General features: G+C 55.2%; 2 protein-coding genes across 5 annotated transcripts; one reads left to right on the forward strand and one right to left on the reverse strand.

Moving 5' to 3' along the window:
• The first annotated feature begins 52,601 nt into the window (after nucleotides 1-52,601).
• SLC9A3 (solute carrier family 9 member A3) lies at nucleotides 52,602-90,460 on the forward strand. 2 transcript variants are annotated; one of them, XM_027520386.1, is made up of 17 exons: nucleotides 52,602-52,885; nucleotides 75,769-76,071; nucleotides 77,776-77,936; nucleotides 79,182-79,260; nucleotides 79,857-80,034; nucleotides 80,522-80,742; nucleotides 81,724-81,926; nucleotides 82,371-82,460; nucleotides 82,544-82,614; nucleotides 83,359-83,488; nucleotides 84,517-84,632; nucleotides 85,064-85,193; nucleotides 85,378-85,554; nucleotides 85,682-85,754; nucleotides 86,167-86,277; nucleotides 86,536-86,779; nucleotides 87,450-90,460. In XM_027520386.1, exons 1-17 carry the CDS (start codon nucleotides 52,669-52,671, stop codon nucleotides 87,451-87,453), a joined length of 2,508 nt encoding a protein of 835 aa, XP_027376187.1. In that variant the 5' UTR covers nucleotides 52,602-52,668; the 3' UTR covers nucleotides 87,454-90,460. The 2 variants fall into 2 exon arrangements, with proteins under 2 accessions (XP_027376187.1, XP_027376188.1); XM_027520387.1 differs by lacking the exon at nucleotides 87,450-90,460 and having other exon boundaries at nucleotides 86,536-86,783.
• A 3,759-nt stretch (nucleotides 90,461-94,219) lies between these two features.
• On the reverse strand, nucleotides 94,220-120,556 carry EXOC3 (exocyst complex component 3). 3 transcript variants are annotated; one of them, XM_027519943.1, is made up of 13 exons: nucleotides 120,466-120,556; nucleotides 119,168-119,370; nucleotides 116,515-116,734; nucleotides 107,009-107,690; nucleotides 104,152-104,269; nucleotides 103,747-103,872; nucleotides 101,303-101,403; nucleotides 99,417-99,527; nucleotides 99,178-99,328; nucleotides 98,018-98,140; nucleotides 95,918-96,079; nucleotides 95,578-95,705; nucleotides 94,220-95,238 (listed from the first exon to the last, which is right to left on the reverse strand). In XM_027519943.1, the coding sequence occupies exons 2-13, from the start codon at nucleotides 119,309-119,311 to the stop codon at nucleotides 95,067-95,069; spliced, it is 2,238 nt and encodes a 745-aa protein (XP_027375744.1). In that variant the 5' UTR covers nucleotides 119,312-119,370; nucleotides 120,466-120,556; the 3' UTR covers nucleotides 94,220-95,066. The 3 variants fall into 3 exon arrangements, with proteins under 3 accessions (XP_027375744.1, XP_027375746.1, XP_027375745.1); XM_027519945.1 differs by lacking the exon at nucleotides 120,466-120,556 and adding an exon at nucleotides 119,871-120,401 and having other exon boundaries at nucleotides 94,222-95,238; XM_027519944.1 differs by lacking the exon at nucleotides 120,466-120,556 and adding an exon at nucleotides 119,843-120,401 and having other exon boundaries at nucleotides 94,222-95,238.
• Between the last annotated feature and the right edge of the window lie 589 nt (nucleotides 120,557-121,145).

Below are 121,145 nucleotides of genomic sequence, written 5' to 3' on the forward strand. Positions count from 1 at the left end.
TTTCACCTTTCCTTGGCCAATCTTTATTCCCATTTCTTTCTTGCTTTCCTGCTCTAACACCTGCAGTAAAGTGTGAACTAGACACAGTCAGAATAGGCTTGCTTTCCTTATCCCCGGGCTCAGAGAAGCATTTGGTATTTGGCCACTAAGTCCGATGTTAGTGGTTGGTTTTACCCTGATGCCTTTGTTGCTGAGCCCTTTTATCTTGCAAGGGTTTTGAATTTTGGTAAATGCCCTTTCTGCTTCTATTTTGATGTTTATATGATGTTCTCCTTTATTTTGCCAATGTGATGGATTCCACTGATTTGATTTTCAATACTAACCTAGTCTTGCATGCATTCCTGGAAAAACACTACTTTGTCATGCCATATCGCCTTTTGCAGAACTTCCCAGGTGGCTCAGTGGTAAAGAATCTGCCTGCAGTGCAGGAGATGCAAGAGACGAGGGTTCAATCCCTGGGTTGGGAAGATCCTCTGGAGGAGGAAAAGGCAACCTACTCCAGTATTCTTGGCTGGAGAATCCCCATGGACAGAGAGCCTGGTAGGCTACGGTCCATGGGGTCACAAAGAGTTGGTCACAACTGAAGCGACTTATCACAAGCACACAGGCCAGGCATTCATAACAAATTCAATTTCTAGAGTAAACAAGGTGCTGTCTGTAATAGCATTCAGCTCATCAAAGTTCTCACCCAGGAGCAGGGCATTCTGTAATAGCATTCAGCTCATCAAAGTTCTCACCCAGGAACAGGGCATTCTGTCTGTCACCCGTCTCACAATCTTGGTAAGTCCCGTCTCTAACAGAACTTGTACACCTACGTAAACGGTCAAGTGTGTCAGAGTGAGACTGTTTATAGTGTTCTGAGAGTGCCCAATGAAAGCCCATAGAGTCTGTAGTGATATCTCCTCTTGTGTTCCTGATATTAGTGATTTATGATCATTTTTTCCTTTGACCATCACTTTCTTCTTTCTACTTATTTTGGGTTTCATTTACTCAGTTTTCTGAAACTTCCTAAGGTGAATTCTTAGATATTTCTTGGAAATTTTTTTCTGATATGAGCATTTGAAGGTTTAATTATCCTGTTAAGCTCGTCTTTGCTTAGCTTACAGATTTGACACATCATATACTCATTACCTCCTGGAGAAGGGAATGACAATCCACCCCAGTGTTCTTGCCTGGAGAATTCCATGGACAAAGGAGCCTGGCAAGCTACAGTCTGTGGGGCTGCAAAGAGTCGGACACGACTGAGCAGCTAACACACATTCTCATATACTCTTTATCGGGCTTCCCCAGTGGCTCAGCGATAAAGAATTTGCCTGCAATGCAGGAGGTGCTGGAGACTGATCCCTGGGTGGGGAAGATCCCCTGGAGGAGGAAACAGCACCCCATTCCAGTATTGTTGCCTTTAGAATCCCATGGATGGAGGAGTCTGGTGGGCTATATGGTCCATAGGGTCGCACAGAGTCAGACGCGACAGGAGCGACTGAGCACGCACGCATGCATGCTCATTATCACTCAGTCCCACGTGTTTTCTAATTTCCCTGGTGATTTTTTTTGACCCATGAATTGTTTAAAAGTGTGTTCTCTAATTTACAAATGTTTGTGTCCAATCCTTACTGATTTCTAATTTAACTTCATTGTGATCAGAGAATATACTCTAAGATTTCACACTGGAAATATTTGAGACTTATTTTATGACCCAGCACATAATCTATAGCACTTTTAAGTCCCAGAATTTCTGTTTGGTTCTTTTCAAAAAATCATTTCCATTTGTCTGCCGAGACTCCCTGTTTGTTTGTCATGACTGCGTTTTTCTTGAATTCCTTGCACTGGTTAGAGTTCGCCCCCCGCCACTACCCGCCTCCAGGCAGGCTTCTACGGAAGCTCTTCCCCGGACTGGCCTCCCGGCCCCGTCTCGCCCGCACACACATGTTGGTCCGTGTGCTGGTTCACGTGTAGTCACTCTGGGTTCTGCGCTCTTCGTGTCATGAGGGTCCACCTTCATCCTAGCTGGCCGCTTGCCCAGCTGAACTCAACGCCAGCTCCGTCCCTGCCTCGTGGGTGACAGTCCCCCCCACCCCAGTTCTTTCTCGTGGGACCCTTGGCATCTTCCCTACACAAGTCAGCTGAGGATTTGGGTGGATTTGCACACAGACGTGAGTTCCTTCCGCTTTGTGATTTTTGCCTTCATTCCTGATGTGTGACTCTTCCAGCCATCAAGGCTGCAGTGTTCTCTTGGGTTCCACCTGCCCACACCGCACAGCTGTCTCCTCAGGTGAAAAGCTGTGGCATGTGACTCACCTGCTGCAGGGCCTCCTTTCAAGGACTGTCCGTGTCTCAGTCAATTCAGTGCCTTCAACTAGTGTTTCCTGTTTTTCCCTGAGTGCATGATTAGTATCTGTGCACGAGCTCCTCTGAGCCAAGCCACTCTGCCATCTACAAAGCTTAGTTCCCATTTTTGTTTTTATTCACTCCAAAGTTTCTTTTCTAAGATACTGTATGCTATTTACATTTACTAAGAGGACTTCCCTATAGCTCAAAAGGTAAAGAATCTGCCTGCAATGCAGGAGACCATGGATTGATCCCTGGGTCAGGAAGATCCTCTGGAGAAGGGAATGGCAACCTACTCCAGTATTCTTGCCTGGAGAATCCCATGGACAGAGAAACCTGGTGGGCTACAGTCTGTGGGGTCACAGAGAGTTGGACACGGCTGAGCGACTCACACAGACATAATTGCATTACCATGCGGTGTTAGTTTCTGCTGTACGACAACAACAGAGAGGGCTTATCCATTTCTGCTTCACCCCACTTCCTCCTTCCTAACGAAGTGGGCACTTGGTGCTGACTTCAGGGACACTCTAAGAGCCGTACACAGATCGGATGACAGCTCAACCAACATTAGATCTATTTTTTAGTCCTTCAGTGAGACGAGATACCAGGAGGGACAGCACAGGCCTCCCAGTCCCTTCCCTGTCCAAGATGGTGTCGCGTCCATGCTCCCACCACAGACGGAGGTGAGAAGTCCGAGGCCCTACTCGTGTGGTGCCGGTGCTGGGCAGAGCAGAGGAGGGCCCCACTGTCTGGAGCCAAGCTTGCAAGACTGGCTGAGCATCTGTCCCAGAGGGAGGAGGTGTTCTGGCTGCTCCCAGCATCCTCCTCAGGGACCTGCGACAGAGCTCTCTCTCTTCATTTGGGACCGTCAAGAGCTGGCCTCTTCTTGTTTCCCTTTGAGATATGTGTGGTGAGGGTACCATTGGAGGAATCCCACAGCCAGAGGGGCTTCCCTGGACCCATGAGGCCACATCGTGCAGACCCCCTCAGCTCCCAGCCACGCAAGCCCACAGGGTGTGGTCTCCACTGTCCAATGCCACGTGCAAACAAATCTGGTCTGTTAGGGGCATGCCATCTGTTCACAAGACTCTACACACCAGATAATATTAGGCATCAGTTCAGTTCAGTCGCTCAGTCGTGTCCGACTCTGTTCGACCCCATGGACTGCAGCCTGCCAGGCCTCCCTGTCCATGTCCATTGAGTCAGTGATGTCATCCAACCATCTCATCCTCTGTCGTCCCTTCTTCTCCTGCTTTCAATCTTTCCCAGAATCAGGGTCTTTTCAAATGAGTCAGAGCCTGCCTACCATTTCTGGTCCCCACTTCCCAACTGAATTGGGACAACCACACACCTGGGAGGAGGAAATAAAGGCAATTTAAGGCAGGTTAATGCCACAATCTTCAGGATGAAGGAAACGATATGGCAGGGGGAAATGCTTCTTTTAAAAACAGTTGAGAGAGGATTCCCGGAGATGGAGGAGGAGGAAGCAGGACTGTGTCTCCTCAGCCTCCCGGAGCAGCACAGAGTATGTGGACTTAAAGGGCCAGTGCCTTCCCCCCTTCAGAGCTATGGAATACACACACAAGCAAATGAGGAAGAAAAGTGAAAGTTATACTATAAAAAATCAACCAAACACAAAAGAAGACAGGAAATGATGGACTAAAACCTGTAAGGCACATAGAAAACAAGTAGCACAATGACAGTAAGTCTCTACTCATCAGTGATCACTTATTAAACTCTCCAATCAAAAAGCAGAGATTTGCAGAATGGGTAAACATTTATGATTCGATGAAAGGTGGCCTGCAAAAGGCTCAGCTCAGTTCAGTTCAGTCGCTCAGTTGTGTCCGACTCTTTGCAACCCCATGAACCACAGCACGCCAGGCCTCCCTGTCCATCACCAACTCCCGGAGTTCACCCAGACTCATGTCCATTGAGTCTGTGATGCAGAGATCCAAAGACACAAATGAAGCGAAAGGCTGGAAAAAGCCGCTCCATGCAAACAGTAACTGAGAAGGAGCAAGGGTGGCTGCACTAACATCAGACAAAACAGACCTGAAATAAGAAAATGGGGTAAGAGACGAAGGAGGGCATCCTACACTAACAGAAGGTTCAGTACAGCAAGCGGCTGTAACAATCACAATACGCACCTAACATCAGAGCATCGAAGCTTATTAGGCAAACACCAACAGAGCTGGAAAAGCAGACGACTCTCCAGTAACAGTTGGAGACTTCAACATGCCACTCACATCAATGAACACGACAACCAGACGGGAGATCGGTAAGGAAAGAGGACTTGACCCCACGACAGACTAGCTAGGTCTAACGAACACTTGACCCAGCACTACAGCATGGAGATGCCTCGCAAACACACACCAGCCATTTTCCAGGACGGATCATACATTAGGCGATGAATTAAGTCTCAATAGATTTTACAAGATAAATGTCATGCAAAGTATCTTCTCCGACTATAACAGATAAAGTTAGAAATCTGTAACAGATGACGAATTCATACATCTGTGGAAATTAAACAATATGATCAATGGGTCAAAGAAGAAATTACAAGGGAAATTAGAAAATACTTAAAGATGAATGAAAATGAAAACACAACGTAACAGAACTTAAAGGATGCAGGCAAAGTCGGGGAGGAAGGGGATAGTTCCTGCCACAGCAGCAATGAAGGACGCCGCAGTCACCAGCTACTGCTTCCACCCACGGGGCGGCGAGCTGCTGGGCCCTGAGGGACTCATGAAGGAAGGAATACCTGCCATCTAGCAGCCATCAGTCGGAGGAGGAAATGGCAACCCACTCCAGTGTTCTTGCCTGGATAATCCCAGGGACGGCGGGGCCTGGTGGGCTGCCGTCTATGGGGTCGCACAGAGTCGGACACGGCTGAAGTGACTTAGCAGCAGCAGCAGCAGCAGCAGCCATCAGCCTGCCCAGCCACCTCCAGTGGCACACACAGCCTGAGGAAGCTCAGGATGTGAAACACAGCACCCTGGTCCCAGGTAGCTGAGGTGCATGTCAAAGGAATGACTTCAGTGAGCCCAGACTCTTGCAACTTCCAGTAAGTGCTAAATTGTTAGGTTTTTTTGACTGCACTGCATGGGGGATCTTTGTTCCTTGACGGGGATAAACCCATGCCCCTTGTGCTGGAAGCCTGGCGCCGTAACCACTGGACCACCAGGAAGTCCATAGTCTTCTTTTATTAGCAGTGATCTGTTGTTTGAACATTCTTTGGCAATGCCTTTCTTTGGGATTGGAATGAAAACTGACCTTTTCCAGTCCTAAGGCCTCTGCTGAGTTTTCCAGATTTGCTGACATATTGAGTGCAGCACTTTCACGGCATCATCTTTTAGGATTTGAAATAGCTCAACTGGAATTCCATCACCTCCACTAGCTTTGTTTGTAGTGATGCTTTCCAAAGCCCACTTGACTTCACATTCCAGGATGTCTGGCTGTAGGTGAGTGATCACACCATCGTGGTTATCTGGGTCATGAATATGTTTTTTGTAAAGTTCTTCTGTGTATTCTTGCCGCCTCTTCTTAATATCTTCTGCTTCTGTTATATCCATACCAATTCTGTCCTTTATTGTGCCCATCTTTGCATGAAGTGTTCCCTTGATACCTCTAATTTTCTTGAAGAGATCTTTAGTCTTTCCCATTCTGATGTTTTCTTCTATTTCTTTGCATTGATCACTGAGGAAGGCTTTCTTATCTCTCCTTGCTATTCTTTGGAACTCTGCATTCAGATGAATATATCTTTCCTTTTCTCCTCTGCCTTTCACTTCTCTTCTTTATTTGGCTATTTGTAAGGCCTCTTCAGACAACCATTTTGCCTTTTTGCATTTCTTTTTCTTGGGGATGGTCTTCATCCTTCCTCCTGTACAGTGTCACAACCCTCTGTCCATAGTTCTTTAGGCATTCTATCAGATCTAATCCCTTGAAACTTTTTCTCACTTCCACTGTATAATCATAAGGGATTTGATTTAGGTCATACTTGAATGGTCTAGTGGTTTTCCCTACTTTCTTCAATTAAGTTTGGATTTGGCAATAAAGAGTTCATGATCTGAGCCACCGTTAGCTCCGGGTCTTGTTTTTGCTGACTGTATAGAGCTTCTCCATCTTTGGCTGCAAGAATATAATCACTCTGATTTCAGTATTTACCATCTGGTGATGTCCATGTGTAGAATTGTCTCTTGTGTTGTTGGAAGAGAGCGTTTGCTATGACCAGTGCGTTCTCTTGGCAAAACTCTGTTAGCCTTCGCCCTGCTTCATTTTGTACTGAAAGGCCAAATTTGCTTGTTACTCCAGGTAGCTTGACTTTCTACTTTTGCATTCTGGTCCCCTATGATGAAAAGGACATCTTTTGGGGGGTGTTAGTTCTAGAAGGTCTTGTAGGTCTTCATAGAACAGTTCAACTTCAGCTTCTTCAGCATTCCTGCTTGGGGCATAGACTTGGATTACTATGATATTGAATGGTTTGCCTTGGAAATGAACAGAGACCATTCTGTCATTTTTGAAATTGCACCCAAGTACTGCTTTTTGGACTCTTTTGTTGACTCAAAATTCTCCAAGGCAGGCTTCGATAGTACATGAACTGTGAACTCCCAGATGTTCAACATGGATTTAGAAAAGGCAGAGGAACCAGAGATCAAATTGCCAACATCCATTGGGTCACAGAAAAGGCAAGAGAGTTCCAGAAACACATTTACTTCTGCTTTATTGACTATACTAAAGCCTTTGACTGTGTGAATCACAACAAACTGCGGAAAATTCATAAAGAGATGGGAATAGCAGACCACCTGATCTGCCTCCTGAAAAATCTGTATGCAGGTCAGGAAGCAACAGTTAGAACTGGACATGGAACAACAGACTGGTTCCAAATAGGAAAAGGAGCACGTCAAGGCTGTATATTGTCACCCTGCTTATTTAACTTATATGCAGCGTACATCATGAGAAACGCTGGACTGGAAGAAGCACAAGATGGAATCAAGATTGCTGGGAGAAATATCAATAACCTCAGATACGCAGATGGCACCACCCTTATGGCAGAAAGCGAAGAAGAACTAAAGATCTTCTTGATGAAAGTGAAGGAGGAGAGTGAAAAACTGGCTTAAAGCTCAACATTCAGAAAACGAAGATCATGGCATCCAGTCCCATCACTTCATGGGAAACAGATGGGGAAACAATGGAAACAGTGTCAGACCTTATTTTCTTGGGCTCCAAAATCACTGCAGATGGTGACTGCAGCCATGAAATTAAAAGACGCTTGCTTCTTGGAAGAAAAGCTATGACCAACCTTGATAGCGTATTAAAAAGCAGAGACATTACTTTGCCAACAAAGGTCCATCTAGTCAAAGCTATGGTTTTTCCAGTAGTCGTGTATGGATGTGAGAGTTGGACTATAAAGAAAGCTGAGCACTGAAGAATTGATGCTTTTGAACTGTGGTGTTGGAGAAGACTCTTGAGAGTCCCTTGGACTGCAAGGAGATCCAACCAGTCCATCCTAAAGGAAATCAGTCTTGAATATTCATTGGAAGGACTGATGAAGAAGCTCAAGCTCTAACACTTTGGCCCCCTGATATGAAGAACTAACTCATTGGAAAAAATCCTGATGCTGGCAAAGATTGAAGGCAGGAGAAGGGGATGCCAGAGGATGAAATGGTTGGATGACATCACTGACTCGATGGACGTGAGTTTGAGTAAGGTCCGGGAGTTACTGATGGACAGGGAGGCCTGGCATGCTGCAGTCCATGGGGTCACAAAGAGCCGGACATGACTGAGGGACATGAACTGAGTCTTCTGTTCCTACCCCCTGCCCTTTGCTGCAAAACTCCTATATATCGTGACTCTTTCTTGGAGCAGGCCTCTCCAGGTCACTCGAGATGCAGTCTCTTGGGCCTGAAGCCCTTGGGTGCCCACTGAGTGAAACACACCTCTCAACCTTTAGGTTGTGAATGCAGTTTTTGTTTTTTGTCAACATGCTGCTAAGCAGGCATGACTATAAAGATATTTTAGAAAGAAGATAGATTTCAAATCAGCAATTTTACAGTTTGTTAGGGGGAAAATCACACAATGTCAGAGTTGTGAGTGAAGTTTCATTCGGGGCAAAACGAGGCCTGCAGCCCGGGGACAGTGTCTCAGGCGGTTCCGAGGAGCTTCTTTGAGGGGGTGTGGGGGGAGCTTGGACATATAGCAGTTTTTGCAACAAAGGACAAGTGGCCGGAACCCCAAGATTATTGTTAGTTAAAGAAAACCAGATAGCCCAAGCTAAGGAATGTAGCACTGTTCTGTATTTGGGAGGCTGCGCAAGTCAGGGCTCACTTTGGTGGGCACCTCGGCTCCCTGGACCAGGCCCCGTGTGCTCATGGCCTGCGCCCCTCGGGGCTCACGGGGGAGAGGCTGCGTGTAGGGCTGGATGGCAGGGGTTCTTCTCCCCTGGGTCCCCTCAGGGCTCACCAGCTCTTGTTGGAGGGCTGAAATCACTGAGGACTGTGATGTTCTTTGTTTACTGATGGAAGGAAATATTCCACTTCTCAAAGTAAACAGACTAGAGAAAAAAAGCTAAACCCAAAGCAGCTAGTGGAAAGAAATAACAAAGATTAGAACAGAGATAAAGACTAGCAAATAGAAAAACAAAGCCAACATAAACAAAAGGTAGTTCTTTGAAAAGATTAACAATTGACAGATCTTACCTAGAGGAACTAAGAAAAACAGAATGCTCAAATACTAAAATCAGAAATTAAAGTGGGGACATTACTGTCAACTCTATAGAAATAAGGATTAGAAGAGAGCCTTATGAGCAAATGTAACCCAGTTGGGTCACAGATGAAGTGCACATTCTGAGAAACACAAAACCCAAGCCAGCAAGAAATACTGGATAGGAAATCTGAATAGACTTTATATTATACTAAGAAGGAAAGTGAATCAGTAAATTAAACATCTCCCAGCAAAGAAAATCAAGCTAAGCACTCAATGGCTGACCCTGGCGAATTCTCCAACTGTCAAACATTTAACGTGTGAAGACCAGTCCTTCTCGCACCTTTCCAAAGAAAGACTGAAGAGAAGGAGACGCATCCTTACTAGTCTGTCAGGGCAGCATTACCTGACAACTGAGCCAGACAAGACCTAGATGACAAAAAACTACAGACCAATGTCCTACGGGCTTCCCAGGCGGTGCTAGTGGTAAAGAATCCATCTGCCAATGCAGGAAACATAAGAGACTTCGGTTCGATCCCTGGGCCGGTAAGATCCCCTGGAGGAGGAAATGGCATCCCACTCCAGTGTTCTTGCCTGGAAAATCCCATGGACAGAGGAACCTGGCGGGCTACAGTCCAGGGGGTTGCAAAGAGTCAACGGAAGCAGCTCAGCACGCGTGCGATGTCCCTCATGAAGATCCTCCACAGACTCTGGCAGGCTGAGCTCAGCAGCGCATCAAGCGCTCATCAACAAACGAATGGGTCAAACCTGTCTATGCATCGTAACTGCGGACAGAAATGTCACCTGCCAGTAAACAAAGGAAGTTGCAACCATCAAGCCATCACATCACAGCTGCCACCACCTCCAGCAGGGCATCCTGAGGGCTTTCAGGAGGGAGAAAGGCAGGATTCTGGCCCTAGGTGCATGACATCAGAAGAATGGCTTCAGTGAGCCCAGAGAGAGCACTCAGTTCATTAACTGGAGATACCTGGTGTTGTGATTAGCAGTCATATTCTGAGGCTTGACCACACTCTTTTTTTTTTTTCTTCAAAAAACTCCAATATATCCTGGCTCCTCCCAACTTCTTCAAATCAGTCTCAGAGCTACCGAGAGCCTGTCTCCTGGACTCTAGTCCTCAGAAGTGTCCCCAAATGAAACAATTCTCAGCTTCTAGGCTGTGCATTTTTTCAGTTGGCATAACTTGCCTGACAGCCTGCTTCTCTGACCATGGTGTAACGCCTATGAAATAAAATCCGTATTTTACGGGGAGATGAGAAGAATCTGCTGTCGCCTCCGTCTTCCCCCAACCCCGCACCCTGCGTGTCTGTATCTGCATCGGCCCCATCAGCAGGGACACCTGCTCAGCTTTGAAGAGTGACGTTCGCCCAGCACCAACAAGACAGCTCCGTGAAGACAGCTTTCCTTCTTGCCTTGTGCAGGTCACCAGGACCCCACCTTGCCCTCACAGACCTGGATTGTGCAAGCGACCTATGGCACGTCACGCAGAGCCTGTCTCGGAAACCTGCGTCACTGTGGGTTGAACTCTGATGACCAGCCAGCTTTCTGAGAGGCTCTTCCTGGGTGGTAAGCTTCACCTTGGCCTGAGTAATAGTTTCTGTTTCTCCCTTAGACGGACAGCCTTTGCTGCGAGGCATCCGTTTCACAGACGGCCCCCGGATGAGCATGCTGCCGTGGGGTCACCAGCAAGGTGCCCAGTGAGGAGCCGGGCCAACCACCGCCAGCCTGAGCTTCCGCTTCCCAAATGCCTTGGTGACCCACACAGCAGACCACCGCAGTGACCCCCTCTCCCCTCCTTCCCTAACTTCCACCCTTCTGCCTTCAATTCACTGCTGAAGAGTGAACCCCCAAGCCCCAGGCCCCACCCTCACCTCCACAAAGGCAGAGCCCAATCCACTCTCTCCCCCTGACCTGTGACCTTGCTGTGCCCACGCTGTGGGCCCTCCAGGACCTGTGACTGATGGGCCTGTCCTCTCAGGGTTCCCTGAGAGGGAACAGTCATCGCTGCGGGCATCTTGGAACTGCAGTGAGGCCACATGGGCCGCTGCGTCCACAGCCTGTCTCCGCGAACTGTCTGTGGGGCACCGCACGGCCCAGGCGAACCCGGGCCTCCCCGGAGGTGCGTCAGCATCAGCGGGCCGAGACCAAACCAGCCCGTGGTGGAGCCTCGCTCAGCCTTAAGGCCGAAGGACAGTCTGACACAGGCTCCAACATGACCAGAGCTTGAGGATGCTGCGCTCTGAGAGGTGAGCCAAGCACAAGGACAAAGGCTGCTTGGTTTAATAACATCAGGCACTCGAGGAGCCAAGTCATGGGCGCGGAAGGTGGGCTCGTGGGGCCGGGCTGGGGTGGGGGAGGGCAGTGCTGTTTTGGGGACAATAAACAATTGTTTAAACAGTTTCAGTTCTCCAGGATGAAGAGTTGCAGAGGTGGCGTGGTGATGCCAGTGAACACATAAAACTGGCTAAAACGAGAAACTGTGTGTCGTATGTATTTTACCACAGTAAAACATTTGAAAGGATAAGTGGTTGAGAAGAATACGCCTGGTTTGGAGGAATAAATAAGGATTGCGGTCAGTTGCGTCCAACTCTTTATGACCCTGTGGACTGCAGCCCACCAGGCTCCTATGTCCATGGGCTTTTCCAGGCAAGATACTGGAGTGGGTTGCCATTTCCTTCTCCAGGGGATCTTCCTGACCCAGGGATCGAACCTGTGTCTCCTGCATCTCCTGCATTAGCAGGTGGATTCTTTACCACTGAGCCACCTGGGAAGCCCATTTGGAGGAATAGGAGTAACCAATTCATTGTGTGATATCCACTCCTAAATATATATTCTCCACATTAAAAGAAAACTCATACGTGGCTGTCATGCTGATACTAACTTGCAGTAGCCAAATAGCCATAGACTGGTAAGTGTGTCCATCCACACAGTGCAATATTACTTGGAATAAAGATAAGTGAAGCGCTGACACCCCCTTCAGCACGGGTGAACCCTGGAAACACCCCGCTGCAGGAGAGAACGAGGCGCCAGGTCACCTGGCTGTGGTTTCTTCTCACGAAGTGCCCCAAACAGGCTAATCCACAGAGACAGGGAGTATACTGGTCATTGCAGGGGCTGGGGAGGGAGTGTGCAAGGGGAGAGCCGGGGGAGCAGGGTTGTTCTGGGGGAGTAAGAAGGGTCTAAAATAAATTATGGAGAGGGATGCATGACCAGGATTCCTCTAAAAACCATCATAACACACACTTCAAATAGACTAACTACATGGCATGTGAATTATATCTCAATAAAGCTGCTTTTGAAAAAAAAAAGCAAGCAAGAAAGAAGTTATGTAACAACATAATGACTCATGATTGCTGGGGTAGCTGGCTCAGTTCAGAGGAGGGTGCGGGGTGATGAGCATGGAGTCCTGACTTGGGAGGATCTCACCTAACGGCTGGGGCAGCCCTGCCCCCTGCGCCCTGGGAATCACCTCCTCTTCACGTGTCTGCCCCAGAGGAGCTGTGGAACCCAGGGACAGCGGGCCTCCTGGCCCGGCTGGGAGCCCAGGGCAGGGCTGAAGGCCTGGCTGGCTCTGCTGGTCAGCGGTCCTGCCAGGGAGCTGGGCCTGCTCTTTCTCCACGCCCTGCAGGCCAGCTCGTGCTCAGGGAGAGAAGCAGCTGGCATTTGTATAATGTTTGAGGTCATGTTTTATTTATTTATTTAAGCAGAAAACACACACATGGTAGAAAAGTCAAAGGGATAAATGAGGTTCACATGAAGAGTGGGTGCCCCAGACCCCAGAAGTTATCAGTCGCTGAGGTGGCCTCCGAGCTCCCAAAGCCAACCACACCGCAACAATATTCTCCCTCGTGTTTGGGCATCTTCTGCCAGACTTCCACTCCTCCACGGACTGATCTTTTGTGCCCTGGAGTTTGGCCTGCTTATCCAAACTTTGTAATGCATCTTATTATGATAGAGTCACCCCCTCATGGCTAGTCCCTTCCCAGAATCTCCCTGGCTGCTATCTGTAACAGTTACTCAGAAAATCCTTTACTCAGACTATCTGGTCAATCGACAGGTTTAACGCTTTCCCTGTCAAATTACCCATGACATTTTTCACAGAACTTGAAAAAATAACCCTGAAATTTAATGGAAACATAAAAGACCCAGGATTGCCAAAGCAAATCTTAAGGGAAAAGAACAAAGCTGGCAGCATAACCCTCGCAGATTTCAGACAAACCGCAAAGCTATAGTAATCAAAACAGTGTGGCAATGGCGTAAAAACAGACGTACAGCTCCGTGGGACAGAAGAGAGGGCCCAGAAGTAAGCTCAGGCACCCACGGCCGATAATCTCTGACAAAGGCGGCAAGAATATAAAGTAGGAAAAGGACACTCTCTTCAGCAAGTGGTGCTGGGAAAGTCGGACAGCTATATATGAATCAGTGAAGTCAGAACACTCTCTCACCCCACCCACAAAAATAAACTCAAAATGGCTCAAAGGCAAACAAAAGACACAACCCCACAAAACCCCTAGAAGAGAACACAGGCAAACATTCCCTGACATAAATGGTACCAGTGTTTTCTTAGAAAGTGGGAGTCCTGCCAGGCAGAGCTTGTGGGGAAGCTTGGCCCTGCCTCAGAGACCTCCTGCCGCAGGCCTATAACCTGCCTCTAGTCCTGAGGAGTCCCTCCAACAGACCCAACTCAGGGACTTTCTGCAAAATAAAAGGACTGGGACTGTCACGTGTGACAGCTAAAACAGTGCTCAGTGTGGGGCTGGGGTCTCTGCTGAGGGACACATGGAACCTGAGGACCGGACTGTGGTCATGAATTGACTTAGCATCCTGACTCGGTTGTACGGGGGACAAAGGGACATCTCGTCTATGATTTAGTCTCAAATGGTCTGGAAAAAGACCTACAAATAACTTTTGCTCCAATTACAGTGTAGAAACACAAGAGGCTGCCTAGATCCACCCAACAACCATGCAAGCTGTAATTGTTGGCTGTTGTTCAGTCGCTAAGTTGTGCCCAATTCTTTGTGACCCCATGAACTGCAGCACGCCAGGCTTCCCTGTCCTCCACTATCTCCCAGAGTTTGCTCAAGTTCATGCCCATTGAGTAGGTGATGCCATCCAACCATTTCATCCTCTGCCACCCTCTTCTCCTTTTGCCTTCAACTTTTCCCAGCATCAGGGTCTTTTCCAATGAGTCTGCTCTTGCAAGCTGATTATGCTACAAACTCATAGTTTTTATAAAACATTCATTTTTACTTATTTATTTGGCTGTGCCAGGTCTTAGCTGCACACACAGGATCTTTAGTTACAGCATCTGGGCTCTTAGTCCTCAAATTTTCTGTATCTTCTTTGCTGTAAATCTGGGCTCATGTAGCCTGGTCACATTCAGTGGGTTATAATTTGTTCCTGTCATTCTTTGTTTTCCTGACCGAATTGCCCCAGATTCAGCCAGGGGCAGCCTGCTCATGCTGGCTCATGCTCTTCCCATGTGGCCCCACCTTTCTCAAACAGCTCCTCACTTTCTGACCCAAGATTTCTGGCCCCCCGTGCCTCGCTCGCCCCAGCCCTGGATCATTCATCCCCCAGGTGGCTCCGGGCTCCTCTGGTGAGGACCGTCCCAGAAACCCAGGTCTGGGCACTGGGCCTGCTCAGGGGTCTTGGGCTGCAGGTCCCTCCCCAGCCGCCCTGCTCTGAGGCAGGGAGCACATAGGCTGTTACATCTCCAGTCCAGTTCAGTTCAGTTGCTCAGTCGTGTCCAACTCTTTCAACCCCATAGACTGCAGCACACCAGGCCTCCCTGTCCATCACCAACTCCTGGAGTTTACTCAAACTCATGTCCATTGAGTCGGTGATGCCATCCAACCCTTTCATCCTCTGTCGTCCCCTTCTCCTCCTGCCCTCAATCTTTCCCAGCATCAGAGTCTTTTCCAATGAGTCAGTTCCCATCAGGTGGCCAAAGTATTGGAGTTTCAACTTCAGCATCAGTCCTTCCAATGAATATTCAGGACTGATTTCCTTTAGGATTGACTGGTTGGATCTCCTTGCCGTCCAAGGGACTCTCAAGAGTCTTCTCCAACACCACAGTTCAAAAGCATCAATTTTTCGGCTCTCAGCTTCCTTTATAGTCCAACTCTCACATCCATACATGACTACTGGAAAAATCATAACCTTGACTAGACGGACCTTTGTTGGCAAAGTAATCTCTCTGCTTTTTAATAAGCTGTCTAGGTTGGTCATAACTTTTCTTCCAAGGAGCAAGCGTCTTTTAATTTCATGGCTGCAGTCACCATCTGCAGTGATTTTGGAGCCCAGAAAAATAGTCAGCCACTGTTTCCACTGTCTCCCCATCTATTTGCCATGAAGTGATGGGACCGGATGCCACGATCTTAGTTTCATCTGTTACAGTCTGCTGCCCCTCAGTGATGTCTGCATCCACCTGTGTGTTTTGAAAATGATGCACTTGCACAGGTACCATCATTTCCAATCCAAGACAGAGTTTATCGTCGTTTTCTCTCTTGAAATCTGCAGCTCCCTGTGCTGACAGTTGAAAAGTCAGATCCTCTTGTTCTCAAGGTGCTAACACCCTTGACTGCTTTGGGTACAAGGGCTTTGAACACCTGCAGGCACAAAGCCGCCCCTGAGGATGGCTCACGGCCCTCGCCTCCTGCGTCCTCTCCTCCCCGAGGCTCCAACAGCCTCATGCAGGGTCACCCATGTGGGTGCCTCTCCTCTGCAAGAGTTCTGACACCGTGCGCCAGGCCAGGTCTCTGTCCCCAGCCCACCTCCCGGCCCCCGACCAGGGGCCCTCACCCGCAGTGGGCACAGGGACGTGGGAGGAGGAGCTGGGATGAGGGCCCAGGAACCTGAGCCCGGCATGGAGGAAGGGGGTTCAGCAGGAGCAGAGGCCCTGGGGCGCCTGAGGACACGGGGAGGTTGTGACACGCACGCCCGGCTGCAGACCCCGTGGCGAGAGCCCCGTGGCCCGGTGCGGGGCCTTCAGAGGGTGTCATCAGAGGTGGTGTGCCCCCATGCCGGGGCAGTACTCCAGGCAGAGATGGGGGCACCTGATAAAGCACCAATCAAATCCTTCATCTGCTCCTATTTCATGTAATGGGCAGACCAGTCTCCTGATGGGTGGGGCTGGCCTTTATCTCCCAGCACAAGGAAGTGGGCTCCCTGAAAGGGCTTTGAATGCCTGCAGGCACAAAGCTGCCCCTGAGGATGGCTGACGGCCGGCGCAAAGGGTGAGGAAGGAGCCAGGAGCTTCTGTGGAGATGGCTGGTGCAGGGCGAGCGTGCGGTCAGCAGAGGCAAGGTGAGGAGAAAGTTAGGTTTCGGATAAATTGGCCCGAGAGAAGCAGGCGGAGTCTCCCGGAGCTGTGGGAACCCACAGTTGGACATCCTGAGTGCAGGGGGGAGAATGGTGGGTGTCCCTCGTCCAGCCTGTGGGCCCGAGACTCTGGCCTGTGTGCCCTGGTGATGCTGGGCTGGCTGGTGGACACCAGGCACCCACGGGTGCTTGCCAGCCCCGAGCCGGGGCCAGTGCCTGCCGCCCCCTAGAACAGCAGTGGTGGGGTCTCTGTGGCCAGCCTGCAGTGGCTCTCCGAGTGGGCCCCCTTCCTCATGACTGTGTGGACCCTCGTGGCTCTGTGGTCTGTCCTGGGTGGGCGTGTGCGTCGGGTTGGGTCCACTCCTGCCCGCGGGGCGGGCCTCCCGGACTGTGTGTGGGTCCTTGCTTTGGTCCTGGGCTCCCTGTGCCTTGTGGTGATCTCAGGTCAGCACTGCCTTCCGGAGCAGCAGGCGGGCCCCCAAGGCCACTCGGCGCCCCTGCTCAGAGCTGTGGGGGCCGGGCTGAGCCGAGGAGGCTGCTGGGCTTCAGGGACCTTTGGAGGGGCGATGACCCTCCGAGTGCACAGGCCCTGTCCTGGTGGACCCGCCAGCGGTCAGAGCCCAGGGCTCGGTGGGGCCATGGCCAGGGTCTCCTCGGCGTTCCTTCTGGGCACGCGCACTTGGCTGTTTCTATATGGAGTAGGAAAGGACGAATGGCAGCCGCCCCGTATTTCCACAAACTTACACTGGCGGAGTCTGAAGTGTGATTATTCCTTATAAGCACGTAGCTTTTGGTAAAAGTGCAAAGAATAAATCATTCAGCTCTAAGGGAAAATGGAACTTCAGGGCTATGGTATTAAAATAAATTAAAAACTGGCACCCAGCATGATATCAGTTAAGACCAGACAGACTGTGTCCTGTCTGAGTCCAGTGACCTCTTCGCACACGGGGATGACTTGGCCAGATCACTCCCCACGGGGCTGTGGTCTGCGTGGGGCAGTCACCCCTGGGTGTGCACGGTGTGGCTGTGGGTGCTGAGGGTCCCTCCCAGCCCGCCAGCTGTCAGCGACCACACGTCCTTCCTACTGGTGCACGTGCTGGCCCTCAGGTAGCCGAGTCCCGAAGGCCCAGGACAGTGAAGAAACGAGGGTGGGACGCTCTGCTCCTGGACGGGACGCTGACAAGATGCGGGGCTCCCTGGCCCCAGAAAGCTCCCCGGGCAGGAGCACACGTGCGCTCACCTCCCTGCCGTGGCAGACGGCCGGCCCCTGGGGTCCGGGCGAGAGCCTGGCGAGGCCTGGCCCGACCCGCGTCCTCCCGATGAATGACCCAGGGCTAGGAAGGGACTGAGCCCGGTGGTATTACCCCTGGCCGCAGGGGGCCGAGGCTGCGTCCCTCCCAGGCTGGACGTGGGGAGGGGCAGCGAGGCCAGAGCCCCGGGGGCACACGCGGTGCTCCCTGAGTCTAGGCGTGGCTGCACTGCCCACCCCGGAGCAGGAGACCAGAAGCAGGAGGCACCCACCGTCGGCCGGCAGCTCAGCAGGGAAATCTTGGCCAGCGTGATAGGACTCTGACGGCGGTGAACGCAGACGAGGCGGGGCTGGGCAGGTGGTCCCCTGGCGGGCCAAGGGAGGCAGGCCATCCTGGCCGCTGGCCGCCCTCCCAAGGCTGGAGGACGGGCTTGGGGGTAGCCGGTGTGTCTCGGAGGAGCAGTGGGAGGGAGAGCAAGGGGGCTCCAGCAGAAGCCTCGTCTTTCACGGGGACACACAGCGTGTCCACGTGCGGACGGCATTCTCCGAGGAGGGAGCTGGACCCAGGCTGCCGGGTGAAGGACGCGGGCGGCAGGAGGGCCCAGGATCTGCTTAAACTCGGGGCGCTTTGCCAAGGGCGTCCCAGGGTGACAGTGTGGAAAATAGGAGGCCGAAGAGGGAAACTCGGGGCGCACTCATGGGTGGGGCATGAGGTGGGGCAGGGCAGGCCTGGGTGTCAGCGACGGGAGGTGCCCATTCGGGGCAGGGGTGGGGTTGGCGGGATCAGGTTGGCCAGGCTGGGGCAACCAGGGCCAGGCGGGTGGGTGCCAGGACTCCCGAGCGGAGGGCCCGGGAAAGGGCCTGCGTGCGTCTCCCCCCGTCTGGAGCGAGCGAGCTGGGGATGGGGGGGCGTGGCCTGGGGCCGAGGCCTGGCAGCGGGAGGTCTAGGTGGGACCCCGGCTTTCAGGGCTTTCAGGGACCATCTAGGGCGGCCCCCTGTGGGCGCACAGAGGCCAAGGAAGGGGGTCTGGAGGCGAGGGCACGGATAGAGAGAAGGGACAGAGTGGGGTTGGCCCCGAGGACTCAGGGCAGAGTGAGGCGAGGCCCTGGGTGGGGAGGACGTGGTGGTCTCTTCACCCCGGGGGACAAGGGTGGGTGCAGGCCCAGACCACGCCGGCCCTGCTCGTGACCCTGGCGGCAGGTAGAACGTGGGGGGCAGTCGCTCGGGGGCGGACTGTGCACAGGCCCCACAATGGCCTCCCAGCGCGTCACCTCCCAGACCGCCGGGGGAGGCTGCGGTGGGTGGGGGCGGTCTGCTGGTGACGGGCTGGTCCGCGTGGGGCTATCCCTTGTGCGAGAGCTCTTCTGGGGAAATGCAGCCGTGCTGCACGCGTGCTGGAACCGAGCTGGGAGCACGCCGCCGGAGTCGCCCCCTCCCCCGGCCCATCAGCGCAGCAGAGATTCCCTCACCCCAGGTTCCTGCAGCTCAGGGGTGAGCAGGTCTCTGCACTTCAGACTTTCCGCGAAGTGGCATCTCGCTTTGGGTTTGCTTGATTGCTGGTGTCTGTTTGCATGTTTCCTCTCTGGTATTGGGGTTTCCATGATGACTGCACTGCTGAGCTTCTGATCCACCCTCTTTGCTCTGTGTGTGTGTGTGTGTGTGTGTGTGTGTGCACGCACACACACACACACACACACTCACTTGCTCAGTAGTGGCCGATTCTGGAAGCTCTTTATGTAACCGACACTGATGCTTTTTTTACCCATGTATGGTCACAGGCCTTCGGACCTCCAGCCTTTCCTCCCTTAAAACCATGTCTTCTGAGTGCGTAGGAGAGTTTCCTTTCAATGCAGTCAGATTATCTGTGTTTCACGGTTAGTGTATTTTGTGTCCTATGTAAGAAATCTTTCCGAATGGATGCCTAGGCTTTTTTTTCCGAATAGACACTCACTCGTCCCAGCACGCTAGACTCACAATGACCATCCTTTCCCCGTGACCTGGGAAGTACCTTTGCCACGAGTCAAGGGGCCGTGTGCTCTCTCTGGGTTCCCCATAGCTGCCACCATCCACTCACTTAACCTCACGCCAAATCCAGTCTCTCCTCAGTGCTGTGGTTGTTGGCCCAGACTCCCAGGAGCGCACGGCCCCCACCGCAGTCTGCTCAGGCTGGGCCACTCGGACACAGACACACGGCCCCTCAGGTCTGGAGGCTGTCCATCCAAGATCCAGGCTCCTCCTGAGGCCGCTCCCTGGGCAGGTCGAGGGCCATCTTCTCCCCGAGGCCCAGCTGACCGTCCTCTGGTGTGGGTCTGTGCCCTGCTCTCCTCTTCTCACAAGGACCCCAGGCACTTTGGATCAGAGGCAACTCGTATGACCTTATTTAACCTTAATTACTTCCTCGGAGACCGCATCTCCAAACACAGCCTCCCTGAGTGTTAGGGCTTCAACAGACACGGAGGGTAGGCACATTCTGTCCACACCACCTGCCTTGTTCACCTTCAAGCGTGTTCTGGGCTCTTCGGGGCCTCGAGTGTGTCTGTCAACTACAGCAAAAGTTTTACTGGGATTTTTAATGGGAATGTGTTGACTCCACAGGTAAACGTATTTTACAAACTGAGTCTTCTGACCCAAGAACACGCTCTATTTCTGTTTTAAGGGCCAAGAGCAGCCCCTCCATAAAAGAAGGGTTTGCGGTTAATCAGCTTGTCCCTGGGTAGCATCCTCTTTTCCCTCAAGCAGGTGAGGTTGTGGCCTCTGCTGTAGACAGACTGGATGTTCAGCAGTGTTGGCAGCTGGGTCAGCCTTGGTGTGGGGCTGTGGCACTTCTGAGCCCACGCAGAGCCTCCGTCTCTGCCGCCTGGGCCACTTGCCCATGGGCCACTGAGCAGAGGGCCGCAGGCCTCCGTCTACTTGCTCGTGGAGAGCCCTCTGCTGCTGACCTCCCTCAGCGGGCTTTCAGGAGGGACTCCAACCTCTTAATCCTGTGTTCACTCCAAGAGGTTCGTCCACAGCTCCACCTCTGTCCCAAAGGCCACCTTGTCACCAGTCTTGCAACCAGAGACCCGATTTGCTGCCCAGGGCAACATTTGCAATGTCTGAAGGTATTTTTGGTTGTCCCACCGGGAGCAGAGTCCCCTACATCTAGTGAGCAGAGGTCAGGGACACTGCTAAACATCCTACAAAGCGCAGTCCTTCCCATGAACAAAGAATTACCTGGCTCTGAAAGTCAACAATTGAAGTTGGACCCTTACCTCACACCATATAAAAAAATTAACCAAAATGGGTACATGACCTAAGTGTAAGACCTAAAACTATGGCTCTTAGAAGAAAGCCTAGGGCAGAATTTTCACAACATTGAATTTAGCAACATTTCTCTGATATGACCCCAAAAGCACAGACAATAAAAGAAAAAACTGACAAAATGGAATTCATGAGAACGTAAAATTCTTGTACATCAAAAGACTCGATATACAGAGTAAAAACACAAACAGTAGAATGGGAGAAAGTATTTGCAAGTTATATATCTGATAAGGATTTAACATTCAGAATATATAAAGAACTTCTGAAACTCAACAACAGAACAACAATTCAGAAATGGATTAAGGATTTGAATAGACATTTCTTCAAAGAAAATACACAAATGGCCCATACTCACATGAAAAGACACTCAACATCATGAATCATTAAGGAAACGCAAATCAAAACTACAGTGAGACACCGCTGCACACTCAGCATGGTTTCTATCCAAAAAAAAAAAAAGCCACCAAAAAGAAGTAGCGAGTATTGGCAAGGATGTGAAGAAATTGACATCTCTGTGTATAATTGGTGGGAAGGTACCTGGTGCCACCTCTATGGAAAACACTAGGAAGGTTACTCAAAAAGTGAAAAATAAAATTACCATCTGATCCAGGATTTTCACTTCTGGGGATATAGTCAGAAGAACTGAAAACAGCCTCCAAAGAAATGTCTGTACATCCACGTTCACAGCAGGATTAGTTGCAAACGCTGAAGTGTGGAAGCAACCTAAACGTCCGGAAGAAAAGAGAGCAAAATGTGAGACATCCACACCATGGAATACTGTTCAGTGTGGAAAAGGAAGGGGCTTTTGACACCTGCTGGAACATGGATAAAACCTTGAGGCGCCAAGTAAAATAGGCCAGGCGCAAAAACACAAATAGCCTGTGATCCCACTTACATGAAGTCCTAGAGAACGCCACTTCATAGAAATAGAGTTGTATGGTGGTTGGGGGGGACTGGGGGAGGGCAGTCAGTGTTTAATGGGGGCAGAGTCTCAGTTTGGGAAGAGGAGAAAGTTCTGGGGATGCTGCTGGGGATGGTTGGACCGAGGTGCTTAATGCCGCTGAGCTGTGCACTGACAAGCGTGGAGACCACAGACTTCGTGTTACATGTGTTTCACCACAGCAAGGACTTGGGGGCAAATGACACCAAGGCCAAGGCTAAGGGCCTGGACCAGCCCTTCTGGCAATCTGCCCACGCCCCCAGCAGTCCTGCCCGTGTCTGTGAACCCTTGCCTCGTGGAGCTCATGGCCTGTCTTGCTGCCCGCGTCCCCACACCGCCTTTCCTCTTTGGCCCGGTGGTCCGTGCGGCCACGTGGAGGGTCCCCTTGGGCTGAGGTCGTCTCCTGGGGGTGTCGGCTGTGTCTGTGGCAGATTTGTTTTCCTTGCCTCAGTCAGTTCCGTTGCTCAGTCGTGTCTGACTCTTTGCGACCCCATGGACTGCAGCATGCCAGGCTTCCCTGTCCTTCACCAACTCCCAGAGTTTGCTCAAACTCACGTCCATTGAGTCGGTGATGCCATCCAGCCATCTCATCCTCTGTCGTCCCTTTCTTCTCCTGCCTTCAATCTTTCCCAGAATCAGGGTCTTTTTAAATGAGTTAGTTATTTGCATCAGGTGGCCAAAGTATTGGAGTTTCAGCTTCAGCATCCGTCCTTCCAGTAGATACTCAGGACTGATTTCCTTTAGAATTATCTGGTTTGGTCCAAGGCACCTGCCTAGAAACATCTTTATTTTGCTTCACTTTGGAGGGCACTCTTGGTATAAAACTCTGGGGTGGCAGGTGCTCTCTCCCTCCATCACCTTTCAGGTGACATGCAGTTTCCTTCTGACTTCCATTTTCAAGGTCAGGAAGACTTGCTGTATTACATAGCAAGGTTTATTATAGAATCCTCTATTAAGAGCGTGTTACCTTGGCTCAGGAATATGTAAATAACAGAATTAGGTTTTTACTTCAAACGAAATATTTGGATTACTTATCTTTTTCATACTGATTTACAGAAATTCTAGTTTTCCAGATGCTGATCTTTTGCCGATTCTATGAGTTACAAATATCTTTTCACAATCTATAGCTTTTGCTTTTGCTTTTTTCATTTTAAGGTATATTTTCTTGGAGAGAAGTTTTGAAAATTTGAAGTTAACTTACTGCTAAACCTACATTTTGAGTTGTTTTATTTTTTCTATGGTATTTCCCCTCCACCTCGAGGATGATATGATTCTTATTTAGCTTTTGTTTAAGCAAACTTGTAAACATGTAGTCAGTTAGCTAAAGGTTAATAAGTAACCTCAAAGGTGTCGACAGTAAAATCTTCATCCTGGATTGGTCATAATAATGCTTACGAAGCATCTAGCTCATCTCCGCCCCAGAGGAGAGGGTCTCCATGCAGCAGGTGTGGGTGCCTGTCTCTCCTCAATCATCGCAGGAACATAAGACACTCCCAGGACCACAGCACAGCTCACCTTTGGGAAGGACCGCTTGGCCAGGCAGTGGCACAAGCTGTGTTTCTTATCTATGAAATAACACAGTGACAGCGCCTATCTCACTGTCTAGGATAAAGATGAGCTGATACAACTGCTTACACTGTGTGCCCCACTGTGTCAGCTACTGTGCTGTTTTCCTAAAGGGCATTACACTGGACTCTCAACAGTGTTGGTGGTCCAGGCAGCATGGGTGGCCCAGGCTGTGTGGGTGGTCCATGCAGTGTGGGTGGTCCCTGCAGTGCGGGTGGTCCATGGAAAGTGGGTGGTCCATGCAGTGCGGGTGGTCCATGCAGGGTGGGTGGTCCAGAGAGTGTGGGTGGTCCATGCAGTGCGGGTGGTCCATGCAGGGTGGGTGGTCCATGCAGGGTGGGTGGTCCATGCAGTGCGGGTGGTCCATGCAGTGCGGGTGGTCCATGCAGGGTGGGTGGTCCATGCAGGGTGGGTGGTCCATGCAGGGTGGGTGGTCCAGAGAGTGTGGGTGGCCCATGCAGTGCGGGTGGTCCATGGAAAGTGGGTGGTCCATGCAGTGCGGGTGGTCCATGCAGGGTGGGTGGTCCAGAGAGTGTGGGTGGTCCATGCAGTGCGGGTGGTCCATGCAGGGTGGGTGGTCCATGCAGGGTGGGTGGTCCATGCAGTGCGGGTGGTCCATGCAGTGCGGGTGGTCCATGCAGGGTGGGTGGTCCATGCAGTGCGGGTGGTCCATGTAGGGTGGGTGGTCCCTGCAGTGCGGGTGGTCCATGCAGTGCGGGTGGTCCATGTAGGGTGGGTGGTCCATGCAGGGTGGGTGGTCCATGTAGGGTGGGTGGTCCATGCAGTGCGGGTGGTCCATGCAGTGCGGGTGGTCCATGCAGGGTGGGTGGTCCCTGCAGTGCGGGTGGCCCATGCAGTGCGGGTGGTCCATGCAGGGTGGGTGGTCCATGCAGTGCGGGTGGTCCATGCAGGGTGGGTGGTCCATGCAGGGTGGGTGGTCCGGGCAGTGTGGGGTCTCAGCAACTGGGAGATGACCATGGAGTCACCAAACTCTGCTCTTTTCCTCCAGCAAGGCTGCTGAGTGCACTTCAGGTCTGCTCTGGGGGCTGGTTGGCATCCTAGCCAGGCTGTAACCACTGGGCATTTTCTCAAACCTGTGGCTGCTCTGCTGGCCTTGCCCTCGGCCTGTGCCCTGGGAAGCAGTGGCTGTCCAGCAGGTGGCAGGCCGGTCACTTCCTTGCTGGGCCGCTGGCCCCGAGGTCCTTTGCTTTCTCCCTCCTTTTCGACCCACCACACAGAAGGGACACTGTCATCCCAATCACTTTCCTGTATCGTGGGAATATCCATGCTCCTTCGGTTTATTTTTACAAGATTTTTACACTTAATAAGAAAAAAGGCTAGCAGGTCAGAATCCAGAGAACACCGCTGAGCACCCTCCCCCAGAAGCTCCAGGAGCCCTGGATCCCTGAAAGGTGAACGAGGGCCACCACCCCATCCCCAAGTTGGGAGGAAAGGTGCAAGGTCAGGAGGAGGGAGCCTGGATGAGGACTTCCCAGAGTCCCAGGGGAGCGGGCTCTCTGCCTCTCCTGCTGACCCCTGATGCAGAGACATCCCAGGGGCACAGAGGTCAGGCTCCTGGGCAACTCTGGTCTCCAGAAACCTGAATCTTCCCCTCACTTCTCCACTCGGTCACAGAGAGGAGAGACACCCCCAAACTCCACAGGAAGACAGATGCATAGCTGTACCTTCCTTTTTGGCATCAAAGTCCCCCACGTGCCACTTCTCAGCATCTTACCATCCTCAGCTTAGGGAAGACGGAGGGGTGTGTCTCTGTGATAAGCAGTGGAGAAGCCGGAGGTCTTCTGTCCCTTCACCCTTCAGCACAGGTGGGGCCCGGGGCACTGCTCGGGGCACTTCCAGGAGGTGGAACCCACCCTGTGCGGGGCTCCCCCCGCTCTGCTGGCCACATCCCTGAGTGTCCATGCGGCTCTCTGCCTGACCTGCATCTTGGCTACAGCCCATGTGGCCCAGGCACCTTGGAGAGGAGAGATTCACCCTAGGGACGCCAAGGCCCCAGCACCACCGGCTTCCTGCCAGGCAGTGAGCCCCTGGGCACCCCCTTTCCCATTTCTGACTAATTTTTCCCTTCAAGTATTGGTGGCTGTGTCTTTTACATTGGGCTCCCCCGTGGCTCAGTGGTAAAGAATACGCCTGCCAGTGCAGGAGACACAGAAGACGTGGGTTCGACCCTTGGGTTGGGAAGATCCCCTGGAGAAGGGAATGGCAACCCGCTCCAGCATTCTCATCTGGAGCATCCCATGGACAGAGGAGCCTGATGGGCTACAGTCCACGGGGTCGTAAAGAGTCGGACGCGATCGAGCCTGCACGCTTGTCCTTTATAGCAGATGTCCTGAACAGAAGAACCCACAGGACACAGCTGTCGCCCTTTACCCAGTCCAGCAGGAGGCACGTTCGGCTTTGGTTCGTGCTCCAGGGAAGCTCTGGCCCAGTCCTCAACCGTGTGGCTGGCGTCTTCTCTGCAAGGAGCTGGGTGTGGGCCCCGGGAACAGGGACACGGCTCGCTGTGTGCGGCGGGGTCCCGGGAGGGGCCCCAGGGTAGAGATGTTTGGGGTGAGCTAGTGGACACCCTGGGTGTCCTGCCACCTGGCCCAGTGACCATCTTCGGGCGCAGTTTGCTGCCTTCTTAAGGTGGGGCCTCGAACCTTCCCAGTGAGGGTGGGGGCCCTGCCCCCTCTGCAAGGGGACCTGGGCGGCTGCCCTGCGTGCTGGGGCTCGGTGCTCATGTGGTTACTCACAAGACAGCAATGTGAGGTCTGCCGTGGGTTCATAAAAGTTAAGGAAGCCTCCCAAGGTCCTGAGACGGAGGACCGGGGCCTCTCGGGCAACTTCCCGGGCACCGCCCCTCGGGCTTTCTATTTATAGGAGCTCCCTGCTGGGTCTAGCATAATTACATGAGCGGCTGAGATGGGGCGTCCACCCTAAATAACAACCAGAGTGCTTTGGTGAAAGGTAAAGGCTTGTTTATTCCCCACGTCATAAACCGGCTATGGAATGAGCGCTCTGTGGTGGGCACCTCCCGGGACCTCACCGCCTCTAGGGCCTTCCCGTAAGGACGTGCTGCGTGGCTGGTCAAGACAGCAAACGGGTTGGAGGGGGGGCGGGGGGAGACACCCTAAGTTGCAGAACCAGGGGCTGTGCCCCCTCCTGTGGCTGGTTCGGGTTCTCCTCAGAGCACTCTTGGCCGTTACCCACAGCTCAGTCTAGACCAGATGCTGGGCACAGACTGTCTGAATAACTCTATTCTATCCATTTGTAAGCCACAGATGTTCCCCGTAAAAGATCTGGAAGCTGTGGAGAAGTAAAAGTTAATGAAATAAAAGCATCCCAAGCTGTAGGTCTGGAGCGCTGTGGGGACAAGACGGCAGTCCGCACTCACACGTGACCACCTCTCCTCTGTTGTCACTACCGCGTGGCGCCTATCAGGGTCCTGACTTTATCACCTCATGTCACAGAGTGAACATTTTCCCATATCGTTAAAATTCTTTCCAATTTTAAAGGAAGCATAACATCCATCAGATGACTCCACTGTAATTGAATCAGTTCCTTGTTCAGGCCGCTCATTGAAAAGCACTTTATGGACTTAAGTGCATGTCTGAGTGCACATGCCCTTCAGCCCCACCCACCCCAGTCCCAGCACAGATCCCACAGGTGTCCTCACACTTCTGGGAACAAAGGGGCTGTATAAATGACACCTGACCCAAAGACAAGACTATCCCAGGCCCACGTTGAAGTTGCTCCTTCATGGATCACAGCCTGGTTGTGGCAAAGGACTTGGGGAACACAGTGAGATGATGAGCCATATGTGCAGGCCTCCCAAGACGGACAGGTCACAGTGAAGAGTTCTGACAAAGTGTGGTCCACTGGAGGAGGAAATGGCAACCACTCCAGTATTCTTGCTGCAAGGACTTCATGAACTGTACGAAAAGGCAAAAAGATTTGACACTAGAAGATGAGCACCCCAGGTCAGCGGTGTCCACTGTGCTACTGGGCGGAGCAGAGGGCAATCACGAACAGCACCACAAAGAATGAAGTGACCGGGCCAAAGCAGAAACGACTTCATCTATGACGCCTGATGCTGTAAAAACAATATTGCACAGGAACCTGCAATGTTAGGTCCGTGAGTCAAGGTAAACTGGATGTGGTCAAGGAGGAAATGGCAAGCGTGAACAGGGACATCTTAGGAATCACTGAACTACAACGAACCAGAATGGGTGAATTTAATTTCAATGACCTTTGTATCTACTACTGTGGGCAAGAATCACTTAGAAGAAATGGAGGAGCCCTCATAGTCAACAGAAGACTCTGAAATGCAGTACTTGGTGCAGTCTCAAAAGCGACAGAATGGTCTCGGTTCATTTCCTAGGCAAACCATTCAATATCACAGTAATCCGAGTCTATTCCCCAACCACTGATGCCTAAGAAGCTGGAGTTGACCAGTTCTATGAAGACCTACAAGACCTTCTAGAACTAACACCAAAAAACAATGTCCTTTTCATCATAGGGGACTGGAATACAAAAGTAGGAAGTCAAGAGATACCTGGAGTAACAGCAAGTGTGGCCTTGGAGTACAGAATGAAGAGGGCAAAGGCTAACAGTTTTGTTAGGAGAATGCACTGGTCATAGCAAACACCCTTTTCTAAAAACACAAGAGATGACAACACATAGACATCACAAAACGGTCAATACTGAAATCAGGCTGATCATATTCTTTGCATAAAATAGATTGATTATAAATTTTCTCCAAAGGTGGAGAAATTCTATACAGTTACAAAAAGAAGACCAGGAGCTGACTATGGCTCAGATCACGAGCTCCTTACTGCAGAAGTCAAACTTGAATTGGACAAAGTAGGGAAACCACTAGGCCATTCAGGTATGCCCTAAATCAAAGCCCTACAGTGGAGGTGACAAACAGATTCAAGGGAGCAGATCTGATAGACAGAGCGCCTGAAGAACTGTGGACAGAAGTTCATAGCACTGTAAAGGAGGCAGTGATCAAGACCATCCCAAAGAAAAAAACGCAAGCAGGCAAAGTGGTTGTCTGAGGAGATTTTATAAATAACTGAGGAAAGAAGAGAAGTGAAAGGCAAAGGAGAAAGGGAAAGATATACCAAACTGAATGCAGGATTCTAGAGAACAGCAAGGAAAGATAAGTAGGTCTTCTTAAATGAACAGTGCAAAGTAATAGAAAAAAACAATAGAATGGGAGAGATTAGAGATCTCTTCAAGAAAATTGGAGCTATCAAAGGAACATTTAGTACAAGGATGGGCATGATAATGGACAGGGGAAAAAAGGACCAAACAGAGGCAGAAGAGATTAAGAAGAGGTGGCAAGAATACACAGAAGAACTGTACAAAAAAGGTCTTAATGACCTGGACAGCCATGATGATGGGGTCACTCACCTAGAGCCAGACAACCTGGAGTGTGAAGCCAAGTGGGTTTTGGGAAGCATTACTATGAACAAGCTATTGGAGGTGACTGAATTCCAGCTGAGCTATTTAAAATCCTAAACAATGATGCTGGGAAAGTGTTGCACTCAATATGTCAGCAAGTTTGGAAAACTCAGCAGTGGCCACAGGACTGGAAAAGGTCAGTTTTCTTTCCAATTCCAAAGAAGTGAAGTGAGTGAAACTCATTCAGTCATGTCCGACTCTTTGCAATCCCACAGACGGTCCATGAAATTATCTAGGCCAGAGTACTGGACTGCATAGCCGTTCCCTTCTCCAGGGATCTTCCCAACCCAAGGATCAAACCCAGGTCTCTCACATTGCAGGAGGATTCTTTACAGCTGAGCCACAAGGGTAGCCCAATTGCAAAGAAAGGCAATGCCAAAGGATATTCAAACTACCATACACTTACACTCATGCTAGCAAGGTTATGCTCAAAATCTTTCAACCCAGGCTTCAGCAGTACATGAACCAAGAACTTCCAGATGTACAAACTGGATGTAGAAAAGGCAGAGGAACCAGAGATCAAATTGCCAACATTTGTTGGATCATAGAGAAAGCAAGGGAATTCTAGAAAATATCTACTTCCGCTTCATTCACTGCACTAAAGTGTTTGGCTGTGTGGATCACAACAGACTGTGGAAAACCCTTAAAGAGATGGGAACACAGACCACCTTATCTGTCTCCTGAGAAACCTGTATACAGGTCAAGAAGCGACAGAATCAGACATGCAACAACTGGTTCCAGTTTGGGAAAGGATATGACAAGGCTGTATATTGTCACCCTGCTTCTTTAACTTCTATACAGAGTACATCATGCCAAATGCCAGGATGAATGAATCACAAGCTGGAATCAAGATTGCCAAGAGAAATGTCAATAACCCCAGATATGCAGATAATATCACTTTAATGGCAGAAAGTGATGAGGAACTAAAGAGCTTCTTGATGAGGGAAAAAGAGGAGAGTGCAAAAGCTGGCTTAAAATTCAACATTCGGAAAACTAAGATCATGGCATCTGGTCCCATCACTTCATGGCAAATAGATGGGGAAACAATGGAAACAGTGACAGACTTTATTTTGGGGGGCTCCAAAATCACTGCAGATGGTGACTGCAACCATGAAATTAAAAGACACTTGCTCCTTGGAAGGAACCTAGACAGCACATTAAAAAGCAGAGACATCAGTGATGTCTCTGTGTCAACCAATGTCCATCTAGTCAAGGCTACGGATTTTCCAGCAGTAGTCATGTATGGATGTGAGAGTTGGACTATAAAGAAAGCTGAGTGTTGAAGAATTGCTGCTTTTGAACTGTGGTGTTGGAGGAGACTCTTGAGAGTCCCTTGGACTGCGAGGAGATCCAACCAGTCCATCCTAAAGGAAATCAGTCCTGGGTGTTCATTGGAAGGACTGTTGAAGCTGAAGCTCTGATACTTTGGCCACCTGATGAGAAGAGCCAACTCATTGGGAAAAACCCTGGTGCTGGGAAAGATTAAAGGCTTAAGGAGAGGGGGGCAGCAAAGGATGAGATGGTTGGATGGCATCACTGACTCAATAGATATGAGTCTGGGCTAACCCCAGGAGATAGTGAAGGACAGGGAAGCCTGTTGTGCTGCGATTCATGGGGTCGCAAAGAGTCAGACACAGCCTAGCAAGTGAACAGCAACAATATTAAACTTGGCACAAAATGGATATTTATTCCTCGTGCACTTTTTGCTAAAGGACCCTGGGCAGGTGGTGCCTGCAGAATCGGGCAAGGCCACCATGTCAGGTGTCTGGTGGGACCCACAGAGCACAGCCCCAGAGGTACTGGGTCACTTGTGCTTTGCATCTGCCCAGTGTGGTATTTGGGGCAGGGGTTCCCTGTGGCTCACATCGCCTCAGGGGCAGGACCCCAGCCCCAGCTCGATGGCTGACGGCTAGCAGCCTGGGATCCCAGTGCAGGTGGGGGCAGGGCCAAGGGCTTGCTCCGCCTGGAGCCTGGCCTCAGGTGAGCAAAGCAAGGAGCCCGTTGGATGTACCTGAACGGCAGCACCATGCAGAGCAGGCTGCCCCAGGGGAGGCTGCCAGCAGGAGCCTCATCCCATCCCGACCTCTCCGTGGGCCTGGATGCCCTGGGCCAGGCAGCGCACAGATGGGAAGGGCAGGACCCTCCACAGCACTGGGCAGCACCCCCAGACAAGCCACGCTCCGCTGGCTCCCAGGGGCAGGCTGGCCCTGCGGCCTGGGCACAGAGCTTGCCCAGGGTATCCCTGCCCCGACCCAGCCCCCTCCCCTGCCTCGCCAGGCTGCCCTCTAACAGACGTGTCTCTGAGTCCAGACTCCCTCAGGCCAGACCCAGGCTTGTCGCCTCACTGGGGCTGGGCATGAACAGCCTTGGCCCTGAGCCCCTGATGTCAGCCCTGCACACGACAGACCAGCAGGTGCCCACGACATTGCAGCTGCACCTGGGGACGGGGAGCTCCCCTCCCTGGCCCAGTGGGGCCTGGGGCCTAGGGCCGGGACCACAGCCCTGAGGGAGCTCTCTCTGCTGGGGTCAGGGCGGCAGGAGGGAGACCTGGGACTGGGGAGGCTCCTGGGAGCCCCAGAGCATGCCCTCTGCTTCCCAGGCCCCATGCTAGGCCCTCTCTTCTGCCTGGGGATCCTGGGTACCCCCTCTGGATGTGAGCGGGTGGGTGGCGGTGCAGGTGGGAACTGCGTTCTGGACCATCCAGGACATGCCAGGCCCAGCCTGAGCTTAGAGACAGCGGCTGCCTGGTCCCAGACGCTGGAAGGTGGGGGCCAGTCACACCTGTGACTCCAGGGACTTGACTTGTGGAGAGGGGCCATCTCCCAGACCCACTCACCTGTCTTCTAAAAGCACATGTACAGGCTGCCCTAGCCTGGAGCAGCATCACCCAGTGACAGTGACAAGGCCACAGTGTGGCGACAAGGCCGCAGTGAAGTCAAGGGCGGAGGTCGGCCCAAGGCCTGCTGGGACCCCACAGGCCAGCCCCAGCGGAGGGTGCTGGTGGGTCACAGCCTGGGCAGGCTGGCTGCCCACTTCCTGTGGTCTCACCCCCTCCACTGTGGAAAAACCTCATGCCGGCTCCTTGGAGTCAGGGTCACCCAGGGGCGGGCAGGCCTGTGGGGCTGGATTTCCCGACAAGGCCCTGGCAGCCACTCCTGGCTCTGGCAGGACAAAGTCACATTCCTGCACCACTTGCCCGGTACCTGCCCGGTACCTGCCCGGTACCTGCCCAGAGCTGCCAGCGGCCGTGGAGGCTGAGCCTGTGGGAGCCAGGAAGCAGCTGTGGGACTGTGGGAACATCCCACCCGCACCCCTCAGGGTCCAGGGCCGAATCTGCAGGCTGGGGAGGTGGCCCTCATGGCCTTGGGGGTGCGGGGAGGTGGCAACCCGAGGCTCTCCTATTCTGGGCCTTCAGTGGGGCTGGGGGCCCGGATGGGGCCTGACAGGGCCCGGGGACAGGAAGGAGGCCTCCGTGGGTGGTTGGGGCTGCCACCTCCCCTGGGAAGGCTGGCTCTGCACATCAGCTGCAGTAAGGCGGTGGGTCCCCGGGAGTAGCCGGCGGGCGGCCGTGCCAGGCTCTGTCCTGGAAGCCCTGTATCCGATCGCTGAGCTGCAGGCACTGCGCCTGCCCACCCAAGTCCAGGCAGGAGCCCCCCCCGCTGTCAGGAGGGGACAAGCCTCTGCTCTGACAAGTTCCCAGCCCCGCCGCTTTTCCTCGCTGTTTGAATGACACGATGTCCAGCTCTGTCAACTGCTCCTGACGGCTCATCACTTCTCCTTGCTGATGAGGGTGCCATAACCCACTCAGGGCCCAGGGCAGCACAGAGCAGAGACTTCACAGAGCAGAGACTTCAGGGCTGCGAGGGCAGGGGTGTGGCCTGGGTCACAGTTCTTGGGGACAGCTATCACCTCCCCACACCCTTCACCCCATGAGCATGGCCCTGACCACACTGGTTCTCAGGTCTGGCGGTGACAAGGCCCCAGCAAGTGTCCCTGGAGGAAGGTATGAGGCTGGGGGAGCAAAGCCCCTGAGCCCCTGCCTCGTCTTGCCCTGGCCCCACAGGCTGACAGACAGCCCACCCAGCTGTCAAAAGGCCAGCCTGGCCCCCTGCAGGCTAAGGGCCTGGACCAGACCAGGGAGGTGTCACCAGCCCAGTGTCACAACCCTGCACAGCCTCAGACCATCGCCAAGTCCTGCTCATCCTCAAGCTTAAACGCATGTCCTGTTCAGACAGGACGGTGGTATCTTTTCTTACTTTTGCTATCTTTTTAAATTTTTTAAGGCTTTATTTTTCTAGAGCAGTTTTAGATTCAGAGCAAAATTGAGGGGAAGGTATCTTTTTTGGGGTGCCTCCTGCACTAACAACCGCCTCCTCTTCGAAGGGGTTTTGGCCAGCTGGCCCCCCCGCGACCCAAAAGTAGGAAGCAGGACTAGGGCCTGGTCCTCTCCTGGGACTTGGGGATCCAGGGTGGCATGGTGGGCCTGGCATACTGCTTTTTCTTTTGTTTTTTTAAAATTTATTAGTTAATTTTATTTGGCAGATAATTACTTTACAATATTATTTTTGCCATACATCAACACGAATCGCTCACAAGCATACATATGTCCACCCCAGCCTAAACCCTGCCTCCACCTCCCTCCCTATGGTATCTCTCTGGGTTGTCCCAGAGTACGGCTTTGGGTGCCCTTCTTCATACATCAAACTTGCACTGGCCATCTATTTTACATTTGGTAATGTACATGTGTCAATGCTATTCTCTCAAATCATCCCAGCCTCGCCTTCTCCCACTGAGTCCAAAAGTTTGTTCTTACGTCTGTTTCCTTTGATGCCCTGAGTAATAGTTTCCAGGTTCATCCACTTCATTATAAAACTGACAACTCAAATGCGCTCCTTTTTACGGCTGAGTGATACTCCATTGTGCCTACGTACCACACCTTCCTTATCCATTCATCTGCAGATGCACGTCTTCAGTTCAGTTCCGTTCAGTCACTCAGTCGTGTCCGACTCTTTGCAACCCCATTAACTGCAGCACGCCAGGCCTCCCTGTCCATCACCAACTCCCGGAGTTCATTCAAACTCATGTCCATCAAGTCAGTGATGCCATCCAGCCATCTCATCCTCTGTCGTCCCCTTTTCCTCCTGCCCCCAATCCCTCCCAGCATCAGAGTCTTTTCCAATGAGTCAACTCTTCGCATGAGGTGGCCAAAGTACTGGAGTTTCAGCTTTAGCATCATTCCTTCCAAAGAACACCCAGGGCTGATCTCCTTCAGAATGGACTGGTTGGATCTCCTTGCAGTCCAAGGGACTCGCAAGAGTCTTGTCCAACACCACAGTTAAAAAGCATCAATTCTTTGGTGCTCAGCCTTCTTCATAATCCAACTCTCACATCCATACATGACCACTGGAAAAACCATAGCCTTGACTAGACGGACCTTTGTTGGCAAAGTAATGTCTCTGCTTTTGAATATGCTATCTAGGTTGGTCATAACTTTCCTTCCAAGGAGTAAGTGTCTTTTAATTTCATGGCTGCTGCCATGATTTTGGAGCCCAGAAAAATAAAGTCTGACACTGTTTCCACTGTTTCCCCATCTATTTCCCATGAAGTGATGAGATCGGATGCCATGATCTTCGTTTTCTGAATGTTGAGCTTTAAGCCAACTTTTTCACTCTCCTCTTTCACTTTCATCAATAGGGCCCACTGCTTTTCACTTGAACCCCACAAAAAACATGCAACTCCACCAGGGCAGTAAAACTACAGCAGTGCACCATGATTCCCCACGATTTACCCCCAATTTCAATCTGCCTGCAGCTGAAGGGATGGGCACTGGGGGGGTCCTGCAGCCGGGTCCAGATTGGGCTGGGCCCTGCCCCTGCTCAGCCCAGGCCCCGCCCACTCAGCCCAGGCCCCGCCCTCTCCTGTGGCTCTAATGGGGGGCGTTGCTTAGGGGATGGAGAACAGGGACCTGAGAGCCCCCAGGACAAGGGACAAAGGGTCGAAAGGCTGGCACAACAGCGCCTGGCCAACTGAGGGTGCCGAGCTCCCTGCACTTGACTCGACCGGCAGGGAGCCCGCTTGTGATGGGCGGGGAGGGGCGGTTCCCAATGCGCCTGTCGTCCCTTCTGCTGCCCCAGACCCTGGGTCTCACTGAGCTGATTCTCAGGCAGGGACGCCTCACCCTCCGCACTTCACCTCCCCAACTCCCATGGCCCCCACGCCCAGCTCCAGCCTCCCTCCACGGGCCAGCTGGAGCCAGCCTCCTCCGTGGAGGCCCCTGCAGACTCAGGAACAGGCCCCAGCTCATCCGGGGCCCAGAGCCACCCCAGGTGGGGCTGGTCCACACCTGTCCCCCCGGTGGGCACACCCGGGGCTCGGGTGCGGCCCGGGACAGCTAGGGACAGTGATCCAGGGACAGGACGCGCCTTTGGGCAGACTCTCCAAGCCTGGGGCCTGTGCTGAGGCTGCGCTGTGGACCATCGTGGTCCTCACAGTGGTAAGACAGGTCTGGGTTGGCTCCTGAACAGGCCAAGGGAAGGGCAGCCAGGAGGTGATCTGGGCTGAGCCGGCTCTGGACAAGGAGAAAATGGAAGGTGTAGAGGTCAAGGCTGGCCTCTGGGGGTCCCCCGTGGCGGGACGACAGAAAGCAGGGAATGCAGAGGGAGCCCAGAGCCCATGCTGAGTCTCAGAGATGGGCAGGGGCCGCTTCTCCAGCCACAGGGCCTGGGAGACCGGCCTCCAGGACTCCGCAGGTGCCCTCCCCAGCGCTCCTGCTGGGCTGGAGGGGAGGGGAGTGGCCAGTGTGGGGAGGGGGCCTCTGGCCTGGACCAGAGGGGAGGCTCTGTGTCCTGAGGGACCACCTCTCCTTGGAAGCTGCTGTCCCATTGTGGAGGGCGGTCTGATCCACCCTCTGCCGTACACATCAATTAGCAGAGTTAATACGTAACCCCGCGCCCGTGGGTATCTCACCAGCACTGGCACTACTGTTTGATAAGGACTTAATGAGAAGCAGGAAAACACCTGATAAGAGCCTCCTCTCACTGTGAGCCTCACCAAGGTCAGGAGGAAGGTCCAAAGGGAGGGTGCAGACCCGCCCCCGGCCACCCACAGGGGGCCAGCCACAGGGGTGGACCCTTGGAGTTGGAACCCCTGAGACCCCTGCTGCTGGGATCCCTGCCACTGGGACCGCTGGAGCTGGAACTCCTGGGACCCCTGGGATCCCTGGCACTGAGACCCCCCCTCCATGCTGCGACCCCCTGCACTGGGACCCCTGGGACCCCTGACACTGAGACCCACCCCCCCCATGCTGGGACTCCCGGCACCCCTGGTGCTGGGACCCCTGGAGCTGGGACCCCTGACGCTCCACCAACATCTGGACCACCCCTGGAGAGCTGTGGGGTGATGCCTCCATGGCCGTCTGTATTAAAAGCTGAGGTTTGCCTGTTCTCACTACTTTGCACCAATGGCTGCCCCAGGCCACAGCCTTGATGAGGGGCCGGTCACTCAGGTCACCCCTGGGAGCCCAGGCCTTCCCGTCTCCACGGGCTTTTCCCTCTTGGCTCACAGACAGCAGTGCTGGAAAGCAAGGCCGGGGCGAGAGGCTGTAAGGTGACCCATCGGCCTGCAGGCAGCTCCCTCCCGAGCACGTCCCGGCAGCGGGTCGTGCGGAGTGTGGACGCCGGGGCTTCAGCAGGAACACGCTGCTCAGCAGGAGGGCTCAGCTGTGCCTGTTCCCGCCGGATGGCCAGGGGAGGGGCTGGTGACCAAGTGCCCACGCCTGCAGCTCCCCAGGTGCTCCTGCCGGTGGGTGCAGCCTCCTGGGGCACCTCCAGCCCTGCCCTCCACCCGGGGCCTCTGCCGTGTTCAGGCCTCACCTCCACCCTCCTTCTCGGGGCACACCCTGCCACCGCCCTTCTCGGTGTACACGGGAGGAAAAGGAGACATGCACGCGTGTCAGAGGGCAGCGCCCACGGACTGCTCTCAGGGGGCCCAGGCACCGTCCCGAGTCTCCGAACACTCACACACACACCTGGCCGAGGGCAGCTTTCCACACAAACGTGGGGGCGGCCAGCACTGGGGGCAGGGGCATCCAGGCAACCACAGAGCAGCGTGGCTACCTCTGTTCTTTCTGGTTCGTTTTCACAGACGCCAAACTGTGTTAAATAAAGGACACTGCGGTCCCAGCACAGAGGGAAACCCAGGGGACTGAGGAACTCCCCACACCGTCCAGCCTGGGAGCTGATCATGAGCAGACGGTATGCATTCGACACAGTGTCAGAATCGCAGGATTGCTGAGAAAATACTGTCAGTGTCCACTCTTGTTCTCAGGCTGGCCACAGGGGAGGTGAGCCGGCCGGGAGGGGGCTGACCCAGCAGTTCTTCAGGAGGACCCCGAGCGAGCAGCCAAGAAAAACAGCCTTGTTTTCACAAGCTGAAACACGAGAGCATGAAAGATTGATTTTTGAAAATATTCCTGAAATCTAAACTGCAGCTGGTGTTCCCTAGAAGTGGCTGTTTGGGCATCTCAGGTTCGGGCACCAGGGTCCACCCTGGGCTTGGCTGGAGCCGGTCGAGGAAGCAAGCTCAAACTGGGGAAGAAAACCTTGAATTTCCATCCTGTCCCCAGAGTCCCAAATCTGTGCTGTGACCTCTGCACCCAGCTGGCCCAGCCGGGGGGCTGCAGGAGGCGTGGGGAGTTGCCTTTCCACACCCTCTCTGGAGCCACTAAGCGTGACTCAGATGGTACTGTTTTCCCAATTCTTCCTTAGAATTACACTCCATAAACCCGGCAACTCCTATTTCTGGAAAGAAGTCCCACGGCCATGTCTCCTTTATAGCCCCCAATTGACCTCGGCCCAGCCAGGGCCTCCCCAGGATGGCCTGACCCACTGGCACCCTCGGTGCCTGGCCCTGGGCAGTGCCCAGCCCGGCTCTGGGTCAGGGGGCGTTGGTGAGGATGGAGCAAGCCCCCAGGGAGGGGCCCCCTGAGCTAGTCGGAGCCGCCTGAACCCAGCGGAGGGCCCACAGCGCCCACCCCTGAGCTGCGGATGGCAGGAGGGCTTCTCCGGCCACTTCTCAGGTGAGCGCCTGGGATCCCAGGACTCAGCCCAGGGGTGTCAGCTCCTGCCCGTGGGGCAGCCTGGGGCGAACCTGTCTCTGTGGCCTCCCCACCTCTTGTCCTTCCTGGAGCCACGTTCGCCCTCGTCTCACAGGTGGGGAAACTGAGCCACCGGAAGCCCACGTGCCCAATAGCGCCCCAGCCCCGTGAAGCGCCTGTGTCCCGGGAGCCTGGCACGCAGGGCGCCTGGTAAACCTCGTGCCCAGAGCCGGTCACCAGACACAGGGAGGATGCACCAGGGCCGGGCAGCACTGCAGAGAGCGTCCCACAGGCCTGGGAGTATGCCCACTGCTGGGCAGCAGGCCGACTCGCTGCCTGGGAACGCTGGTCTCCACCAAGGGCAACTCGGAGGCCATCCTGACGAACCTGGCTGTGGGGCTGGTGAGTGGCGTCCCTGGGGAGTCCCTGGCAGGGGTGACAGGTGATGAGGGTCCAGGGCCTGGGACATCTCAGGCCCTGAGTGGTGGTGCAGGGGAGGGATCTGTGCCCGCCGGGGCCCCAGCTACGGCCGTGCCCGCAGCCTCACTCAGGACAGTCCTGCGGGAGACGAACAAAGGCAGGTCCTGGCTCACCATGGGGCCTGGCCAGCTCCCACCTGGGCTTCGGTGTCCCCCGGAATCCAGTGCACCCCCCGAGAGGGCAGCGGTCTGCCAGGGCTGAGGCAGGGGCATCTGGGAGCCTGGGGACAAGCGTTTGGAGACTGAGGTTGCCCTGCCTGCCAGCTCCACCCCCTCACCAAGAAGGCCAGAGGCCCCAGCGCCCCCGCCCCCTCCCTGTGGCTCCCTAGCCTGCGGGAGACACCAAGGGCTTCCGGGGCCAGGTGGCCTCCCTGGGTCGTCTTCCTCCAGTGGGGAGGCTCCTCCAGGAACCTCGCTTCAGTTTGGGGGGTCTCTCAGGGGATTCTGGGCCAACAGGGGTGGCCGCCCTCAAAGAGGCCACAGGGGTCCCCAGACCCTGGGCTGCGTGAAGTGCTTGTGGCCTGCAAGATCTCGACAGAGGACCCCCCGCAACGGCCCCCCTCCTGTGACCAGCGAAGATTCCGGGGCAGGACGCTCTGAAGGGCCCAGGGACCGGGAGGCCAAGGAGCAGCCACGGGACGGCCTGGGTGCACGGGGGTGCCGGGGCTGGGGTCTGCCTCCTGCCCGGACACGGATGAGCGCCCCATGCTGCGCCAGCCCCTGCCCACCGCTGGCCTCTCGGGGGGTCATTCGGGACACCGCGGGCACGGTGCGTCCCGGCCTCCCCGGGCAGGGCAGCGGCGCTTCTGTCATCAAAGCCCCAGCAGAGGCGTCGGGCTGGGGGGACTGGGGCCCGCGCGGCAGCCCCCCCCGTGCTGACCGTCCCACGGACAGCGCCCTTTGTCCCCCAGCTGTCCTCCTGGCCAGAGGGGAGAGGCCCTGTGGGGGCCGGCAGGGCCGCGGCCGTGCCCCGGACACCGAGTCCCCCAGGAGCCGCCCTGTGCCGAGCAGTCTTGCGTGAGCGGCCCCGCCATCTAAAAGGCTAATTTGTGCAAATGAGTGTTCCACTCACCGGCCTCCGCCTAGGAATGCACCTTCCCACCACGCCGCACACATTCCTCTCCCGGAAACTTTCCATCCTCAGCCGGCCTGCTGGGGGCCCAGAGCCGGCCTCAGGGAAGCCGGCTCCCCGCGTGGCATCTGTCTGCCTTTGGGTCCAGGCGGTACCAGGGCCGATCAGGGCCACTTGACCAGGCGCTCGGGGGACGGAGCAGTTCCGAGGCCCAGGGAAGCAGGGCTCCAGGGTTCAGGACTCAGACTCTGCTCATCGGTTCTTCCGGCGAGTCCCACCCTGAGCCCACAGGGGGATGCCCCCACAGCAAAGCCCGTGGCGCCCCTGCTGATGGTCAGTCCCACAGGTGGAGGTCCCAAATTAGCCAGGGCGCCAGCCTGAGCTGCAACGGGGGCACGGGGGTCTGGTCCTGTTCCCAGCGCCAGCAGCCTCTGCCACCCCAGGCCCCGTCTTTCCAGGTGCCAGGGCCCCCCCAACCCAGCACCTCGGGGGCCATGAACTCCAGGCTCACAGAAGGCCTCTGACTCTGAAACCGAAGCCGGCCACGCAGATGCTGCTCACACTTAAGAATGAGGCCATAAGGGCAGGTGCACGACTGTGTTCACAGGCCCCTCTCCCAGCACGTCAGCAGGCGTTCCGAAGTTACTCCCAGACGAATATCTCCAGGCTCTTTTCTCTTTTTTCGGCCTTGCCGTGTGGCTGGCAGAACCTTAGTTCCACAACTAGGGACTGAGCCGCCCAGGGAATTACCACCCTGGAGGCTGTTTGAAGAACTGCTATCAGGAGAGAAAGTGTTTAAAAAGCTGACCCCTTAGGCTGAATGAAGTAAGTCAGAAAGAAAAACACCAATACAGTATATTAACGCATATATATGGAATTTAGAAAGATGGTAACGATGACCCTATCTGTGAAATGGCAAAAGAGACACAGATGTAAAGAACAGACTTCTGGACTCTGTGGGAGAAGGCGAGGGTGGGATGATTTGAGAGAATAGCATTGAAACATGTATATTATCATATGTGAAATAGATCGCCAGTCCAGGTTCGATGCATGAGACAGGGCGCTCAGGGCCAGTGCACTGGGATGACCCTGAGGGATGGGATGGGGAGGGAGGTGGGAGGGAAGGTCAGGATGGGGACACATTACACCATGGCTGATTCATGTCAGTGTATGGCAAAAACCACCACAATGTTGTAAAGCAATTAGCCTCCAATTAAGTCAATAAATTACAAAAAAAAAAGCTGACCCCTTCTCGGGGAACGGGGCTCATCCCCAGAGCACGCGCGCCTGTGGCCCGTGGAGCACAGCAGCCTGTCTGGGAGCACGGAGGCCTGGGGGCAACGCCGGCTCTGAGCCCCGGCCTCTTAAGCCCGCTGCACACGCACACACCAAGCCCCGGGACCAATCCCAGCCGCCCCACCCTGCCGTCGTCCCCTGGCCTTCCCGGCGAGGGTTTGCGCTCAGCCTGGGCTGACACTATTGATTGCTGGGCCGGGGTGGTGGGGGCTGAGGGTGGGGCCAGGCAAGCAAGGCGCTCAGGCCCAAGGGGCGGGCCACGGGCTCTGGCACCCATGGCCGCGGGTGCTACACGCCGCCCTGGGAGGTTAGAGGAGCCGTGCATGGCTGTCACACCTGCCCCCATCACCGTCGGCTCCCGGGACAGGGACCCGCGGCGGGGCATGGTGCGGGGTGCAGACTCGGCAGGGCATTTACAGCCGTGCTCCGGGCGGGAGGCCACTCTGGGGAGCTCAGTCTGCTCAACACAAATAAGAGCTTGCCTGAGGCAGGTGGGGTCTAGGCCCAGCCGATCCCCCTAGGCCTTCTGGTTCCAGGGAAGCGTGAAGGTAGAGACCTCAGGAGCATCCCGGTTCCCCTGCCCCAGAGGGCGGAGGCACACTCAGCCAACTCCTTTCCTCTTCAGTGACATCCAGGAGCCGCAGTGACCAGGCCTGGGAGGGCGAAAGCCATCTCGAGCAGGGCCCAGCCCCGTGTGACCTGCAGGATTGGGCTGGCAGCCGCCCCCAGACATGTTGAACGCCCTTTCACGCACGGTGGGCAAAGCCCCATGGCCCCATGGGGGCCATGTTTCCTGGAGGATCAGACCCCCTGCTCACAAATGGTGGGTGGGGCAGGCGCTGGGGGTTCCCAGCTAGCACGCAGCCTTGGGGTCAAGCTGCAAGTCCTGTGGCATTGACTTTTGGGGTAAACGGGCCCTCCCAAAGGGGGCTTGGTGGGACTGGACCAGGCCCAGAGCCAATCTCTGAAATGTAGGAAAATCTGTCAATGGAGCCGACCCAAAGTTCAGCCCTACAAACCCACTGCACCCAGCTGGGACACATCCCAGAGTCCACAGGGGGCTTTGGGCCTGGGGGAGGACAGAGGAGGAGCCCTGGATGACCACTCACCTGTGAGAAGCCCTGGGGACTCCAACAACACCCTCAGTTCAGTTCAGTTCAGTTCAGTCGCTCAGTCGTGTCCGACTCTTTGCGACCCCATGAATCGCAGCACACCAGGTCTCCCTGTCCATCACCAACTCCCAGAGTTCACTCAGACTCACGTCCATCGAGTCAGTGATGCCATCCGGCCATCTCATCCTCTGTCGTCCCCTTCTCCTCCTGCCCCCAATCCCTCCCAGCATCAGAGTCTTTTCCAATGAGTCAACCCTTCGCATGAGGTGGCCAAAGTACTGGAGTCTCTGATTTAGCATCACTCCTTCCAAAGAAATCCCAGGGCTGATCTCCTTCAGAATGGACTGGTTGGATCTCCTTGCAGTCCAAGGGACTCGCAAGGGTCTTCTCCAACACCACAGTTCAAAAGCATCGATTCTTCGGCACTCAGCCTTCTTCACAGTCCAACTCTCACATCCATACATGACCACTGGAAAAACCATAGCCTTGACTAGACGAACCTTTGTTGACAAAGTAATGTCTCTGCTTTTGAATATGCTATCTAGGTTGGTCATAACTTTCCTTCCAAGGAGTAAGTGTCTTTTAATTTCATGGCTGCAGTCACCATCTGCAGTGATTTTGGAGCCCCAAAAAATAAAGTCTGACACTGTTTCCACTGTTTCCCCATCTATTTCCCTTGAAGTGATGGGACCGGATGCCATGATCTTCGTTTTCTGAATGTTGAGCTTTAAGCCAACTTTTTCACTCTCCACTTTCACTTTCATCAAGAGGCTTTTTAGTTCCTCTTCACTTTCTGCCATAAGGGTGGTGTCATCTGCATATCTGAGGTGATTGATATTTTTCCTGGCAATCTTGATTCTGGCTTGTGCTTCATCCAGCCCAGAATTTCTCATGATGTACTCTGCATAGAAGTTAGATAAACAGAGTGACAATATACAGCCTTGACGTACTCCTTTTCCTATTTGGAACCAGTCTGTTGTTCCATGTCCAGTTCTAACTGTTGCTTCCTGACCTGCATACAAATTTCTCAAGAGGTAGGTCAGGTGGTCTGGTATTCTCATCTCTTTCAGAATTTTCCACAGTTTATTGTGATCCACACAGTCAAAGGCTTTGGCATAGTCAATAAAGCAGAAATAGATGTTTTTCTGGAACTCTCTTGCTTTTTAGATGATCCAGCAGACATTGGCAATTTGGTCTCTGGTTACTCTGCCTTTTCTAAAACCAGCTTGAACATCAGGAAATTCACGGTTCACGTATTGCTGAAGCCTGGTTTGGAGAATTTTGAGCATTACTTTACTAGCGTGTGAGATGAGAGCAATTGTGCGGTAGTTTGAGCATTCTTTGGCATTGCCTTTCTTTGGGATTGGAATAAAAACTGACCTTTTCCAGTCCTGTGGCCACTGCTGAGTTTTCCAAATTTGCTGGCATATTGACTGCAGCACTTTCACAGCATCATCTTTCAGGATTTGAAATAGCTCAACTGGAATTCCATCCCCCTCCACTAGCCTTGTTCGTAGTGATGCTTTCTAAGGCCAACTTGACTTCACATCTAGGATGTCTGGCTCTAGGTGAGTGATCACACCATTGTGATTATCTGGGTCGTGAAGCTCTTTTTTGTACAGTTCTTCTGTGTATTCTTGCCATCTCTTCTTAATATCTTCTTCTTCTGTTAGGTCCATACCATTTCTGTCCTTTATCGAGCCCATCTTTGCATGAAATGTTCCCTTGGTATCTCTAATTTTCTTAAAGAGTTCTTTGCTGCTGCTAAGTTGCTTCAGTCGTGTCTGACTCTCTGCGACCCCATGGACTGCAGCCTACCAGGCTCCTCCGTCCATGGGATTTTTCAGGCAAGAGTACTGGAGTGGGGTGCCATTGCCTTCTCCATGAAGAGATCTCTAGTCTTTCCCATTCTGTTGTTTTCCTCTATTTCTTTGCATTGATCGCTGAGGAAGGCTTTCTTATCTCTCCTTGCTATTCTTTGGAACTCTGCATTCAGATGCTTATATCTTTCCTTTTCTCCTTTGCTTTTTGCTTCTCTTCTTTTCACAGCTATGTGTAAGGCCTCCCCAGACAGCCATTTTGCTTTCTTGCATTTCTTTTCCATGGGGATGGTCTTGATCCCTGTCTCCTGTACAATGTCATGAACCTGCATCCATAGTTCATCAGGCACTCTGTCTATCAGATCTAGGCCCTTAAATCTATTTCTCACTTCCACTGTATAATTATAAGGGGTTTGATTTAGGTCATACCTGAATGGTCTAGTGGTTTCCCCTACTTTCTTCAATTTCAGTTTGAATTTGTCAATAAGGACTTCATGATCTGAGCCACAGTGAGCTCCTGGTCTTGTTTTTGTTGACTGTATAGAGCTTCTCTACACATGGACATACCAGATGGTCAACACCGAAATCAGATTGATTATATTCTTTGCAGTCAAAGATGGAAAGGCTCTATACAGTCAGCAAAAACAAGACCAGTAGCTGACTGTGGCTCAGACCATGAACTCCTTATTGCCAAATACAAACTTAAATTGAAGAAAGTAGGGAAAACCACTAGACCATTCAGGTATGACCTAAATCAAATCCCTTATGATTATACTGTGGAAGTGAGAAATAGATTTAAGGGCCTAGATCTGATAGAGTGCCTGATGAACTATGGAATGAGGTTCGTGACATTGTACAGGAGACAGGGATCAAGACCATCCCCATGGAAAAGAAATGCAAGAAAGCAAAATGGCTGTCTGGGGAGGCCTTACAAATAGCTGTGAAAAGAAGAGAAGCAAAAAGCAAAGGAGAAAAGGGAAGATATAAGCATCTGAATGCAGAGTTCCAAAGAATAGCAAGGAGAGATAAGAAAGCCTTCCTCAGCGATCAATGCAAAGAAATAGAGGAAAACAACAGAATGCGAAAGACTAGAGATCTCTTCAAGAAAATCAGAGATACCAAAGGAACATTTCATGCAAAGATGGGCACAATAAAGGACGGAAATGGAATAGACCTAACAGAAGCAGAAGATATTAAGAAGAGATGGCAAGAATACACAGAAGAACTGTACAAAAAAGAGCTTCACGACCCAGATAATCACAATGGTGTGATCACTCACCTAGAGCCAGACATCCTGGAATGTGAAGTCAAGTTGGCCTTAGAAAGCATCACTACGAACAAAGCTAGTGGAGGTGATAGAATTCCAGTTGAGCTATCCCAAATCCTGAAAGATGATGCTGTGAAAGTGCTGCAGTCAATATGCCAGCAAATTTGGAAAACTCAGCAGTGGCCACAGGACTAGAAAAGGTCAGTTTTCATTCCAATCCCAAAGAAAGGCAATGCCAAAGAATGCTCAAACTACCGCACAATTGCTCTCATCTCACACGCTAGTAAAGTAATGCTCAAAATCCTCCAAGCCAGGCTTCAGCAATATGTGAACCGTGAACTTCCTGATGTTCAAGCTGGTTTTAGAAAAGGCAGAGGAACCAGAGATCAAATTGCCAACATCCGCTGGGTCATAGAAAAAGCAAGAGAGTTCCAGAAAAACATGTATTTCTGCTTTATTGACTATGCCAAAGCCTTTGACTGTGTGGATCACAATAAACTGTGGAAAATTCTGAAAGAGATGGGAATACCAGACCACCTGACCTGCCTCTTGAGAAATTTGTATGCAGGTCAGGAAGCAACAGTTAGAACTGGACATGGAACAACAGACTGGTTCCAAATAGGAAAAGGAGTACATCAAGGCTGTATATTGTCACCCTGCTTATTTAACTTCTATGCAGAGTACATCATGAGAAATGCTGGACTGGAAGAAACACAAGCTGGAATCAAGATTGCCAGGAGAAATATCAATCACCTCAGATATGCAGATGACACCACCCTTATGGCAGAAAGTGAAGAGGAACTAAAAAGCCTCTTGATGAAAGTGAAAGAGGAGAGTGAAAAAGTTGGCTTAAAGCTCAACATTCAGAAAACGAAGATCATGACATCCGGTCCCATCACTTCAAGGGAAATAGATGGGGAAACAGTGGAAACAGTGTCAGACTTTATTTTTTGGGGCTCCAAAATCACTGCAGATGGTGACTGCAGCCATGAAATTAAAAGACACTTACTCCTTGGAAGGAAAGTTATGACCAACCTAGATAGCATATTCAAAAGCAGAGACATTACTTTGCCAACAAAGGCCCATCTAGTCAAGGCTATGGTTTTTCCAGTGGTCATGTATGGATGCGAGAGTTGGACTGTGAAGAAAGCTGAGCGCTGAAGAATTGATGCTTTTGAACTGTGGTGTTGGAGAAGACCCTTGCGAGTCCCTTGGACTGCAAGGAGATCCCACCAGTCCATTCTAAAGGAGATCAGTCCTGGGTGTTCTTTGGAAGGAATGATGCTAAAGCTGAAACTCCGGTACTTTGCCCACCTCATGTGAAGAGTTGACTCATTGGGAAAGACTCTGATGCTGGGAGGGATTGGGGGCAAAAGGAGAAGGGGACGACAAAGGATGAGATGGCTGGATGGCGTCACTGACTCGATGGACGTGAGTCTGAGTGAACTCCAGGAGTTGGTGATGGACAGGGAGGCCTGGTGTGCTGCGATTCATGGGGTCGCAAAGAGTTGGACACGACTGAGCGACTGATCTCTCCCTGATAGAGCTTCTCCATCTTTGGCTGCAAAGAATATAATATAACAACACCCTAGATCTGCATGAACAGCGACTCGGAACACAGCAGGGCAGGGGAGAGCAAGCAGGGACCACGGGAAATTGGACGGGAGGTCCCCGTGTGGCCACTGCTGCCAGGCCAGCCCTGCCTGTGTCTCCAGGGCTCTGCCGTGCCATTCTGACATGCATGTGCAAGGACCCACTTCCTGTGTGTTGACTGGGCACTGGGGTGTCGCTGCTACGCACACAGCCTAGGGGGTCAAGATAACCTTTGCTGACGGGAAGTGAATAAAGAAGAAACTCCTGGGAAATGAGTGAGTCCCAAAGGCAGAAGAAAACATTTGTGCGCATGGAGGTATTTGAGCTAAGCCTGAGCAAGCGACAGAACAGAGTGGAGCTGAGCCCCGGGTGAGCGCTGTGGTGGCCGAGAGACGGACGCCTGCTGCCCAAGCGTGCGGCAGGAGGCCCCCTGGCAACGCCTGGGCCCTGACCCACGGTCGCCAGTCACACACTGCTGGTTACAGGTATGTGCGCGAACATAAACCCCGTCAGACCCGACGAAAAAGCCAACGACGCGCTTGGAAAATAAAGACACAGGTTGAGAGCCAAAGAAAGGAGCAGGGTGCTCCACGCACACATCATCAGAAGCGTCTGCAGGGCGCCAGAGGAGACCTCAGGCAGGACTGCCAGGAGAGAGGAGGGCCTTCCACGAGGACACAGCCGCCTGCAGCACGGCTTGAACACAGAGAGCAGAAGCTACAGACTGAAGCACAGACAATTCGCCTCCAGAGAAGACGGTTTTAGCATTTCTCTCAGGTACTGAAATCAGTAAAAGCACAGACTTGAACAGCACAATTAATCAACTTGACCAAATGGACTAATAATGGAATGCTACATCCTTCAACTGCAGAACACACACCTTTATCAAGCGTCCGTGGAATATTTACCAAAACAGCCCAGACTCTAAATCACAAACAGGTTTAGCAAGCGTAGAAGGGCTGAAACCACGCGGTGTACATCTCTGGCCATGCTGGGATTTTGATTAGATTTCAGTGACAGGAAGACAGCAGGAAACACCCTGCCCCCAAATATTTGGGAACTTAGCGATTGCCACATAAGCCTCACACATCTAAGTGACCTTTGTCAAAGGAGAAACGACAATGGAAATAAGAAAATATTTTGAACTGATAAGGAAAAGCACAACATATTAAATCCACCAGAATGCAGAAAAGTAGTTTTCAGGGGAAGCTTTACAACTTTTTTTTACTGGAAAAGTCATACATTAAAAAAGAGAAACACTGAAAATCGGTGAACTAAGGTTTCAGTTCAAGAAGCTAGAAAGAGAGCATCAGAGAAAATCAGAGAAGGAAAGAGAGTGACAGCCATGCCTCTGAAGCAGGAGGAGGACGGCAGAGAGCGTCGGCAGGGCCGGAGCCCGGGGCGCCGAGCAGGCTCTGGTGTGGACAAGCCCCCAGCAGGGCTCACCCCCTCGAGGGGGGAGACGGGAGTCACCAGCACGAGCAAGCAGAGCGGCACATCACCCAGAAACGTACAGACTCAAAAGGGATCGCAAAACACGATGGGGGCTTCCCCGGTGGCTCAGTGGTGAAGGATCCGCCTGCCAATGCAGGAGACACGGGTTCTGTCCCTGGTCCGGGAAGATCCCACAGCAGTGGAGCAGCCAAGCCTGGAGCCACAACTACTGAGCCCCGAGAGTCCTGGCGCCTGGGCTCCACCGTGAGACACCAGCGCGCCACGTCGAGACAGCAGCCCCACTCAGCGCAACTAAAGAAGAGCCCACACAGCACTACGACCAGGCACAGCCGCAGAGAAACAAATAACAAAAAAAAGCAACACTCTGGTGAGCTTTGCATCACATAAACACGATGTTTTTGATGAAAAGGCAAAATCCTTGAAAATTCAATTTACCAACATGGACACAGACAAAACACAAAGTCTGAACAGTCTGAGATTTATGGATGAAATTAAATCTATAAAGCTTTTGCACCTAGAAAAGTCCCTGGAGAATTCTCCCACAGCGTCTTGTATATCTTGCACGTCTGGAGTTTTCCAGAGGTATTTCTTACGTTTGATGTTGTGTAAATAGTACTTTTCAATTAGCTTTCACTTCCTAAAGAATTTGCTGCTGGGGGCAGAGCTGGAAGCGGTTTGCAGCTGGCAGCCTTGCACATCCACTGTTTAATTCTAACCGTGTGTCCAAGTTCTTGGGACGTTGCCTGTGGGCAGCAATCTCACCTGCCAACACGGCCAGTTTGCTCTCCCCACCATTCCTAGCCCTTCTGTTCTCTCTCTGAAGACAGCGGGCAGGTGCCCTTGACAGGTCCTGGCCTTGGGACAGCCTCTCAGAGCTTCTCCACTAACTATTCAGTGATTGAAGATACTACTTATGATGTCAGACGAATGATAAAACTCACTCGGTTCTAAGTTTGCTACACTTTTCTTCTTGCCTTTCTTGGCCAGAGTGGATTTTCAATTTTAGCGAAGGCTCTTTTGGCCTCTGTTGGTGGTCACAGGGTAAGTCCAGAAGTCAGGCTGTCCTGGGCTCCATGGGCTGGCCTGGGGGCTGGGGGGGGCAGGTCACCAGGCATGAGGTCCAAGGTGCCCCCACCTGAGGGGTTTTCATGGGTCCCAGGAGCACGGGCTGTGGGCAGGGTCCAGGGAGGGGGAGGATCGGCATGGCCCCTGGTCAGGGTCTGCACTCAGCCCAGCCCCTGAAGTCCGGACTGTGCATCGCCCTGGGGGGCCCACGAGCCCTGGAAACTCCATCCCACCTTGGACCCGGGTCTGGTGGTGGGACCTGGCAGTGACGGGAGTGTGAGTCCGACCCCAGGGCTGAGGAAAGGCCACGTGGGGGCTCATCACCAGAATCAAGCCCGTCGGGCTTGACCGTGGACTCCCAGACTCCAGTCCTGTGAGAAAACAGGTTTCTGATGATTACCCCATCCCATCTGGGGCGCTTCTTTCTGAGGCCACGTGTCTGCAGGCAGACCCCCTGGTGACCCAGGCCGGGGGGACAGAGGGGAGGCGGGCAGAGGGGGCGGCTCATGGCTGTCTGAAGGCCGCTGTGAGCAGGGCGGTCATCAGGGTCCTGAGGACGCTTCTCAAGGCACCCCCCCAAAATGCAAACAGCCCTCTGGGTGCACTTGGTCTCGCCACTTGTCCCTCTGTGGATGGCAGCCTGGGACCAGGGCAGGCTGCAACCCTGCCTAAAACCACATACCCTGTTAGAGGCTGCCCACCCACCCACGGCCGCAGTCCAGGGGGTGACACTGGAGAATTGGTCAGGGGGAGGGGCCGGCAGCTGGGCGCAGGGTTGGGAGGGGTCAGGAGGGGACGGTGCACACCCCACACCATGATGCTGACCAGGCTCTCTGGGGAGGCTGGCACGGTTCTCAGACCATCCATCCTGGAGACGCATTCATCCTGCAGATGCCCACAAACACAGCCACGCAGCCAGATTCCTCACCTGAGCGCTGCCCGCTGCACGAGCTGCCCCAGGGCTCACCCACCACTGCAGGGGCTCGCTTCCCTTCCTCTGTCCCTGGCAGCCTGTGGTCACCTCTGTAACACCCTGGCCATGGCCAACGACGGCACTGCAGAATCTGTGAGTCCGCACAGTAACACTCTGCTCTTCTGCCCCTTGAACGGCTCCGTGGGTCTCAGAACAGCCCCTCTCAGGAGGAATGCCCTGAGTTCTTAGGACGGGGGACCAAACCCCAGGGGCTGACAGGACACGCGGGGCACGCATCATCCCAGCAGAGATGGGAGTGTCCTGTGTGATGGGAACACGCAGAGACCACTCTTCTGAAGGCTTCGCCCGGAGCCCCCAGAAAGGAGCAGCGTGGACTGGGCTGCAAGCACCCGAGCTGCTTCGGCGGCTGTCTCTGCGAGGAGGCTGAGGGTGGAGGTGGGGACAGACACACGGCCACGGCTGAGCCGCCACAGCCCAGTGCTTGGGCCGTGTTCCTGCTGCTGGGGGCCGCCCCCACCCCGTGCTCATGGCAACCTTTGAGGCTGGCCTTCCTCCCCCTGCCAGGACCCCCAGGCTACCTCAAGGCAGAGGGACACCCAGGGAGCACTGAGGCCCTTGGCAGCATCTTCCCAAAGAGCCAGCCAGCTTCACCCACCACTCAGAGCTCAGCCACTCAGCAAGCTCCCCCGTGGAGCAGAATTTGAACTTGCTTTCTCTCCACCACACCACTGGTGGCCACTTCCCACCAGCAAGAAACAGGAGAGGACCCAAGGGATAGTCACAGTGTTCAAGTCTCCTGGGACCCTGACACAGACTCAGGTATTAAAAGATGCCCCCACCCACCTCTGCACTCACGCATCTGCCCACCCGTCTGTCCCTGCATCCAACCAGCATCTCCCAGGGGCTCTGTGTGTCGGGCAGTTTCAGGGCCTTTGTGGAGCCCTTCACTCGTGGAAAGATGTTCCCACGGGGACAGCAGACCTGCCCGGAGCCTGGAGGAGGGGGGGCCCGAGTCACCCCCGTGAGCTGAGATTAGCGGCGGCGGGAGCAGAAGGTGACATGAGACCAGGCGCCTCAGGAAGCAGCGGGGACGCTGACGGGGTCCCCAGGGCAGGTGCTGAGGGGCTCAGGGAGGGGCCGGGGCCTGTCCTCTCAGAGCGGGGCCCACAGGAGCAGACGGGCCACTGAAGGAGGCGCAGGGCTCTGAGCCTCTGTGGGCTGGCCACGGGCACTGAGCAGCCGGCAGGCTTTGGGGAGTTCTGAAGGTGCTGTGGAGGGTACGCTGGGGGCTCAGAGGCTGGGGGCCCAGAGGCCAGAGGGACTGGGGGCTGAGGGACCAGAGGCCAGGGGCCTGGAGGCCTGGAGGCGGGGGTGGGGGGAACTAGAGGCCAGGGGCCTGGAGGCGGGGGAAACTGGAGGCTGAAGGATTGGAGGCTGGGGGATTGGAGATTAGGGGATTGGAGGCCGGGGGACCGGAGGCTGGGGGATTGGAGGCTAGGGAGCTGGAAGCTGGGGGATTGGAGGCTGGGGGATTGGAGGCCGGGGGCCTGGAGGTGGGCGCCTGCTTCTGAGTGCTGGGGGAACCACTGGCAGAGGAGCCGTGGTGGGCTCTGGGAGACAGGGTGGGGCGTGTGCCTCTCCCGGGCCAGATGCGCCGTCCAGCTGGCAGCAGAGGCTGGCCGGGGCTGAGGCCTGGTGGTGGAGCTGGCCAAGCCCTGGGGGAGAAAGGGCCCCAGAGTCCCTCCACTGGAGGTCCAGGGATGGGGGGCAGCGCGGAGCTCCCAGGTCAGAGGGAGGGGCCCTCAAGAAAGGAGGAGGGGAGCCCCCGGGGGGAGGGCAGAGGGGCTTGGTTCCGCCCACCTGAGGCTCTGGGGGGAGGCCCCGGTTTGTCGCCCGGGGGCTCCCATCAGGAAACACAGGTTCCAGGCGGACACAACGGCAGGTGGCTGGAGGCCTGGCCCTTGCCCGGCAGGCTGCCGGGAGGCTCCGGAGGGCCCCTCGCCCGGCCTGGAGGGCTAAGGAGCGCCCGCAGTGGTGCCCACAGCGGCCCGGGCACCTCTGGAGGCCGGTCAAGGGCCGCCGAGGGGCGCCCAAGGCACCGCGCCCCGACCCCGCCGGGGGGATCCCGGGCCCCCGCCCCCAGCCCCTCCCGCGCTGCCCTCCCCGTCAAGGCGAGGCGGCCAGCGAGGCTGCGCCCTCCGCCCGGGTCCCAGGAGGGCGGGAGGAGGAGCGCGCGGGGCGAGGACGGAGCGGCGGATGAGGGGCAGGGGGCGCGCGGGTGGGAAGCTGGGACCGGCGGCCGGCCGGGCCGGGTGGGTGTGCGCCGGCGGCGGGCGGGCTGGCGGCGAGCGGGCGGCTGGGTCTGCGCTCGCGTGAGCGCGGGGCGGGCGGGAAGGCTCCGCCCCGGGGCGGGAGGGGGCCGCCGGATTAAAGGCCACCCCGGCGGGCGGGGATCCGGACAGCAGCCTGCGCCCAGAGCGCGCTCGGCTCCGCGCAGCCCAACGCGAGTCCCGCGAGCGTCCCGCCGAGCGCACCAGGGCTCCCGCGTCATGAACATCCGGACAAGGCGCTGAGCGACCACAGAGATGTTGGGGCGCTGGGCTCCGGGTCCCGGATGGGGGGTCCTGCTGGCGCTGCTGCTGGCGCTGGGCGAGCTGCCGCGAGCGCGGGGCGTGGAAGAGGAGCCCGGCGACGCGCACGGGGGGACACAGGGCTTCCAGGTGGTCACCTTCAAATGGCACCACGTCCAGGACCCGTACATCATCGCGCTGTGGATCCTCGTGGCCAGCCTGGCCAAGATCGGTAAGCTGCCCGGGGCTCCGCGGGCGCGGCGGCAGGCCCCCTCCTGCGCCCCCAGGGAACAGCTGGCCGTCCGCGCCGCCTTCCTCCCCGGCTCCGCCGGCTCCGCGGTCTTCCTTGTGGAAGGGGCGCGTCTCAGCCGGCTTCCGGGAGGTCAGGTCGGGGACCGCAGCGGCCAGTCCCGGGACTCAGGTAGCGCAGGCAGAGGCTCAGAGACCGGCGAGCCTGGCCGGACCCGGAGCGCGTTGCGCGTGGCCGACAGTAACCTGGTCCTGGCCGGGCGGGCGCAGCCTCTTCCCGTCCCTGGCTCCCCGGTCTCCGCAGTCCCGGCTGCTTCTGCCCGCAGACGCCCATGGTTACTCCGCGCTGGGGCTCCGGCAGCCAGCTTTTCTGTGTGTTGGGCTTGTCCGGGTTAGTGTAGGACGGAGGGAATGTCCTTGCCTTCCAGTGCCGGAGCACTCCGTCCCCAGTGCAGAAAGAAAAACGGTGCCACTCAACACGAAGTGCAGTGAAATCCTATTTACAGGAGCGAGTTTTCCATTGACAGTGTTTCTCTATTAAAAATCCTGGTCTGAAAGATCGCTCTTCTCTTGACTTGCTCCACTGAGCCGGCAAAGTGGGAATTGCAGGAAACTCCAGGCAAGGTGACAGGAAGGTCAGCTTTCTCAGGAGCAGCTGAGGACGAAAGTTTCCACACCAGGGAGGGTCTTCCGGGGTGGTGGACATGTGATGGCGTGTGTGTCTTAGCAAGTGAAGCGGGGGAAACTCTGTCGGCGGGGGGTCTGAGGACACCCCCACACACTCACAGAACAGCCGGGACTGGGACGGGTCAGCAGTGGTTTCCAAATGGGGGTCTGGGGGGCACGGCCTCCTCAGCAGGATGGGAGGGGCAGGCTCTGGGGAGAGTCTGTCCGAGGACTCTGGACCTGGCTTGGGGGGTTCCTGGTGGCGGCTGGTTACAGATTGCTTCTGCTTCAGCCTCGCCTGCGTGTGTCCGCTCTGCCAACCAGCTTCCTTTTAAGTCCGTCACGTCGTTCTATTTCTTCAAGCTCTCTGGTCTCTTCCTTACCACTCTGATGTCTGTTCAGTTCCCTGGCCATGCCTACCCGGCCCTGAGTGCCCTCCACTCGCTGGCTTTTTGTGGGAGTTCCTGATGTCAGAAGTGAAATGTGAGCAAGAGGATATGGTCTCACATGCTAAGTCTGCCCTGGATGTCTTCGCCTCGGGGAACCTGCCAACACTGGTCACTTGCTGGGCAGGTCCAGCCTCCCCGGGGCTCTAGGAGCACCCTGACCTCAGGCTCCTCTGGGAGCAAATTGCACAAAACTTTCTGTGCAAGTCCAGCCCCGGTCCAGACGAGGGGCATGCACGTGGAGGGCTGGTGTTACTCTCCAGGAAGAGCCTGCCCCCTGTCTTCCGGGCACTCCTCCTGAGGGGACCTTCTCTGGGGGGGGGGGGGGGGTGCTGCCTGCTCCAGCCTGCTCCGTCCTGAGTCTTGAGGGGGGTCTTCCTGCCCCACCCCTTGCCCTTTCAACAGCTCCACCTGAGGGGAACTGCTGGTTCCACTTGAGGGGGCGCGAGGCAGACGTTGGGGGAGGCTTGGGTGGGCATGCCAAGGAAACTGAGGGGGGCCCCAGAGAGACCGGAGGGACTGCCCTCCGCCCTGGGCCCCCACGCTGCCCTGCATTTGGTGGCTCCCCCTCCCTGCTTTCTCATCGTAGAACACAAGCCGGGCCCACCCCCCACGCCCAGACCCCTCCCAGCCTCGCCCCGTCCTCCGGGACCTGCTGCACTGACTCCCGTGGGTCCCCAGGGCCCGCGCCTGGGCGTCCTGTGACCCCCACCTCCAGAGCCCCCTCCTTCCGGCTCTGTCCCCTCCTGGCCCCTCAGCTGGTCCCCCCCTTGCAGCTCCGCCAGGCCTCCCCACCCGCACCCAGCCACCTCCAAGTACCCATGTGCCCGGGGACCCCGCAGGGGGCAAGTCCTCCTTCTCGGCCAGCCCAGGGCCCTGGGTGGGTGACGTGCTCCCCGGGGGTCTTGAGTCTGCAGCCACTGACCAGGACCCACTGGGGCCTCGGAGCAGGCTGGATTCCTTCTTCCTCTTCCCGTTCTGTCTCCTTCGCCTCCTCTGGGGGCCGATGCTCCGTGGGCCCACATCGACCGAGCTGGATCCTGAAGCTGGGGCCACACTGAGTGGGAGTCCGCCTGGGATGGGGTATCCGGGCAGCTTCCAGAACCAGGGCCTAGAGGTGGGCAGAGGGCAGGATCCCCCTTCCCTGCCCTCCCCCCTGGCCGCGGTGTTCCCAGGGCGGGGGGCGGGGGGTGAGGGCAGCACTGACTTTTGGCCAGAGCTGCTGGGAGGTGTGATTTCTCCTCCTGAGCCAGGAGCCCCAGGGGCAGGCGAGGATTCACCACCTCCCTCCCCACCGCCTCTCTCAGGGCGGCTCCCAAGCCACCCCCCGCCCCGACCCCAGCAGAAACACTCCAGGGAAGACGAGTGCATATGGGCCCTCCTGGCTTCAGAGGAGGCGGCTTGGGTGGGGGGCTGGCAGGGGCGGAGGCCCCAGCCGCGGTGGTCCTCGGAGGCCTTGGCCCTGCCCACGCGGCCCCTGGGTTTGCAAGGGGTTCAGTCACCTCCTCCCTCTTCACCAGCCTGGGAGGAAGGGGCTCTGCAGGGGGCTCAGGGGGAGTCTTTCCTAATCAGAAGGGTCCCCTGGGCACCCTGAGGAGTAGCTGGGGGCCTCGGGTGTGACCCTCTTCACACACACACCCAGCCCCGCCCAGACCTGGGACTCAGAGGCCGCAGCAGCCTGGCCCCTGGAGACGCGAGACCCTCTCCTGTCCGTGTGCCCGCTGGACTCCAGCCTTGGGGTTACAGCTCCTCATCCGCCCAGGCTCTGCTCCCCCGGCCCCGGTGCCTGTCACCTGGAAAGCACTGTCACCGCAGCTTCTCATCGGGTCAGCGCGACTGTGGTCCAGCCCAGCCCTGCCAGGGGAGGGGGCACAGACCCCCGCACTGGGACACCCAGGGCCTCTGTGCTGACTGGATGCCATGTCCATGGTTTCTCTCAAGTGCAGTCTCCGGGCGCCGGTGTGGCCCCTGGGTGCTGGTGTGGGCCCCGAGCACCAATTGGGCCCCTGGGTGCCAGTGTGGGCCCCTGGGTGCCAGTGTGGCCCCCGGGCGCCGGTGTGGCCCCTGGGTGCCATTGTGGGCCTCTGGGTGCCAGTGTGGCCCCCGGGCGCTGGTGTGGGCCCCGGGCACCAATTGGGCCCCTGGGTGCCAGTGTGGGCCTCTGGGTGCCAGTGTGGCCCCCGGGCGCTGGTGTGGGCCCTGGGCACCAGCGCGGGCCCCGAGGCGTGCTCCTGGGCTTTGGGGAGTGGCGGACAGTGCTGACCTCCTGGAGTCGAAACCAGGCGCCTGTGGGAATTCCCCGGTGGTGCGGTAGTGAGGGCTCTGCTCTCACAGCCGAGGGCCCTGCTCCTATCAGCACCCCACTGCTGTGTCCAGCCCCTGTTCCTCTTTCCTGTGGGAGCACCCTCCTCCTGCGGCTCCCACTGAATTTTCCTCGAACCCCTGAGGGGGTCTGTGAGAGGGTCTGGAGGAGGGGTGACCGGGAAAGGCTGGGTGAGCCGCAGGACAGCTTGGTGGGTGCTCCCTGGTGTAGACGAGCCCGTGGGCCCTAGTGGACCCCAGCCTGGCAGGACAGATGGATCAAGGCCCTTTGGCCAAGGCCTGGGATCAGGGCCGCTCCCTGGAGTTGCCACAGGTGCGGCATTCCTATGCTGCAGTTGTAAAGTCTCCCTTCTCAGGAACCGCCTGCAGGAGAATTACTGTGGCTGTAAAACAATCGGCATTTGGAGCTAAGGTGTCTCTCTGGAGTGTCCCGGGGACGAGGGGCAAAGGTTGGGAGGTGCTGACACCCCGGTCCTGCCTGCTCGGCAGATGGGACGCCCTGGGGAGCCGTCTGTCTGGCAGCTTCCCACAAAGGCGTCCGAGAGAACCACAGGGACGATAAGACAGGGGCCCAAGCTTGCTGACCCCTCTGCTGGGCCCTCCCGGCCCCATGCCCGACCGGACCCCGCATCGTCTGCCCAGCGTCCCAGCGGCCTTAGCGGGAGCATGGAGCAGCCAGGGTCCCCGCAAGCCAGGGCCAGCTCCCCTGGGCCCTCCTCCACGCACCCCGCCATCCCTCAGGGAAGGGGCTCCTCTGTCTCCGCCCCTGCTGGGCCCGGGGACTGACTTCCCCGCACTGGGGCCCAGGCTGTGGGGTCCTCCCTGGGCTGAGGGGGGCTCAGCTGGGGGCCCCGCCCCTGCACCAGGAAGCCTTGGGGGTGGCCTGGGTGCACTCCTGAGAGAAACCCGCTTCGCCAGGGTGGCTACACACCTGCGCCTGCTCCATCCAAACCCCCCTCGCCGACTCTGCCCATGGTCTCCTGTCCCTGCTCCACCCCCTCTCATGCTGGGAAGTCTGTCTCCCTCTATCTGTTCAGGGCGGGGGGTCAGAGGGGTGCCAGGGGAACCCAGGGGCCTGCGAAGGTCACTCTCCCCACCAGTCCTGCCTGCAGAACCCATCAGATGGGCCCTCAGGTCACCCCTCAGCACCCAGGCCTTCTGTCTGAGGCAGGGCAGCCCCGTAGAGGCGGCACAGAGCCCCAGGCCTGGAGGCCAGCCCGCCCGGCCCTGCTCCTGTAGGTCTCCGCGGACACGTGTGCTTGGCCGGATAGCACTGGACAGTGAAGGGACAGACACAGCAAACCCTCCAGGAGCTGGCCCAGCAAGAGGCTCCTGAAGCCCCTCAAATTCTGAACCGAATTATCACACAGCCTCCCGTGAGGCGTGCATCCGGCGACCACCTGGCGGGCTCGCGAGGCTGGACCTACTCAGAGCCCCGTGGGCGTGGCGGGGCTCTGGGGTTCTGCGGCGGGGGCAGCTCACCCCTGAGGCCTGGCCCATAGCAGCTCTCCCACGAGCTGAAATTCTGTGCATTCACACCCAGTCCTGCCTTCTGGCACAAGACTGGACAGAGCAGACCCACAGGCTCAGACGCGCGGGCCAGAGCGTCTGCACGGCCAGCTCACGCGCCCCCGTGCGAATCCTGGCCGGGTGCACGCGCAGTGATGACCTCTGGGCCTGAGCGTTTGTTTATCGCTGAGGCCGACGCGCTGGATTCTCTGCAGCTGTAGCTCCTGGCGCTCGTTTAACAGTCATTTTGCCAACACTAATGCTGCCACGTGCCTGGTGGTGCCACGGCTTCCGATAAGACAGAGCAGACCTCCCTCAGAGTGCGTCAGTCCCCAGGGGCAGGCGACAGCCACGGGACCTGGCACCATGTGCCAGCGAGGGCAGGGAGGGCGGGCAGGGGCCTGGGCAGGAGAGAGCCTGTGGCTGGTGGGCGCCTCCAGGGTCCAGCTGGGCCTGAGGTGGCCCAGGGTCCAGGTGGCCCTGAGGTGGCCCAGGGTCCAGGTGGCCCTGAGGTGGCCCAGGGTCCAGGTGGCCCTGAGGTGGCCCAGGGTCCAGGTGGCCCTGAGGTGGCCCAGGGTCCAGGTGGCCCTGAGGTGGCCCAGGGTCCAGGTGGCCCTCAGGTGGCTCCAGGGTCTTGCGAAGGCCCTGAGGCGGCTGTCGGGGGCGCGTTCTGGCCTCCAGGCCCCTGGTGCCCTGGGGCGGGGTGAGGTCCATCTCACCTCTGCCAGTCTGACCGGCCTGTGGAGCCAGGGCTGAGGCCCCGGGTGGTGCCTCAAGGTCGTGGGGTCTGTCCTTGGGACTGCTGTGTCTCAAGTCCACACCTGCAGGCCAAGCGTTTACGTGCCCGTTCTGGAAAGAATGGAGAGGCCCTGGGGCTCGCTGGACACGGGGTTCAGAGTCCAGGCTGAGGGGTCAGGTGGTGGCCAGGGTGCAGGCTTCCTGTCTGGGGGACAGTCAAGACGGGCCGCAAAGGGTGGGGCTGGCAAAGCGAGAGGGGCTGGGGAAGGTGGTTCGGGCGAAGACGCCAACCAGGGAGCAGAGCGTTGCTGAGAGGGATGGCCGGCAGGGCCCGGGGAGCCTGCGGGGCGTCAGTGGGGAAGGGGACAGGCTGGGGGCATGGCCTCGGGGCGGCCTTGAGCCCGGTGGGCCAGGCCCCAGTCAGACTCTGTGCTTCAGGCGCAGACGTGGCCCGGGCAGGGGAGGCTGGGTGTGGGCTCGCGGAGGAGGGCGGGGCAGGCTCCCTTTCCTCCTGGATAAGTCGGGAAGCTCCAGGGAGCTCGCCACCTGCAGAGATACCCTGCCGAAGTCCAGCCAGTTGTGAGCTCTCAGCCGGGAAAGAGAGGCAGGACATGGAAGCTGGAAACGTCTGTCTCCAGCAGCTTTCGGGACAAGGAGAAGGGTGAGGGGCCACCAGCTCACAGGGCTCTGCTCCTTCTCAGATTTAGCGAGCCTGGACATCGGGCCGGAGTGGACACGGGCCCTCAGCCTCCACAGCCACTCTGCTAGAACGTGGCCCTAGCACGGAGGGGGCGTGGTGCAGCTCAGCCCCCGCTCCTGCTCGACGTGGCCCGGCTGGACAGGGCCACCCCGGGGCCATGTACTCATGCCCGTGGGTTGAGAGTTTCACCCGTGGCACCAGCTCAGATCTAGCTTCCGTGTGGCCGTGGACCTGGGGACCTGAGGTCCCCTCATGTGCCTCTGGGTCCCAGCTCTCCCTGCCAGTGTCCGCGAGAGGTGTGAGACTGGCTCGGGCTCTGGTGCGTGCTTGCATTGCTTTCGGCCCCAGGCCCCGGTGGCTCAGCGGAAAAGAATCCACCTGCCATGCAGGAGTCACAGGAGACACGGGTTCAGTCCCTGGGTGGGGAAGGTCCCCTGGAGGAGGGAATAGCTACCCACTCCAGTATTCTTGCCTGGAGAATCCCACGGACAGGGGAGCCTGGCGGGCTACAGTCCATGGGGCTGAAAAGAGTCAGACACGACTGAAGCAACTTAGCACGCACGCACATACCCCAACACAGTCAGGAGCACTGGCCTGGACATGAAGCACCTCCCTGCAGCAGGAGAAGCTGGCCCTCAGGGAGGGCTGCTGCAAGGAGCCTGTTGTGGGGGGAAGGCAGGGGAAGGATGCTTGGCTCCCGAGAGTTGTGTACTGGGCTCACAGAGGCCTTTCCAGCCGGAGTAGTCACCGGACACCCCCTCCAAGGGCAGGACCCCAGAGCTGATGTCGAAGACTTAGCTTTTCCCGGCACCAGAGCTCAATCGAATCTCAGAGTCTGGGATGAAGTAGAAAAGGAGAGCTTTATCGCTTTGCCAGGCAAAGGGGTCTACCATGGGCTCCTGCTCCCAAAGCCATGTGTCCCCACTGGGGAGGACAGTGACACGTTTCACAGTAATTGTTCAGAGGGCGTGATCAGCTCATGGACATTCTTCTGATGGGTGGGTGGTGAGCTAAGTAGGAGTTCACATCGTCAGCCTTCAGGTCCGACTGGTCTGGGGTCTGCATGCTTGCAGGCAGCATATAGTTAATCATTAATGCTCCCACCTGGAGGGGTTTCCGTATCTGCAGAATGGCTCAGAGACGCCGGTGTGTGTCCCTTGATGGGAAAACAGGACCTTGCCCCAAGGCTGCTCTTGATTGTCCCTCCCTGGTCTCTATCCCCTCCCTTCCCTAATGAACAACTGCTTGAATCTGCCCCTTAGAACTCAGGGAAGGTCATGGAGGCAGAATGAAGGCTGCTTCCTGTAGCCAGAGAGTGGGGGACATAAGGCCTTGTGCCCGGGGGCGCTGCAGGGCCCTGCACAGAGTCAGGCCTGCTGTCGCTCTGCCTGCGGGCGGGGTGGGGGTCCATCTGCCTCCAGCTGCTTTGCAGAGCCAGTTCGGACGGAGGCTCCCGGGAGCCCATGTCCTACCCTGGCCACACCTGCAGGGACTCGGGGGCCAAGCGGGGTGAGCCCAGGAACATCAAGTGTGCCTGCCGCCCCTTCCACACCCCGAGGTGGCAAAGCCGTCCTCCTGCTCCTTCCTTGACGGTTCATTCGGGACCGGCCACCCAGCAGCCCCGGGCAGATGTGTCATGGCCTCAGACTGCCTTCGGCTTCTGGGAAGCTGGTGAGACCCCTGGTTCTCAGGCCAGTTCCAACAGTTCACATCAGAGCTTCTGGGGTGAGGCTGGGGCCAGGCCCGGGCTCGTGGGGCTCCAGGCTCACAGGGCTTCGGGGTGGGCAGTGGGCACTGCCTTGAGCAGGCACGGCTGGGCTGAGTTCCTGGAGGCTGCCTTCAGCCTCACAGGACTTGAGGCTCTGCAGGGCTCCCCACGCCTGGCTCCTGCCTGGGCTGTCACTGCGCGTAAGAGGCCTTGTGACAGGAAGAGGCCTTGCTGCAGGCAAGCTGCTGTCCCCTTTTACCCCAGAAGCTCTGATGTGGGGTGTTGGGACTGGCCTGAGAACCAGGGGTCTCACCGGCTTTCCAGAAGCCGAAGGCAGTCTGAGGCCGTGATGCACCTGCCTCGGGCTACAGGGCAGCTGGTCCCATCTGCACCGTCCACTGTCAACTTCAGCCTCCTCGGTGGGGACACGGCCAGGTCCAGCATCTTAACAGGTGCTTAGAAGGTGCCTGGTGGACATTCCGTGAACTCGTAGTCACCCTGCACAGCGCCCAGCTTAATAAGAGTTCAACAAATAATGGCTGAATGAAAATGAAAATGCCAAAACAGACACAATGACTCCAGACACTAAGTCTGAGGTCAGTGGTGGGAGGCAGGACCTCACAGTGGCGGCCAGGACAGGGCCAGGGCCCTCCAGTGCGTATAAGGGGGGGCCGGGCACTCCTGCCTCCACACCTGTCCCTGCAGCTCCAGCCCCCCTGGTGGGGGTGGGGATGGTTTAGCGGCCCCATCAGGGCGCTGGCTTTCACCTACTGAGTCTGTGGCTGGAGAGGGTGTTGCATGGAGCCAGCCAGGTGAGGAGTGACCTCTGTGGACCCGCGTCAGCCCCACGCGGGGGCACCTCAAACCCCAACTACTAGTGACCCTCTCCGTGCTGGGGTCTCCGGTACCCTGTTGCTAGGATCTGGGGGAGGGGTCAGCTGACTGCCATTTAAAAGTAGAGTTAGTGAGCAGGCCTCAGGGGTGAGCCTGTGAGGTGGGGCCTGTGGACACGCCCCCACGTCCAGCCGTCCCCCAGCCCCCAACACCCTACCTTCAGAGGACAAGCTGGAAAGGAGGCTGGTTTTTCCTGGCAGGCCCTGGGATGGAGAATGTGGCACCCCTTGTGGAGAGCTTTTACTCATTAACTCGACAGAACCAAGAACGCTTTGCAGGTCGGGCGCTCTCAGCTCCGAGTCCGGCCTGCGCAGGGGGTCCAGAGGCCTTCCCGGCCCAGCACCCCTCTGCCTTCCCCGGGGTGCTCGCGCAGGGCGCACGGGAAGGTGCAGGGTGGGCGTGCATGGCGGCCGCCCAAGGACAAGGCCCAGCTTTCTCAACAGACCAGGGGAGAGGGTTCAAGTCCTGGGCTCCTGCCCCGGAGCTCTGGGACCCTCTTCCCAACATCTCCCCCGCCCCGCCCCACCGCGGCGTCCAGCTGGTGCGGGGGGGTGGGGACCCCTGCCCTGGTCTCTGCAGCGCCCCAGAGGGCACCCAGGGGACTGGCTGTGAGAGGCACCCCGAGGCTTTCCATGGGGACCCCGTTTTCCCCGGGGCCCCTTTGGGTGCCAACGCGCGGAACTTCTCTGGAGGCGGATATGACGCATCGGAGCCTAACCCACATCTCCGCGCGGACGGAGGCGGGCCCGAGGGAGGGGGCCGGCGGGGGGCCGGCGGGGGGCCAGCCCCGCGCTCTGTCCCTGGAGGAGCTTGGCCCTGCGCCCACCGCCGCGGTGCCCGCGTCCGAGGGCGGGCTGCCCGGGGCGCGTGGGACCCCTGCATCACCGCCCCCGCCCGCCTCCGGGAGCCGCGGGGCCAGGGTTGGCTGTTGTCAGCCACATCCGCACGGCCCCAGCCTTACCGCGCGCGGGCAGTTAAAGTTAAACGAGACGCACCGTCCGGGAGCAAGGTCCTCGGCCCACGGCCACGCCCTGGTCCGCGCTCCGGCCCCCCTCCCGTCGCGGCCCTTGAGGTGTGTGCGGGGCGGGGGCCACAGCCTCCGGCGTCTTGTCCGGGCAGGGAAGTCCAGGGTCGGGCGGCAGGCGTGGACTCTGGTCTGGGCCTCAGGGGACCGTCTCCCCTGGAAACCCTCTCGCCCCTGTCCTGCCGAGCGGAGCCGAACCCCCCCACCCCCTCCAGAGGAGGCTTGCGGCACAGACTTCAGCCCGCGCGCTTGGGGACACAGAAGGTGGCCATGGGGGCAGCACGTGCGCTGTTCTGGCCCCTGTGGGCCCGTCCCTTTTCCTGAAGCCGGTGCCGTCCGGGGTCAGCGGTGCAGTTTCCTCCGAATTGACACTGAATGTCCTATTTATGCCCCCCTCTCCCCGACCCAGGCTGCTGGCCTCCAGCCCCCTGCTCGCTGCTTCGAGCCTTCTGCAAGGCCAGCACCTGCTCTCAGCCTCTGCCCTCCACTGGCACCTCACCTGGCACTCCATGCCTTCGGCCTTGGGGAGACCCCTTTGTGTGGACTCATTCTCCACAGACGCGACTCTCCCACTGCTCAGGGCCTGGCTGTGCAGTGGAGGTGACACTGACCGCCCCCAGCAGCCTGTGACCCACGGGGTTCACGCTGGGGACCCCCGCCCCCCGGCAATGGTGCGCTTCAGGGGCACGTGTCTGCCTCGCGGTGCGGGGCCCCTGTGGGCAGGTCACCCGGAGCCCGCGGCAACCTCCCGCCAGCTCCTCTGAGAGAACGTGTGCGCCTTCTCCTCTTGAATTTCCTCCGCTGCGCTGGTTCCTCTGTCTTCGTCCTCTGTCTCCTGAGAAACCTCTAGCTTCATCCTCCAGCTCCTCCGTTGAGTCTTCAGTTTCTGCTCCAGTATTTTCTCATATTTAACAAAAGGTTTGTAATCGCTGAACGCACTTTTTGGTCGAGGTTGAGGCTCTTTTTCCCGCAGGTTTCCTCACGTCATCCGGCCACTGGCTTTCGGGCCCCAGACCTCCCATCCCCACCCCCAGCGGCGGCCAGTGGGCTGTTCTTGCCCGCGGGCGGCCAGACCTCACGGGGCCCAGTGGGAGCCTGTGGGCTGCGTGGGTCAAGGGCTGGGATGCCAGCATTTTCAGGTCCCTCCTTCCTGCTGGCCCCACCAAAAATCTAAGTATAAAGAAAATAAATGACACCATCGCCCTTTTATTTTTTCCTGGCTTGGGAAAGAAGCGTTAATCCACCTTCCTTGCAGGAATCTGACTTTCATCATTATGGCCGCCCAGAAAGGTCTAGCCTTATCCTCATATGATGAGGAAACCTAGTCTACAAGGGATAAAACAGTAACGTGCTAGTGACCTCAGAACAGAAAGCACTCGAATGTGCAGAAACCCTGACTCTTGATCCCTCAGGCAGGTGGGGCTCCATTGAGCAGCCCCAGCAGGGGGGCCATGGGGGCCCCTGGGGGCCAGCAGTGGTGGGTGGGGGGCCATGGGGGGTCCTGGGGACCAGCGGGGGGAAGCGTTGGTGGGAGGGGCAGCATCCAGGGAAGGGTCCTGGGGCAGCTGCTGCACTTGGTCCTCAGCCTCCTGCGTGCTGGGGGTGCAGAGTGGTCCCAGTGAGGGTGTTGGCAGTACTGTTCTCCTCCGGGGATGAGAACCAGCTTCTCATTCCAGCTTCTCTCATGACCTGGTGCCCATGTGGGGTCCTCTGATGGCCTCCCTGCCTTGGGAACCCTTTGCCCTCTGCAGCGCGATGTCCATATCAGAAATCGATAGTCCCACGGCTTCCTGCTGCTCTGGCTCCGGGCAGTGGCCCATGACAAAGTCCTGGCTTTGGGGGCCATGCTGGGAGCACCTTGATAGTGGTGGCTGCAGCGACAGAGCCGCCACGTGAACGGCAGGCATGGTTTATGACACCTTGGAACATTGACCACACACTTTATCTGCAGAAAACATGTCCTTGGAGAAAACACCTTGCTGAAATTTTTCACATGAAAGTATAAAGGTCGATGGAGGGCTTCCCTGGTGGCTCAGATGGTAAAGGGCAATGAGATGTAGTCCTGCTCCCCTACAGGAAATGTTTGCAGATTCTCCAAGCCCAGCACCACCCCCTCCTCCCGCTCCTCCCCCAGCAAAGTGAAGTGTCCTGTGTCCTGGCTCCAGTGGACTTCAAGGCAAATCTGATTGTTACCCTCAGTCTCCAAGCCAACCACCAGCCCCACTGAGGTTGGCTTGTCTCCTCCCACGATGGCTCCCTGTGATGTAATTCACTTTCTGTTCTTGAATCGTAGAACTGTAAAAAATGCCTTTTCTGGTTTGTTTGGCCTCCAGGGCCACCAGCCTCTAGCTTCCTCATTCTATAATAGCAGAGTCACTGAGTACATGCCATTCTGGGCCCTTTTTACATCTCGTGCAGAGAGGGTTTGTGTGGTGCTGGGGTCTGTGTGACCCTGATGGAAACCTTACTTCTTCCTGCCTTGGCTGTTTTTGCTGGTGTGTGCCTGTCATAGCTCGTGTTCAGTGAATCCTTTTGTGGAGTGAGGTCTCAGTGACCTGATCATCAGCTACTCCAGCAAGCACGCCCTGTGACTGTCTGCATGACCCGTCTGCACCTGGGCCTCTGCCATGGCTCCCGGCTCGGGGCCCAGCTGGAGCAGCTACTCAACCCCCTCTTCTGAGGCCCTGGTCCCTCAAGCTTACCTGCCCTGCACCCTAGTTTTTCCTCACACCTGCTCCAGCTTCACTGGAAGACAGATCAGTAGAAATCATCTAATCTGAAGTATTTCTCAAGTCTCTGAGTTTATATTTTTCATCAAATCAGGGACACTTTTGCTTGTCATTTCTTCAGATTTTTCTACCCCATTTTCCCTCTCCTCTTTCTAGGGGCCCAACTTTACACATGCTGTATCTTCTGTTAGCATCACACACACCACTGAGGCTCTGTCCACTTTTTATCTTTTTCTTTGTACTTTGGGAAATTTCTACTGTTGTCTCTATTTGCTTTTAAGCTTACCTGTTGACTTTTTTTGTATCAGATATTGAATTCTTCAGTTCTAGAGTTGCAATTTGGTTCTTTTAGATATATTCTATTTCAAGGGCCAGCAGATTACACCCATGGGCTGGCTGACTGTTTGTGTCAATAGGAGCACAATGGTGTCTGTCTGTTCATGCATGTCATGGCTGTTTTTGTGCTACAGTGACAAATTGAGTAATTGAAAATCAGAATGTATAGCCCACAAACCTAAACAATTTACTATCTGGCTCTTTTAGGAAAAAAGAAAAGAAAAAAAACCAAATCCTATTCTATTCCACTGCTGAGATTGACTCTTTGTTAATTCATTACAAATATATTTTCCTTTACATCCTTGAGCATGGTTGCAATAGCTTTTTAAATCCTTGTCTGCTACAAGGATTTAGCAACGTCTGGGTCACCTTGAGGTCTCCACTGGTTTGTGGGTCCTGTTTCCATTTCCTCACATGTCTAGTGCTTTTGCATGGTTTCCAGGACACGTAACTGAGGCACTGTAGAGACTCTATCCTGTTAGCTCTTCTGGAGAGCACTGATTTTTGTGGTTGCTGTTGGTCACTGTTATTTTGCCAAGACTGGGCTGAAACTCCAAGTGTGTCTCCCTGTGGTGACAATAGCTGAAATCTCTGGATTTTTAGCTTCTGCAGGCATCTCAGGACCTGCCTCTTGTGTGTGATTCAAGGGTCAGCCAGATATTTCAAGAGTTCATACAGAATTTGGGGTTTGGCCTGTCAAGCTCTTTCCTTTCTGGGATCTGCCTCCTCCCTTTTCAGTTACTGTGATCACCCTGAGCTCTGATTTTTCAATCCAGTCAGGCTATAGGCTTCTGTTTGAGTGTCGGCTACTCTGCATGACCCCCAGTAAGACCTGCCCTTTGGAAAACAGCCATAAGGAAACATGGAAATTGATTCGTGCTGGTCTCTTCCTCAAAGCGTAGGTCCCTCTGGTTTCTGTCTTTGGGCTCTCTTCAGTGTTGTGGGTGTTTATTCCAGACCTCATAGTCATTAACCAGGGCACAGATGGCTAGACAACTCTTGACAGTGGTTCCTTTGCTGGGACAATGGGAGCGGCTCGGTTGGTGCCGTGAGGTGTAACTGTCACAAACTCCACGTTAGAGCCAGTCGTGAAATCATGTGAAAGCAGAGCTCACGTGTGCGCCTCTGTATGTGGAGCTCGTAGAGTAGACTGACGTGGAAGACGGGCGAGAGGGCTCTTGGGGAGAAGGTGCAGCTTGTGGAGAGGGGCTGCTGGCTGCAGACCCACCTGTGGGCAGAGACAAGGCTGCTCACGCGTGGCTTCATTTGAAAACACTGTTATTACTTTTAATATGGTGCTGGAGAAGACTCCTGAGAGTCCCTTGCACTGCAAGGAATCCAATCAGTCAATCCTAAAGGAAATCAGTCCTGAATTCATTGGAAGGACTGGTGTTGAAGCTGAAACTCCAATACTTTGGCCACCTGATGCGAAGAACTGACTGACTCATTGAAAAAGACCCTGATGCTGGGAAAGATTGAGGGCAGGAGGAGAAGGGGACGACAGAGGATGGGATGGTTGGATGGCATCACTGGCTCAATGGACATGAGTTTGAGCAAACTCGGGGAGTTAGTGATGGACAGGGAGGCCTGGAGTGCAGCAGTCCATGGGGTCACAAAGAGTCGGACATGACTGAGTGACTGAACTGATTCTGAGTGTGTATAATTATATGTGACATCATCAGTCACACTGCCATGTGGTTGCTGCCTGCTCTGTAGGGGACGGCATCTGGGTGGATGCCTCTGAAGACAGAATGAGGGTCCTTGGGCCAGTGTCTGTCCAGAAAGGGGCCTCAGGGAGACCACAGCATGGCTGTAGAGAGGACTGGAGAGTCAGAACTGGGGCCTGTGTGGGTTTGGGTCACTGCATGTGTGTGTGCGGGGGGTGTCCCTGTGTATATGTCTGGGTGTCCTTGTGTCTGAGTGTCTCTGTGTGCATGTCTGGATATCCCTGAGTGTGTGTGTCCCTGGGTGTTTATCTGGGTGTCCCTATGTCTGGGTTTCCCTGAATGTGTCTGTGTGTCCCCATGTGTCTGTGTCCTGTGTGTATGTCTGTGTGTTTTTGCCTGAGGTCCCATGTGGACCTGCTTGTCCCCTGGAGCAGGCAGAGCCCCAGGCCTCCCACCCTTCTCTCTGGAAGCGTTGCACTGTTTGGCTGCTCTGAAGCAGGTCTGGATGTACACGTTAAAGTAAAACCAAGGGATTTACCGTGCCTCTGCATTGCGTGGACTCAGCTGAATCTGCTGAGAGATCCTGGGGGCGGTGGCCTCGGACAGCCTGAACCCAGGCCTGAGGTCCCAGGCCACGATCCAAGGGGGTGTGAAGATGGTTGGCAGTAACTTCCCAGCGCCTGCCCTACTCGGGGGCCCCTCCAGAATGGCTGGCTGGCGCGGGTGCCTCTGACCTTTAACATCAGTCCGAGGGTTGTAATTACAGGTCGAGGCACGTGTCCCGTGCTGTGACCATCGCGTGGCTGAGCTCAATTAGCTGTAACTTGCCAGGCCTCCGCCGTCAGTGACCTGTGGGCTGGGAGGTCCCTGTGGAAGGCCAGGCTGCCCCAGGCCAGCCTCACACAGTTCCTGGGGACCAGCCTCCACGAGGCCCCCGGTCTGTCCTGCACAGAGAGCCGTCCTGTCTCCCTCGGGCACCAGTGCTCTGCGTGGTCCTGGCCACCCCCATAGCTCCTGCCCATGAAGTGGCCTGTGGGTCTCGACCTGGCCCTGGCCCCACAGTGGACGCACACTCGGGCCCCATGTTGGCCCTTGACACGCGAGGTGCTTGAGTCCTGGAAACCTTGGGTGGTCTCTGTCCTCCCAGCCAGTGGGCTTCCTGGCAAACTCGGCTCTGATGGGAAAGGCTGCCCCCAACACTCGCTTCCCAGGGCACTCCCCTGGGACAAGGGCCCTCTGTGTCCATGGCCCGGCTCCATGTCCTCCGCCCAGGCTCTGGGGTGCTGGACACGGAGACTGCGCAGTGGTGTGGCTCGAGGTGCCAAGTTCACTGCTCTGACTTGCTTTGTGGGCCCTTCTGTCTTCAGAGTAAAGGAGATGAAGGTTAGGAGGGTGATTGGGCCCTTGGACACCAGGCCCCCCTCAGGTCCCCCCAGTGCAAACCAGGGTGCTGGGAGGCGGCGGGGAGGAGCAAGTGGCAATCCCGCGACTCCCCCACCATCCTCCCGGCTTCCCCAGGAGACCCAGCCACCTGGGGCCTCAGAGGCGGGAAGGAGAGGGCCCAGCAGGTGCTCTGGCCGCCGGTCATCCCAGTCATCTCACGGAAGCTGTGGCAGGAGTGTCTGTCCTAACCACACTCAAGCCAAGGCTGAAGGGAGGGTCTGGCCCACGGGAACACGACCCCACAGGGAGCGGCCACCCTCCTGGTGGGTGGACAGCATCTCTGGGCTGGCCACAGCAGGTGTGCTGGCCCAGGGCGCTTGGAGCTTGGCCCACTAGCTTCTAAAACACCCATTATGGGCTTAATGGCTGAGCCACTCACAAATTGCCATTTAAAATCAATCAAGTCTTCAGCTTAATTAGCTCATTACCATGCAGACTGCCGTCTGGTGGTCACGGGAGAAGGGGAGCGCCACCTGCAGCCTGACTGCCGGGTTGGAGGATTGCTCGCAAGGAATTCCCATCATGCAGAGACCCAGAGCTACAGGCAAGGACAGAGAACAGGAGCCCCACACCCACCCCACGGACTGTTGCTTCCCCCTCCCCAAGACCAGAAAGACCAACTGGGAACCAGGGGCCAACCATACACTGGAGCCCTCAGACCACAGGGAGGGACAGCCCTGTCTGCCCCGATCGCTAGCTCCAGGCATGGGCTGTGGACCACATGGCAGCAAGCCTGCCTCAGGGCGGCCTCCTGCTGTTGGGGGCAGTGGGGCGGACAGAGCCACGTGATGGGGTGGGAGCGGGAGCAGGGGATGGAGGGCTCTCCTGGAGAAAAACATCAGCGAGAAACGGGAAAGGTCCCGTGGGTTTTGACATCACAGACACAGTAGGGCAGAAGCTCACACTGAGACAGTGTCACAGTGACGAAAGTAAAGACTGGAGAAGAGCGAATGCAGTGAGATCCTAGAAATAAACTACATACACTGGAAAAGACCCTGATGCTGGGAAGGACTGAAGGTGAGAAGGGGACGACAGAGGACGAGATGGTTGCATGGCATCACCACTCACTCAATGGACATGAGTCTGAGAAAGCTCCAGGAGTTGGCAATGGACAGGGAGGCCTGGCGTGCTGCAGTCCATGGGGTCGCAAAGAGTTGGACACGACTGACTGAACTAAACTGTACTGACCTTTGAAAGTGAAAATGCACCCGTGCACGTGCGTGAAGAGCCACCTGTTGATAAGAAAAGGCTGATAACTCAGTAACAGTAGCAAAGGCCACGATACACGGGTCACAGAATAGGAAGAAATGTCTCCCAAATGAGATCAGACACTCAGCCTCACTCACAATGAGACAGTCAGATTAAATCTCCGGGAGATGCCCTTTCCCACCTGCCTGGGATGAGGGACAGGTGTGCCTCCCACTGTGAGGCAGGTGTCTGTTCAGGACACAGATGAGCGCTTAGCCGGCCCTGCCTTGCTCAGAGGCGCGTATCCAGTGTCGATGGGCACAGAAATTGGAATGGCATGCCCATCCGTCCACATTGTGTGTGTGTGTGCGCGCGTGTGTATATGTACGTATGTGTCTGTGGTGTGTATACGTGCATGTGTGTAGTGTGTGTGTGCATGTCTATGTGTGTGTATGTGTGTGGGTTTGTGTATGTGTGCGTATGTGTGTCAGAGAAGGCAATGGCACCCCACTCCAGTGCTCTTGCCTGGAAAATCCCATGGATGGAGGAACCTGGTGGGCTACAGTCCATGGGGTCGCTAAGAGTCTGACATGACTGAATGACTTCCCTTTCGCTATTCACTTTCTTGCATTGGAGAAGGAAATGGCAACCCACTCCAGTGTTCTTGCCTGGAGAATCCCAGGGATGGGGGAGCCTGGTGGGCTGCCGTCTATGGGGTTGCACAGCGTTGGACACGACTGAAGCGACTTAGCAGCAGCAGTGTATGTGTGTGCATGTATTTTTTCTCAATGGGTGAAAAGTTCAGATCACTTTTTCTGTGGGTTTTCAGGGTTTCCGTCCAAGCAGGAGCATCTGGTCAGAGGTTAGCCTATGTCTTATCCACCCTTTGTCCAAATTATTAAGGTTTTCTAGTAACCATACAGGAATGTGGCAGAGGATTAGGACTCCGAGTCCCAAAGGGCAGAGTTTTGTTGTTGTCGTCATTAAGGGTCACCTGGCTCCTTGGAACCTTCCTGCCCCGCTGGCCCCACAGCTGCCAAAGACAACTGTGATCTGAGACCCGCCGTGAACGTCTACTTTGGGGAGATGTTTGGCTGAAGAGCAAACTCTGAGCCTGAGTTGAAACCAGCCTGCTGTCTTGGCAGGGGGTGTGCTGGGGTCGGCTGGCACTGGCCACACCTGGCCCTGGACCTGACGACCCTGCAGTGCTGGCCTCTTCAGAGGGGCCCCCAACCAGTGGTCACCAGATGTGGCCCCATGGAGCCTGGCCGGGGCAGGAGGCACAGGTTTCTGGGAACAGCAGCTGGGACTGGCAGGGCAGTCCTCCATGCAGCTTACTCGGGGCTCATTGGGGCTTTTGAGGTGCAGGAGCGGAGGCCACGCGCAGCCCGGGAGAAGCGTGGCCTCACAGCAGCCCAGCAAGCAGGGGACTCAGGCTGCACCATGGTTCTGGCTCTGGGAGGACTTTGTAACTCAGCTCCCAGATGCCAAGTGGCAAGAGGGAAAGGAGAGGACACGCCATCATCTGTGGACTCAGTGAACCCCTGGGAGGCCAGGCGAGAGCCCAGGCCTTTCTGTGACGGCATCACTCCAAGGGAGCAGCACAGACTCCTGGGTCCAGGCCCACTGAGCCTGGCGTCCAGGTGGGGCCCGGGGCCCGCAGGGAGGGCTCTGGGCCAGGCTGAGGCATGGGAGCAGGCCGTGAAGGAAGAGACGCATCTCTCCGTCCCTGGTGGGCAGCCAGCTGGACACGCGTGTGCAGGGAGCAGGTGTGGCGAGGCCTGGGCTCCTGGGCTTCTGCCTGTCTCCCCGTCAGGGACCCTCCCATCCTGGGCTCGGAGGGCCCTCTGGGGGGTCGAAAGCCTGCAGACCTCAGGGAGACCAAGCTCAGGCCTCCTGCTGATGGGCAGGGCGGGGCCGGAGGGTTTCCAGGAAGCGTGGCCCCTACTCTGGCCCCCCAGCCCGAGCTCACAGGCAGTCTCCTGCGTGGGCACCTTGGGCCATGCAGCTGGCAGCCCCCCTGTGGGCTGGGAACCGTGTCCCGTGGAAACAATGAGGCGCCAGCCTCCTAGCCTCTGAGATCGTCTGTGAAGGCAGGACCCCACCCTGTCTTCCTGGGTGGCCGCCCTCACAGGACTCCCATGAAAACTATCAGAGAAAGAAGTGGGACCTCGTCCTGACATACAGATGACCTGCTGCTGCCGCGGTACCCGAGCCCAGGAGGCCTGCGGGCTCCTGGGGGACACCCAGCGGGTCCTCAGGGCTTCAGGGCCCATTCTGCCCCACTGGCTGAGACCTGAGGCTCCCTGAGCTACAGAGCAGGGCCCACTCCTGCCCCACTGCGCCTCAACCAGACCCAGAGAGGACTGTCCTGGGGAAGAGAGATAGACCTTCTGAGATCCAGCATCTAGCCCCCAAATGTCACAGGTCGCCAGTGAGGAGTCAGGCCAAGGACAGGGTGTGGGGCTCCGGGATCGGAACCTAGGTCCCAGGGGGCTAGGGCCGTCGGCCAGGCTGTTTGCTGGCTGGACCTCGTGGACCACACCCTGTGCTCTGCCTCCTCCCTGACCCCGCTGCTCCTGGGTCCTCGCATCTCAGGAGACAATCCTTAGAATACAAAAGAAGACTTCTTAATAAACAGAACTTTGTTTTCCAGTCACACAGTCATGTCCGACTCTTTGCCACCTCATGGACTGTAGCACACCAGGCTTCCCTGTCCATCACCACCTCCTGGAGTTTACTCAAGCTCATGTCCACTGGTCAGTGATGCCAAACAACCATCTCAGCCTCTGTCGTCCTCTTCTCCTCCTGCCTTCAATCTTTTCCAGCATCACGGTCTTTTCCAATGAGTCAGCTCTTCTCATAAGGTGGCCAAAGTATTGGCGTTTTAGCTTCAGCATCAGTCCTTCCAATGAATATCCAGGCTTGATTTCCTTTAGGATTGACTGGTTTAATTTCCTTGCTATCCAAGGGACTCTCAAGAGTCTTCTCCAACACCAAAGTTCTAAAGCATTAATTCTTCGGCACTCAGCCTTCTTTATGGTCCAACTCTCACATCCATACATGACTACTGGAAAAACCATAGCTTTGACTCTATGGACCGTTGTAGGCAAAGTAATCTCTTTGCTTTTTCATACACTGCCTAGGTTTGTCAGAGCTTTCCTTCCAAGGAGCAAGCATCCTTTAATTTCATGGCTGCAGTCACCAACCTCAGTAATTTTGGAGCCCAAGAAAATAAAGTCTGTCCCTGTTTCCACTGTTTCCCCATCTATTTGCCATGAAGTGATGGGACCAGATGCCATGATTTAGTTTTTCAAATATTGAGTTTTAAGCCGGCTTTTTCACTGTCCTCTTTCACCCTCATCAAGAGGCTCTTTAGTTCTTCGTTTTCTTCCATGAGGGTGGTGTCATCTGCATTTCTGAGGTGATTGATTTCTCCTGGAAATCTTGATTCCAGCTTGTGATTCATCCAGCCCAGCATTTTGAATGATGTATTCTGCATATACTTTACATCAGCAGGGTGACAATATACAGCCTCCATGTACTCCTTTCCCAATTTTGAATCAGTCTGTTGTTCCATGTGGCCGGTTCTAACTGTTGCTTCTTGATGTATATACAGGTTTTGCCAGAGGTAGGTAAGGTGATCTGGTATTCCCATCTCTTTAAGAATTTTTTTGTTGGGATCCACAATAGTTGGTTGTGATCCACACAATCAAAGGCTCTGATATAATCAATGAAGCAGAAGTAGATGGTTTCTGGAATTCTCTTGCTTTTTCTATGATGGATGTTGACAATTTGATCTCTGGTTCTTCTGTGTTTTCTAAATTCAGCTTGTATATCTGGAAGTTTTCTGTTCATATACTGTTGAAGCCTAGCTTGGAGAATTTTGAGTGTTACTTTGCCAGCATGTGAAATGAGTGCAATTGTGTGGTAGCTGGAACAGTCTTTGGCATTGCCTTTCTTTGGGACTGGGATGAAAACTGACATTTTCCAATGCTGTGGCCACTGCTGAGTTTCCCAAATTTGCTGGCATATTGAGTGCAGCACTTTCACAGCATCATCTTTTAGGATTTGAAATAGCTCAGCTGGAATTCCTTCACTAGCTTTGTTTATAGTGATGGTTCCTAAGGCCCACTTGACTTCACATTCCAGGATGTCTGGCTCTAGGTGAGTGATCACAGTATTGTGGTTATCTAGGTCATTAAGATATTTTTTGTACAGTTCTTCTGTGTAATCTTGCCATCTCTTCTTAATATCTTTTGCATCTGTTTGGTCCATACCATTTCTGTCCTTTATTGTGCCCATCTTTGCATGAAATGTTCCCTTGGTATCTCTAATTTTCTCGAAGAGATCTCTAGTCTTTCGCATTCTGTTGTTTTCCTCTATTTCTTTGCACTGATCACTGAGGAAGGCTTTCTTATCTTTCCTTGCTGTTCTTTGGAACCCTGCGTTCAGATAAGTATATCTTTCCTTTTCTCCTTGCCTTTCACTTCTCTTCTTTTCTGAGATATTTGTAAGGCCTCCTCACATAACCATTTTGCCTTTTTGCATTTCTTTTTCTTGGGGATGGTTTTGATCACTGTCTCCTGTATAATGTTACAAACCTCCGTCCATAGTTCTTTAGGCACTCTGTCTATCAGATCCAATCCCTTGAATCTACTTCTCACTTCCACTGTATAATCGTAAGGGATTTGATTTAGGTCATACCTGAATGGTCTAGTGGTTTTCCCTTCTTTTTTCAATTAAAGTCGAATTTTGAAGGAGTTTTGATCTGAGCATGAGTGAAAAAGAGAACTATCTCAAACACCCATCTCTTCTGTCAATATTCCAATTATTTTGAAATCAGACTTAACACAAGATTCTCACCACTTTTTCCTTGGAGTCTTAAAACAAAGGAGAAGTGGCCCCAATAGTGGGACCTTCCTTGAGGTCCTGGCAGGGCTGATGGGCAAGGGGGCCGAGGGGTCTGACTGTTCGTGGGCAGACCTTTGGAGTCCTGCTGTCCCCAAGCACATGACTGTTGTGGTGGGGGTGACTGCAGCTGGGGCGCCCTGGAGTGCCTGGCCTTATAGGCTGTCTTCCTGGAGGGCAGGGGGACATCCTGCATGGGGGTACTCCCATGCAGATACGGTGGGGCTTCAGGCAGGGTGGGGGTCCAGGGCACCAGATACAGCATGGGGGGTGAGGTCAGAGGGGGTCCGTGGGGCCTGGGGCGTGGGGGCTCTGCTCACCTGGCCTCTGTCAAAGCAGCCACGCAGCCCCTCCAGCCTGACTCTACCATGGGGACTCCCTGTGAAAGGGGGCCATTTTCTGAGCAGGAGGCAGGAGACCTCTGAGGACGGTGTCCCAGGGCTGGGTGGACTAGCAGGGCCTCTCAGCTGCATGAGCACGGGCGGGAGGGAGGTGGCCACAGCCCCAGGTTGGGGGCCTTGTTTCCTGAGCTCAAGTCCTCTCCGTGGAGCCAGGCTGGCCCCCTGACTTTCGCTCCCCCCACAGGCTTCCACCTGTCCCACAAGGTCACCAGTGTGGTCCCTGAGAGTGCCCTGCTCATCGTGCTGGGCCTGCTGCTGGGCGGCATTGTCCTGGCAGCCGACCACATCGCCTCCTTCTCACTCACGCCAACGGTGTTCTTCTTCTACCTGTTGCCGCCCATCGTGCTGGACGCCGGCTACTTCATGCCCAACCGGCTCTTCTTTGGCAACCTGGGCACCATCTTGCTGTACGCGGTCATCGGCACCGTGTGGAACGCGGCCACCACTGGGCTGTCCCTCTACGGTGTCTTCCTCAGTGGCCTGATGGGTGAGTGGGTACCACCACCCGCCCAGGGGTGGGGTGCTCTTGGAGGGTCCTGGGGGTCCTCGGGGTAGGCTCCCAGAAGCTGCGTCTAATAAAGCACAAGACAAAGAACACAGACTTAAAAGGAGAGTGAGTGTAGGGGTCATTCAGAGATGTCACCAGTGGCCACTTAACCCTCCTGGGTTTTAATTCATCAACAGCCAGTCCACGCCCATCCTCAGGCCGAGGCATGTGTCCTGCTTGGGAATGAAGTCTGGTCCGACCAGGTTGGCTGGTGGGTGGGGTGTTGGGAACGAGCCGGCTGCTGTCCCTCCCCCTTGACAGGGAGGTCGGGTCCAGCCTCAGACCCAGGGAAGGAGGAGGCGACCTCTGGCAGAGGGCAACACCTGAGCCCCACACCCATGGAGCCCAGGTAAACCTGCCCCTGCGCAGAAGGTTGGGTATCGTTTCTACTCAATCCGGCGGGGAGAAGGCGGGCAAGCCTCTCCTCCATCATGTGGGATCTGTGTCTGCGGCTCTTCCCCTGCCTGTGTTTCCTGCCAGTTGGTTACTAACCTCAGCCCTGGCGTACCTCTGAGGTGCACCCCACCCACCTGGGAGTCGGTCATTATCCACCCGGGAAATGAGCAGGTGGGGCCCTGCTCACTAAGGCCGAGGATACGTGCCGAATGGCACGGCCCTGAACTCAGCCTGGTTCCCATGTGCCTCTGGGCTCCACGGGCTGAGCTCCCGGTGTTGGGGGTGACAAGGGAGGTGGGGGTGCTGGCACCTCCCTGGGCAGCAGTCTCGGCTCAGCTTTGGCCTCAAACACTTCCACCAGCTGAACCAGACAAGGGACAGGCCCTCTGACAGAAGAGCATGCACTCCCAGCACTCCCAGTGGGGCTCACGACCTCCCTTGAAATCACAGTGACAAAGAAGACACATTGAGAAACACATTGAGGGCTAAGGCACCCCATCTGCAGGAGTCACCTAGGACTTTGTCCTCACCTCTGGACAGTGCGGGCTTCCTCAAGTCCCCACAGCCATCCAGCACCACCCCCAAGCCCAGCCATGGAAGCCCTGCAAGGCTGGCGTAATGCCAAACACACCTGGCCAGTTCTCCCCAACGCCCGGGCCACAGGGGCCACGCAGGTGACATTAGACTGCCATCCCTGGTGGAGCCCTCAGGTAGTTGGGACAGCCTAAGGCCACTTCTGGCCCCCAGGCCCAAGGGAACGTTCTGGGGTTTGGCTCCCTGAGGGGCCACAGCCGTCTGAGGCCTGTGCTCCGTCCTTGGGATGGAGTGGTCACGGCTGGGTGTCAGCCAACGTCATGGAGCAGGGCAGCACCCAGGGGACACCCGGAGCCCGGCCCTGCAGCCGGTGGACAGGGATTGGTCTCTGCTGTCAGCCCGCTCCCGGCTCTGAGGTCTGCCCCAAGGCTGGGGCACACCGCCAAGGAAGGGTCAGCCTGGGTGGCCACAGGTGGGCCAGGCAGCAGACGTCCTAGGGGCATCTGGGCACAGCAGCCCAGCACCCAGAAACCCCGGGCCACCAAGAGGCCCCACGGGTGGGCAAGGCTGAAGAGGGGGAGGGTCCTGGAACACGCAGTCCAGCAGCCGTTGAGCCCACAGTCCCGTCCCTGGGACCTTCCTGGCAGGGCCGGTGCAGGGAGGACTGGCCCTCCAGGGAGGAGGGCTCCCCCTGACGGTCCACTCGTCTTGCAGGAGACCTGAACATCGGGCTATTGGACTTCCTCCTGTTCGGCAGCCTGATCGCCGCTGTGGACCCGGTGGCTGTGCTGGCCGTGTTTGAGGAGGTGCACGTCAACGAGGTGCTGTTCATCATCGTCTTTGGGGAGTCCCTGCTCAACGACGCTGTCACCGTGGTGAGTGCCCAGCAGGATGCACCTCCCGGTCCTGCTTCAGGGTCTCACTGCTGGCATCCCAGCTTCAGCTGCAGACCGGGTGTCTGCCCTTGACTGTGGAGTTGTGGGTGATCACGGTGTCATGGAGATCAAGGAGGGGAACTCAGCCAGGCCCAGTGTGCCCGCGGCCTGAAGGTTGGCGGTCCATGTCGGCTCTGGGTAGCCCAGAGAAAAGGGCAGCCTGTCCGGATATCAGAGGCCATCCTCCCCACGCTGGCCATGGGCTTTGGAGCAGTGCGGTCCCAGGGGCAGCACAGAGGGCCGGTCAGCGGTGTGGCTGAGCACCTGCCTGGGGTCTCCTCAGCCCTGCCGGTTCGCAGACTTAGTGGGCGTCCAGTCTCCTCTTTGCTCTAAAAGCCCTTCAGCCTCCACGTCCCATAAACGCGTGAACTTCTGCTCAAGCCAGGAAGCTCCTCCCTGGCTCCTATGAGGCTCGTCTTCCTTACGAAGGAGGAAGCGGGAGAAGCAGGGCGCTGTGCTCTGCTCCCCCAATCTTCACAGCTGTGGCATCCCTCCCACACAGTCCCCATGCAGCAACACCACCAGATTTCCTTCCATAAACACAGCTTTGCGATCTGTCCCGTGAGGGCCTTCTCCCCCCTGGAGAGCACAGACCTGGAGACACAGAAACATTTCTTCCCAAGGGCCCCACAGCCCCCCGACCCGGGTCGCCCCCAGGCCCCTCCCCTGGACATGGAGCCAGTGCATCCTTCAGGAGCTTTGCTCAGAGCACAGCGGGCACCTCCCACACACACAGCCCCGCAGCCTTGGATGAGGTGTTTGGCATTTATCGCCACGTCATAGCAGGATGAGGTTTGAATGTCAACAGGCAAAGATGCCAGGGGTGCCTCCCCACTGACGGGGGCCACATAACGGCAAAGTCACTGCAAATGAAACTCTGGGTGTGTCTTGGGAAGCAAACTAAAGATCATCACAGCAGGCTGGCTTTGTGGCCGCCCTGCTTCACTGAGGGCGGGAAAGGCCAGGTTTTCTCTGAGAGTTCTTGTTCCTCCCAGACTGTCCTCCCGCCCCAGACCCCACACTACTGCCCCAGATGAGTTTCCCCCAGCGGTTTTCAGTTTCCCTTCAGATTGCTGCCATGGTCTCCTCACTCGGCCCAAGTCTCACTAGGCCTGGGGCCCAAGACGGGGAGGAGTCAGTGCTGACCGCAGGCTGACGGGGTCCTGTCTGTCTCTGTCCCCGCAGGTCCTGTACAACGTGTTTGAATCTTTTGTGACGCTGGGTGGTGACAAGGTGACCGGCGTGGATTGCGTGAAAGGAATAGGTGTGTGGCTGGCGGGTTGTGTTCCAGCGGGGAGCCAGGGCCAGTGTCTTCTCCGGAACATGGACCCCATGGGGCAGCATCTGTGCCAGGCTGGAACCCACAGCCTGTGCAGGGAAACATGCTTCCATTTCAAAGTCTCGGTGACAGGCCCCCTCCCTCCCCGGCAGGTTCCACTAATCTGGTTTCCCAGGCCCCAGCCACCCTGGGCGGCGAGGATCATTGCCCCCACAGACCCACGGGAGGACGTGGATCCTGTTTCCGGGGTCCTGGGAATCCCTCTGGGCAGGGACAGTTACAGATGGCATTCCTGGGAGCCCAGAGCCTGGTCCTTGCTGTCAACCCCCCACCAATGCTCCTGGTCTCAGCACTGCCCCCGCGGTGGGGCAGCTGGGCCTCGTTTGGTGCAGTGCTCTCCCCTCCCCATGGAGCCAGAGCTTCTGTCCGCTGAAAGAATCAGCCTCTTGTTTGCTGAGCTGCTGGTGCCTCTGGGGTCACCCGGGACCTCAATGGGGAACGGTCAGTCAGTCAGGCCAGCTCGCCCACGCCGCAGCCACAGAGGGCCGCTCAGAGGCCAGCGGCACTCCTTGTCCTTGCAGTGTCCTTCTTCGTGGTGAGCCTGGGGGGCACGCTGGTGGGCATCGTGTTCGCCTTCCTGCTCTCCCTGGTGACACGCTTCACCAAGCACGTGCGCATCATCGAGCCTGGCTTTGTGTTTGTCCTCTCCTACCTGTCCTACCTCACGTCGGAGATGCTGTCCCTGTCGGCCATCCTGGCGTGAGTGCCCCCTCACTGGCCCGCCACCCACCAGCCGCTGCGTGCCCGGCGGACCTGCCCAGGGGAGGCCTGGCCACTTCCCCGGGCGGGCGGGAACTCCCTATGGGGGAGAAGAATTTGATCTATTTAGTCTTTTAATTAAGGAGTTGGCGTCTTCATAGAGCGGTCCAGGGGCTGCAGCGCCTGCTCTGCCCCCACACAGCCCTTCCCAGGGCTCTGACCCTCAGAGCTGCCCCCCTTCCCTCCAGTGTGGGACCCAGGCCCCCAGAGGCCCACAAACAGTGTCAGGGTAGCCAGTCCAGGGCACCAAGGCCCTAGGAGGAGCCCTGTGCTCACAAAGAGGAGTGCTGATGAGTAGCAGGGGATGCTTGCCCCGGATGCAGGGGCCCCAGGGTGCTGCCTTCCGGGAGACGGGCTTGAGCCCCACGGGGTCTGGTGGGAGCTTAGCCCTGGCCTGAGCGCTCATGGCAGGCTGTCCTATGTGCAGCATCACCTTCTGTGGCATCTGCTGTCAGAAGTACGTGAAGGCCAACATCTCAGAGCAGTCAGCCACCACCGTGCGCTACACCATGAAGATGCTGGCCAGTGGGGCCGAGACCATCATCTTCATGTTCCTGGGCATCTCGGCTGTGGACCCTCTCATCTGGAAGTGGAACACAGCCTTCGTGCTCCTGACACTGCTCTTCATCTCCGTGTACAGGGCCATAGGTGAGGGTGTGCAGAGCATGGGGGGTGACGGAAGGACAATAGGGAATGATGGGGGGATGATGATGATGGGCGGATGAGGGGACGAAAGGAGGGTGATGAGCATAGTGGGGACAATGAGGGGGATGATGAGGATGATGGAGGGTGATGGGGATGGGGGGACGATGGAGGGTGACAGAGGGGTGAAGGGACATAGTCAGCCAACAGCAGGGATTGGCCACGGGGAGTCTGCAGAACCAGGGACACACATTGGCCCCCAGCCCCCAGCCCTATAGCACAGTGAATGACAGGTTCAGGAGACCTTGGGGAACCTAAGGCTGGCCAGGACATTGGTCACCCTCAGTGAATGGACAGGCCTTCTCAGTCTTATAGCCTCATCACTGAAATAAGACCATCTTGAGGTACAAGTGGAAGATTCCAGAAGCCAGGGGAACCCATGTGGCTTCCCACTGACTTATTCTGGATGTGGTCACTTGGGGACAGTGTCAGTCACCATGGCACATGAGAGGCAGGAGCCCCTGCGGCCCCACCCAGCCCTGGTCCCTGGTCCCTGGTCCCTGGTGTGCAGTGCTGACCCAGGGCTGGGGAGGGGAGAAGGCAGTCGGGTGACCCCCACCTACTCTGGCTGCAGTCGCTGGACTGAGGGCTCAGGGAAACAGAGGCCCTGTGGTTGGGTGGCCTCTTGTCCTGGAGCTGCTGGGCAGTCACATACATGGTCACACTGAGACCTAGGAATTTCCAGAGCAGCTGGAGCACAGCTTGGGGTGCAGAGGCAGGTGGGGGCCCAGAGAGCTCCAAAGAGGACAAGGGACCTGTGGGCGGGGCTACGGTGGTGCCTGCTGGTCCAGCTCTCTTGCTTGCTCGCTCGTGGGAGGAGGCAGCTTCCCAGTGTGACTCCTCCCCCACTGCGGCTGCAGGGGGTGATGGCAGGGACAGAGGTGCTGCATCTCCCCCCAAGTGCTGAGTGCACGCTGCACCCCACAGGGGTCATCCTGCAGACCTGGATTCTGAATCGGTACCGGATGGTGCAGCTGGAGATCATAGACCAGGTGGTCATGTGCTATGGCGGCCTCCGAGGAGCTGTGGCCTATGCCCTGGTGGTCCTCCTGGACGAGAACAAGGTCAAGGAGAAGAACCTGTTTGTCAGCACCACCATCATTGTCATCTTCTTCACCGTCATCTTCCAGGTACAGGTGGTGGAGAGGCCTCACCCTCCCAGGTGCCAGGCCTAACTGGGTTGATAATTTTAGTAACTAGGTGCAGTTTTGTAGGTTTTCATGTGGCCCCACAGGAGGTACAGCACGATTTGGCCTCGAAACCTCCTTCCTTGGCCGTTGCTGGTTAACAGAGCCCCAGTTAATGTTTCATTGACCAGGAAGGAAAGGGCCCCGCTTTGCCTGGCTCTTGGCTACTCTAAGGAGCTGGCCAGGGGCGTCCAAGGACGTCCAGTGACCCGCAGGTGGCAGGGCCTCCTCTGCCAGGAGGTGGGCACAGATCATCTGGGTCCTGGCCAAGGGGTGGCCCCTTCTGCCCCTTTGGGTTAGGTGGGCTCGGGATCAGTGGGCCACAGTGGGGTGTGGGTCTGGGGTGAGGCCTGGCCCAGCCTCAGGGTCAGGGTGCCTATCTTCCAGGGCCTGACCATCAAGCCCCTGGTGCAGTGGCTGAAGGTGAAGAGAAGTGAACAGCGAGACCCCAAGCTCAACGAGAAGCTGCACGGCCGGGTAGGGAGAAGGGCCGAGGCAGGAGGGAGGAGAAGGAAGGGGCTGTCCAGGTGACGCTGACCCACTTGCCTCTCCTTCCAAAGGCTTTCGACCACATCCTCTCGGCCATCGAGGACATATCAGGGCAAATTGGACACAATTATCTGAGAGATAAGTGAGTGGCTGCAGTGGCCCCTGACAAACTGAAACAGGAAAATTCAGAGGCACGTTCATCTCAGTTGTTAGTCCCCTTCTTCTTTAACCAGCGACTGTAGGACCCACAGGCTATAGAGCGAATCTCTGGCATCACCATGACCCTAACCCCACTGAGCCCCAGTGACCTCAGAATACTGCCCTCGGAGGACCCAGAGCCACTCACCACCTTGTTCAGGTCCCCGCTTCTCCCCTCCTGCCCCCGGGGTCCCCCCAAGCCCCTTCTCCTAAATACCTCTGCTTCTCCTCCTGGGACTCCCCTTCCGCCTTCCTGCCCCTGGAGCCCCTTAAACCCCTTCTCCTCCTAGAATCCTACTTCTCCTCCTGGGACCCCATTCCCCCCTTTAAATCCCCCCCTCCTCCCATCTTCCTACAGGGTTATGCAGTCAGAGGAAATCTGCATGACCGCATTACAGAAGAAGGTTAATCCCACTTTCACGCACACACCATGACCCTGCCCTCGGACAGGAAGGTAGAGTGGCCACAGGGCCGTGAGGCAGCGTTCAGCGGCACATGGAGGGTCATCTCTTTCACTTCAAAGCTTGCCTGTGTGGCTGTCACAGTAAATAGAAACTGAGTATCCCACCCAGCAGCTACAATGCTGTGTCCACCACGAGTCTGGATGTTGCTAGGGTTCCATCCCAGGGCTTCACCCAGACCCCGCCAAGTGCTGACCACTATTGGTTTGACCCACTCGTCCTCGCAGGTGGTCCAATTTTGATAGGAAATTCCTCAGCAAAATCCTCATGAGAAGGTCGGCTCAGAAGTCTCGAGATCGGATTCTGAACGTTTTCCACGAGCTCAACTTGAAGGATGCCATCAGCTACGTGGCCGAGGTATTGGCCGTCTCGTCTGCTCTTTTGTAGGAGTGTGGGGGGAGGGCGGGAAGAGGCGAGACAGACCCGTGTGTGGACAGTGCTGGGGTCTGCACCCTGAGGCCTGGGCAGGGATGGGGGCAGCTGGTGGGCGACACACGGTCTTCTTGTTGCCCCAGCTGCAGTTCACCTGAGCTCAAGGGCCCTCGGGCACCCTGAAAGTGGAGTTCACCACAGCTCCTGCTCTGCGGTGCTGGGTTGGAGGTCACAGACCCCAGTGAGCACAAGCTCCAGGCTCCAGCCGGGGCAAGTCCATGGGCGGAAGGCCTGTCTTCTGCACCTCCGACCAGCTGAGGAAGTTCAGAGCAGGAATCCCAGCCCCTCTGACCACAAGCCTTTGAGGCCTCGCTGCCTCCCTGGGGCTGGGAAGGTGGGTGGTGACCCCTGCTGGCTGCATCCTCTCCTGGGGACCCTCTATGGCTCCCAGTCCCCACTGGTGACAGGCTACCAGCAGGGCACCAGCCTCCCTTCCCCCCCTGCCGCCTGCCACCTTGGTGCCTATGATGCAGCCTGTGGGCTCCTCTGCACCGTGGTTGTGCCCGTGAGCAATGCCCACAGCACCAGCTTTGCCATAGCAGGTTGGCCCTCACCTGGCTGCCCTCCCCAGCTCCACCGTCTCCCTGGAGGGCCAGCTGCTCTCCTAGGGCACCTCACTCGGCAGCGTGACCTCCATGCCTGTGGACTCTGCTCTGCCTGGTTTTCGTCTGTCTCTGGAGGCTGGGGTTTTTCTTCTGGGGAAAACTAGGGCAGCTGGTTTGGAGCCCCCATGGGGACAGGGCCTCTTCTCCCATCCCGTGGGGATTCCCCACGCTTCCCAAAGCACCAAGTCCTTTGCACAAGCCTCTGTGAGCCTCCCAGCTCCAGCGAGGCCTCCACCGTGGTTTCTGGGGTCTTGGCTCTCCCAGGTGCCTCGGGGTCAGTGAACAGCACCCCAGGGTGGGGCTCCCGGGGGCCAGGCCAGTGACTGACAAGGCCACCTCCTCTTGCAGGGAGAGCGCCGTGGGTCCCTGGCTTTCATCCGTTCCCCCAGCACAGACAACATGGTCAACGTGGACTTCAGCACCCCACGCCCCTCCACTGTGGAGGCCTCTGTCTCCTACCTCCTGTAGGTCCCCAGAGTCGCTGTGGGCCAAGCTCTTTCCAGGCTCCCCGACCAAGCCACAGGCATGGCCATTGGGCCTCTTGGGGCTGCCCACGAGGGAAACAGGGCCAGAGCCGGTGGCGTCTGTCACCTGTCGTGTCAGTTGGCTGGCTGGAGTGAGGCAGTAAGCCAGGGTCCAGCAGCCTACTTAAGGAGCGCCCCCTCCCCCACCACCAAAGACAGGGGTGCTGGTCCCAGATTCCAGGCCTCCAGCCTCTGTCCTGCCAGTGCAGGGCAGTTCTGGGCATCACTGCTGGTGCTTTGGAGGGGCAGGCACGCTGCGGGGTCAGTCTTAAACCGGAGGCGGAGACGGTCTCACGGGATGACCCCGGGCCCCAGAGGTGCAGGCGGGAGGGCAGGCGGTTGTGCCCGCTTGCTCACCAAGGCCCCCGCAGGAGGGAGAACGTCAGCGCTGTGCGCCTGGACATGCAGTCCCTGGAGCAGCGGCGGCAGAGCATCCGGGACGCGGAGGACATGATCACCCACCACACGCTGCAGCAGTACCTGTACAAGCCCCGGCAGGAGGTGGGTGTGCCCTCGCCAGAGCCGGCACCCCACCCGTCCTGCCCCAGGGCACAGCACGTCCCTACTTAGTGCAGGTTGCTCCTGGGAGACTAGGGGTTCAGGCCTGCATCCGGGGGCAGCCCAGGCCCTGCGGACACGACCAGCTCACCCTAACCACCCTGCCTCCCCCACCCCCCCTGCACAGTACAAACATCTCTACAGCCGGCACGGGCTGACCGCAGATGAGGACGAGAAGCAGGACACCGAGATCTTCCACAGGACCATGCGGAAGCGCCTGGAGTCCTTCAAGTCGGCCAAGCTGGGGATCAACCCCCACAAGAAGGCCGCTAAGCTGCTCAAGAGGGACCGTGCCCAGAAGCGGGTGAGAGGGCACACTTGGGCAGGCACTACCGAGGGGGCACCCTGGCGGCAGGGCAGAGGCCTCCCTGGGGTGGACAGGCAGATCAGACAGGACCCAGAGCTGTGAGCGGTTTCCTTCTGCTCCTCAGAGAAACAGCAGCATTCCCAATGGGAAACTGCCGATAGTGAGCTCCCTGCAGGACTTCACCATTAAGGAGAAAGGTAGGCTGGGCCATGGCTGGACGCTGGTCAGCAGGAGCTGAGGGGCACCTGAGGGCAGCCGGGTGCCGACAGCTGTACTTCCAGGAAGCCCGCCCCCTCAGCACCAGGGCCGTCCCCACAGGCTGCAGCCACTCTGGGGGCAGGGCCGCGACCTGGGCTTCCCATCCCCTTCCTCTGTGGCCCACCCCCTTCTCCAGTTGCCCCTGTCCCTCCTCGAGAAGACCGAGCGTGGTCCTCTCTGCCCAGCTCCATCGTGGTGTGGCCAGGTGGGCACCACGGTCCACTGAGCTGCCCAGAGGTGGGGGGGGGGGCGGGTGGCAGTGAACGGGTCCGGGGCAGCTGGTCAAGGGCTCGGACGAGGTCATCTGCGCTTCCAGCCTGTGCCCTTACGCTGTCCCTTCCCTGTCACCAGATTTGGAACTCTCAGACACTGAGGAAGCCCCCAACTATGATGATGAGATGAGTGGCGGGATCGAGTTCCTGGCAAACATCGCGCAGGACACAGCGACAGACTCCCCCTCAGGTGAGGGGGCACGGCTCTCCGCTACCCACAGGTGATCCCTGGCGGGAGGCCCAGGCGGTGTGCGGGCACAGGCAGAGGCCTCCGCTCTGAGAGAGGAGAGCGAGAGCCGGCGCAGGGCCTGAACCCCAGAGGCCCGTGACCTTCCAGGTGACCTTCCGTGTGGCCGAGGACGAGCTGCTGTCTGACCCAGGGCCGCTGCCTCCCTCTCTGCCCTTCCGGTGAGCGAGGGAAGCTGACGACCGCCGCCCTCTCTCCTAGGAATTGACAACCCTGCGTTTTCCCCGGAGGAGAGCCCGGGCGTCCTCTCTGGGGTGCCGCCCTGGCTGTGTCCCGGGGAGGCAGTGGTGCCCTCCCAGAGGGCCCGCCTGCAGATCCCCCACTCCCCCGGCAACTTCCACCGCCTGGCGCCCTTCCGCCTCAGCGGCAAGTCCGTGGACTCGTTCCTGCTGGCCGACGGCCCCGAGGAGCAGCCGCACGCCGCCCCGCCCGAGTCCACACACATGTAACTGGCCCGCCGGCCCCCGCTCTGTCCCCCGCTCCTCTCAGCGCCGCCTCAGCCCCGCGCGTCGCTCTCTCAACCGCCGCCTCCGCTTCACTCTGCTCTCACCAGCCTCAGCCTCTCTTCCAGCCGCGCTTCTTTCTTCAGGAGCATCTGACTTCCTGCTTCTCCCGCGAGCGGGGGGCGGGGCGTCCCCGCTGAGTGAGGGTCCCTCTGTGTGAGGGTCCCGCTGTGTGAGGGTGTGAGGTCCGCACTATGTGAGGATGTGAGGGTCCCGCTGAGTGAGGGTGTGAGGGTCCCGCTGACAGAGGGTCCCCGCTGAGTGAGGGTCCTCGCTGTGTGAGGGTCGCCTGTTCCGGGCTGTCGGTTAGGAGAGCGCTGGCTCGGGGACCCTGGCACCGAAGGGCACGAGCTTTTCTCCCTCAAGGCCCGCGGCCCCGGAAAGCCCGGAGGAAGCGGGCTCGGCAGACACCCTCACTCGGAGGGCAGTGCAGCAGGCGGAGCAGGGAGGGGTCCCCGAGGCCCGGCTCGCCGCCTCAGGCAGGCGCCCGTCTTCTTCCCGCAGCTTCGCCTCCGGGCCTCGCACCCGACTTGGGCCTGGGGCGTGACCCCCGTTTCCTGACTAGGCGGGGGGCGTCGCGCCGCCCCGCGCTCACGCCGGCTCCTCCCGCAGGTGACACCGGCTCCGACGCGCCGCTGACCGGACGCTCGTCCCCGCCCGCCGTCGAGAAGCCCCCTCGCGCGCGCGCCTCCAGCCCGGCCCCGTCCAGCCCAGCCCCGCCCAGCCCCGTTCAGGCCCCGCCCACGCCGCGAAGCTCAGCGCCCGCGGCACCGCCCGAGCCCGATCCCGCGGCGGGGCCCGCGCAGGGGGCGGGGCCGGAGCGCCGCGGGCTGCTGGGCGCACACGCGCGGTCGGCGGCGGCACGCCGCGTACACAGCCGGCGCTCGTTCCAGCGGCCCCGCGCGCGCCGCCGCCCCGCGCTGCTCAAGCTGGCGTCGCTGCCGCCGTCATGCCACGCGCCGCCGCACGCGCTGGAGCAGGAGGAGACGCCGCTGTGACTGCTGGCCCGCCCCCCACTCCGAGGTCTGCAGGCTTGACGTCGCCCCCGGGGGTGACCCCCACGGCCGCGCCCCTAGGGGCCTCCACTCCGCCACGGCCGCGCCCTCGGAGGGCTCCACTCCGCCACGGCCGCGCCCCCGGGGGGCCCCACTCCGCCACGGCCGCGCCCCCGGGGGGCTCCACTCCGCCACGGCCGCGCTCCCCGGGGGCTCTGCCCCAATCACGGCCACCCTCCTAGGATCTGCACCCATTACCTCGCCCCAGGGGATGACCTTGACCCTCACGACCTCGCCTCTTAGGGGTTTCCACCTGCCCCTCCCAGCCGAGCCACCGTCACTGCCTGCCCCCACGCATGGTCTCCACTCCTGCCACAGCTGCCCATCTGGGGGTCTGCTCGCATGGCCGTATTTTCTTGGGGTTGTGCCCTCCGTAGCCTCACTCCCAAGGGGTCTTCTGGTGACCTGGAGTAGCCCTGGACAATCACTGGTCCGGTTAGGTGCTGGGATGTACAGGAGCTGAACTCGGGACCAAATGAGCTGCAAGATCTGAGCCGAGGCATTCCCTGGGGTTCCTGTGGAGAGGCCTGCTGCGGGTGGGAAGTGGGCGTGAGCCTTCCCCACCGTCTGGGAGGCTCCCTTGTGGACCCTCTGTCCACCTGTCCTGGATTTGAGCTGAGCCGGTATTTGTGTATTGCTGTTTCCATGGTCACCCCTGACTCAGGGACAGTTTCTGCTTCAGTTCCTGCCACCTGTGTCCATTCTCATCAGCTCTGCTGGGGAAACGACCCAGATGAGACTTGCCCACCGTGATACCCACCCAGGCTGGCCTCTCCCAAAGCCCCCCTGGACTGTCAGCCCCAGGGTGGGGGGAGCCCTGACCCCAGGGTGGGATGTGACTACTGACCAGGTCTTTGAACTACCTGTCACCTTAGGGACCGTAGGCACGGCTGCAGAAGCATCCTTTGTTTGCTCGTCCTTTTCATGTTGAGATTCCCAGAGCCTGATGCTTGCTCACCCAGCAGAGACCCAGCCTCAGAATGGGGGCCTCTGGGCACCAGGCCCCAAACTTCCCCAAGCCCCTGGTCTGTGGGCTGAGCTGCCTCACCTGATGCTGGACGATGACCCAGGCTGGGTTAGGGGTTGCAGTGACCCAGTGGGCAGGCCCACACAGCCCCAGCAGACATGTAGGCCTGTCAGCAAGCAGTCCTCTTTAGAGTCACAGCTGGCCCTTGGAGGCCCTGAGTCTGCTCACCACAGAGAGGGAATGAGGGGGATTGGACCCCCCCCACCACACCCACCCCACCCTCAGGGGCTCAGGTGCATGGCCTTGAACAGAGGCCTTGGTCCTCACCCGCTTCTCAGGAGGGTTTGGAGGCAGTCAAGGAGCAGAGGGTTGGGGCTCCCGGAAGCTTCTGTGCAGCATTTCAGCCCTGCTCAGGGAATTGTTCACTGTGCTGTGACCATGTCCTCTGTGCGTCCTTGCAGCCTCTCCCCCCGCCCCCCCGCCACTCCGACCATGGCAGTTCGCAGGGCCCCAGTGGCCCTGGTGTAAAGTCTACACGGAGCTGTTGAGGGAAACGGGGAGCAGCAGGGAGGGTGGCTGTGGCCCATGTAACCCAGAGACGGTCTGTAGGCTGATGTGCAGGTCTGCTCACCACCCGAGTTGCTTGCTCAGCTGTCACCGGGACAGGAGTGACGTGGTTTGCAATGCTTGTTCTCACATTCACAGCCACTTTGACCCACTCTCTTGAGTACAAGAGCCAGCCTTCATCTGTCCCACAAACCTGGCGGAAGGCACATTCTCCATCCACTTCTGCAGGGGTGGTTCGTCCGGAGCAGGCGGGCTGGTCCAGGCGCCACAGCCCAGCCATCCAGCATCTCCAGCTGCCTTAACAACTCTCTTGGAGCGCTGGACCCAGATCTGGTTCCTCACTGCAGGGCCAGAGGTTGAGACAACCACTTGACACTGTAGACACTAAACTTCTGCCTGGCCGACCTCCCCTGGGCCAGCTGTGCCGTGGGCAGCAGGCACTGCCTGTTGTCAACGTGCACAGGCTGAGCAGTGTCCGAGGTTCCAGCGAGACATCCAGCCCGAGAGACTGTGTTTGGTCTGTGACACAGCGTTATAAACCGTAGTACTGTGGACACATTTCATAAATGAGAGTCTGAGCTGTTCTTGTCATTGTAAAACAGAATGTAAACAGTCTTATGAATGTATTTCCTTAGGAAAACTGTTGTAAAATTTTTTATTAGGAAGATTATTTATTTAATACTGAACTTTGGCCGACTTTGTGATATAAAGTACACAAATTTAGGAGTCATTCTCTCACTTCTACATTTTCTTGAAAATAATTTTAGTGCAGTGCTCAATGAACTATTGATTTCTATTGTCAGAGGAGATTTAATGGAGAAATTTCATTGAAGCTGGAATGGGAATGTATTTTACATCATGAGTGGTGAAAATTGTGAATGCTGGTTTTGTGAATTTAACCCTGTCAAGCTGTGTGACCCTCATCACGACCACGTGCCTTAAAGCACTGCCCGTGTGCTGTCAAACGTGTCTGGGCAGAGCCCACCCAGATCCTGCAGCAGCCTGATCAAGTCTATTAAAAATATTACAAGATACTTTGGGTGAAAACTCTGTTTACAAGTGAGATCATATCAAGAAGGTCTTGAGGGGCCGCCTCTCCTGCAGGCATAGTATTCTGGCACTAAAATTAACATGCATGCGCCTCGTGTGTGTGTGTGTGTGTGTGTGTGTGTATGAGGGTCATGTGGATGCATCTGTGTGTGTGCGCGTAAGGCTCAGGGTTAGTGCAGAGGCTGAGAGCACAGGCTGTGTGTATGAGTGAGGGTCATGTGGAGGCATCTGTGTGCGTGTGCGTGAGGCTTAGGGTTAGTGCAGAGGCTGAGGACACAGGCTGAGCACCAGATGTGTGTGTGTGTGTGTGTGTGTGTGTGTGTGTGTGTGAGGCTCAGGTCTGGTGCAGAGCCTGCAGGCAGAGCCTGAGTCTGGATGGGTGTGTGTGGGCGGTAGTCATGTGGATGTGCCTCTTTCCCAGCATCAGGGTCTTTTCAAATGAGTCAGCTCTTTGCATCAGGTGGCCAAATTATTGGAGAAGTATTGGAGTTTCAGCTTCAGCATCAGTCCTTCCAATGAATATTCAGGACTGATTTCCTTTAGAATGGACTGGTTGGATATCCTTGGAATCCAAGGGACTCTCAAGAGTCTTCTCTAACACCACAGTTCGAAAGAATTAATTCTTCGGCACTCAGCTTTCTTCACAGTCCAACTCTAACATCCATACATGACCACTGGAAGAACCATAGCCTTGACTAGACGGACCTTTGTTGGCAAAGTAATGTCTCTGCTTTTCAATATGCTATCTAGGTTGGTCATAACTTTCCTTCCAAGGAGTAGGCGTCTTTTAATTTCATGGCTGCAGTCACCAGCTACAGTGATTTTGGAGCCCAAAAAAAAACAAAGTCTGACAGTTTCCCCATCTATTTCCCATGAAGTGATGGGACCTGATGCCATGATCTTCGTTTTCTGAATGTTGAGCTTTAAGCCAACTTTTTCTCTCTCCACTTTCACTTTCAAGAGGCTTTTTAGTTCTTCACTTTCTGCCATAAGGGTGGTGCCATCTGCATATCTGAGGTTATTGATATTTCTCCCGGCAATCTTGATTCCAGCTTGTGCTTCTTCCAGCCCAGCGTTTCTCATGATGTACTCTGCGTGTAAGTTAAATAAGCAGGGTGACAATATACAGCCTTGACGTACTCCTTTTCCTATTTGGAACCTGTCTGCTGTTCCATGTCCAGTTCTAACTGTTGCTTCCTGACCTGCATATAGGTTTCCCAAGAGGCAGGTCAGGTGGTCTGGTATTCCCATCTCTTTCAGAATTTTCCAGTTTATTGTGATCCACACAAAGGCTTTGGCATAATGAATAAAGCAGTAGTAGATGTTTTTCTGGAACTCTCTAGCTTTTTCCATGATCCAGCAGATGTTGGCAATTTGATCTCTAGTTCCTCTGCCTTTTCTAAAACCAGCTTGAACATCTGGAATTTCACGGTTCACGTACTGCTGAAGCCTGGCTTGGAGAATTTTGAGCATTACTAGCGTGTGAGATGAGTGCAATTGTGTGGTAGTTTGAGCATTCTTTGGCATTGCCTTTCTTTGGGATTGGAATGAAGACTGGTCTTTTCCAGTCCTGTGGCCACTGCTGAGTTTTCCAAATTTATTGGCATATTGAGCGCAGCACTTTCACAGAATCTTTCAGGATTTGAAGTAGCTCAACTGTAATTCCATCACCTCCACTAGCTTTGTTCGTAATGATGCTCTCTAAGGCCCACTTGACTTCACATTCCAGGATGTCTGGCTCTAGGTGAGTGATCACACCATCGTGATTATCTGGGTCGTGAAGATCTTTTGTTGTTTCTTGACCTACATATGGATTTCTCAGGAGACAAGGTGGTCTGTTAATCCCATCTCTTGAAGAATTTCCAGTTTGTTGTGATCCACACAGTCAAAGGCTTTGGCACAATCAATAAAGCAGATGTTTTTTTGGAACTCTCTTGGTTTTTCGATGATTCAGCAGATAGTGCAAATCTGATCTCTGGTTCCTCTGCCTTGTCTAAATCCAGCTTGAACATCTGGGAGTTCATGGTTCATGTACTGTTGAAGCCTGGCTTGGAGAATTTTGATCATTACTTTACTATTGTGTGAGATGAGTGCAACTGTATGGTAGTTTGAGAGTTCTTTGGCATTGCCTCTTTGGGACTGGAGTGAAAACTGACCTTTTCCAGTCTTGTGGCCACTGTGGGTAGACCTGGCGTTAAATGTCCCAGTGTATCCCAGCCCCCAGGTAGAGCCGCCCGGGGCTGGCAGTCTTCTCTAGTGGGTCACCCTCCAGGCCTCCCTGTCAGAGACACACCTTTTAATAGTTGAATTTTCTAACTTTATTGTAATTGTTTATTTTCACCTGCATTGAGTCCCAGTTGTGGCACACAGGATCTTTCGCTGCTGTGAGGGCTTAGCTGCTCTGTTGCTTACTTCCCTGACCAGGGACTGAACCCACATCCCCTGCATTGGAAGGTGGATTCCTAACCACTGGACCACCAGGGAAGTCCACTGAAATTTTATTGTATAAAGAAGCTAGCAATTTGCTGCATGGCTCAGGGAACTCAAACAGGGGCTCTGTATCAACCTAGAGGGGTGGGTTGGGGAAGGAGATGGGAGGGAGTTTCAAAAGGGAGGGGATATACATGTACCTAAGGCTGATTCATGTTGAGATTTGACAGAAAACAGCAAAATTCTGTAAAGCAATTATCCTTCAATAAAAAAGAAATTAAAAAAAAAAAAAAAACTAGCAAGTCAAAATCTAGGCCATAGACGTTCTAAGAGGACTCAGTAATTACAGCCCTTTCCATGTTGATGGAAAGCATAGTCTCCAGCAAGGAGGCGGCTTTTTCCTGCAGCTGCCCCCCGCCCCAAAACATAACACTTATTGCTGGAGTTGGCAATCAGGGCGGGAGGGGGGGGCGGGGGGCCAGGGCTGTGCCCCCTGAGCCCTGTAGGCAAGTCCTCCGGCCTCTGCAGCCTCTGATGGTCCTGGGCTGGCAGAAGCCTCACCACGACTCTGTCTTCACCGGGCGTCACCTCGTCAGGACAGTCATGTCTGCTTAGGGACCCACGGCCTCTTCCCACGCAGGAGGGCCTCAGGGCAGCTGGATACCCGTGCTGCCCACCAGCCCTGACTGAGGTCCTCAGTAGAGGAAGAAACCCACCCTCACTTCCAGGCCCTGCCTCCGTGTCCTCACTAGGGGAGCGTGGATTGCATGAGGCAGGTGCAGGGGCAGCACGCAGGCAGTGTGACGAGCACGTGGGGTCAAGAGTCCCTTCTCCCGGCGTTTTGGAAACCCGCTAAACAAACCCGTGTCAGAAAGTTTCTGACTTGAAAGGTGTGCTTCCACTGAACAGCAGTGTTTCTACAAACAATGCCAAGACTCGATGTGTCTGTGAAATCAGCTCCCACCATTGAACCCACTTCCTCCAACGGACACATGGGGCCTGAGCAAGGGGCAGACGCTGGCCTTCAGCACAGGTGCCTGTGGGCCTTGCACTGAGTGACCTGGAGATGCCCCCTCCCTGGGCGTCAGTGTGGACACCATACCTGGCCACTGGGAGTGGCCCTCTGCCGTGGCCCCCACTACGCCACCCAGCGCATCCTCGCCCTCAGAATGTGGTCATGTCCAGCATTCAGCTCAGGGACCACCATGGTGCAGGCGTGTGGTGGCCACCACAGGGCCGGTCACTTGGGTCAGCCGCCACAATCTGCAGTCGCTGTGGGTATTTACTCAAGAAGTAACTCAGAGTGAAAATTCTCTCATTAAGTGGAAAAACAAATGTATTTTCATTATCATGAGGCGCAGTAACTAATAACTGGTAACACTCAACTTCACTAATTCACAAACCATGCACGACTGAATCCTAGACTCTCAGGCTGGTCAAGCAGGAGCCGGTCTGGACTGACGTGCTAGCAGACAGCAGCCGGCAGGAAGCCTGGGAGACAGCCACGCCTCTCCTGTGCCAGGACTGGCTGTGAGAACCGCCTCTCACGTCTCTAAGGTTGTGTGTAACTCCTCCAAGAAGAGCCCTCCACGTGAATTTTCTGCCTCTCGTGAGGAAACAACACGGCATGCACTCTGGTTCTAGATGGGTGAGGAAGGACGGGGCCCTCAGAGCAGCCCAGCACCCACACACTGTCCGCTAGGAGGAGAAGGGGCGAACGCCGGAGCCATCCTGCAGCCACCTCGGAGTGCGGCCGCCAGGAGCCGCGTCCAGCCGGGCGGCGCCAGGTCGAGACTTCGCCCAGGGCTCCCTGCTCCTCAGGTGCAGGTCTGTAATTCGCGTGGTGTAAAGAGTAACTCGCAGGCGCTCCTGGCATCATCCACCTGCCTGTGGGTTCACCCACCACACCCACCGCATCGCCTGCTGGCAGGTCTGCTCCCGGGGAGGCCTGACCTTGAGCTCAGGCATCTGAAACCTGAAAGCGGCTTCTGGGCAGGTCTGCAAGGTCATGACTGGTGAGGTGGTGGCAGGAAACTGTCAGTCCCTGACAGCAGTTCAGCGTTTTTATGGAGCAACAGTTTGGAAGTGTGCACACAGGGCGGGGGGTGGGGAGGGGAGTGCTTTCTGACACGAGGCCGTCTGAGGCTGGGGTCACACCGGTTACTTGAGGAGCTTGGCCACGTTGAGGCTGGGAACCACGATATCCTTGAAAATGGGCACGTAGTCGGGGCTGGCCTGGGCCGGGCCCTGCTCCAGTGTCTCGATGATGGTCTGCTTCATGTCCCGGCTGGCGTCCCCCCGCATGGCCAGCAGTGCCCCGATGTGGTCGTCCCTGGGGGCGAGGGGGCATCGGGGTGCAGCTGCAGGGGAGCCCCTCCCTCCCTCCCCCACTAGCCCGGAGGAGGGCCCAGAGACAGCACAGGATGGGAATTCAGAAGCCTGTTTGTTTGGCTACCTTCTCCCTGGTACACCATGTCCAGGGACGCCCGGCACCGTGACTCGAGAGCCTCACAATGGACTCTGACGCATGCTCTGCCCACGTCGCCATCTGCAGGCCTCAGGGTCCTCATAGAAGCCCAGAGCTGCCACACTCCCCCCACCGTGGGGGCTCCCACCTAACACCTGGGACCCTCCCCCTCCCCAGCGACTTCAGGGGAGACTCTGCTGGTACCTGATGTCTGGGTATTTGCTGACCAGAGTCGAGACCTCCAGGTAGAGCAGAGAAGGGTCCGTGAGCTTAATGACCTCTGCGACAGCGACGATGGTGTCACAGTAGCTGTCCATCTCCTCTCCAAAGCCCTGCGGGATAGCAGGGCGCTGAGCCGCACATGTACCCGGGGCGCACCCCCGCGCCCACCTCTTTCACAGCAACCCCTCAGGACTTGCTCCCCAGAGAGGGCTCAAGAAGGGGTAGGGGGGCAGCCCGAGCTCTCTGACGGATGGGGACACTAAGTGCCCAGCCCCCGCCCCCAGGCTAGGCAGGTCCCAGCAGGAAGAGGCAGCGCACTCACGGAAGCCAGCTTGCGGAAAAGGAAGCGCAGCTGCTCGGCCTCCCGCACCATGCGCTCCGCGCCGTCCTTGCGCTCCTCAGCGCTGCGGAAGGAGATGCGCTTCTGCATGACGGCCCGCAGGTACTCCTGCACCGCACGCCGGTGCGCCTCGGCGATCATCCGCTGCGGACGGGGCGCGGTCAGCCTTCCCGTCTCAGTGACACGATTTCAGTGTCTACAAACTGAGCTCTTCTGAGGCTTTCCTACAAACTCTAATTTAGCAGGGCAGCAAGTTCACCGTGTTTCGCGTCTGGGAAAAGGGCAGGCGCAGCAGCCAGGTGGCCGCAGCCAGAAGCTGGCGCCGCCGGGCGCCCTGCGGTTCAGGCCTGTCCTAGAATAAAGAGCCCGCAGGGGCGCCTGCCTGCAGCCTCGCCCGACATGTTCTGGGCACAAACCTGCTGCTGAGTGCTTCCTGTGGGGGTAAGGTGGTGGGCGGCAGCTGGGCCTGCCTGACTGACACCCCTTCAGGGGCTCGCGGGCCACCCGGGGGGCACTGGGGCTGGTCTCCTCACCCTGCCGGGCTTGCACACACCTCTGAGCGTCTCAGCTCAGGGGGAGTGTGGAGCTGATGGGAGGACTGGGATCCGGCCAGGCCCCTGCTCGGCCCCTCCCACATCACACCCGTGCTCAGAGGGCTCCTCAACACTGGTCTCTGCAGACAGCACGTCTCTGGACCATTTTGGAGAAGGCCGTGGTTCTCTCCAGAGCCCACCCTCAGTGACAGACAGACCCCAGGCAGTCACCTGTGAACATGTGAGCACAAAAGTGCTGACACGACACTCATCATTAGGGCCCCGAGACACGAGAAGCCCCTTCCAGCAGGGAAGCCAGGAAGCTCCTTCCCCGCACTGAACCGAGGGGGACCCCAAGGGCCCCAAACAAGACAAAGTGAGACGGCGCCCAGCCACTCAGGGACCCGGGTGAGGCCAGGCTCTCAGCAGAGCAGACAATCCCACATTAGAGGGTGAGCCACAAGCCCAGGCTGAGCACGTTAAACATCACCGTCAGATCAAAGCACAGAAGGTTCAAAAAAACAAAAGGTGGAACCAAAAACTCTACAAGCAACAAGAAATTCAAAACTGAAAGAAATGGTCCCACCTCTAACCACCAGAAGCTCCCGACACTGGACCATTAGGGACTCCCCTCGAGGTCCGGTGGTTACGACTCCTCACACCCAGCACAGGGCCCTGGGTTAGATTCCTGGTAGGGGAACTAAGATCCCACATGCTGCAGCTAAACACAGGCGACTACCGAGTCCGCACACTTGAGAGCCCTCAAGCCGCAGTGAAGGCCCAGGGCAGCCTAAACAAACAAAAAAATAAAAACCCAAAACACCAGGTTCTCCCTGCATTACTCTGATGGCAGAGTTAGAATTTAAACTTTCAAGGGGCAAAGATGCCCCTTCCTAGGGGTCCCAGCCAGGGCAGTAAGACGAGAAAACACAAAGACACGAGGACCAGACAGGAATCTGCAGGGTGACACTGCTCACAAATGCAACAAGCATTTCCAAGGAGCCCTGAGGGGACCTGGAGACCCACCTCTGAGTGTCTGGGCCTGAGTTCCCTGTATCGAAGCACTCATGCTTCCGTAAGGCAGAAACAGAAACCCTGATTTTAAAGCAACAATGGCAAAAACCACCCCACGCCCTGACGATTATCCCTGAGCTTCCCCAGCGGCTGCCTGACACCTGAATGGGGATGGGGGCATCTCATGGGTCCCAGAGGGACCGGTGAGCCCTGTGCTGAGTGCTGCCCGCCGGGCCCAGAGCACAGACATGCAGCGGGCACTGCCACTCCCCGGCCTCTCGTCAGAGCCGTGGCCGGTGCCCCGCCCTCGCTCGGCCCCGCCACCACGGGGCTCTAGGCCTGCAGCTGTGCGGTGTGGCCGAGGGCAGCATGGTGGACGCCCCATCGCCTCCACGCCCTCCACCTTCAGACACCAGTGTCTCCAACCTGCTTGGGGCACAAAACCACCCCTGAATTCTCACCCTGAGAACTAATGACACCAGATTCTACAGGAGATGCCTGGGGGCTGAGACCACATGGGGCCCCATGCTCTTACCTTTCTATATGGCTTCTTAATTTTGGCAAAATCATTGAAATAGTCTTCCACAGTGACACAGATGATGTCTACAGCGTTTGACCCTAACAGCCACTTCTTTGTCATCAGTTCATTGAGATGTTGCTGGAAGCAGAAACCACAGAAAACATCCTCGTGCCGGCCCGTCATGGGGAGTGGGGAGGGGGGAGCCAGGGGTCCACCTTTGCACACCTGCCTGAGGCTGTGATCATGACCGCCACACTCGTGCAGAAACTGCACACACACACTACCCACACGAGACTGACACTACACCTGATGGAGGTATCTGTGCATGAATGTTTCACCTGAACTGACTACATCTATTTATCGTGTGCATGCTCTGTAACTTATGCACTCAATTCTGATGGACATTTAAAATGTCTCATTTTTCAATTACAAAGAAGGCTGCAGTGAATCTGTATGTTTCTGCAGGTGAAATTCCCAAAACCAGAACTGCTCAGTCAAAAGGTAGCAAACTACAACCCTCATGACTGCTGCCTCCAACACATACCAACTGCCCCCCAAACCGCACCAATTCACAGTGCTGCAAAGAATACAAGAGTCTCTTTTTTTCCTCAAGCCCTATCACTGTGTGGTAGAAATGTTCTTAATCCATGCCATCCCGTAAGCAACACAAACACCGCTTTAATCTACTTTTCTTAGAAGATTGGTAAGACTGGGCATTCTGTCTCCTACTCAGGACATAAGATTACTCCCTTTCCTGTGAAATATTACTCATGTCCTTTGTCTGTTTCTCTACTGTCTTTTTAAACAGTTCGTTTGTTTTCTAACCATTTTTGAGACAGACATGAAATATCCCGCCCATAACCCCAGGAGCTCCTCCCTGCAGGACCCAAAACATCATGCCTCTGCTTTTCAGCATATCCTCGTTCCTGCCATCCCTGAATAACGTGAGCCATTTCCCTGTTTCAAGGAAACTCACGTGCTCGTCACACTCCATGCCTCTGAGGTGACCTGCCTGGGCCTCACTCCTGACTGTGCGCTGTGCTCGACTCAGTCCAGAACTTGCCAGTGAACACCACCAGCTCCCACCCCAAAACTGACGGGACACTTCCTGGAAGCGTGTCTATGCGAAACCGTGTCGGGAGGGCCCAGCACAGGGTGGGGGAGAGGGCGCCCACCTCCAGGTCCAGGAAGACTTCCTCCAGCAGGCTGCCGCAGCCCTCTTTAGCAATGGCATCCAAAACCCCATCCATGCTCGGCTGGCTCAGAGACACGCCTTCTTCCGCCTCGTGCTTCAGATACTTCCTTTTTAAACTGACTATGGACTCTCTGCAGCAGACAGACAGGGTGCCGTGAGGCGCCCGCCTGCCCACTGCCGCCGCCCGCCCGCCGCCCGCTGGCCTGCCCCGCGGCTCACTTGAAGGTCTGGCAGTTGTTGACCACAGCGACCATGTACTGCACGTAGCAGTGCGGGTGCTGCCGGTCCCGGAGATGCTCGTCCCTGTACAGCTGCGCCTCCTCCTTGTACCTGCGGAACCGGGTGGTCAGCACGGCCCGGCCGGCACCATGCCCAGCAGACGGGCCCACCACTGGCACCGCAGCGGGGACTCAGACTGAAAGACTGCGAGGCGGGGGGGCGACCTACGCCAAGAGCAGCTCATCAATTAAAACAGAGTATCATAAATTTCATATCAGGCATTGAAATATGACTCCATATTCTGATTATACAAATATTCTGAAACATTTGTAACTGGGAAAGTATTATTTTATCTGACATGTAACTCACGTAGAAACTCATACAGTAGTGTTGGGAATATGATCAAATGTTAGATAAAACGTCCTTTTCTGAAACTTTCCCCAAAGAAGTCAAAGTAAAAATACATAAGACTTTAAGATGTCAGGAGCAGAAACTGAAATGGCCGCACACTTCACTTCTGAACGTTTTCTGGAGATTCTCAGACAGACACAGTAGCAGAAGAACACAGCACACCTGCGTATCTGTGTATGTTTTCAGAGGATCTTTAGGAAGGAGCAAACTCAGAACTGGTCACTAAAGGGGAGTAATTAAGCATTAACTCCACTGTTCTGCCCAAAGCATGGCTCAGTTAACCATACAGCTGAGGCTGACGAGGAGAATGTCAGCTTCACAGAAGAATCCCAACAAGACGCCCTGCTCAAGGCACGACTCTCACGGGTGGAGGCCGACGGGGACTCTGTGCAGGGCCGGGCCGTCGGCACCTGAGCCACCGGGGCAGGAGTGCGGAGAACGCCTGCTGCGTTCCAGCCCAGCAGTGAGGAGACACAGAAGGGCCTCAGCCTTTAGTCAGTGTCTGGTCCGGGGCAGACGGCAGGCTGAGGCCCGGTGGGAGAGCCCTGGGCGCTGGACAGGAGGGCCAGGGGCCTGGGGGCAGGCCGTCCACGGACCCGGCCTGGATATACAACTGTGTGAGCAGGGACGTCCAACACCAGTGGGGACCCCGAACGCAGCGAGGGGCCGCGGGGGCCAGCAGCCACTCGTGGCTGTCGTGTGCACATCAACGGCACTGAGGTCAGGGCAGGCAAGCATGTGAGCCACGCTACAGGGTCTGGCGTCCACAGTCAAGCACGGCTGACCCCTGAACAATGTGGGTTTGAACCTCACAGGTTCATGGCCACGTGCATTTTTTCAGTCACCATGCCCGCTGCCCAATGGGAGCCGAGGCTGGCTGAAGCTGCGGACTCGGGACAACAGGCAGGACAGCCGCTTGGGAGGTGCTCTGTGGACCTGCAGCTGCAGCTGCCCTCCAGGGCCCGGATCTTGCTCCGAGTCAACCGTACTTCAGCACAACCGGGGGAGAGGGTGGCTTTAAATGGAGCTCTGACGCTGGACGATGGGCAAAGAGGCTCTCGTGTCGCTCTGCTTCTGTCTGTGTCTGAAAACCTCCGTCATGAACAGTTCAGAGGTGAGGTACTGGTCTTTGAGTACCTTCCTTCCTTCTGAGGGAAGGTGGCCTCCCCAGCCCCCCAGGAAATCGGACACCAGGAAGGCAGTCTGGAGGAGGCCCCCACTCCACCCTGGCAGGAGCTCCAGCCCCCCTCCCCCCACTCAGGCCCCCCTCGCACCCGGGACCCCAGGGGTGCACCCGCACAAAAGGCAGAAAGTAAGACAGGGTGTGAGTTCTAAACAGCAGGAGCAGCTGACTATGATGAGTCCAGCCTTAAATTCTTTTTAATACTAGCCAGACTAAGATCAACACAGTTTAGCTTTTCATTAAAAAAAAAAAAAATACACTTTATAATTAGCGCACTGGTAAGAATACATACCTACTTAAGAAAGAATTCATTTGCTGAAGACACAAAACTAGTACCTTTGTTTTCAAATCTTCACTTATCTGAGCAGCAACTTGAAGGTTCTGCTCGAACATCTAAAAATCGAAGAACTTATGAACTTTGATATAAAGTCACGAAGATACAAGTTTCCCATATCAGTCCCCCGGAAGTTAATTGGTAGTTAGGACAATTGAAATTCAGAGAGAAAAATGAAGCCACTTGAAAAATAACAAAGTTAATTCAACAAACACACAAAACTTTCTCAGCAGGCTGAAAAAAAAAAAAAACCCCAGTGAACCATTTCCTGATCACCTACAGACAGGCTGGCCTCCCCCAGGGGAAACACACGTTCTCACGGGAGATGGGGGCTGGGGTAGCTGAGGTCACATGGGGACCGGTCCCGGCATGCGGGTTCCTTAGAAGAACTGGGAGAATACACCCTGAAGCTGGGAGAATACACCCTGGAGCGGGGGTGCCAGATGAGGACAGGTGGGGAAGGACCAGAAGGCAGAGCCTGCCCCCGTCATCACAGGACATCAGTCTCCAAATAAGGAGAGGGTGGGCCCAACACGCCCGGGACCAGCTCCGTGTTTCAGCAGGAGAGTGTGTGAACATGGCCAGCAACTTCTGAAAGGAGACTGGACAGGCCAGGAGGAGGCAGGCAAGCACACTCGAGGACACAGCAGGCGTCAAAAACCAGACTGCTCATAAGAGCGCATGATTACCCTGAAAACCCACAGGACTCCCCCAAAGTACATCGCATTAGACTCGCCTAGGCAGTGTTTATGAAGACGAGCCTTGGCCAGCTACCTCAGGAAGTAAGCGCCAGACACATAAAGTAATTACTGGGTTGGCCACAACATTCGTTGTTTTTTCCGTAAGACAGTTCTAGTAGCACTTAGTTGTCTTTAGTTTCATTCAAACAATTCTGTTAGACTGTATCCAGACAGCTTCATATCAGCATGCGTTTTTCAAAAATTGGCGAATTTTTGTGAAGCCATTTTAACATTGAAAATGGAAGAAAAAAGTAATTTTTTGGCATATTATGTTTTACTACTTCAAAAGAAGTAAAAACGCAACTGAAAGGCAGAAAGATTCACGCAGATGTATGGCAAAGGTGCTGTGACTGACCAAACGGGAAGCGGTTTGCAAAGCTCCGTGCTGGAGATGCCTCGCTCCGCAGTGGGCCAGACCAGCTGAAGTTAACAGCAATCGTATCGAGACATTAATTGTGAACAGTCAATGTTCTACCACATGGGAGACAGCCAACATACTCAAAATATCCAAATCAAGTGCTGAAAATCATTTGCACCAGACTGGTTATGCTCATCTCTTTGATGTTTGGGTGCCATGTAATTTAAATGAAAAAAAAAACCTTCATAACTATATATCCACATACTAATTAACAAAAACGTTTCACTGTTAAAACAAATTGTGACAGATAGTGAAAAGTGGATCCTATACAATAATATGCAACAGATGAGATCCTGTGGCAAGCGAAATGAACCACCACCAACCATACCAAAGGCCCGTCTTCATTCAAAGAAGGCAATGTTGTGTATATGGTGGGACTGAAAGGGAGTCTTCTATTATGAGCTCCTTCTGGAAACCAAACAATTCCAGCAAGTACTGCTCCCAATTAGACCAACTGAAAGCAGGACTCGATGAAAAGCGTCTGGAATTAGTCAACAGAAAATGCATAATCTTCCATCAGCACAACATAAACCCGCATGTTTCTCTGATGACCAGGAAAAAGCGTTACAGCCTAGATGGGAAGTTCTGATTCATCTGCTGTGTTCACCAGACAACGCACCTTCAGACTGCCATTTATCTCAGTATGTATAAAATTCTTTTAGTGGAAACAATTTCAGTTCTCTGGAAGACTATAAAAGGAACTGGAACAGCTCTTTGCTCAAAAAGACAAAAACTTTTGGGAAGATGGGATTATGAAGTTGCCTGGATATACGGCAGAAGGCAGTAGAACAGTGAATTTGTTGATTAATAAAGTTCTTGGTGAAAATGAAAAATGTGTCTTTTATTTAAAAGTTGAAGCACTTTTTGGCCAACCCAGTAGCTTCTAGTTTGAAATAAAAAACCCCTAGGAACACAGAAGATGTAAGGTTTTGCGACCATGGGCAAAACTACTTGGCAAGCCTGACCCCTGGCTCTCCAGCTCTGGAGAGAAAAAGGCTCTCCCTGAGGTCAGCGTGCAACTATGTATGTGTGAAGCCCCTCAAGGCCCCACGAAGGGTTGGGGCTGGTGTGTGGGTGTGTGTGTGTGCGTGTGTGTGAGGCCCCTAGAGGCCCCACGGGGGGTTGGAGGTGTGTGTGTGTGTGTGTGTGTGTGTGTGTGTGTGTGTGAGAGGCCCCTAGAAGCCCCATGGGGGGTGGAGGTGGAGGGTGTGTATGTGCGTGTGAGAGGCCCTGCGGCCACGCACCTGGAACACGATGGCGGGCAACGTCGTCTGATAGTAGCCGTCCTGGTCGGCCTCGGGCTCCGTCTCCTTCATCCAGTCCTTCTTGTCCGTCTCCAGGGCCTTCCGCAACCAGGCGATGATGTTGGACTGAGCCACAGGGAGGACAGAGCCGGCCATGGAGTCAGCCTGCCCTCGGCCCCTCTCCCTGGGCCCCGAGGGCTTGGGAGGCGCCGCGACCCGCCCGCCCGCCTGCCCCTCCAGCTCCCGGCTCAGTGCTGGAGGTGGGCAGGCCCCCTGCACATCCAGGCGGCTGGTCTCAGCCCAGGGAACAGGCAGGTCCATCCTCCAGTGGAGCAGGTTCCGACCAGTCCAGAAGGGGCCGCCTTCCCTCCACCCCGGCTCCGTGTGGGACCAACCATGACTCACGGTCAGAGTGGACATGTAGGTGTCCAGCAGCGCGGAGACCACGTCTGCAGAGAGCAAAGGCTCCAGGAGGGCCACATCCACCTCGGGGGCCAGCTCTGCGTTCCCCATCATTTCCACGCTGCAGCAAAGGGGGGCAAACAGACAGACTGACCACCAGGGAGGCAGGAGAGACGGACAGACAGACGGACTACCAGGGAGGCAGGAGAGACAGACAGACAGACTGACCACCAGGGAGGCAGGAGGATGAGATAGACAGACTGACTACCACGAAGGCAGGAGAGACAGACATACAGATGGACTACCAGGGAGGCGGGAGAGACAGACTGACTACCAGGAAGGCGGGAGAGACAGACAGACGAACTGACCACCAGGGAGGCGGGAGGACCAGATACACAGACTGCAGGCTGACTACCAGGGAGGCGGAACGACCAGACAGACAGACTGACTACCAGGGAGGCAGGAGGATGAGACAGACTGATCACCAGGGAGGCGTGAACCCCTCGGCAGGGCTGCTCCTGGGCCGGGGCTCACTCAGCTACAGGACTGGAGTGAGGCAGCCCCCTCCTGCCGCCCCATCTGCCCAGAGGCTGGAGGGGAGGTCCATCTGCCCCTCATGGCACCCTGGGGACGCGGAGGGCCAAGCAGGCAGAAGGCCCCAGGAGCCGGGGAACAAGCCCTGGGTCTAGACGCGAGGCGCGGGTACTAGCCCTGACGCTCCTGCGAGAGGACGGGGCCCAGAGTGGGCACCACCTGACGTGTGCACCCGGCCCGCGGGGCCCAGGAGGCCAGAATGCGGAGCGGCGGACTGAGTCTGGGAAAGAGCTTTCACAAAAAAACATGAAAGCGAGGTACGAGGCTGGGTTCCCAGAAGGCCTGGGCTGACTGCTCCGATGACTCCTTAAACACGGGTCCAGAGTAACAACCCTAGGTATTAACGGCATCCAACACCTGTAAGGAACCCCAGGTCTTCCTACGTGAAAAAGTGCATCATGACACTCTGCAAACACCCAAAGACCATTTACAGTCTAGACTATTTCTGCCCCAAGAACCTTAATCCTGCACGAACATGTTTCTAGTGTGGAAACAGCCCAATGTTTCCCTTGAGAAAGTCCAACACAGCAGAACATGATGAGCCAGGAGGCTGTCAAGAAACCGCCACTGACAAGACAGTGCTGACCACGCGGTGCGCGAGAGACAGATGAAGCCTGAACCACGCAGCCACGCAAGTGCACGCTCCGCAGTCTGGGGGCTCGAGCACGGCGGGGGCCCAGACCCCAGACTCAAGTCCGGCTCCCTACCGGCCGGCCGACTGACCCTGGGCACAGTTCCCCCAGGCCTCAGGGTGAAGGGGACGGTGAGAGGCCTTCCGCGGGGGTGACCCACGGGGCCTGTGCACTGGGGATGGCTGTGGTAGGCGGCCGGCACACAGGAAGCTCGGAGGCCCCAGCCCCGCCCAGCCGCTGCAAGTACGTCAGCCACAACCAACAGACGTTTTCTTTCTCTTCACGTTTTCCTGTACTGAAACGTACACACGTACACGTTCTTTACTCTAAGTGGTTACCAAACAACAAACAAAACACAAACCAAAGAAATCCCCAAACCAGGCTTCCATGGTGGTTAAGAATCTCCCTCGCAATGTAGGGGACACTGGTTCAACCCCTGATCTGGGAAGATGCCACATGCCGTGGAACAACTAAGTCTGCACGCCACAGCTGCTGAAGCCCGCACCCCTAGACTGCGTGCTCCACAAGAGCAGGAGCCCCCACGGTGAGAAGCCCGCGCACCAGACTCAAGAGGAGCCCCACCCGCTGCACCTGGAGAAAGCGCATACACAACAAAGACCCAGCACAGTCAAATAAGCAAATAAACAAAAGCAATTAAAATGTAATTTAAAAGTCACTAAACTTTAATAAAATTAAAATTTATCAATTAAAAAAATACTTAAAAAAATCCTCAAACCTTACTACTAAAACAAGAGGTTCAATTTCTACACATTAGCAACAAGACAGGCTAGGATAAACTGTGCTTCCCTCTCACTGCTGCTGCTGCTGCTGCTGCTGCTAAGTCACTTCAGTCGTGTCGGACTCTGTGCGACCCCATAGACGGCAGCCCACCAGGCTCCCCCGTCCCTGGGATTCTCCAGGCAAGAACACTGGAGTGGGTTGCCGTTTCCTCCTCCAATGCATGAAAGTGAAAAGTGAAAGTGAAGGCGTTCAGTCGTGTCCGACTCTTAGCAACCCCACGGACTGTGGCCCACCAGGCTCCTGCATCCATGGGATTTTCCAGGCAAGAGTACTGGAGTGGGGTGCCATGGCCTTCTCTGTCCCTCTCACTAGCTAACCTTAAAGACTTTGAGAACACCCTACCACCGCCTTGTTCTTCAAGTCCAATCTCAAAATGATGCTGGCACACAGTGGCTCACGGCCCCTTCACGGAGTGACAAAACCTCAAGGCTGAAGATCAAAAGGGTGGCTGATTCTCTGAGCACGCAGGGGAGAAGAAACCAGACTTGGGTTGTCAGAAGCCCGAGAGAGAAATTGGGGCCCCTTCAGCAGCCATGCGACTGTGCAGGTCATGGAGCCTCCGGGTTAGATGGCCAACACCTCCTGCTCCTGGGGTCACTGTGGGGCACACACAATGTTGAGCTGTTCCCCACTGTCCAGGCGCAGGAGCCCCTCAAGCACAGGAGCCTTTGCACGACCCAATCCCGGGTCACAGGCAGCCCAGGAAGGAGACGCGTCCACCAGAGGCAATGCCTGCGGGTGCCAGGTGCCCGCCCTGGGTCGAGGACCCAGCAGCTGTGCAGACTGCCAGCAGCCTACGGAACAGGAGATGTCAGGTGTGAAGGGGGCATTACCTGGTGTAAGTGTTCAAAACCCAGGTCAGCAGGCTGACGATCTCGTTTGCTTCCAGGTCCTCCGCTGCGAGGTCCTGCATGCGCGCGCTCAGGGCCTGGTGGTAGGTGCGCAGCAGGCTCCGGAAGATCTCGTAGTGCGGAGGGAAGCACTGCGCCAGCAGGTTCTTGGCCACGATGAGGTCATCCAGCACGTACTTCCGTATGATCTCCAGGTGGCGCACGAGCCACATCCTGTCCGACTCCCTGGTGTCCGCCTGCGTGCCCTCGATCCTGGTGGTCACTGTTCTGTCCAGGATGGTGAACATCTTCTCCTTCCAGTTCTTGGGTCTCCCGGGAGGCACGAAACCAGTTTGCTTTTTCCGGTCAAGTATGCGCCGGTCAATCTTCTCTTCCCTTTCGATGATCCTGACGACAGAGACGAGCAAGGTGGGGTCGCGGCGCACGGTGACCAGTGACCTCTGCAGCACCATCCACAGCTGCTTGGCCAACTCGTCGGACAGCCCCTGCGTGCTCCCGAAGTAGCTGTGGATGAGCGTCATGTCACGCGTGTTCCCGCTGTCCATGCGGTACTGCTCGTACATCAGCCCGTCCCGGGAGCACTCCAGGTCCATCAGCTTCCGGTGGGCCTGCAGCAGCTCCCCGTGCTCTATGAGGTCCTGTGTCTCCCTCACAATCTCGGGCACTGGGGGGAAGGCAAAGACGGCACCGTGAAACACCAAGGTGGAGCAGCTTGGGGTGCCAGGAGGGCAGCAGGCAAGGGCAGCCAGGAACCCGCCCCCACTGGACAACCAGCACACGCACAGGACTTGGGTGAGGGGCCACACACTGTGGGGCTGTGGAGGCCACTGAAGGCTCACACCTTCCAGGGAAAGGCATGAACAGTATTTCAGCTCTCAGCACAGTACACACGTAGAAACTGACTGCAAATGACCAGGAGAGGCACAGGCTCAGAAAGACCTGAGAAGACTTTAAGTTTACATGCCAGCCTGGTCCTCAAAAGAGACGCAGCCTAAGACGTGGAAACAGCAAAAATGATAATAAAATCGGCATACCCTGGCAAAGAGGAACATCTGACTCCAGAGCTACGTGTTAATTAGATTCAAATGTCCACTGCTCAACAGCAGCACAAGGCAAACAAGGATGGGAGGAGAGAAGAGAGATTCAAAGAAAAAAAAAAACAGAAACCATCCCTGAGAAGGACTAGACAGTGGACAAGACAAGGACTCTAAGATGAGTGCTTCAACATGCTCAAAGAACCACAGGCAAACATGGACAAAAGTGTAACTGAATGGAAAATTTACTTCAGATTCTCAAAACAGATTTGAGTGAGCAGAAGAATGAATCAGCAAACTTGAAGACAGGACAAAGAAAATTATCAATCATGAGGCTAAAAAGGAAAAAAACTAGAGAAGAGAGGACAGAGCCTCAAGGGCTTGTGTTTCTCCACCGGGCTGACCGAGGGCACATGTGGGAGCCGAGGCGGCGGCAAGGGCGGGCACACCTGCCTCCCAGGGGCCGCGCGCGCCCACCAGCTGAAGGTCTGCAGTGACCCTGCATCAGGCAAGCATACTGGCACCACTTTCCCAACATCACTTGCTCATTTCATGTCTCTGTGTCACATTTTATTCTTTTATTACCTTAAAACATCTCACATTTACAGGACATTCCATCTGAGAGCAGAACACACTCTCCTCTCACAGCACACAGAACGCTCTCTGAGATAGGTCACGTGTGCTGGCGAAGCCCCTGCATTCACGCCCACTCTCTGTGACCCTATGGCCAGTAGCCCACCAGGGTCCTCCGTCCATGGCAAGAACACTGGAGTGGGTTGCCATGCCCTCCTCCAGGGCATCTTCCCGACCCAGGGTCCAATCCACGCCTCTGAAGTCTTCCGCACTGGTAGGCGGGCTCTTCACCACCCGTGCCACCTATGCGAGTCAAGCCCTGGTAAACCTGAGAAAACGAAATAGTACCAAGTATCTTTCCTGACCAGAAGGTTAAGGATTAGAAATAAATTACAGAAAAAAACGTAAAAAACATAAACACGTGGTGGCTAAACACCATGTTTCTAAATAACTAAGAATCACTGAGGAAACTGAAAAGTACACAGAAACAAATAATGATAAAGACTCAACAGCCCAAACCAGAGGGACGCAGCAAAAGCAGTTCTAAGAGGGAAGCCTGCAGTGATTCAACCCCACCTCGAGAATCAAGAGAAGGCTTAAACAAACAACCTAACCTCACACCTAAAGCAACTGGAGAAAGAATAAACAAAACCCAAAGTTACCAGAGAAAAGAAATTATAAAAATCAAAATAGTAAATGAAGAAAATAATAGCAAAACGCAATGAAACTAAAAGCTAGTTCTTTGAGAAGACAAAATTGATAAACCTTTAGCCAGGCTCATCAAGGAAAAAAGGGAAAGGATTCAAATAAAAGAATTAGAAATGAAAATGGAGAAATTATTAATACAACTGACGCTGCAGAAATACAAAGATCATGAGAGACTACTCTCACCAACTATATGTCAATAAAACTCACAATCTAGAAGTGAACAAACTCTTAGAAAGTGTAACCTTCTAAGACTGAGCCAAGAAGAAGTAGATAATATAAACAGACCTGTCACAAGCGATGAAATTGAAACTATAAATAAAAATCTTTCAACAAACAGAACTCCAGAACCAGATAGCCTCTCAGGCAAATTCTACCAAACATTTAGAGAAGAGCTAACACTCATCCTTCTCAAACCCTTCCAAAAAATTGCAGAGGGAGGAACACTTTCAAATTCATTCTATGAAGCCATCATCACCCTGATACCAAAACCAAAGTTTAACAAAAAAAATTACAGACCAATATCACTGATAAACATAGATGCAAAAATCCTCAACAAAATACTAGCTAACAGAATCCCACAATGCACTAGAAGCATCATACACCATGACCAAGTTGGAGTTATCTCCGGGATGCAAAGATTCTTCAATATATGCAAATCAATTAATGTCATGTGCCATATTAACAAATTAAAGAACAAAATTCGTATGATCCTCTCAATAGATGCAGAAGAAGGTTCTGACAAAATTCAAAACCCATTTAAGATAAAAACTCTCCAGAAGGCGGGCAAAGAGGGAACCTACCTCAACACAGTAAACGCACATCCAACAAGCCCACAGCAACCATCGTTCTCAAAGGTGGAAAAACTGGAAGCATCTCCTCTAGGAACAAGACAAGGGTGCCCACTCTCACCACTATTATTCAACACAATTTTTGAAGTCCTAGCCAGGGCAACCAGAGAAGAAAAAGAAATAAAAAGAATCCAAATTGGAAAATAAGGTGTAAAACCATCACTGTCTGCAGATGACATACTACTACTATATTCACAGTATCCTAAATCCTAAAGATGCCATCAGTTAGAACTAATCAATGAATTTGGTAAAGTTGCAGTATACAAAAGAAATAAACAGAAATCTCTTGAATTATTAAGGAAACAATCCCATTTTTCATTTTATCCAAAGATCAAAATACACACGAATAAATCAATCCAACGAGACAAAAAAAAGAAATGCAACAAGGCAAAGTGGCTGTCTGAGGAGGCCTTACAAATAGCTGAGATACTAAGAGAAGTAAAAGGCAAAGGAGAAAAGGAAAGATACACCCAATGGAATGCAGAGTTCCAAAGAAGAACCAGGAGACAGAAGAAAGCCTTAAGTGAACAATGCAAAAAAAAAAATAGAAGAAAACAACAGAATGGGATTTAGTGATCTCTTCAAGAAAACGAGATACCAAGGGAACACTTCATGCAAAGATGGGCACTATAAAGGAGAGAAACAGTAAGCACCTACAGAAACAAACAGGATTAAGATGTGGCAAGAATACAAAGAACTGTACAAAAAAGATCTTAATGACCTGATAACAATGATGGTGTGGTCACTCACCTAGAGCCCAGACATCCTGGAATGCGAAGTCAAATGGGCCTTAGGAAGCATCGCTACAAACAATGCTAGTGGAGGTAATGGAATTCCAGCTGAGCTACTGCAAATCCTAAAAGATGATGCTGTTAAAGTGCTGCCCTCCATATGCCAACAAATTTGGAAAACTCAGCAGTGGCCACAGGACTGGAAAAGGTCAGTTTTCATTCCAATTCTAAAGGGCAATGCCAAAGAATGTTCAAAATACCAAATAATTGCACTCATTTCACATGCTAGTAAAATAATGCTCAAAATCCTTCAAGCTAGGCTTCAGTAGTAAGTAAACCAAGAACTTCCAGATGTTCAAGCTGGATTTAGAAAAGGCAGAAGAACCAGAGATCAAATTGCCAACATCTGTTGGATCATAGAAAAAGCAAGAGAGTTCCAAAAGAATATCTACTTCTTCACTGACTATGCCAAAGCCTTTGACTGTGGAGCACAACAAACTGTGGAAAATCCTTCAAGAAATGGAAATACCAGAACTCCTTACCTGTCTCCTGAGAAACCAGTGTGCAGGTCATGAAACAACAGTTAGAACCGGACCTGGAACATCAGACTAGTTCAAAATAGTTCAAAATTGGGAAAGGAGTACATCAAGGCTGCATATTGTCACCCTGCTTATTTAACTTCTATGCAGAGTACATCATGCAAAATGCCAGTCTGGATGAAGCACAAGCTGGAATCAAGATTGCCAGGAGAACTATCAATAACCTCAGATATGCAGATGACACCACCCTTATAGTAGAAAGTGAAAAGGAACTGAGAAGCCTCTTGATGAAAGTGAAAGAGGAGAGAGAAAAAGCTGGCTTAAAACTCAACATTCAAAAAACTAAGTTCACGGCACCTGGTCCCATCACTTCATGGCAAATAGATGGGCAAACAGTGGAAACAGTGACAAATTTCATTTTTCTGGGCTCCAAAATCAAGGCAGATGGTGATTGCAGCCACAAAATTAAAAGACATTTGCTCCTTGGAAGAAAACCTATAACAAACCTAAACAGCGTATTATAAAGCAGAGACATCACTTTGCCAACAAAGGTCCATCTAGTCAAAGCTGTGGTTTTCCAGAAGTCACGTGTATGGATGTGAGGGCTGGGCCGTAAAGAAGGCTGACGCCAGAGAGCTGAGGCTTTCAAACTGTACTGGAAAAGACTCCTGAGCACCCCCTGGAGTGCAGGGGGGCTTTCCTGCTGGCTCAGATGGTAAAGAAACTGCAATGCAAGAGACCCAGGTTCGATCTCTGGGCCAGGAAGATCCTCTGGAGGAGGAAATGGCAACCCATTCCAGTATTCTTGCCTGGGAAATTCCATGGACAGAGGAGCCTGGCGGGCTACAGTCCACGGGGGTCACAAAAAGTTGAACAAGACTGAATGTCTAGTCACGGTGGGTGGACTGCAAGGAGGTTAAACAAGTCAATTCTAAAGGAAATCAACTCAGACTATTCACTGGAAGGATTGATGCTAAAGCTCCAATACTTTGGCCACCTGATAGGAAGAGCCAACTCACTGGAAAAGACCCCGATTCTAGGAAAAACTGAGGGCAGGAGGAGAAGGGGGTGCCAGAGGAGAAGATGACTGGATAGCATCACTGACTCAATGGACACGAGTTTGAGCAAACTCCAGGAGATAGTGAAGGACAGGGAAGTCTGGCGTGCTCCAATCCAGGGGTGGAAGGAGTCGGACACCACTTAGCAACTGAACAAGAGTGACAGTAAGGAGACAAACGATCTATACGCAGAAAACTGTTAAGACAGTGAGGAAAGACAGCAAAGACGACACAAACAGACGTAGAGATACACCATGTTCCTGGATAGGAAGAATCGATACTGTGAAAATGACTATACTACCTAGAGCAATGTACAGATTCAATGCAACCCCTATCAAATTACCTGGCATTTTTCACAGAATTAGAACAAAAAATTGTGCAGTCTTTATGCAAACACAATAGTGGTACAGAACCCATCTGCCAATGCAGGTTAAATGGAAGAGACACGGGTCAGTCTCTGGGCCTGGAAGATAGAAATTACAGCTATACTGGCAAATTACAGCTATAAACACTTACATTAAAAAGGAAGAAAGATTTCATATCAACAACCTAACTTCACAACCTAAGGAACCAGAAAAAGAATAAGGTAAACCTTCACCTGTAACAGAAAAGAATATGAAAAAGAACAGAATATACATACATATATGTGTGTAACTAAACCACTTTGCTGTATACCAGAAACTAACACAACATTGTAAGTCAACTATACTTAGTTTCAATATTCTCCCAATCCCAAAGAAAGGCAACGCCAAAGAATGTTCACACTACCACACAATTGCACTCACCTCACACGCTAGCAAAGTAATGCTCAAAATTCTCTAAGCCACACCTCAACAGTATGTGAACTGAGAACTTCCAGATATTCAAGCTAGATTTAGAAAAGGCAGAGGAACCAGAGATCAAATTGCCAACATCCGTTGGATCACTGAAAATTCAAGACAGTTCCAGAAAAACATCTACTTCTGCTTTATTGACTACGCCAAAGCCTTTGACTGTGTGGATCACAACAAATGGTAGAAAATTCTGAAAGAGACAGAAATACCAGATCACCTGACCTGCCTCCTGAGAAATCTGTATGCAGGTCAGGAAGCAACAGTTAGAACTGGACGTGGAACAACAGACTGGTTCCAAATCGGGAAAGGAGTATGTCAAGGCTGTATATTGTCACCTTGCTTATTTAACTTATATGCAGAGTACATCATGCAAAATGTCAGACTGGATGAAGCGCAAGCTGGAATCAAGATTGCCGAGAGAAATATCAATAACCTCAGATGCGCAGATGACACCACACTTATGGCAGAAAGCAAAAAAGAACTAAAGACCCTCTTGATGAAAGTTAAAGAGGAGAGTGAAAAAGTTGGCTTAAAACTCAACATTCAAAAAACAGGGATCTTGGCATCTGGTCCCATCACTTCATGGCAAATGGGGAAACAATGAAAATAGTGACAGACTTTATTTTCTTGGGTTCCCAAATCACTGCAGATGGTGACTGTAGCCATGAAATTAAAAGACACTTGCTCCTTGGAAGAAAAGCTATGACCAACCTAGACAACATATTAAAAAGCAGAGATGTTACTTTGCCAGCAAAGGTCCATCTAGTCAAGGCTATGGTTTTTCCAGTGGTCATGTATGGATGTGAGAGTTGGACCATAAACAAAGCTTTTTTTCCTGGGCATCAATGAATTGATGCTTTTGAACCGTGGTTTTGGAGAAGACTCTCAAGAATCCCTTAGAATGCAAGGAGATCAAAGCAGTCAAACCAAAAGGAAATCAGTCCTGAGTATTCATTGGAAGGACTGATGCTAAAGCTGAAACTCCAATACTTTGGCCACCTGATGCAAAGAACTAACTCACTGGAAAAGACCTTGATGCTGGAAAAGAGTGAAGGCAGGAGGAGATGAGAATGACAGAGGATGAGATGGTTGGATGGCATCACTGACCGGATGGACATGAGTTTGAGTAAACTCCGGGAATTGGTGATGGACAGGGAGGCCTGGAGTGCTGCAATTCATGGGGTCTCAAAGAGTCAGACGCGACTGAAGTGAACTGAAAGGAAAGAAAGCTAAACCTAAAGCTATCAAAATAAATGAAATAAGACTAGAGCAGAGATAAACAGAAAATTGAAACACAAAACAGAAAAATCAAGAAAACCAAAGGTAGTTCTTTGAAAAGATTAACAACTGACAAACCCTACCCAGATGAACTAAGGGAAAAAGAAGACTCAGGTACTAAACAGTTAAAGCGAGGACACTACTGCCAACTCTGCAGGAAAAGAGTTAGAAGAGAGCACTGTGAGCAAACGCAACCCAGCGGGGTAACCAGATGAAGTGCACGTCCCAAGAAACACAAAACCTAAACCACCAAGAAACAGAAAGTCTAAATAACCAGTAAGCGGCTTGGAGGAGGGGCCATGGGGAGTATCATTAACAGCTGCAGACTTTCAAGTTCTTCTTTCAGTTTTACTGAGACATAATTCACACACAGCTCTGTGCAGAGTTCCAGTTTTCAAGGTGAAGACAGTCCCTGAGATGGACTGTGATGATGCCTTCACAATGATATAAAAGTACCTCATCTACAACTGTTCACTTAAACGTGATCAAGACGATAGACTTTATACTGTGCATATTTTATAGTTTTTAAGAGTGGAAAAGAAGAACAAACAGGCTTTGTTCATAATACTACAGAATTACAGGCAATGATAAAAGTCTGAAGGGAGACAAACAAGCACAACATTTTCTCGGTAAAAACACGCTCCTAACAAAAACGACGTCTACATCACAGCCTCGCTTTTCATCAAAAGAACATTATTTTCAACCTCTATGGATGAACTGGTAGTTTTTTGATCACTTGGGTTATGTGGATCCAAATGCCATGTGGATGAAAAGGTAACTCTTTAGTCTTCTGGTGTTCATTTTACAAAACCAGAAGAAAATGACAGTCAACAAGAAATTATAAGATGGAAATCAACTAAGAAGGCTCTAAACGTCATGAAGGAGATCCTGGCAGGGGGGCCGGTCAGATTCCAGGCTGCCAAAGGTCACCAGGAGGGACTGCTGCCAGGGGCCAGCACAGCAGGCGGTGCTGGGCCACTCACGGGGGCAGAGCAGGGCCCCAGTTGTCAGGCCCAGGGTGACGAGAACGCACAGAGGGACGGCTGAGTACTCAACAACGCTGCCACCAGACATACGCACCCAGAGGAACAGGGCCACTCGTGTTGTGGTTCACAGCGGTGGGCGGAGGGGAAGAACCACACCGGGTTACACGCAGGCGCCAAGCAGCATGAACACTCGGAGACCAGACACCACAGGAGGGACGGGAAGGGGCCAGACCACCCTGAGGCTTCTGGCTGGGATGCTGATAGCTGTGACAAAGACGCGGGGGGAAGGGACTCGGACGGAGGGACTCGGGGAGGGACGAGCTCCCGGGGGCAGAGCACGAGGAAGCTGGCTGGACACAACAGAGCCCCTGCCCTGGTGACGGCTGACACGGGGCCCAACCGGGCTACGGAGCGCTCTTCTTCATGCCAACAGGTACTGGGACAGGATTCTGAAAGGGTTACTTCTGTCCTTGCCACCCTGATTGGCCCCAAGGATTCCTGCAGGCCCGACCTCCATCGGGGCTGGGTCTAGGGCGTGCCCACCCTCAGCCTCCGGCTTGTGCACAGGCCTCCTGTCTGGGAGCTGCTGCTCAGGGATCTCTCCCGCGCCTGGCAGGGTCCCGCGTGCCACACGGCGGCAGAGGGAGAGCGCACATCTCTCCCCGTGCATACGTGTTCAGCTCTCCATCTGTCCCTCGGTCCCCACAGACTCAGAACCACACTCTACCAGCCCTCATCTACTCAGCAGACCACCCATCCACGTTCAAACAAGACCCTAACCATGCAGGCCGAACCACACCTCTTACCCACTCTAGGGGGCCCACAAAACATGTCGCCCCCGGAAAGCTGAAACCCCCCGCAACACAAGCAGGCCGAGGACACACGTCCGCCGGCAGCTACCTGAGAAGATGTTCTTCAGGTTCTCCACGGCGGCAGCGAGCTGGCTGTGTCGCACGACCGCGTCCTTCACATCCTTGAGGCTCTCGATGGTGTTGATGCTCTGCCTCCAGTCCTTGCTGACATCCGCCAGGGACTGCTGGATGTCCTTGACGTCATTTAGCGCGTTATGGAGCTGGCTCAGGCCCGTGCGCACGCCGTCCAACTGTGACTGGATTGCAGCCTAGGGAAGACACAGGGGTGAGCAGAGCCAGGCCGGACCTGGAGGCTCAGAGAGTAGAAGAGAGGCGCTGCGGTAACAGAGACAGTCAATAAGCAGAACAGTAATGCTTTCAAGCTTTGTTGAGAAAACCTCCCAACACTCTTCATGCAGCCCTTGGCCTGAAAATGCTAGACTCCACTGTGGGAATGCCCTGGGTCCCATGGCCCCCCTTAAATGGTCTCCTAGGACTCTGCACACCATCTCGCAGGCATCCTCAGCTTCCTAACAGGCCTGATCTCAATGGAGAAACAGTCAGGACTTGTCATTAACTTAAGTGGAGAGGGCGTTCCTGCCACTCAGCCAGAACCAGACTCCGCCCTAGGATGGCGGGCCCCAGACACAGAGCTGGCCCATCTGACGTTCAGACTCACTCTGAGAGTCCATGGAAGTGCCGCCCAGGGAGCCGCACAGTCAGTCAGAACGGAGAGAGCATGAAGGAGCAGCAGCAGGTGCATGGGAATAGGAAGGGAACGACAGGCCAGCACAATGGAAGTCAGGAACACCTTTCACCCATAAATCGTAAGTAGCACTTAAAAATAACTAATGATTTCAAAAGACCACACAACTGTTAGTTAATCCATGAGTTTCCAAAAGAGATTAAAATTCTGGATAAAAATGCAGCAGGTCTAAACTATTTTTTAAATTGATATGAAACTGTTTCAAGTTAGTCCAACAGGTCTTTGGCTGCCTTGCTGTTGCAAATGAATGACCCACATCCTGTCTCGTCAAACCTGCCATAACCTGGGCACCCATGTTTTCAACTGGACAGACAACTTCACTACCGTATCAGTGCAAGAATTCAGTTCAGTTCAGTTTAGTCGCTCAGTCGTGTCCGACTCTGCGACCCCATGAATCGCAGCACGCCAGGCCTCCCTGACCATCACCAACTCCCGGAGTTCACCCAAACCCATGTCCATCGAGTCGGTGATGCCATCCAACCACCTTATCCTCTGTCGTCCCCTTCTCCTCCTGCCCTCAATCTTTCCCAGCATTAGAGTCTTTTCCAATGAGTCAGTTCTTCGCATCAGGTGGCCAAAGGATTGGAGTTTCAGCTTCAACAACAGTCCTTCCAATGAACACCCAGGACTGATCTCCTTTAGAATGGACTGGTTGGACCTCCTTGCAGTCCAAGGGACTCTCAAGAGTCTTCTCCAACACCTCAGTTCAAAAGCATCAATTCATCAGTGCTCAGCTTTCTTCACAGTCCAACTCTCACATCCATACATGACTACTGGAAAAACCACAGCCTTGACTAGACAGACCTTTGTTGACAAAGTAATGTCTCTGCTTTTTAACATGCTATCTAGGTTGGTCATAATTTTTCTTCCAAGGAGTAAGAGTCTTTTAATTTCATGGCTGCAGTCACCATCTGCAGTGATTGTGGAGCCCAGAAAAATAAAGTCAGCCACTGTTTCCCCATCTATTTCCCATGAAGTGATGGGACTGGACGCCATGATCTTAGTTTTCTGAATGTTGAGCTTTAAGCCAACTTTTTCACTCTCCTTTTTCATTTTCATCAAGAAACTCTTTAGTTCTTCACTTTCTGCCATAAGGGTGGTGTCATCTGCATATCCGAGGTTATTGATATTTCTCCCGGAAATCTTGATTCCAGCTTGTGCTTCATCCAGCCCAGTGTTTCTCATGATGTACTCTGCATATAAGTTAAATAAGCAGGGTAACACTATACAGCCTTGAGGTACTCCTTTTCCTATTTGGAACCAGTCTGCTGTTCCATGTCCATGCGAGAATTAATCTTCCTCAAACGCACTCTCTTAAATCCTCAAGACTGTTGTGCTGCCAGTCAGCAGGCCGTGGTCTTAACATTTTTATAACTATACCAGGCATGCATTGTTTTAATAAAATCCAATTTCTCCATGTGAATTAAGTTGAAAGCCAATCCAAATCATAAAAGACTGACTTTCTTTCTTGCCTCACTTTCACACACACTAATAAATGTGTAGTGCTCTCTTCCTTCCTGCCCACAAGGCCAACAGAATGCCTGGTACACAGTCAGCGTACTACAGTGTGTGCTAAAAGAACCCAAACAAAATGCTCTCTGGACACACTCGGTGGAAGAGCATTTGCTAAAGAAGAAAAACCGTTATTCTGCTAGTGTTTTTTAAAAAGGTAAATGGACACTTCGGGATGCTTAAAGGGGTTGTTCCTTTGGTGTTTTCAACATCCCCGTCTAGTTTGTCAATCTACTAACTGGCAATATATTATTGGAAAAAATGTGCTAAATCAAGGTAATGTCCATGTCTGCCTTCTTCCACATCCTCATAATGTCCAATTTGGCAAAACTGTAACTTTGTTAGATGAACCTGAACCTCAAGATAAAAGGCCTTGTCCCGCTGGGGAGTGCAGCAGGCGCTGGTGGCTACCGTGACCTCGTACCTTTAATCTGGCCTCCACAGAAGCCTTCTTCCGGGCCTCTCTTCTGCGATACTGCTCCACTTTGTCCAGCTGGTCAGGGCGCTGCAGCATTCCGGCAACCCTCTGGACCGCTGTTGCGACAGCCTCCCGGTCAGTCTCCTTCATGGTTACAAAGCAGGGAGGATCTCTTCACCTGTCATACTAGAGGCATCCCGTGTCCACAGCTAGATGGGGAACAGGGAGGGGGGATGTGTTACAAAGGTAGAAATGTTAGTGACAAAACTTACCCCCTCCACCAACAGTCAGCAGTCCACGGCAGAGCTATAAGAGCATCTGAGATCATCAACCCAGTAAACTGAAATCAGAACTAGGATTATGAACTCCTCGATAAGAAATACAAACTTTCAGAAGTCAATTTTACCGTAAAGTGGAGCAGGGGCAATTACAGGCACTAGATATCAGCACATAGAGGAAGCCAGATTACTCACACCAGACGTCAGTCTCCAGGGCACTTCTCTCCCCTAGACAGGTCCCCTTTTCCCATTTCCAGAGCCTTTACACCGGCCTGAACTCCCTGGAGGGGCGGCTGTGCCAGGAAGCCCCGGTGAAGATGCGGAGGCACAGGGCCAGTACACACCTCACCATCCCCGCCAAAGTTTCAGCACCCACCCTACGATTCCCCTCAAAAATCACTACCTGTAGAGTCTCAGATCCCACGTCTTACTATTTAACAGCCTTAGTAAACAGGTGAGCGGGCAAACGACGCTCTCCTCAGGACAGCGCACTCCTGCCTCTGTGCCGGCTCCACCAACATCCGACCCGGGGAGCTCGGGAGCGTCCGGCAAAGAAGAGAGCGGACCTCTGCCGTTAGCCGCCCGTTTCTACGCATGTTTTCCGTGCACCAATCCAGGACGCTCCCCATTCCCTCCGCAAACGCTCTCGGAGCAATACCCAAGTCCCCGCAGACCCTGAGGGGCGGGACCCGAGTGCCTCTGGCGCCCTCACGGTCCTGGGCTGGCGCGCCGGGTCTCCTCGCCCCACTTCCGGGCCCTGGGCTGCGCCGGGGCCGAGGCGCCAGGGGTGGCCGCGGGTCTCCAGGCCGCCGCCCGCGCGCTCAAGTCCGCACCGGCTCCCTCCTCCTGGCCTGGCGCGGCGTTGGCCCCGTCACGGACGCTAGCCTCTCGACGGGACTCAGAAGCCCCCGGGGCCCCCCCGGCCGCCTGCACCGCCACCTGGCCGCGCCTGCATGAGTCGGGGAAAGGGACGGCGGGCGGGGACCGCGACCGCCGCCCAGGCGCCACAGCTCGCCGCAGCCTCACCTCGCGGGTCGCAGCCGCCGCCTCCGCCGCCCGGAAGTGAGCGCTCCGCTGGCACTTCCGCCTCCGGCCCCGAGACTGGGAGGGCGGGGCCTGGCGGCTCGGACGTGGGGCGCGGGGCGCGCGGGCTCAGTGACTGTGAAGGCCGGCTGCAGATGGGGCCACGGCACCTAGAGCGGGGCTGCGGCGCGCACACACGTAAACACACACACAGACACTGCACACACATAGACAGACACATAAAGACACAACAGACACCCCAGACACATATCACATATAGACATGCCACACACTCCACACATAAATGCCGACACCGCACCACATGCACACACCACACACACACAGACTTCCATACCCACACGTACACCATAGACACCACACACGCTTGAGTACACAGACCCAGGTCAGTATCTGTGTGCAAACGCCTGGGCCACAGAGGCAGGGGCAGGAAAGAGGAGGTGTGTGAGCCCCCTACCTGTGGCCATGCCAACCAGAACCTACAGTCAGCTGATAGCAGATCACTCTCCAAGGGCCAGGACTTAAGGGCCTGACTGGCTCTGAGGGCTGATCCCTCTGTTATTTCATCTGTCCCTAATAATTTGTGAAAATATAGCGCCATGCTGGGTCAGGAATATCCCCTGGAGAAAGAAATGGCAACCCACTCCAGTATTCTTGCCTGGAGA

This window comes from Bos indicus x Bos taurus, chromosome 20 (genome assembly GCF_003369695.1).
Source record: "Bos indicus x Bos taurus breed Angus x Brahman F1 hybrid chromosome 20, Bos_hybrid_MaternalHap_v2.0, whole genome shotgun sequence".
NCBI lineage: Eukaryota > Metazoa > Chordata > Mammalia > Artiodactyla > Bovidae > Bos > Bos indicus x Bos taurus.

What these genes read in the sequence shown, in the direction of transcription:
- SLC9A3 (XM_027520386.1), top strand. Translation starts at nt 52,669, where the DNA reads ATGTTGGGGCGCTGGGCTCCGGGTCCCGGATGGGGGGTCCTGCTGGCG. An exon ending in TCTTCACCGTCATCTTCCAG is followed by an intron (nt 81,927 to 82,370) that starts GTACAGGTGGTG and finishes CCTATCTTCCAG; the next exon opens with GGCCTGACCATCAAGCCCCT. An exon ending in GGGACCGTGCCCAGAAGCGG is followed by an intron (nt 85,555 to 85,681) that starts GTGAGAGGGCAC and finishes TCTGCTCCTCAG; the next exon opens with AGAAACAGCAGCATTCCCAA.
- EXOC3 (XM_027519943.1), bottom strand. Translation starts at nt 119,311, where the DNA reads ATGAAGGAGACTGACCGGGAGGCTGTCGCAACAGCGGTCCAGAGGGTT. An exon ending in CCTACATGTCCACTCTGACC is followed by an intron (nt 103,873 to 104,151) that starts GTGAGTCATGGT and finishes CCTGTGGCTCAG; the next exon opens with TCCAACATCATCGCCTGGTT. An exon ending in TGCCCGCCATCGTGTTCCAG is followed by an intron (nt 101,404 to 103,746) that starts GTGCGTGGCCGC and finishes TTCGATTTTTAG; the next exon opens with ATGTTCGAGCAGAACCTTCA.